The sequence below is a fragment of the Mustela lutreola genome, chromosome 15 (genome assembly GCF_030435805.1).
Source record: "Mustela lutreola isolate mMusLut2 chromosome 15, mMusLut2.pri, whole genome shotgun sequence".
Lineage (NCBI taxonomy): Eukaryota > Metazoa > Chordata > Mammalia > Carnivora > Mustelidae > Mustela > Mustela lutreola.
In genome coordinates, this window is record NC_081304.1 from 49,733,003 (window position 1) to 49,863,428 (window position 130,426).

The 130,426-nt window shown below is 48.2% G+C and overlaps 3 protein-coding genes across 5 annotated transcripts; 1 reads left to right on the top strand and 2 right to left on the bottom strand.

Annotated features, from left to right (window-relative positions):
- Positions 1-13,345: 13,345 nt before the first annotated feature.
- DHRS7B (dehydrogenase/reductase 7B) lies at positions 13,346-72,288 on the top strand. 2 transcript variants are annotated; one of them, XM_059147916.1, is made up of 7 exons: positions 13,346-13,423; positions 50,968-51,146; positions 56,598-56,707; positions 64,805-65,021; positions 65,616-65,708; positions 69,067-69,219; positions 71,088-72,288. In XM_059147916.1, exons 1-7 carry the CDS (start codon positions 13,404-13,406, stop codon positions 71,291-71,293), a joined length of 978 nt encoding a protein of 325 aa, XP_059003899.1. In that variant the 5' UTR covers positions 13,346-13,403; the 3' UTR covers positions 71,294-72,288. The 2 variants fall into 2 exon arrangements, with proteins under 2 accessions (XP_059003899.1, XP_059003901.1); XM_059147918.1 differs by lacking the exon at positions 13,346-13,423 and adding an exon at positions 34,521-34,649.
- Positions 72,289-75,728: 3,440 nt separating this feature from the next.
- TMEM11 (transmembrane protein 11) lies at positions 75,729-87,903 on the bottom strand. Of its 2 annotated transcripts, none has more exons than XM_059147920.1 (2): positions 87,776-87,903; positions 75,729-76,641 (listed from the first exon to the last, which is right to left on the bottom strand). In XM_059147920.1, the coding sequence occupies exons 1-2, from the start codon at positions 87,835-87,837 to the stop codon at positions 76,125-76,127; spliced, it is 579 nt and encodes a 192-aa protein (XP_059003903.1). In that variant the 5' UTR covers positions 87,838-87,903; the 3' UTR covers positions 75,729-76,124. The 2 variants fall into 2 exon arrangements, with proteins under 2 accessions (XP_059003903.1, XP_059003902.1); XM_059147919.1 differs by lacking the exon at positions 87,776-87,903 and adding an exon at positions 84,513-84,652.
- A 12,937-nt stretch (positions 87,904-100,840) lies between these two features.
- NATD1 (N-acetyltransferase domain containing 1) lies at positions 100,841-112,435 on the bottom strand. Its single transcript, XM_059148700.1, has 3 exons — positions 112,096-112,435; positions 105,717-105,835; positions 100,841-103,896 (listed from the first exon to the last, which is right to left on the bottom strand). The coding sequence occupies exons 1-3, from the start codon at positions 112,199-112,201 to the stop codon at positions 103,780-103,782; spliced, it is 342 nt and encodes a 113-aa protein (XP_059004683.1). The 5' UTR covers positions 112,202-112,435; the 3' UTR covers positions 100,841-103,779.
- Between the last annotated feature and the right edge of the window lie 17,991 nt (positions 112,436-130,426).

Genomic DNA, 130,426 nt, shown 5'->3' on the forward strand with positions numbered 1-130,426 from the left:
TTTCTTATCCCTCAGTTAAGAGGCTTGTTACCATCTATCTATCTGTCCATGTTCAATAATACACTAGGTGACATTTGGACCCCATAGCACTTTACAACCTCAAAATAACTAAGTATTATTCACATTCACTTTATAGATAAGTACACCTATGACTTCAAACATCAGTACCTAAATTACAAGGGGGGGATTAAGTATCATAAGCACAAATTAAAGTAAGATGATTTATACTTTCTTAAATTTAAATTCAATTAAAGATAAGATGCTTTAAAGTCTCATATCTTAAACTTCCCTCAACAAAAGATTAATAGGGGTGGCAGAAGAAGGGATAAATAAGCAGAACACAGAGAATTTTTAGGACAATGAAAGTACTTTGTATGATATTATAATGGTAGGTACATGCCATTAGGGTTTTGTCCAAACCCAGAGAATATACAACACCAAGAGTGAACCTTATTGTAAAATGTGGACTTGGGTGGTTATTTTGTGTTGATAGAGATTCATTCTTGGTTAAAAAAAAAAAAAAGTATTGTGCCCGTGACTCATATTGATAATAGGGGAGCATGTGTATGTGTAGGGACAGGTGGTGGTGGTAAATCTCTGTACCTTCCTCTCAATGTTTTTATAAACCTAAACTGATCTTTGAAAAGTGGTCTTTTAAGAAGGTTATTAATGCTTAATATATACCAAAAAGGGTGAGATAGAAAAATACAATTCCTTTCTTTGAGAATCCATCGGTGGAGGTGGAGACAAAGGGTAGTTTGGATAATTAATGCAACTATATGGGGAATTTGTTCCCCAAGCCTCCCTGTGAATGGAGCTATGAGAATATCAAAAGGTTCTGTGAATGGGAAAAATTTTTCAGCCTGGGGAAGGAGGCAGAGTTGGGGGAGGCTTCATGGGAGAAGTGGCAAATAAGAAAATATCATGACATCATCAACATTTATATAACACAGTCATTCAATGTCTGAGAAGAACATGGTTATGTGGAAAGAAAGAAGATACAGATCTTGCCCTCTGGGAATTCACAATCAAGGTCTATGGCACAATGTAGATTTTTTTTTCTGAGTTACTTACATTTTATTCACATGGTTCAGAAATGTGACCTTAATACACAAATAGGGCTCAACAAATAGAATGTATAAAAAGTCATTCATCATGGTTCTGCCTGCCCCAGTGTCTGTGTTCCCCTCCTTGGGTTCCCTCAGAGCTTGTACACGTGTGCATCTGTGCTTTGATTGGGCTTTTGCTCAGTTAATCGTCACTCTTCTTACCTCCCTCCACTGTGTTAGAACTTACTTCCCTCTTGCTGCCGTGGAACTTGACATTCCTCTAGTTAACAGAAGGCAGACAGAGGTAAAAGTGCACCAATCCCAAGCTGAGGCTTTAGGAGATGTGGCAAGTTATGTCCAGAACACTTGCATTCCCACCATCTGCCAGGACAAGAGCTTGCATGTTCAGACTGGGCCCCGGAGTGAGAGACATGTGCAGCACACCTGAACCTGCCTGGCAGCCCACAGCAGTCAGACCCCCAGATCCGTGAGCACAAAAATGTAGCTGTTGTAAACCAGTTAGAGTTTGGGAGGTGGGGGACATACTTATTAGATTGTATTACTGCAGGAAAATCTAGTTTCATTTTGCCTTTTTAGCTTTATATATGTCATTAAGATATATAGTGACTTCCCCTATTGGAGCACAGATTTTCTTCTTTGAGTTTCATGATATTCCAGCGGAGAATGTTTAAATATGTTTAACCAACTTTCACTAATGAGTGCTTGGCTTGGTCCACCCGAGATAGGGAAACTTAAAGCACTTTGTTTCAGAAAGGCTCTCCTTGTGTCTGAATAAACGGAGGAAGCTATGTTCCCACTCTAAGGGGGGAATCAAGAAAGTTAACCATCTCTGAGTTTCATCCTCAACCCCCATAGACCCAGTGACATCTAAGAAATACCAGATCCCCAAAATGTTCCAGTACAAACCCTTAGTTCTGAACAAACCCTGGCCAATACTGGCATCAATACCCCAGCCTTCAGTGATTTCTGAACTAACTCCTTTGTTCACCTGTCACTCACCTGTGATTGGACCCTACCCAGGAATCCCGAAAGAACACGTACCTTGGACCCCTTTCTCAAATAAACCCCTAACTCCGAGCAATGATGAGACTCACTTTCCTTTCTTTCCAAGTCTCCTAGACACTCAGTCTGCTATAATCTAATACTTAATTCTATCCAGTGAACTCTGCTTTCACTTTCTCCTGGCTTGTTATCCTGGGCAAAGCCAAGGACCCTCCTGGCTGGTCCTGTGTGGCCCCCTCTGGGTCCTCAGACCCAGTAAGCCTACATTGCAACCTTTTGTTATCACAAATAAAGATGCACTGAATAGTCTTGTGCATACATCATTTTACACATGTGCAACAGTGTCTTTAGAATCTTGGAATTTCTTGGACACCTGGATGGTTCAGTAGTTTGGCTCAGATCATAATCACAGGACCCTGGGATTGAGCCCCGCATTGGGCTCTTTGCTCAGCAGGGAGTCTGCTTCTCCCTTTGCCTGATGCTTCCCCTGCTTGTGCGGGCTCGAGTCTCTCTTTCTGACAAATAAATAAAAATCTTAAAAAGAAAAGAAAAAACACAGATTCATTTTTAAAAGATGTGGAAAATATGCAGCATCTGGAGCCACACAGCGAGGTCGAAGCAGGGGGGCCTGGGGAGGGTAGGGACAGAAGGGCAAGCATGCGCCATGAGTTCTACTCTTTGGGGGGGATCAAGGGGTGGGGGCCTAGGGTTTCACAGGCTCACTTGTTATTGGTGAGTTGAAAACACAAGAGGGGGGATTTAAAGTGCGGGGAAGAGAAAAGGGCAAGTAGCTCAAATATTCACTGAAATCAGCCACGATTTCTAAATCAAAGGATCCGGAATGGGAAGGAAGTAGCCAGGCTCTGTGTGTAGTCTGTGACTGGCAGTATGTTTCTTCAACTTTGAGGTGGATACCTTGCTGATCAAAACTTAAGTCAGGCATTTGTATTGAGAGAGAGAGAGAGAGAAGACCAGACATTGTCAAGGCTTATACTCTACAATCTGAGGTCCCACCTCTCACTTTGTTCATTCTAGGACCCAGACTATTGGAGAAGCCTCTGTATGGGACATTGCTGATCTTAAGGCAGAAACAGACATGATAAACTGCACACTGATTTCTAGTTTTTGCTCAGTATTGACACGTCACTGCCGCCCACATTTCACTGGTTATGGAAATCTAATGGCTGTGCCTGAGTTCTACGGAGCAGAAATGTTTAATCCTTCTGCAGGAGTGAGGGATAATTCAATCTACCTCAGCCCTATTCTCTTTTAACCTCACAGTGTGGGCCTGCAGCTCAGGCCCTTTCCCTTTTCCTAAGGGGATCCTCTGGACTCCCGTGGTCTCAGCTCTGTCTCCAGGCCCGATGAACTGACAAGCCCAATGCTTGCTGGGCTGCTCTGGAGGGCTCCCTTGTCAGAACCTCAACCCCAACACACCTGAAGTTGAACTCATTTCATCCCCCACCCCCAGCCAAACCTGTTTCTTTTATATCTACATCACCCAGGATCCTGCTTGAGCTATGTTTGCCTCTCCTGCTCCCTCCACATCCATCCAGTGCATTGCCAAGTCACACTGAATTTACACTTGCCTCGTCTCTGGATTCCAGCCTTTTCCCACTGCATTTCTGGCCTCAGGACCCTAGTTTTGAAATCCGTTCCCTTCATTATTCCTAAAGCCTCTGGCTCATGGTAGGTATGCAAGAAATATTTATTAAATGATGAATTAACTTTCCAAATTCCTTAATGTGTTTTCTGTGAACTTGCATTAAGTTATGTGCTTACCTGGGAACAGCGTTACTCCTGTTTCCTAACTGGGCTATTTGCCTCAACTCTCAACCCTCTTCTGTCATTTTTCAGAGAGAAGCTGTGGGGATCTTCCTGGTGAACTATACAAAACCGGTCCTCACTCCCAGCAGAACACAGGCCAGTCTGACCCTGTCCCTTCACCTGTCCTGTGCAGTAGCCAGATCAAACAGCTAACCATCCTCTGTGCCCTTGCTAATGTCACTAAGGGTGAAATGGACATCTCCAGATTCTCTGTATCCTGCAAAGACCACACAAACATCTACTCTTCCAGGAAGCCCTCCTGGATGCCCATCCCTACTCATCTCCTTCTAAATTTCCACAGCAGTGTAACTGTAACTCTCTACCCCATGCCATTTTCTCTTGTTATGGCTAAGTGTGTTCATGTCTTCTCTCTCCGTCAGATCGTGAATTTCTTGGGGGGGGGGGGGGCTGGAGCTGTGCCTGCTGTCTCCTTGTACCCAACAGTACCCTACATGTAGTAAGCACCGTATAAGGGTTTGTTGAACACATAGGAAATAGGAAGAAAATGAGGTGTGTTTCTCCACAAAAGATACCTTCATCCAGGAGGATGCCCTGTCGGTCCTCTTCTGAGCACTTACAGTATACTAAGCCCAGGCGTGAAGTCCTGGGCTCCAGTAGCCCAACCCACAGACTCGGAGGCTCTCATTGCATGATTTTTCCACCTGCCTCCGGGTAGGCCATGGCAGGAGCTCTCACTTCCCATTTCACCTTTCAGATCAGACGGTTTAAGCTAACCCAGAAATGTCACAGACCGCGTGTCGCCATGGCTGATGGGGTTGCATGTGGGAAGTAAGATACAAATAGCGTCTCATAGGTCCTCAGACAGAATTTTTGATGATCACATGTGCTTTTTTTTTTTTTTTTTAACCAAAAATACCTTCACGATGGCAGAAAGTCTGAAAGTTGCTAAACGGCAGGTGCCGCAGCTTTGAGTCCCAAGGATTCAGTCCCTTCCTGGGAGAAACCTTGAGATCAAAGCTTCCTTGTCTGCCTCAAAGAGGGATGTGACCACCTCAAACGTACAGACACGCTCAGAAATCCATGGCCTCTGTTTCGGCTAAATCCCAGTGCTCGAGGAATAGAAGAATATCGAACCTGGCAGCTAAGCTACCTCGTTCTCCGCTCCCGTGCTTGTCCCTGGTGAACGGTGAAGCGGGAGAGGAACTGCTTTGGCAAGTCCTGTCCTTACGGGAAAAGAAGAAATGGAAGATAGCCGCTCCCTACACCAGAGTCCTTTATCTACAAAGAGGAGCTCAAAAGGTAAGAGAGCTGACAAGAAGGCAAGCAAGGCACAGACAAGTCCCTCCTGTGGAGATTATCCACCCAGACGCCTCCTGGAAAGGGGAGAAAATGGAAGCTGCAAGAACCGCCCTCGCGAGATGGCTCCTCGGACGCCCTCGCGCCGGTCGCGGGCGCCTCCTGCTGGAAGAGCTCGGAACACACCCTTCCCCGCGGCGACTTTCCCCGCCCCCACGTGCGAGCCTGGGAACGCGTGGGCTGCGGACCCGCCAGGCAGTTGTCCCCGGCTTCGCAGTCATCCCGGTCCTCGGTTTTAGACTTCTGACTTTATTGTCCTGTGAGGCCGCGGAGTCACGGAGAGACGCTGACGGGAGAGAGGAAAATGTCGCTCGTCACACGATCTCTTGTCCCCGCGCCACCCCTGAGCCAGCTGTCTGCAGATCTCCCCAGGAATTCTGGAATTGTAAACACAAATACATCACACTGTATTTGCGTGTTGAAATCATTGATTTGTGAGATGGGAACCTCAGAGGTATTCCATAAGTGTTGTCATCGCATTTTGGGATCGTGTGTGTGTGTGTGTGTGTGTGTGTGTGTTAAACACACCAGGAGACCTTAGACGGTGGGAGCCCTGGATTTGAATATAGAAGAGAAAAGCAAGTAAGACGGACCAACCATTAAATTGACATGTTTTGATTCAAACCAAACCCCAAGCGGTCCGGGGTGTGTGTGTGTGTGTGTGTGTGTACGTGTGTGTGTGTGGCAGGGTAGGATGGGGGCAGAGTCCAGAGAACTTTCTCCCTGGACTACAAAAGAAGACGTCCACAACCAGCTGTCCAGCTGTGTTCTCTCCTGGGAAAAACTGGGCTGTTTAGCTATGTCCAGGGGTGTGCTCTGGAGTCAAACTCCTCAGGTTCAAATCCCGGTGTCTGCAGGTTAATTTTTTTCCATTTGACATTAGCGCATTGTTCTACACGCAGATATCTTTGACAGGAGTAGAAGAATCTAGTAGGAACAATGGTGCAGAAGGAATGTTTTTCATTCCTTCTGTACCTTTGCTGTGACTCCTCTAGCGCTATTCCATAGAACTTTCTGAGATGGCAGACATGTTTTCTATCCGTTAATGAACACTTGCAATAGAGCTGGTATGACTGAAGAACTGAATGTTTTATTTTATTTTAATTAATTCACATTGAAATAGCCACGTTGGCTAGTGGTCACTGTATTGAATAGCACAATTTTAGCCCCGAATGTCACCAGCTTCCTGTGGAAAAATCAATTTTGTGAAAATGTCTTTTCCCTCTGACACTCCTAGCCTTTTATGGGTGTTCCTCTTGAATATTACATCTGATTAAAACTATGAAGAAATACAGTGTACACATTATTAGTTGCATTAGGCAATAGGATCTATAGGACATTTTTACTTAAAAATTTTTAGAAATCTTGGTGCCTGTGTGGCTCAGTGGGTTAAAGCCTCTGCCTTCGGCTCAGGTCATGATCCCAGGGTCCTGGGATCAAGTCCCACATCCGGCTCTCTACTCAGAGGGGAGCCTGCTTCCTCCTCTCTCTGCCTGCCTCTCTGCCTACTTGTGGTCTCTGTCAGATAAATAAAATCTTTTTAAAATTAATAATTAAAAAAATCAAAAATTAAAAAAACTTTTTTTAGAAATCTTTCTTCTCAGGGAAGAATACAGTTTACCTGAGAGAGACAATCTCTATGCAGCAGTCACCAGCATTTGCTTTTCTCATAAGTTTCAGTGAATAGCCATAAAACTCCCCTTCCCGCCAGGAAGCTGAACATTTCCCAGGAACCACCAATAATAGAACATGTGAGACACACGAAGCTGTGTGTCTCAGCTTTGTGTTTTTTTTTAAAAAATGGTTTATTTTTAAGTAATCTCTACACACCTACCCCCACTGTGGGGCTCAAACTCATAACCCTGAGATCAAGAGTCACAAGCTCCACCAACTGGGCCAGCCAGGCGTCCCTCAGCTTTGCGCTTTCTGCTCTCAGATGGGCAATGTTCTAAAAATTGCATTGCCTTTCTTTTGTTATCACTTCCCAGGTGTCCTTCTGACCATCTACTATCTTTGGCATAACCTTTATACTCGCAAATACATCCCTGAGATGAAGAGGCGATAATGACAAGTGCCAAGACAAGTACTACAAACTACTGATGCAATTTCAAGGGCTTCGGGAAGGTGGTCGTCTTTCCTGGTAGCTCAGTGCAGTGGAGAAGGCAAGGAGGGGTCCTCTGAATCATCACACAGCCTCCAAGTAGCATCATATGAAGCACATGTCAAAGGGAAACCGATTTTATTAAAAAGATCCATGGGGTGGGAGGAAGGGGTCATGTTAGAGTTCATTTGCTGAGAGGAAATTTGTCCTTAGAACTCTACAAAATCTGGGGCGCCTGGGTGGCTCAGTGGGTTAAAGCCTCTGCTTTTGGCTCAGGTCATGATCTCAGGGTCCTGGGATCGAGCCCCACATCGGGCTCTCTGCTCGGCGGGGAGCCTACTTCCTTCTCTCTCTCTGCCTCCCTCTCTGCCTACTTGTGATCTCTGTCTGTCAAATAAATAAATAAAATCTTAAAAAAAAAAAAAAAAGACCTCTACAAAATCTGTGTTGTTACCAATGAAACTTTTTTTTCATTTTTCTGCTCTCATCGGAGGCAACTATGGTTATGGATCCTTGTCTTCTTGTGACAATAATTCCACCACCACCAGCAATCAGAACGACAGCTACGATTTATTGAGCACTGACTTATGTGGCCCTTTACAGGTGTTACTCCTTTGGTCTCACACTTTATTATCTTCATTTTAAGAATGAGAAGGCTGGGGCACCTGGTGGCTCAGTGGGTTGACCCTCTGCCTTCGGCTTGGGTCATGATCTCGGGGTCCTGGGATCGAGACTCGCATTGAGCTCTCTGCTCAGTGGGGAGCCTGCTTCCTCCTCTCTCTCTCTCTGCCTGCCTCTCTGCCTACTTGTGATCTCTCTCTCTGTCAAATAAATAAATAAAACCTTTAAAAAAAAAAAAAAGAACGAGAAGGCTGATGTGCTAAGTAATTCAACCCTTGTCGTGTGTGTGTTTTTAATTCTAAACTTTATTTTGAATGAATTATAGATAGAGCATGATTGTAGTTCAGCATCAAAGCCAGGGATCTGACAATGTACGTGTGTTTGTGTGCGAGTGTGCAATTCCATGTCGTATGTGTAGATCTGTGTAACTACCAGTACACCCAAGACACAGAATTCCTCTATCGCCACAAAGATCTTCCTCCTACTAACCACTTTATAGTCAAAATCATTCCCCTTTCTCCCATGGCAACCCATGGCAACCCCTAATCTGTTATTTTAAGATCTTACATAATTGGAATCCTAAGTAGATAACCTTTTCAGGTTGGCTTTTTTCACTCAGGATAATGCTCCTAAGATTCATTCAAATTATTGCAAGAATCAACAAGTCATTCCTTTTCCTTGTTCAGTAGTATCCTGTGGTATGGTTGTGCCATGATTTGTTTAACCACGAGAGATATTTTGGTTGGTTCCTGTTTTGTCCACCACAAGTAAAGTGTCTATGAACAACTGTGTTTGGGTTTTCATCTTTTTGTAAGTTTCTGTTTCTTTGGGATAAATGCAATTACTAGGTTTTATGTTTTGTTTTGAGAAACTCTCACCCTGTTTTCAGGAGTGGTTGTACCATTTTACATTCCCACCAGTAACGTATGAGAAATCCACTTGAATTTATTATTTTCCAATCTGTATGCCCTTTATTTCCTTGCCTTGCTTTTTGCACTGGCTAGAACTTTTAGTACTAGGTTGAATAGCATCACTGAAAGTGAATACCCTTGCCTTGTCCAGTTTTAGAGGGAAAGTGTTTGGTCTTTCACTATTAGCTATATCGACAGCTGTGGGTTTTTCATAGTTGCTGTTTTTCAGGTTGAGAAAGTTCCTTTTTATTCCTAGTCTGTTGAATGTTTTTTTTTTTCTTTTCATTAATGGGTGTTTGATTTTGTCAAAAGCTTTTTCTGTACCGAGTGATATGATCATATGCTTTATTTTCTTCGTTAATCTCTTAATATCATGGATTGCTTTGATTGATTTTTCAAATACTGAAACAGCCTTGCATTCCTGGAAAAAACTTCACTTTGTTAGGGTGCATAATTCTTTTCACATACTGCTGAGCTCTGATTGCTAGTATTTTACCAAGAAGTTTGCCTCTATATTAATGAGGAATGCTGACCTATAGGAGTCTTTATTTCTTTCCTCTCTTTCCTTTTTTCTTTTGGTATTGGCTCTGTCTGGTTTTGGTATCAGGGTAATACAGACTGACCTCATAGAATGAGTTAGGAAGTGTTCCCTCCTCTTCTAATTTCTGGAAGAGATTTGCAGAACTGGTATTACTTCTTCTTTAAATGTTTGGTATGATTCTCCAACTATCATGGCCTGGATATTTCATCTTTGGCAGGCTTTCAATGATTTCTTTAGTAGTTCAAATTCTATTGTACTTTTCCCTTTCCTACAGGCAAGTTGTGATAGTTTGTACTTTTAAGGGAATTGGCCCATTTTATCTAAGTTGTCAAATTTATGTGTTTAAGTTGTTTTAGTACTCCCTTATTATCTTTCTGATGTCTGTGGGTCTGTAGTGATAACACCATTTCATTACTCATATTAGTCATTTGTGTCTTCCCTCTTTTTTGTCAGTCTTCCTAGAGGTTTATCAATTTTATCTTTTGAAAGACCCAGCTTTTTGTTTCATTAATTTTGTTTTATTCCATTGATTTCTGCTGCCCTTATTATTTTCTTCAGTTTGTTTTGGTCTTTTTTCCCTAATTTATTTTTAGCTTGTTTGAGACTGTTCTCTTTTCTATGTAACCAAATTTCCCTCTCAGAACCACCTTAGCTGTGTCCCGCAGGTTTTGATATATTGTATTCTCATTTTCATTTGGTTAAACGTATTTTTTTTCAAAGATTTTATTTATTTGTCAGAGAGAGAGAGAGAGAGAGAGGGAGAGCGTACAAGCAGGGTGAACAGCAGGCAGAACAGGCAGAGGGAGAAGCAGGCTCCCCGCTGAGTAAGGAGCCCCATGCTGAACTTGACCCCAGGACCTCAGGATCATGACCTGAGCTGAAGGCAGACACTTAACTGAGTCACCCAGGCGTCCCAGGTTCAATGTATTTTTAAAAAATTCCTTGAGGGGTCCCTGAGTGGCTCAGCGGGTTGGCCCTCTGCCTTTGGCTCCGGTTGTGATGCCGGGGTCCTGGGATCGAGCCCCACATCGGGCTCTCTACTCAGCGGGGAGCCTGCTTCCCTCTTTCTCTGCCTGCCTCTCTCTGCCTACTTGTGATCTCTTTCTGTCAAATGGGTAAATAAAATCTTTAAAAATAAAAATAAAAAAATAAAAAATTTCTCGAGATTACCTTTTTGACCTATGGTTTATTTAAAAGTGTTAAGCTTCCAAGTTTTGGGAGGTTTTCCTGTCATTATTCTCTTGATATTTAGCTTCATCCCATTGTAATTCGTACACACTCTATATAAATTCCACTTCTTTTAAACTTGTTGAGGTTAGTTCTTTATGGCCCAGAATATGGTCTATTTTGACATATGTTCTGTGAGTGCTTAAAAATAATGTGTTTTCTGTTGTTGCTGGGGGTCCCACAAATGTTAATTTCTGTTGGTTGATGGAATTGTTGAGCTACTCCATGAATGTGGGGTGGAAGGTGGCCCTACTGCTGCTGAGTGGTGGTAAAGGTCCTGACTCTTCATTTAGTTCCTCTAACACCACCTTTTTACCATTAAGTATGGGTGGAAATCCAGGTTCCCCACACAGTTTCCACTAACACCATATTGGGTGAGAGCCTTCTGTCCAATGGGAATGAAAGTCCATGCTCTCTACTTGGCTTTCTCTGACATTATATCAGGAGAGGGAAGAAGATGGTAGCTGGGTCCCTCTATAGCTTGGCTTGAGGGGAAGTCTAAGCTTTCTGCTTAGCTTTTGCTGGCGGGGGTTGGGGGGTATAGGGCTAGAGTATGTTTTGGGAGTTTGGGCTGGAGTAAAGCCATTGTTTAAGTTTTCTGTCTTCCAAGGCTGCCCTTTTCCTTGTCTTTCTAGTTAGAGAGAGCAGCCAGCTTTTGGGGGGAGTTTTGTGCATGTGGGCATTTCTAGGTTGCCTGCCCCTCTAGTATCCAGTTTGGAATAATGAGGCAAAGAACCAAAACCAAAACCAAAACCACCACCATGTTGTTCCTTCAGTTCCAAGGTCCCTAGCCAGTGTGCCCTCCCTCTACCTTTCAGATATTTCTTATGCTTTTTAAATATATATTGTCCAGGATTTTTAGTTGTACTTAGCAAGAGGAATAGCATGTCTATTTTTTTTTAAAGATTTTATCTATTTATTTGACAGAGAAAGAGATCACAAGTAAGCAGAGAAAGAGGGGGAAGTAGGCTCCCTGGGAGAGCTCCCAAGGAGCCTACTTCCCCCTCTTTCTCTGCTTGATCCCAGGACCCTGGGATCAGGACCTGAGTCCAAGGCAGAGGCTTAACCCACTGAGCCACCCAGGCGCCCCTATTCTGTCTTCTTAGGAATTCCCCTGTCACTTTTTCATTGAAAGTCATGGTGTCTATTTGTATAATATCTTGGCTGGGAAGTTAGAGTTCTTGTACTTGCATTTGACAGAAGATCCAATTCAAATTGGTTATAAAAACATTGGAATTTATTCTTGCTTACAGAATGACTCCAAGTAGGACTGAAGCTTATGTTGGCTAAAGTGATGATAGGCTTAGAAAATTAACCCTAGGAAACTGGCTCAGTCTTGCAGTAAGGACTCAGGATCATATTGGGTTTGCTAGTGGGATAGTGCCACTTTGGGAACTAGCAAGCAGGAGTCTAGAGTTTCAGGATGCCTGGGTGGCTCAGGCTTCTGGCTCAGTGGGGAGTCAGCTTGTCCCGTTCTCTCTGCCCCGCTGTTGCTCTCTCTCTCTCTCAAAATAAATGAAATCTTAAAAAAAAAAAAAAAAAGAAAAAAACTCTGTAGTTTCCAGAACAGTGGAAGGAGGGTATACAAACTCCTGTGAAAATGTCTAAGGAAAACATGTTAAACATATTATTTGAAAAGATAACTAACATTTAGTTAGAAATACAATTTCCTGTTTCTAGATTTTGTGAGTACTTGTGAGGATTTCCATGAACTATTAAATGACTAAAGTGAGTAAGAGCTACGTACAGAGCAGTGTTACAGTTTCCTGTTGGTAAAACAAGGGACAATGGGGAGAAAGCTGAATGTACACAGAATTGCTGGATTATGCATAAGATGGCTCTGGAAAGACAAGCATAGCTAGTAGCATTGTTATCTACTGGGAAGAGAACTGGGTACCTGGAGAACAGAAAGGGAGATTTTTCAACTTACTCCCTTTTGGCATCTCTTGAATTTTGAACTAAGAGAATTCTCCTCAGTTACTCTTTCAATATCTTCTTCCCGTGGTTCCCCTTCAACCACTTCAGATCTTTTAAAAAAATTTACTTGCAAGAGATCTTATATATCCTGAATAAAAATCATTTCCAGATGTATGTATTGCATATATCTATTCGGCTCTATTCCTTGCATGGTACTCTCTTCTGTCTTTCCATGTCTTAAATTTAAGGACGCCCAATTTATCAACATTTGTCTTTAGGGCTGCTACTTTCCGTGTCCTGGTCACAATACTGTGGTGTTATTTTCTAGAGCTGTACGTTTCACATTTAGCTCTACTTTTGAATTGATTTTTTGTATGAGGTAGGAGTCGAGGCTCATTACCCACCCCCACCCCATATCGGCATTCAATTGATTTAGCTCTATTTACTGAAAATAACTTTCCTATTGCTTTATGGTGGCTCCTTTGTGGGGGAAAACATGACTACATGCCTGTGGGCTCTTCTTTTCCACTGATCTTATATATTACTGTTTTAATGATGTCTTTTCAATTTATAGTAAGTCCAAACATTCTCCAGTGTACCGACCACTCCCCCTCACCCCAACAAGCCACCAAGAGAGTGCACGAAACCCGAACGGGCCTCCTTCTGAATTTCCCTCCTAAAGATGGAAGAAAGGCACTTAGGTAGTTCGCCTTTCAGACCTCGGGGTGCAGCACCTCCTTCCGGCACCTCGAGGAACGCACGCCCGACACGCACGCGCAGCCTAAAGGCCGGGATTGGACGGAGCCTCGCGGGCGGGGCGAGCGAAGTCTCGCGTCACTTCCGAGGCGGGAGGATAAAGTTGATTGACCATGGTCGCGGAGGCCACCAGGTAGGGGTTGGGGAGGAAGCGACCTCGGTGGCGAGGGGCGGAGGGACCGTCCCGGAACTGAGGCGCGCGGGTGTATCCCGACTCGAGTGCATTCCCGGCCCCGGCAAAGGGAGGCAAGAGGGTGTCGAGGCCGAGCAGAGGCCGCGGACCCCGAGCCGGCCTCTGCCGACCGCCGCTCCCCGCAGCTCTGAGGAAAGACTCCGCTCTCGCGCGCTTACACTCGAGCCTTGCCTCTGGCGCTTTCTCTTGGGGCGGCCGACGCCTTCGCTGAGGTCCCGGTGATGGTGTGTGCGGCTGGGAGGGCCTGACATGAGACGGCGGACCCGCACAGGCTAGGGCCTGTCCGTTTCCCCGATTCCGCACCCATCGACGTGAAGCCCCGCGGTGGCGGGCGTGACCCACGCTCGAGCGCTAGAGGCTGGTGGCGCTGGAGCCTGGCGTTAGAGACCTAGGATTCGCAAAGGAGATCCCGTTTGTCACACGGCAGCGGGGAGGGCTTGTTTCAGATCTCTTACTCCCCTAGTCCTTGCTCCGCCGCTTTCTGCCTGTGCGGCTTTGGGCAAATGTCTTAAATTCTTGGCGCCTGGGTACTCGGCAGTAATTTGGGGAATAAGGCGCCCGTATTCGTGAGGTGGTTGTGAAACGTCAATGAGATTGCCAGTAGAATGCACCCCGCCTAGTGTTTTGCCACACAGTAGTTAGGAAATAAGTGGTACCCATAGAACTCTCTTTTAATTTCCCTTGGTATAGTGATCTGCGAGTTAGGAAGTTACTTCTGGGCGCCATAGACACCTATGTTTAGGGAGCTAATACTTGATTCTTGTAGTGGAATTGCCAGGAAGTGCTTTTCGCGTCTTCCAACCGGTATGGAGGTGGGGCTTTCTAAGGGAGTGGCAGGTGGACCAAGGGATCCTTAGCCTGGTGATCCAGAGATACAAGTAGTACAAATGATCTAATTCTTCAGAAGGGTAGGCAGGGGAACTAACTTAGGACTCTTGTCTCTTGTAGAAACTTTTCTTACTCTTCACCACCAAAGAGTAAAGTGAGTGGTATTACATACTTTCAGCGGAGTTACAAAAGCTGAGATTACACACAACAAATATGTGGGGGAGGCGGGCTTTTAGAGCACACAGAAGTCTCTCGACTTTTTCCTAAGGTAATGATGCTTTTTATTTCTCCTGAGGCTTAGGATGGGAAGGAGCCGAGATGGGAGGAAGAAGTAGGGTCATGACTGGGCCTTGGTCAGGAGTGGCCAATAAGGCTGAGTGCTTCTTCTCGCTGGGATTTTCTAGGCTGACCTTCTGTTGTCCCCAAAGACAGTGTGGTGAAGATTCCAGATTAACAGCTGATGGTAGTTTATGTAGTCCCAATAGGGCTCGCTTTAAAAGGAGGCATTATAAAGATGTGTATGCATAAATTATGTTTTGCTGAATTGATCTTTTTCAGGAGACAGAGAAGACCACCTAATTTGTTCTATTATTTTTCTTTACAACATTTGAAGCTTCTTTAGGATCATTGCTTTTATCCCTGCATGGAGGGTTTCTTTTATTGTAGAAAACACAGACTTTGGAGAAGACAAAACAAAACAAAAATTTATATCATTGGAAAGGATCTTTGTTGTAAATTTTTTCCTGGATTGTAGATTGATTAGGGATCTGGTACAAACACTAAAACAGTAGTTACCATGTTTTAATTTTATGGCATATACTGAGCCATTTGCCCAAGATGGAAGTACTATCTTATCCTAATTATTTTTTAAGGACTTACTTATTTGTTTCAGACACCCCTGGGGAGGGGTGGAACAGAGGGAAAGTGAGAAGGAGAATATTCAGCAGACTCCTGCCTGAGTGTGACACAGGGCTCTCTGTTCCTCAACCCTGAGATCATGATCTGAGCCAAAATCAAGAGTCAGATGCTTAACTGACTGAGCCACCCATGTGCCCGGAGAAGTACTATTTTAGTTCCATTTTTTACAGATGAAGAAATTGAGGCTCAGAGAGGTTGAATGATGTGTCTAAATTTGGAGAATCTAAGAGAGAACAGAAACAATTTTAAAGGGGATTATCTTGGAGAATGTAGAATATACCAGAAGGGAGAGAAAGGTTACCCTTAGATGCTGGAGAACTCTGGAATGAAGGGACATTTTCTCATTAAGTCTTGGAGTCTCCTGCTGGGAGGGAAGGGCACTTAAAGGCAAAAGCCTGTTGTTTTATCTGCATATCCTGGGCCAAGGTCAACACAGCTGGACTGAGGTTCTCTAGGTTTTGAAGTGCAGGTTTGGAATCCTGCTGCCCTGCTCTAATGGGTTGATGATGTACTTTGCTTTTTAAGAACCCGACACTGTATACAAGAGTGTGCAAGCCACATAAATGCATGATCAATTCACATCCAGAAAGAGTCTTGGCTTTATAAACATCTTTTTGAAGGTTGTTTTAATTTTTATTTAAAATTTTTTTTTATTTTTTAATATTTTAATTCCAGTGTAGTTAACACAGTGTTATATTAGCTTCATGTGTACAATATAGTGATTTAGAAATTCTGTATATTACTCAGTGCTCATCAAGATTAAGTGTTCTTGGGGTACCTGGGTGGCTCAGTGGGTTAAAGCCTTCGCCTTAGCTCAAGTCATGATCCCAGGGTCCTGGGATTGATCCCCGAATTGGGCTCTCTGCTTAGCAGGGAGCCTGCTTCCCTTCCTCTCTCAACCTGCCTCTCTGCCTACTTGTGATCTCTGTCAAATAAATAAATAAAATCTTTAAAATCAAAAAAAGATGAAGTGTTCTCTTCCTAGATGTCCATCAACAGATGAGTGGATAAAGAAGATGTGGTATGTGTATATATATATATATATATATATATATATATATCACATACACACAATGGAATACTATGGAATACCATATATATTTAGTACTATATATATACATATATGTATTTTTATATATGTATACGCACAATGGAATACTATGCAGCCATCAAAAGGAATGAAATCTTGCCATTTGCAATGATGTAGATGGAACTAGAGTGTATTATGCTGAGTGAAGTAAGTCAATCAGAGAAGGACAATTATCATATGATCTCCTTGATAATGAGGAATTTGAGAGGCAAAGTCGGGGGTTTGGGAGTAGGGAAGGGAAAAAATGAAACAAGATGGCATTGGGAGGGAGACAAACTATTAAAGACTCTTAATCTCACAAAACACACAGGGTTGCCGGGGGGAGTGGGGTAGGGAGAGGGTGGTTGGGTTATGGACATTGGGGAGGGCATGTGCTGTGGTGAGTACTGGGAAGTGTGTAAGCCTGATGATTCACAGACCCCTGGGGCTAATAATACATTATATGTTAATTTAAAAAAAAGATTAAGTGTTTTCTTAATCCCCTTCACCTATTTCACCCATCCCCCCACCCACCTCCCTCTGGTAACCATCAGTTCTCTATAGTTACGACTCTGTTTTTTGGTTTTTTTTTTTCCCTTTGTTCATTTGTTTTGTTTCTTAAATTAGGCATGAGTGAACACATGGTATTTGTCTTTCTCTGACTTAATTTGTTTGGCGTTATATTCTTTAGCTCCATCCATGTTGTTGCAAATGGCAAGATTTCATTCTTATTTATGGCTGAATTACAAGTATTATGTACATAGATGTATATATACACACACGTATACACAATATATATAATAAGCATGCTATACAATATACATTTACTTATCATACAATATATGTATGCAATATACACATATTATACAATATACATGTATCATATATATATATACACAGGGAATATATCATATGTGTAGGTATATACACACACACAGAGCATTGTATATATATACACCACATCTTTATCCATTCATCTTTTGATGGACACTTGGGCTGCTTCCATAATTTGGCTATTGTAAATAATGCTGCAGTAAACATTGGGGTACATATATCCTTTTGAATTCATGTTTTCTCTTTTTTTAAAAGATTTTATTTATTTATTTGATGTAGAAGGAGAGTGAGAGAGAGAGAATGTACAAGCACAGGGAGTAGCAGGCAGAGGGAGAGGCAGACTCCCTGCCCAGCAGGGAGCCCCATATGGGACTCGATCCTAGATCTCCGGGATTGTGACCTGAGCCTAAGGCAGACGCTTAACTGACTGAGCCACTCAGGCACCCCTCAAATTAATATTTTCATATTCTTTGGGTAAATACCCAGTATTGTGATTCCTGGGTCATAGGGTAGTTCTGTTTTTAATATTTGAGGAAACTCCATACTGTTTTCCACAGTGACTGCACCAGTTTCATTTCCACCAACAGTGCCAGAGGATTCTTTGCTCTTCACATCCTCACCAACAGTTGTTTCTTTTGTTTTTGGTTTTAGCTATTATGAAAGTTGTGAAGTGATTAGCTCATTGAAGTTTTGATATGCATTTCCCTGATGATGAGTGATGTTGAGCATCTTTTCATGTGTCTGTTGGCCATCTGGATGTCTTTGGAAAATGTCTGTTCATGTCTTCTGCCCATTTTTTAATTGGGTTATTTTTTGGGGGGGTGAGTTTTATAAGTTCTTCATATATTTTGGATACTAGCCTTTTATTGGCTACGTCATTTGCAAATATCTTCTCCCATTCAGTAGGTTGTCTTTTTAGTTTTTTAAAAAATATTTTATTTATTTATTTGACAGAGAGAGAGATCACAAGTAGGCAGAAAGGCAGGCAGAGAGAGAGAGAGAAGAGGAAGCAGGCTCCCTGCTGAGCAGAGAGCCCGATGCAGGACTTGATCTCAGAATCCTGAGATCATGACCTGAGCCGAAGGCAGAGCTTTAACCCACTGAGCCACCCAGGCACCCAGTTTTGATTGTTTCTTTCACTCTGCGGAAGCTTTTCATTTTGATGTAGTCCCAATAGTTTATTTTTGCTTTTGTTTCCCTTGCTTTAGGATACATATCTTTTTTTTTTCTTTTTAAGATTTTATTTATTTGTGAGAGAGAAAGAGAGCATGAGCAGGGGTGAGGGATAGAGGAAGAGGGAGAAATAGTTTCCCTGCTCATCAGGGAGCCTGATGCGTGGGACTCAGTCCCAGAACCCTCGGATCATGATCTGAGTCAAAGGCAAATGCTTAACTGACTGAGCCACCCAGGTGCCCCATAGCACACATATCTTGAAAGAGTGATGTAATAGCTGATGTGAAAGAAATTACTGCTTGTGACCTCTTCTTCAGGGTTCAAAATTTTAGATAATACTTTCCTATGGTGTACTTAAAATATTTTATTCAGATTTGCAACTGTATGTTTGTATAAAGGGAGCCGTGTTTGTGTTCTAGTCAAGAGCGTGGAATGTGTCTTCCCTAACATACTTTCCTCTTTTTCTCCATAATTATAACAGTGAACATTCATTGAATGTTGTATGCCCAACTTTATGCTAAATATGTTCTTACAATAACTCTGTAAAGTAGCAATAGTTATTTTTAGAGGAAGAAATGGGCTCAGAGATGGGAAGAAATTTATCCAAAGGCAAAGAGCTAGTAAGGGCAGAACCAGTTCTACGTGCTCCAAAAGCTGGTGCTTATCTGTGTACTTCAGTCATTCCTTCATTTAGCAGAACACACCTACTCTCTACCAGCAATGTGCTAGGTGTCGGGGATACAGTGATGGCCAAAACAGACAAAATCCCTGTTGTCAGGTTGCTTCTCAGTCTAACAATGGTGATAGGCAGGTAAAGAATTACAAACTAATTATTAATTATGGTTGTGGTGCATGCTATGGAGGACGGTAGAGGGTGCTATGAGAATGTATAATGCAGCCATTTGGCCCCGGGAGGGAGTGAGGAGAGACAGGGAGGCTCTGTTGAGGAAATATTTAGCTGAGACTTTTAAGTATTGAGTTGGAGTTAAATTGGGCAAGGAGAAGGGTGAACCAGGGGGAGGGAAGGGCATGTGTGAAGCCTTGAGAATAGGAGGAGCTTGTCTTATAGTTACTGTGTGGCAAATGTTGCCCAAGTCTAACACAAAATGTAGGTGGGGGTCAATATCACTCCCCAGTCTTGGTTTGTTTGCTTCTCAGAATTTATAATGAATTCCACAAACCATATCTATTTTCCAGCTCTGATTGGAGTCCAGCCTCCTTCAAATATGTGATTAGACCTCTGGTTGCCCACAGAATGGGGATTGGGGATGAGAGGAGGGATAAATACCTAAATGGGAGACTTAATTGGCATTGGTAATTTCTACTACAAAGCTAAATAGACACTGAGTGTCAATATTTTGTTTCATCATATTGTCTCTCTTTTGCTAAATGATTTAACAAATATTTTATAGTTGCACTGTGGTCCACACCCTATGTTAGCCACCTAGGATACAAACGTATAAGGACATTCTTTTCCTTTGCCATGCATAATTTAATGTTTTCTTTGCCTTCCATTTAAGATGCTGCAGGTTTTTAAAGAAAGATTTTATTTATTTGAGAGAGAGAGAACGAGAGCAGGGGGAGGAGCAGAGAGAGAGACAAGCAGACTCTGCTGAACGTGAAGCCCAGCATGGGGTTAGATCCCATGACCCTGAGACCGTGACCAGAGCCAGAATCAAGAGTCGGACGCCCAACTGACTATGCCACCCCGGTGCCCCTAAGGTGCTGCATTCTTATCAGCATTATTCTTCAACAAATATTTATTTAGCGTTTGTTATGTGCTAGGCACCCGGCTAGGGATACAGCATGAACAAATAGTCGTGGTCTCCGTCCTCATGGAGCGTAAGCTCTCATCTGGGACTGGAAGGCAGAGAGGGAGGGAGAGAGTCAGGGAAATGAGGTTGAAGAGATAGGCTGGGGTCAGACCACACAGGCCTCATAGGTCGTGCCAAGGATTTAAGGCTTATCCTAAGAATGGTGGGAAGCTGTTGAAGAATTTCAGTCACGAGAGTATCATCAGTGGGACTGTGTTAGTAAAAGGTCACTTTGGCTCCTCAGGACTGGTTAGGAGGTAGGATCAATAGGGCTTGTTCATATTTTCACTCTGGGATGAGAAGGGAAAGGGGGTTGCAGAGCTGATTCTTCATTTTCCAGCTTGTGCTTCTGTGATAGGAACCCCTGGAGGAAGAACATGAGTTCCGTTTTGAAAAAGATGTCTTTGAAATAATCCAAGTGGAGATGTCACAAAGGCAATGATACGGGAGGATCTGGCTCTCAGATGACAGTAATGGGCTAGTCCCTGGGGGGGGGGGGGGACCAAACTCTTGTTGGGGAGGGTTTTTTTTTTTTTTCTTTTCCTTGTATTGAGGGAGCCATCAGAGTTGGGAAAGCAGGGAATAAAATTTCTCCACATTTATGTTGGGGAAAAGTTAAGATCTGCCCACCTAAGAAATGGTCTCCACAAATGTGGAATGAAAGAAGCTAGTTCTGTAATTGAATAAGCATTAACCAGGACTGGGGTACATCTCAAGTACTCTGCTAATGAGATGACAAAAACAAAAAAGAAACTCTACCATTTATAATTCATTACAAACACAGTCTCAAGATTAATGGTAATTTTGTAAGAAGACTTGACAGCACCATTTGATATATATGCTTTGGTAGTTCCTCCTAAATTCACCTGGTAATTGGGGTGGCCATCTGTACCAATTAATTGCCTTTATCTAAAGGAAAAGTAAAACCTCTCTAATCTCCGTGTGCAGGGAATAGAGATGTGTAGGCTAAACTCCGGTGACTGAGAGAGGGGGCGCTTTCTTCCTGGGTATTAACATTTAAAAGAGATGGCTTTTAGGACCTTCGAAAAAAACATTCCTGAGTTCTGCAGCTAGCTTATTTAACCTTTAAAAAGATTTGCATACATATCAAAGGACAGAGGAAAGTTTTATATAAATACTAGGTTATTCAAAGAAATGCTCTAAGAAAAAGGAGGGAGGAAAAAAAGATCTCTTTCCCTTTGGAAACAGAGAAAGTCAATTTTTAAAATTTACTTAAACTTACAGTGCAATAAGATGTTGGACTAGAGCACACACAGAATGGGGATTATTCCGAAGAGGACTTTTAAGTGAGTTCCATGTAGTTTTGCATAGTTAGGATACCCTCAAATGGTCAAATGTAGCCCATAATTTCTTGTACCTTGATTCAAAGAAAAATGTATATTGGTACTCCTGGTAGTTTCCAGCCAAAACGCTTGTCTCTCGTAGTTAACTCTTCCAGGGCTTGTCTAGTCCTTAATGTCAATAATGTCATTCCTTAGTTCGACCCAGTGTTAAAAAACAAAAATTCAAATAAGTGAAATTCAAATATTTTATTAGCTTTATTCAGTGATTCATGAATCAGGCGGCATCCCATCTAGCAGACAGAAAGGCGCTCCAAGGAGCTATACAAAATGAAGGACTTTTATAAGCAGAAGAGAGTGGGAACAAGGAAGCCTTACTAGCAAAATGTGGATTGGTTTTGGCAACGTCACTTTCCTTTAGGAGATGGCGGGGGTCTATAAGACAGATTACCTCACTAATGCTGACCGGGTGATTCCTGATTGGCTGGTTTAAGATTCCACTTCTGGAAGAGTCTGAGACTGTAACTAAGTTAAGACTTGGTTTGGTGATGTGGGGCTTACCAAACATGACTGTTTTGGGTCTTTTGTCTTGTTTCTAACCCCACTTATAGACATAGGAGACCTTTCTTTGGTAGGTAAAGTTAAGGTTTTAAAGCAGAAATGAACTCTCCATTAATCTGTTCTGGAAAGCTATAAACCAGACGCTGGAAATTGAGGTTGAATGGCAAATAAATTTAGCTTAGAAGCTACTTGCCACCCACTAAGGTAGGAAATTGAATAAATGCTTTTAGATTCTGCCTGGGCTCTCCCTCCCATGCCCTACGGTAACCTGACACTTGTCTACTCATCTACTTTGTGGAGGGAGTGGTCTGCTGATAGCTGCTGATTTAATGGAACGTTGCTTACCAGTAGTTTGAACTTGTTTGCTGTAGCTAGAGCTTTATTTTATCACGTAAGGTCATGTTTGCACTAGGAGCACTATGTTTTGAAGGGAGATGTAAGATTTTCTAGGTTTATATGAGTAGTACTTAGCAGTTTTAAATTATTAGGAAACTACTGTTACTTCAAAATTCTCTTGTGAGTATGTATGGTATTACAGTCCAGATTGGCTTAAAACATTAGCTAAACTGGGGGCACCTGGGTGGCCCAGTGGGTTAAAGCCTCTGCCTTCGGCTCAGGTTATGATCCCGGGGTCCTGGGATTGAGCCCCCCATTGGGCTCTCTGCTCAGTGAGGAGTCTGCTTCCCTTCCCCTCTCTCTACCTGCCTCTTTGCCTACTTACGATCTCTGTCTGTTAAATAAAGAAATAAAATCTTAAAAAAAAAAAACAGTAGCTAAACTGAATCAAGGAAATTGTACTGAGTTTCTGTTAAGCAGTTAGCTTGTTTATATTCAATTCTTGCATAAAAGCCTTTGTATTTTGTTTGGGTGATTGCAGCTGAATATGGGAATCTGTTCATCTAGATAGTATTAAAATTCTTCCTTTTTAAGGCTCCAACTAAAGGATTACTAATATTATTATTTACCCCCTATTTATTGCACTTAATGTGGACTTTAGAGTCTGAAAACCTGGTTCAGATCTCTGTTCTGCCACTTGCTAGCTATGTGACTTCAGTCACATAGCTTTTCTCATTTAGCAGATGGAAATCACTATCATACCTACCTCATAGGATTGCTATGAGGAGGAAATGAGATCACGGGTATGGAATATGTAGCCCAGTAAGTTGCAAACGCTAAAAAAAGTAATTGTTATTGGTATTTGTCTTTTCACAGTAGCCATATATGGTAACAAGCTAAAAGTTACTCTTTTAAAGTACAGTTTGGACTTTTGTTTACTGTTATTGTTTCACTCCAGTAAAGTCCTTGTGTGTGTTAAAAACTATCACAGAATAGGTAAAAGATGAATTATATTAGAAATAGAAATGCAGTTCTGGTTTCAGGAGTTGGGATATCTAGTAGTTTCTGCTACATTTTCAAGAGATTGAAGGATTGTGATACTATATCTTGTAGGATTGTGTAATTTATAAAAAGCATCTGAAAGCATCATTGTCCTTCTTTTCCTATCAGTTGACAGGTCTTTACAAAGGGCAAGCTTTTTTCCTCTCTTCTTAACCTGGAGATTTACAAATTGTGACAAGTGGTGGTTCTTACATATTGTGCATGTACCTCCCAAGGGTCCAATCCAGTAGGTTGTACAAAATTGTTAGAGCTTTTGCTCTCCACTCTTTGGGATAGCTATTGGGGCCTGAAGTTCCAGCTCCTGAAAACTAGGAGATAGGAGTACCTCGAGGGAGCCCAAGGTGCTACAGTGTTCAGTTTGCTCATTTCACATATGCTGCCCATTTGTTTGTCATTGATTCAACAATATTTGTGAACATACACCTTGTGTCTGGCACAGGAAACAGGATAGGGGCTTAAACCTCCAGAGAGAGTCCACATGCGGACAGATCAAGTACAGCCAGGTGTTCCAGGAGCTCTGGCATTGAGGCATCAGACAGTCTGGGCTTTCTTCTTGATCTGATTTTCAGGTTGAGAAACACTCACATGAGACATGGCAAGGAAGATAAATTTATTCATTTTCTTTGTTCCCTTTTTTTTTTTTTTAAGATTTTATTTATTTATTTGTCAGAGAAAAAGAGGGCATAAGCAGGGGGAATGGCAGGCAGAAGGAGAAGCAGCAAGGAGCCTGATGTGGGACTCAATCCCAAGACCCGGGGATCATGACCTGAGCCAAAGGCAGACGCTTAACTGAGCCACCCAGGCATCCCTTCTTTGTTCTTTCTTTTCACCCTTTCTGATATTACCTACCGAATTTCTAAGTAGATAACCCAGTAATCGTAGAGATAATTGGTATCATTTTAATCCTTCCTGCAACTCTGTAAGGCAGGTATTAGACATATTTTGCAGATAAGGAAACTGGCTGAAATATCAAGTAGCTTGTCTAGAGATACTTACCTGGTTAGTCTGATTATTGGTATTTGAACCTAGGTCTGGCTGGATCCAAAGACAGTTTGCTGTATCATATCAGTAATTTGAAATGATCATACCTGTCACTTAAATCTCAATAGAAAAATGGTAGCTGGAAAGTTGATCTTAGGTAAAGATCAAGAGAAATTTAAAAGAAATTATTTATTGGGAAAAAAACTACTGAATTGTAAGAAACAAAGTTTGGTTCTGCATTTTATCAGAAGAAAGTTATGGTTAGACACCTGTAGCAACTGACACCAGGCCAGGGATACTGGATAAAGTGAGAAAGTGTAAATTCTTCCAACAAGAAGCAAATTTCACAGTGATCTAGTATCTTGTTGTTGTTTTTTTTTTTCTTCTCATAAACTTGAAAATAAAATTAACTGCTTCCCCCACCCCCAACATTTTAAAATTTAACTTGGCCACACATCATATCTGAGAAGCCATCTCTTTTGAAAGTTTCTAGTTGACATGCAGTATTTGATTATGAAGACATTCAGATTGGATGAATTGGGAGACAGAATTTCCATTTGATTAGGTTTGCGTTATGATCATCAGTTTCATTTCTAGTAGTAGGAAAAAGTCCATTAAGTCCTTGGGATGAGTTGAGAAGACTTCTGGTATGATAAAGAGGTTGCAAATTTCCCCCCAAAACCAACTATAAAACAGGACATATGTCAGAAACAACCATTTCAGAGGTCCAGAAATCAACCAAAGACACACAACAAATTTGAGAAGCATTTCTTCATGAAAACGCATCAAACACTAGGTGAGACCAGTGGGAATCTGTGGTGTTCCTGCCAGAGCTCCTCCCATCCCATCCCATCCCCCCAGCTCAGTTAGTGTAGTAGTTCAACAAGGTGAATAGCTATTTCACTGTTGGGGCTACCTTATTTAGAACAGAGAGAAAACAAAAAACCATGCCCAGAAGCTTTCTTATTCTTATGTTGTGGCTCTGGTTGGGCAAGCAGTGAATCAGTAGATGAGCTGGAAATTTGACAGGACCACGTACTCCGGAGGACTGGAAAGCTACATGTATGAGCATAGTTTGCTAAAAAAGGCCCCAGGCTATCCACACATCCCTGGATAGTGTGCAACTACAGAGGAGTTAGTCACGAGAAAGCTTGATGAAAAGTAAAAGCTGATGAAGACTTGAAAATTGCTTGAATTTTGAAATTACTTCCCATACCACACATAGATCCATCTGCAAAGGGTAGAAGCTGTACTTGTCTGAGGTGTTTGGCTAGATACTGACATACAGTGGTTGACCATTAAGATATTCAGATAACCACCAGTAGGAATCCAAGCATAAAAATAAAAATAAGAAGAAAAGAAAAACTGAGCAGAGACATCACTGGCCACATACTGTGGGTGAAACAAAATCCTTAAGTTTAGTACAGGCAAGTTATTAAACAAATTTTAAAAGTCAGCTACTCTGCAGTCTCCAGAGGACAAAATGAGAATCTGAAGTTGCTATAAGGTAATATCTAAAATAACCAGTTTTCAACAAAATATTTTGTAAGACATGTTGAAAAAACAGGAAACTGTGACTCATATCTAGGGGAAAATAGCAAAAAGAACAAAGGTTGAAGACAGAGCTTCAAATATCCTTGGGACAATATCAAGTATACTATCATTTGGAAGTCCTAGAAGAAGAGAGTATGGGGCAGAAAAGTATTTAAAGAAGTAATGTCCCAGGGCACCTGGGTGGCTCAGTTGTTAAATGACTGCCTTTGGCTTAGGTCATGATCCCAGGGTCCTGGAATGGAGCCCTGCATTGGGCTCTCTGCTCAGCAGGGAACCTGCTTCTTCCTTTCCCTTTGCCTCTCCACTCCCTACTCCCCCCCAACCTCTGCTCATGCCCTCTCTCTCTCTCTCTGAAATGAATAAATGAATAACAACAAAAAAAATAATGTCCCCAAATTTGGTGAAGAACATTGTATTTATTTCCTATTGTTGCTATAATAAGTTACCACAGATGTAATAGCTTAAAACTCCATAAATTTATTACCTTGTAGTTCTTGAGGTCAGAAGTCCTATAATCAAGGTGTCAGCAAGGTTGTGTTCCTGCTGGAGGCTCTAGAGGGAATCTATTTACTTGCCTTTTCCAGCTTCTGTAGGCCATCAGCATTTATTAGCTCAGGGCCCCTTCCTTATATTACTCTAATTTCTACTCCTGTTTTCACATCTACTCTGTGATTCATCCCTCTTGCCTCCCTCTTATGAGGACTCTTATGATTGTATTGGGCCTGCCCAGATAATGCAAGATAATCTCCCCATCTTGAAGTCCTTAATTAATCATATCTGTAAAGTTCCTTTAACCATATAAATAAAGTAATATACTCTTACGTTCCAGGGAATAGGATGTGAACATCTTTGGGGGATTTTATTCAGGCTACTGTAAACATCGGTATATATATCCAGGAAACTCAGTGAACCCCAGGTTGGGTAAACCCAAAGATTCTCACCTAGATACATCATAGTAAAACTGTTGAAAACCAATGATCAAAGTTAAAAGCAATAAGTGAAAAATTACTCCTCATATACAGAAAACAACCATATATGATTAATGGCTTAACTTCTCGTCTTAAAGAATGGTGTTGTACCTTCTGGTTTCTTATTCAACATGTAAGGTGCTTAGAAGTTGCCCTTCCACCCTAACAAGTAAAAAGCAAAACAAGTGGAAAAATCAGCCAACTCTTAGGTCCATGAGAGTCGTGAGATCACAAAGCAAACTGCTGCCACCAAAATTGGCAAGACGGGTGGATACAGACAATAATACTTATTCGTGCAGTACTGCTGTAGGAAAGCTTGAACTGTAATTGAAAATTGCTGGAGGCTTAATGTGGAAAAGTCTGAGAGTTAAAAACTCTGGAACTCTGGAGGGACCCAGTCTAAAGGGGGCCTCATAGTTTTGTGAGTTTTGACTCCAGGACTTCCACCAGGCCCTCACAGTGAATATTGGGAGAAAATTCCCCTGTGCTTCTGTTATGGGGAGGGAAAAGTAACTGTTTTGAAATGTGGCAGAGTGTTTTGTTCTTAACAAAACCTGCCCTTGGGAGAAACTCTTTTAATTAGGGAACTTACTAAGGGAAAGGGAAAATAAATTCCCTTATTTAGGGAACTTACTTAGGGAAATACTCAATTCCAGGTCTGTCTGGTCATTCTGTCCTATCTGAAGAGGGGGATAAAACCCCAAGAACCACTGATAAAGTTCTCAGTTCAGAGGAAAGGCTCACCACAAGACTAGATCTAATCATTGAACCATAGCATGCTTCCACTGCCTCTACATTTCTCAAGGCCTATTACTTCAGTTCCTTTAAACCAGCACATCATTTCTGCCTTTATTTTTTTTAGTTTTATTTATTTATTTATTTGTCAGAGAGAGAGAAAGAGAGAGAGGGAACACAAGAGAGAGAGAGAGAACACAAGCAGGGGGAGCAGGAGGCAGAGGGAGAAGTAGGCTCCCCACTGAGCAAGGAGCTGATACGGAACTTGATTCCAGTACCCTGGGGTCATGGCCTGAGATAAAAGCAAATGCTTAACCAACTGAGCCTTCTGATTTCTGCCTTTTAAGAAAACAGTACCAGGCATACTGAAAGATGAAAAACACAGTTTGGAGAGACTGAACACCATTAGAACCAGAGTCAGATATAGCAAGAAAGTTGGAGTTTTCAGACTGATAATTTGAAAACTATGATTAATATGCTAAGGAGTTTAAAAGGAAAAAAAAAAGGCAACATGCAAGAACAGATGGATAATATAAGCAGAGAGATAGAAAATCTAGGAAAGAATAAAAAAAGAAATGCTAGAGTTAGAAAACACCAGGAGAAATTAAGAATGTCTCTGATGGGCATGGCTGAGGAAAGAATCCCTGAGCTTGAGCATATGCCAATAGGAACTTTCTCTTCTATTCCTTTCTGTTCCTTGCTATTCCTTTATGTTCCTTTCTTCCCAAAACTGAAAAGCAAAAAGACAGATATATATAAGAACTATGAAACAACTTCAAAAGATGTAATATATGCATAATGGGAATATCAGAAGGAAAAGAAAAAGAATCAGAAACAATATTTGAAGAAATAATGATAGAGAATGTTCCCAAATTAATTGGAGACACCAAACCACAGATCCAGGAAGCTCAGGGAATACCAAGCAAGATAATTTCAAGAAAATCTCAGAACAACTAGGCATACTATTGTTAAACTTCAGAAAATCAAAGATTTAAAAAAAAAAATCTTGAAAGAAATAAAAACTACACCCCCTACAAAACAAACAAACAAACAAAAACCTTACCCATAGAGGAACAAAGATAAATACATCTGATTTCTCCTCAGAAACCCTAAGCAAAAACAGAATGGCATGAAACTTCCAAAATGTTAAGAGAAAAATGCCTAGAAATTGTAAACAAAATTTCTAAATATTTATGTTTTAGGTAATGTCTACAGCCAACATGGGTCTCAAACTCACAACCTGGAGATCAAGAGTTACATGCTCCACTGACTGAGCCAGCTAGGTGCCCCAAAAGGCCTAGAATTCTATACCCTGGAAAGTTAATCTGTCAAAAGTGAAGGAGAAATAGTCTTCTCAGACAAACAAAAATTGAGGGAGTTTTAACTTGCCTTTGCAATAACTGTTAAAAGTTCTTCAGAGAAGGAAAATGGTATAGATCAGAAAGTCAGATATATGTCTGAGAAGAAAGAGCATTGGTAAAATAAAAACTTTTATTTTTTGTCTTCTTGATTGGCCTAACAGTTTGTTTAGAATAATAATAGGAAAAATGTATCAGTTTGTATATGCTTATATATAAGTGAAATGAATGACAGCACTGATTTAAGAGTTGGAAGAAAGGAATTAGTATTTTGTCACTTGCATTATCTGTGAAGTGGTATAGTGTTAATTAAAAGTGGGCTCGGGTTAGTTATAAATATATGCTGCATTCTGTAAGGCAAGCACTAAAAAAAGTTTAAAAGATGTATAACTGATATTCTAAAAAAGAGAAAATGGAATCATAAATGCTACCAAAAAGTAGAAAAAGCGTGGAAGACAAAAATAGGACCAGAGAATGATGACAACAAAGAGAAAACAGTAAAGAGTATGGTACATATTAATCTAACTATATAAATAGTCACTCTAAAGTTCAGTGGTCTATATATACCAATCAAAAGAAAGAAATTTTGAGAGTGGATCAAAAAGAAGACCTAAAAATATGTTGTCTACAAGAAACCTGTTTTAAGTATTAAAGACATATAGATTAAAGTATAGGGATGGAGAAAGATATATTATGCTAAAACTAATGAAAAGAAAGCAGGACTAGCTATATTAATTTTAGAGCAGACTTCAGGGTAAGGAAAGTGATCCGGAATAAAGAGGGGCATTACATAATGATAAAGGGAGTAAAAAATATTCCCAAAAGACATAACATTCCTTAACTGTGTATGCACCCAGCTAGAGTGTGTCAAGGTACGTGTGGTTAAAAACTGATAGAATTACAAAGACAGATAGACAAATCCACTATTGTAATTGGAGACTTAGTACCTGTCTATAAGAAATGAACATAATTCACCAGGCAGAAAATCAATAAGAACATATTTGAAGTTTACAGCACCATCAGTCAACTGGATATAAAGAACATCTATAGAATATTTCATTCAACAACAACAGATTACAAATTATTCTCAAGTTCACATGGAACATTTGCCAAGATAGATCACATTCTGGGCCATAAAACACAACAAATTTAAAAGAATAGAAATCATATATTGTCTGCTTTCGGGTCACATTGGAATTAAAATAGAAGTCAATAACAGAAAGGTAGATGGAAAATGCCCCAAAGTATGTGGAAAACTGAGCGACACACTTCTAAATAACATGTGGGTCAAAGAAGGAATCTGAAATTTTAAAATATTTTGAACTAAATGGAAATGAAATTCCAATTTATCAAAATTATGGAATGTAGTGGAAACTATGCTTAGGAATTTATAGCATTGAATGCATATATTAGAAAAAAAAAGAAATCCAAAATTAGTAGTTAATCTTCTACCTTAGGAAAAAGAAAAAATTAAATCAAAAGTAAGCAGAATAATAATGATAATGGGAGTAGAAATCAGTGAAATTGAAAAATAGGAAATCGGTAAAGAAAATCAAAACCGAAAGCTGATTTTTAAAAAAGATTTTATTTATCTTTTATTATCTCTATCAAAACAGACAGAGATCACAAGTAGGCAGAGAGACAGGCAGAGAGAGAGAGAGGGGGAAGCAGGCTCCCCGCTGAGCAGAGAGCCCAACGCGGGGCTCGATGTCAGGACCCTGGGATCATGACCCTGGGATCATGACCTGAGCCAAAGGCAGAGGCTTTAACCCACTGAGCCACCCAGGCACCCCAACTGAAAGCGATTTTTTGAAGAGACCAGTAAAACTAATAAGCCTCTAGCCAGGCTGATAAGGAAGTGGGGGGGGAACATTGCCAATATCAGAAGAGAAAGAGGAAACATCACTACAGATCCCATGGACATGATACTAAGGGAATATGAACAATTCTGTGCCCACAAATTTGATAACTGAGATGAAATTGACCAATTCTTTGGAAGACACAATGTGTGACACCCATGCGAGAGGAAATAGACAATCTGAATAGGCCTATATCTGTGAAAGAAATGGGATTAATAATTAATATTCCAAAGTAGAAAGCCAGCACCAGACCTGAATGAGTTCACTGGTGAATTCTGCTAAACGTTTAAGTAAGAAATTATGACAATTCTCTATAGTCTCTTCCAGAAGACAGAAGTAGAGGGAATACTTCCTAACTCTGTGAGGCCAGTATTACCCTGGTACCAAAACTGGACAAAGAGATTACAAGAAAATAAAAGTACAGACCAATATCTCTTACAAACATAGTGGCAAAAATCCTCAACAAAATATTACCAAATCGAATCAAGCATTGTATAAAAGGAATTATACGCCATGACTAAGTGGAATGCATCTCAGCATGTAAGACTGATTGAACATTCAGAAATCAACTAATATAACCCATCACATTAACATACTGAAGAAGAAAAATTATATATCAATGGATGCTGAAAAAGCATTTGACAAAATCCAATACCCATTCATGATTTAAAAAAAAAAAAGTCTCAACTGTCAGCAAACTGGTAATAGAAGAGAACTTCCTCAAATGGCAAAAAACACTTAGAGCCAACATCAACCTACTTAATAGTGAGAGGCTCAAAGCTTCCCTACTGGGATTAGGAACGAGACAATGCTCTTCACACCACTGCTTTTCAACATAGTACTGGAAGTCCTAACGCAATAAGATGAGGAAGGGAAGTAAAAAGTATACTGTTTGGGAAGGAAGATAAAACTGTCCTTTTTTTTTTTTTGCAGATGACATGATTGTCTCTATAGAAAACCCAAAGAATCAATAAAAACAAAACAACAACAACAAAAAACAACTCCTGGAATTAATAAGCAATTATAGCTAGAGTATAGGATACAAAGTTAATCTATAAAAGTCGATCACTTTCCTATATGCCAGCAATGAACAAATGGAATTTGAAGTTAAAGATAATATCATTTCTGTTAACTTCCCCCTCCACAAAAATGAGGTACTTAAGTCTAACAAAATATGTGCAAGATGTATGAGGAAAGCTTCAAAACTCTGATATATGAAATAAAAGATCTAAATAGTGAGATTTTCCATGTTCACAGGTAGAATGACCCCATATTGTCAAGATGTCATTTCTCAGCTTGTCTATGATTTCAACATAATCTCAATAAAAATCCCAGCAAGTTATTTTGTGGATATTGACAAACCGATTCTAAAATCTATATGGAGAGGCAAAAGACCCAGAATGGCTGACTTGGAAGTTGGAGGATGACATCACGCAACTTCAAGACTGTAGAGCTATACTAATCAAAACAGTACAGAATTGTTGAAAGAACAAACAGATCAATGGAACCGAACAGAGAACCCAGAAATAGACCCGCAAAGCTATACTCAGTGGAGCATTGACAAAGGAGTGAAGGCAATACAATGGAGCAAAGAGAGTTTTTTCAACAATGATGCTGGAACAACTGCGTACCTACACCCACAAAAATGAAGCTAGACACAGATCTTCTACCCTTTACAGAAATTAACTCAGACTGGATCACAGACCTAAATGTAAAACACAACTCTATAAAACTAGAATATAATGTAGGAGAAAACCTTGATAATCTGGGGTATACTGAGGCCTTTTTAAATGTAACACCAAAGACATGAGCCATGAAAGAAATACTTGATAACCTAGACTTCATTAGAGTTAAAAACTTCTGCTCTGGAAAAAACAGTGTCAAGAAAATGAGAAGACAAGCCAGATTGGGAGAAAATATTTGTAAAAGACATATCTGATCAAGCACTGCTATCTAAAGTATACAAAGAACTCTTAATTTAAGACTCAATAGGGCACCTGGGTGGCTCACTGGGTTAAAGCCTCTGCCTTCCGCTCAGGTCATGATCCCAGCATAACCCCATATTGGGCTCTCTGCTCGTTAGCGAGCCTGCTTCTCCCTCTCTCTCTGCCTACTTGTGATCTCTGTCAAATAAATTAAAAAAAAATTTTTTTTAACTCAATAGTAAGAAAATGAAGAGCTGAAAATTGGAGCAAAAGACTGACAGACACCTTAGCAAAGAAGATATGCAGATGGCAAGTAAACATGAAAAAGATGTGCAACATTGTATGTCGCTGGAGAACTGCAAATTAAAACAGCAGTGAGATATCAATACACACGTATTAGAATGGCTAACATCCAAAACACTGACACCACCAAATGCTGGCAAGGATGTGTAGCAACAGGAACTCTCATTTATTGCTGGTAGGAATGCAAAATGTCACAGCCACTTTGGAAGACAGTTTGGCAGTTTCTTACAGAATTAAACATACTCTTACCGTATGACCCAGGAGTTGTATTTCTTGTATTTACCCAAATAAATTGAAAACTTACGTCTACACAAAAACCTGCAAACAGATGTTTTTAGCATATTTATTCATAATTACCGCAACCCACAAGCAACCAAGATGCCCTTCAGTAGTGGGATAAACTGGTACATCCAGAAATATTACATGTATTTTTTGTGATACAAGAAAATGTTAGTGTGAAAAGGAAATGAGCTATCAAACCATGAGGAGACATGGAGGAACCTTAAATGCATACTACTAAGTGAAAGAAGCCACTCTGAAAAGGTTGCATACTGTATGATTCCAATTATCTAACATTCTGGAAAAGGCAAAACTATGGAGACAGTAGAAATATCTGTGATTGCCAGGAGTTGGGGTGCGGGAAGAAGGGATGAATCAGTGGGCACAGAGAATATTTAAGGCAGCGATACTATTCTATATAATACTACAGTGGTGGGCACATGTCATTATATAGTTTTCAAAACCCATAGAATGTGCACCAACAGTAAACCTAATATAAACTATGGACTTTGGTTGGTAATGATGTGTCACTGTGGGTTCATTAGTTGTAACATTTACCATCGCGATGGGGGATGGTGGTAGTGTGGGAGGTTGTGCACCAGTGAGAAGAAGGGGTATAAGGGAACCGTACTTTATGCTCAATTTTGCTGTGAATCTAAAATAGCTCTAAAAAAATAAAGTGTAACAATAATTGGAAAAAGAATGCTTGTCACAGAACAGTGGAGTTCCAACATTCAACAAAAAAACTGTCAACACCAAATCCTATATTAAATTTTATATCTAAAACTATCCTTCAAAAGTGAAAGTAAAATATAGTCTCCTGTGAACAAAGATGAGGTAATCTATTGATTACAGACTTATCTTTCAAGAAATACTGAGGGATCCTCTAGGCCAAAAGGAAATGACTCCAGACTGTAAGTTGTTTCTGCAGGTAGAGGTAAAGAGCCCTGCAAATGATTAACTTGTGGGTAGCTATAATAGACTGTAAATATGTTTTCTCTTAATTTTTGTAAAAGTTATAAGATCGTATTAAAGCAGTAATCATTATTAACACTGTTGGGTCGATAAGATGTTTAGATGTAATCTGTGTGATAATAAATTCAGGAAGGCAATAGCCAGAATGGGGTGTAGGATGTGAAGATTGTATAGGGCTGCTGTTTGACTATGGGAGTGGCCGAAGTAGTGTGGAGGAGTGGTCACAGAACTAAGGCACAGGAAGGGGCACCCATTTGTAGGTAAAGTCTCCAAGAATTCTGGTGACAGGAAATGTGCTGGAGAGAGTTAACAGCGAGTAGCTAAAAATCTTTTGTAAGTAATGCTGGGGTGTGGGGGAAGGTGGTGGCCAAGAGGAAGGCAGGTGATTATAAGGAGGGGCAGTGTCTGACATAGTCTGACAAGGAAGAGGCACAGTTTCAGGGAGAAAGGGTGTTGTAGGGAGAAAGTTTTAGGGCAGTTTTACGGAGAAAGGGAGGAATAGTGAGGAGCAAAGATGGCCCCACCGTACCTTCGAGCGAGTTTGTGAGGGGTATGGGGGAGAAGACAGCCACCACTGCAGAGGTCTGCAGGGGAGTCTGTCCTCAGGAGGAGCCAGACATTGTTGGAACAGGATGGTGAAGGGGCTGTCCAGAGTAGATGTGAGTTAGGATGCAAGTGATTTCAATGATGACTGACCAAGAGGACCATGGGTTAATATGGGGAAGGGTGGGAGGTGGGGTCGGAAAAGGGAGTGCACAGAAGGGTTTGGAAGCCTGGGGATGTCTCAAGAGACCTGGACTTCCTCTGGTGACTGATGTAAACATCTATAAAAATTATGATGAGATTGGTCCCAGTGGTTCCAGGCATATGGGGGAGGCAGGGTTGGTTATTGCGGTGGGGGTGGGGGTGAAGGGCCTTGCTGGGAGCCTCTTCTGGGCTTCTGTTGATGGAATCCAGAAAAAAGGCAGTTACCCCAACCCTGTGAATGGAGGTTGGCAGATAGCCCTTGTTACCCTCACAGTGGCAAATCTCTCTGTTGGTAGACAATTAAGGAGATCTTCAGGGGCTTCTAACGTTAATATCTATTAAAATCATCGGAGGAGGGCATCAGGAGTCCAGATTCCCACCCAAGTCCACCTTTTCTGGTATTACTGATGTCAAAGGTCTTTACTGGGTGGGGCCCTGGAGCTGGATTTCAACAGGTGCTTCTAATGTAGATAGGGATTAGGAGAGGATGAGTAATGTAGCTTGGAGCAAGCTGCTTTGGAAAATACAGCAGGAGGGGGAAGCCTGGAAAAGTCTGGTGATTTACTCTGTAGTCACCTGGTCTCCAGTCCCAGGAAAGGTCCAAATCAAGACCCCACCTGCCATGCTGCCCCAGATAGATGGCACTGTAACTTAACATTGGTTAGTTTGTCCCCTATTGTGTTCTACTTGGGGTATTTCTTAGCTAATTTTATTTTGCAAAGTTGGTACTTCGAGTGTAGCTAATTGTTCACTTTAGCAAAGTTGAGTGTGAAGTAGAAGTTATGAAAATGCTCAGAGATACACAAAACTAGAAGAGTACAGTGAACTCTCATATACCCTGTACCCAACCTCAACAACCATCAACATTTTGCCGTGGAAGGAAAGAGACAAATCTTTCATTTCTTGGCTCCTAAAATTGGCTTTAATATTTATTTGCTTTTACTTCATTCTGTGGCTAAGCTTGTTAACTTTAATATCACCAGGGGGAAAAAAAAGAAAGCTTCATTATGTAACAGTGTATATTTTAATGCAGTTTAAAAGGTAGCCCTTATACTGTTACACGCTCAGAGCAAATACAGTGAATGTATAAAAGATGTTTTCAATTGCAGGTGTTTTTTTCTTTTAATATATATTCTGGAATTTGCCAAATATATATATTTAAAGCCTGAAGAGGCTCAGAGAGAAGAGGAAAAATATGTGTGGGGAAAAGTGGGAAATCAAGGAGTGGTTGAAATAAAGTTTATTGACTCCCTACCATGGGCCTGTCCTGAGGAGACATAGCTATGTCTGAGGGAGCAGTTTGCTAGGATGCTGAAAATAAAGTGATCAGGCACTCACTAGGCTATTTTTAAATGAAAGCTTAGAAGTTGGCTATGGAAAACCCCTCTCAGGTTATTATGCTGTTTTTCTCCTTTTGCCCTTTCAGTTTGTGAAATTCCTTTCTTTATGTTTTCTAGCATAAAAGTCAGTGTACTACAAGTTTTAAGTAGAAGCATTGTAAAAACTGCTTCAGAGTAATGGGCATTTCCTAGTCAAATTTCGCAATAATGTTTTTCAGTTCTAAAAATAACTTGGAATTCAGGATGAAGCATCATCCTAAATGAATTACAGTAAGGGAGATTGTCTAAGATAGAAGTGGACAGGGATAGATGATTTATCTAAATCCATGAGGAAACTAAGACAGTCATTTCTTAGAATTAAAGATAATCTGATTTCAACCACGAGCCTACTTGAAATTGGGCAGCATTTAGTGTTTAATCCTTTGTGGATGACATACTTATTTTTTCTTTTTTATTGTGATAAAATACAATAAAGTTTACCATCTTTATTTAAAGATTTTATTTATTTATTTGTTTGTTTGTTTGTTTTTAAGATTTTATTTATTTATCTGACAGAGTGCAAAAGAGAGGGAACACAAACTGGGGGAGTGAGAGAGGGAGAAGCAGGCTTCCCATGGAGCAGGGAGCCCAATGCGGGGCTTGATCCTAGGAACCCAGGATCCTGATCTGAGCTGAAGGCAGATGCTTAACAACTGAGCCACCCAGGCGCCCCAATTACTGTAGCTTTTTAGTAAGTTTCAAAATCGGGAAATAGGAGTCTTCCAGTTTTGTTCTTTTCAAGAATGTTTTGACTCTTTGGAGACATTTGACATTCTATATGAATTTTAGGATGAGTTTTTCTGTTTTTACAGAATGTCTCTGGGATTTTGATAGGGATTGCATTCCTCTGTAGAGCACTTTGGGTATTATTGACATTTTGTAATATTTAGTGTTCCACTCCATGAATTTGGGATGTGTTTCCATTTACTTCTATCTTATTTCATTTCCTTCAGGACTATTTCGTAGTTGTCATTTTACAAGTCTTTACCTCCTTGGTTAAGTTAATAAGTATTTAATTTTTTCAGCTATATTGTAAGGGGAGTTGTTTTTGTAATTTCCTTCTCAGATTAGTCATTGTACATAGAAATACCAACTGATTTTGTATGTGAACTTTGTATTTTGCTACTTTGCTGTATTTATTTATTCTCACACCTTTTTGTATAGTCTTTAGGGTTTCCTATGTATAAGATCATATCATCTACAAATGGAGATAATTTTACTTCCTCCTTTCCAATTTAGATGCCTTTTATTTCTTGCCTCATTCCAGTACTTTGTGGTGAAGTGGGTATCCATCCATGCTTTGTTCTTGATCCTAGAGGAAAAGCTTTCATAGTCTTTTACCATTGAATATGATGTTCACTGTGGGGTTTTCATATATAGTGTTTATTAATATGAGGTAGTTTTCTTCTGTTCCTGTTTTGTTGAGTGTATTTATCATGAAAGGGTGTTAGATTTTGTCAGGTGCTTTTTGTTGTGTCAGTTGAGATGGTCATGTGGCATATTACATTGATCGATTTTCATATGTTGAATCATTCTTATATTTCAGGGATATATCCCATTTGATCATGATGTATAAATTTTTTTAATATGCTGCTGAGTTCGGTTTGTTAATATTTTGTTGAGGATTTTTGCATCAGTTTTCAAAGGGGATGCTGGGCTGTAGTTTTCTTTTTTTCTTTGTAGTGTTTTTTTTCTAGGTATCAGGGTAGTATTGATCTCATTGAATGAGTTAGGAAGTATTCTCTTTAATTTTTTAGGAAAGTTTAAGAAGGAGTGATAATAGTTCTCCTTTAAATGTTTGGTTGGATTCACCAGTAAAGCTATTTGATTTGAGACTTTTTTCTTTTTCTTTTTCTTTTCTTGGAGAGTGAGGGCATATGCAAGCAGCAGGGAAGAGTGAAGGGAGAGAGAGAGAATCTTGAGCAGGCCCCACACTGAACGTGTAACCTGACATGGGGCTCAATTTCATGACCCTGAGATCATGAGCCAAAATCAAAAGTTGGATGCTTAACTGACTGAGCCACCCAAGCGCCCCCAGGATTTTTCTTTGTTGACTTTTTTTTTAAATTATTATTATAGATTCAGTCTCTTTAATAGTTATTGGCCTATTCAGATGTTCTGTTTCTTAGTGATTAAGTTTTGGTAGGTTTTGGATTTTAAGAATGTGTCCATGTCATCTAGGTTATCTAGTTTGTTGGTGTATAATGTTCATAAGTACTCTCGTTGTCCTTTTTATTTCTGTAAAATCAGTAGTAATGTCCTCACTCTCTTTTCTGATCTTAGTAATTTGAGTCTTTTCTTTTTCTTTCTTTTTTAGTCCATTTAGCTAAAGGTTTATCAATTTTGTTGACCTTTTGAAAGCATAACTTTTGGTTTCATTGATTTCTTTTCTTTTTTTTTTTTAAAGATTTTATTTATTTATTTGACAGAGATCACAAGTAGGCAGAGAGGCAGGCAGAGAGAGAGGAGGAAGCAGGCTCCCCGCTGAGCAGAGAGCCCAATGTGGGGCTTGATCCCAGGACCCTGGAATCATGACCTGAGCCGAAGGCAGAGGCTTTAACCCACTGAGCCACCCAGGCGCCCCAGTTTCATTGATTTCTATTTTCTATTCTGTTTCTTTTATCTCTGCTCTAATCCTTTATTTTTATTTATGTTTTTTTTTGTTTTTTTTTTTTTTTTTATTTGACAGGCAGAGATCACAAGTGGGCACAGAGCCAGGCAGAGAGAGAGGAGGAAGCAGGATTCCTCCTGAGCAGAGAGCCCGATGCGGGGCTCGATCCCAGGACCCTGGGATCGTGACCTGAGCTGAAGGCAGAGGCTTTAACCCACTGAGCCACCTAGGCGCCCCATATATTTTATTTATTTGCCAGAGAGAGAGAGAGCATGCACAAGTGGAGGGAGCAGCAGGTAGAGGGAGAAGCAGGCTCCCTATCAATCAAGGAGCCTGATGTGGGACTTGATCCCAGTACCCTGGGATCATGATCTGAGCTAAAGGCAGGTGTTTAACCATCTGAGCCACCCAGACATCCTTGTGTTCTAATCTTTGTTATCTCCTTTCTTCTACTAGCTTTGTCTTTAGTTCTTTTCCTAGTTTTGTTTTGTTTTAAATTGTGGAGTTAGGTCATTGAGATCTTTCTTGTTTTATAATGTACATATTTATAGCTATGAATTTCCTCCTTAGCACTCTTTTTGTTGTATACCATAAGTTTGGTATATTTTTGTTTTTGTTTATCTCTTAAGTATTTTCTGTTATCTCTTGTTACTGATTTTCAGCTTTACCCTGTTGTGGTCACAGAAGATACTTTAGGGGTGCCTGTGTGGCTCAGTGGGTTAGGCCTCTGCCTTCAGCTCAGGTCATGATCTCGGGGTCCTGGGATCGAGCCCTGCATCAGGCTTTTGCTCAGCAGGGAGCCTGCTTCCCCCAGTCCCTCTGTCTGCTTCTCCTCCTATTTATGGTCTCTCTCTGTCAAATAAATAAAATCTTTTTTTAAAAAGATACTTTTTATGATATCTTTTTTAAAAAGATTTTATTTATTTGCTAGAGAGAGAGAGATTTCACAAGTGGGGAGTGGGAGAGGGATAAGGACTTGATCCCAGGACGCTGGGATAATGACCTGAGCTGAAGGCAGACACTTAATCAACTAAGCCATCCAGTTGCCCTGATATCTGTCTTTTAAATATTGAGACTAATTTGAGAATTTGTGGCCTAACATATGTATGTCCTGGAAATTGTCCCATGTGTACTTGAGAACAATGTATATGCTGTAATTGTTGGATAGTGTTTTATATGCCTGTTAGACCTAGTTGGTTTATCGTGTTAAGGCCTTTATTTCCTTACTTTGATTGTTCTTTCCATCATTATGAGTAGGATATTGAAGTCCCCAACTACGCTTTTATTTATTTTTTAGATTTTATTTATTTATTTGACACAGAGAGAGAACACAATCAGGCAGAGTGGCAGACAGAGGGAGAGGGAGGAGGGCCTCAATCCCAGGACCCCTGGATCATGACCTGAGCTGAAGGCAAATGAGCAACTGACTGAGCCACCCAGGAGCCCTCCAAGTACTCTTATAGGACTGTTTTACCTTCATATACCTTCAAAGGTTTTACTTCATATATTTAAAGTCCATTTTAATATGACACTAGTGTAGCTACCCCTACTCTCTTAATGTTTGCGTGGAGTATCTTTTTCTGTCCTTTCACTTTCAACCTCTTTGTGTCTTTATTTTTTTAAAGATTTTATTTATTTATTTGACAGAGAGAGATCACAAGTAGGCAGAGAGGCAGGCAGGGAGAGAGAGAGGAGGAAGCAGACTCCCTGCTGAGCAGAGAGCCCGACGCGGGACTCGATCCCAGGACCCTGAGATCATGACCTGAGCCGAAGGCAGCGGCTTAACCCACTGAGCCACCCAGGCGCCCTCTTTGTGTCTTTAGATCTCAAGTTAGTCTCTTGTAGGTAGCATATAGTTGAATCATGTGATTTTATCTGTTCTGCCAAATTTGTCCTTTGCAGAGTCTAATCCATCTACATGTAAAGTAATTACAGGTAAGGAAGGACTTACTTCTACAGTTGCACTGTTTGTTCTCTGCTTTCCCCCCTCGTTTCCTTTATTATTGTCTTCTTTTATATTTAGTGGATTTTTTTTTTGCAGTGAAATGTTTTGATTCTTTTTTCATCTCATTTTGTGTTTGTTCTATAGTTATTTTCTTTGTGGCTGCCATCAGGATTATGTGTAACATCCTAATGTTGTAACATTGGAATTTGACTTTATACCAGCTTAACTTCAATAACAAACAGAAATTCTCCTTTTACAGCTCTCTCTCCATCCCTTTTGTTGTTGATGTCACAAAATTATAGCTTTATACATTGTGTGCCCCAAAGACTAAAGTAGTAATAATTTTAAATGCATTAGCCTCTTAAATTATATAGGAAATGGGGCACCTGGGTGGCTTAGTTGGTTAAGCATCTGCCTCCGGATCAGATTGAGCCCCATGTTGGGCTCCCTGCTCAGTGGGGAGCCTGCTTCTCCCCCTGCCCCTCCCACCTCACTTGTGTGCTCATGTCTCAAATAAATAAATAAAATTAAAAAAATTTTTCTTGGAAACAAGATTTGGAGTTACAGACCAAAGTTTTAATAATATTAGCTTTTAAACTAAAAATTGTTTTTAAAAAATGTATGAGTCGGGGCAACTGGGTGGCTCAGTGGGTTGGGCCTCTGCCTTTGGCTTGGGTCATGATCTCAGGGTCCTGGGATTGAGCCCCGTGTTGGGTTCCGTGCTCAGCAGAGAGCCTGTTCCCCCCTGCCGCTCTGCCTGCTTGTGATCTCTCTCTCTCTCTCTCTCTCTCTCTCTCTCTGTCAATAAATAAATAAATAAATAAATAAATAAAAGAATGTATTACTCTTTTAAATCATGTCGAAAACAGAAAGTGGAGTTATGAACTATCATAATTATTCTAATATTTATATTTTTGTATGTATTTACCTTTACTGAAATCTTTATTTCTCCACATGGTTTTGAAGTGCTGTCTAGTGTCTTTTCATTTCACCTTGTAGGACTCCTGTGACAATTCTTGTAGAGCAAATGTAGTGATAAACTATCTCAGCTTTTGTTTATCTGGGAATGGCTTAATTTTTCCCTCACTTTTGAAGGACGACTTTGCCAGATGCAGGATTTTTGGTTGACAGTTTTTTCTTTTAGCACTTTGAATATATTGTCCACTGCCTTCTGTTTGATGAGAAATGTGTTGATCATCTTATTGAGGATCTCTTGTTTGTGACAAATTACTGTTCTAGCTTTCAAGGTTCTCTGTCTTTGCCTTTAGAAAGTTTGATTATACTATGTCTTGGTATGGTCTCTTTGAGTTCATGTTACCTGGAGTTCTTTGAGTTTTTGGGGTGTTTATAGTCATGTCTTTCAGCAAAGGTGGGAAGAGTTCAGCCACTAATTCTTCAATATTCTCTCTGCCCCTCTCTCTCCTGTTTTTGAAGCTTCTACAATATATATGTTGGTCAGTTTGATGTGTCTTGTTGGTCCCTTAATATTCTGCTCACTTTCATACAGTCTTTCCCCCTCATTTCTTAGATTTAATACTTTCCATTGCCCTGTCTTCAAGTTTGCTGATTCTATCAGCTTTGTACTCACATCTGCCTTTGAATTGCCCTAATGAATTTGTTATTTCTGTCATTCTTTTCAAGTCCAGTGTTTTCTTTTGCTCTCTTTTTAGGTTTTCTGCCTCATTATTGATATTTCCATTCTTTTTACACATTATTTGCTCGATTTTCTCTAGGTCTTTCTTTAGTTCTTTGAGCAGCTTGAGATAGTTTTAATATCTTCACCAGGTTAATCTATAGTCTTTCACTGGGACAGTTTCTTTGAATGGGCCATAGTTCCCTATTTCTTTTTATGCCTTTTGAATTTTTTGTTGAAAACTGGACATTTTAATCTAATAATTTGGTAACTCTGGACTCAGATTTTCTCCAGTCCCTAGTGTTTGCTCTTTTTTTTATAATTAATTAATTGGCACATTTATTTTTGTGGGCTGTCTTTGTGCCTAGGATCAGTCTGATCTATGAACCTAAGGTCTTCCAGGTCTTTTCCTGGACATTCATGGTCACTTTCTAATTTTCCCCATGTATTCAATTGCTTTTGAATGTCCTACTCTTCAATTACTGACTCCTAAAAAGAGGAAAGGAGGAAAATGAAGGGAGGATACATTGCTGCTGGCCCTGTAAATTCCCTGGCAGCCCCCTCATCCCAAGGTGGAGAGGCTTGTTACTATGGAGGGAGGTGCAGCCACACTGGCTTTCCACCTCTGTCTGCACCTCTCTGATTGGAAGCAGCAACCCACATTCAGGCACAAATCCCTGATATTTAGAGGACAGGGTCTTTTTTGCTCATCCTCATTCAAGTTGCTCCAGAACCTAGTGCACAGCTGCCAGCCCTGCTCCTGGGGTGGAGGTTGTGTAGGTGCTACTGTGTTTGCAGCTGAAATTGACTGAAATTAACCACAACTTGCCAGCTAGGCCTTAGTAGGGAACTTGCAAGCCTTCAGTAGACTCCAGAGTTCTAAAATACATAGTTCCACTTGACAGATTCTGCTGGTACAGTCATTGAATAGGTGGGGAGATGGATTCCTAGTGCTTCCCATTCCACCATTGTCTTAGAATCCTTTCAGTGTACATTTTATTTGCTTATGTTTTTACTGTTTGCCTTTCCCATTGATATGTCATCTCCAAGAGGATAACAATTTACTTTCCGTTTGCTCATTGTACCACAGAGCCTGGAAAAATGGACATACAGTAGGTGCTCAGTAAATGTTTGTGGAATGAATTTATACTATAGCAGATATAGTGATAATTGTGCCCAAGTTTTAGTACAGTATTGTTGACTGTGTTTTCTTCTTCTTTCTGAAGCTGATACCCATGCACAGTTCCTAGTAGATACTTGGGCGAGGGCCTTACCAGGTCCTTTTAAACACACTGAATTCTTGGAGTACGTAGGTGGCGCAGTTGGTTAAGTGTCTGACTCTTGGTATCAACTCGGTTTGTGATCTCAGGGTAGTGAGATCGAGCCCCACTTTAGGCTCTGTGCTCAGTGTGGAGTCTGCTTGGGATTCTCTCCCTCTTTCTCTGTCCCTCCTGCTCATGCTTTCTGTCTCTCTCTCTCTCTAGAATAAATAAATCTTAAAAAAATTATAAACACACCAGATTCCTGACTTTATATTTACATGGGCACCTTGTCTGTCATATTCACTATTATTTGTAATTTCGTAAGGTGATAATCTAAAACTCGGGAGTCAGAAACAAGCAGCTTCTCTGGGCCAGGTTGTGTGTTGTGTGACCAGCATAGTGGTTTGAATTGTTTTGACTTTGAATTAAAGCTTCAGGCGAGGCTTGTCCTTTAGACAGGCCACCACTATGTGGTTTTACAATGATTGTTTCTTTTATTATCACAACTCTAATAATTTAATTTTTGTGTTTCTTTGTTTATTGTCAGTCTTCTCATCTAGGCTATGAAGTCCATGAGGTCAGAAACCATGTCTACTTCATTCATCGCCCTACATCCCAGTCTTAGCTGAATCTGGTACTAGATGGTACTTGCTATATGAGGTTTGGGTATAAAGTCATACATTTGCTCTTTTTACCAAATGTACTTAAACATGACTACCCTTAATGCCACCTGCCTGGCTGCCATGTTGAGTTCCTGCCCCAGCTCCTCTGTGAGGGACTGCCTTTCCTCCATGAGTTTAGGAGGCAGGAGCATGTTTGTGTAGGATGTTAACATGTACAAAGTGTTTCCTATGTGTCTTCTTATTGGAATAATCATCCGCATTTTGAAATTAGGATACGTACTTACAGATGACGAATACGTTTGCCCATGTTGTACAGCAAGTACATGACGTGGTGGACTTGAATCCAGCCCCCTGAGTGCCACCTTGGTGTTTTTCTGTTTGACTCCTACAGTGGGTGTACTGTCTGGTTTCTGTCAGGACCTTTTGTGTGTTTTCTAGGAAGGAGAGTGAGATCACCCCTGCATCCTCCAGTGATACTTAATTCATTTTATAAAGCATTAGACACCAAAATTGGTTTTCTGTGGCAGGGTGCTAGGTAGACATCATGAGCGCTGTCTTTAGAAGCAGATCTAAGGCTCTGGCTGTGGGGCCCCGCTCCTGTGTAGGGAGCCTGCAGGGCAGGGTCTGGAGCTGTGCTGGCACCTCTCTTTGCACCCTCCCTGGCTGGTGCTCTGGCAGTGTGTGCTCAGCGTCTCACTGGAGAGCGGGGCTTGCTTCCGCGTGGTTCCTCTTCCCAGGAATGGACACTCAGGAGCCAGGTCTGAAATCGTCTCGGGCCTTCCTTTTGGTGTAGCTTTACTGCTGCCAGCCTGCATTCCTTTAAACTGGGGGCCCTGAGGTTGGCATCCCAAAATACACCCTCCAGGCCACTTGTCGCTGGCTTGTTCCGGCGCTCCAGGGAGGGCTTGCTGACCTGAAGGTGTCTTCTGGCCTTTAGTCTTAGTCACTCTGCCCCAGGTCAAGGGACCAGAGAAGACGCTGGCACTGGGACCCGCCACTGGCAAAGTAGCTGGCATCTGAGGTAGGACATTGTTCTTTCTTTCCAGTCAGAGACGGCCTTAGCTGCTGCTTCTCATACGCTTGAGACCAAAGAAGAGCAGCTTCATTCTGCTTTTACTTTCTGAAAATAGATGAGTATATTTTCAGATATCGGTCATAGCATGACCCATAGCTTATGTCACCTTTAACAGACTAGCTGTTTAATGCTGGTCGTCAGTTAGGAAATTCAAGAGTGGTGTAGGTTTGTGAGAATGGAATCCTAACTGCTTTGGGTGATACTAAGCCACTCTGTGCTGCATGATTTCAGCGACCTGCCTCCCAGTTGGAACTCCTCTCTGCCCTTTAGCCTGATTTTCTTGTGCATAACATGACAGATTATTTCATGACTCATCCTTCTTTTGGACCTGAAATCATTTTTATTCTTTAAATGTGGAGGGCTTTCAGATACCCTCTGTTGATTTTTGGGTGTGGCTATTAATAGTTTAATTTCTGTGTGTGGTTCTGAGTAGCTTCCCAATAACCTGTTTTTTTTTTTTTTCTTTTTAAAGATTTATTTATTTGACCGAGAGAGCTCACAAGTAGGCAGAGAGGCAGGCAGAGACAGGAAGGGAAGCAGGCTCCCTGCTGAGCAGAGAGCCCAGTGTGGGACTCGATCCCAGGACCCTGGGATCGTGACTTGAGCTGAAGGCAGAGGCTTTAACCCACTGAGCCACCAAGGCACCCCCCAACAACCTGTTTTTGTGGATGGTTCCATTTACTTTATTTTTTATAACTGGTTGAGAGAAGAAAGGAATCTTAGGAACAGATTCCATCTGTGAAATGCAGTGTAAAATTTTGGCTAAAGGATGAGGAATGAAATAACATTAAAGTGACATTTCTGCTCAGAGTTGAGTTCTTGGAGAGAGTCTTGTTTCCAGTTTGAGGTTCCAGAAGCCCCTTTGAAGAGCTTCTCAGCGGAATAAGGGAACAGCTGAATTTCAAAGTCACAGTGACAACCGTGAACTTTCTGGCTGTCCAGGCCTAAGTAACACTCACCCATGAAAGGACTTTTCTACCATTTACTGTCTTTTAACTTAGGTCTAGAGCTCTGTAGTCTGTGGGATATGAAAATATAAGCAGATGAGCTTAGTGTGTGAACGCCCGAACTGTCTAACTTCTTCCCGCCAGCTGATGTGCCTTATTAGCGTAAGGTCTGCTTCAGGTCACTTCCCTGTCAATTAAGAGAGTAGACAGGATTGTGAGCGCCTCCTTTTCTGTTAGGCCGTGCACTCGCACTTCTGGACCTCGTGTGATCTGTGGTTTCTGTTTGAGGGGGGCTATCTCACCTTCTTCCTTTTCTGACCTCACTCTCTCTCTGAGACTTGTCCTACTTTCTGCTGTAGCTCACAGTGATGCTGGGCTGTCCCTTTTATGTATGAGCTGATCTCCAAGTGCTGGAAATCGTGGGATAGATTCTTTTTCCCACTCCCTTTTTATACCATCAATCTTGCTTTCCCAGTTCTATCTGAAACTAGCAGTTAAGCATTTTGGTATAAAATGCAAAATTTGTAAACATATTAAAGTTCTTCTATGCCAGCTTCAAAGAAAACTGACCCCCTCTAACCTTGTTTTACATAGGAGTTGTATTTCCTACTCTGGAAATGGGTCCAGTCAGGACACAGTTCCTTCCTTCCACTTAGAAGCTGTGCCTCTGCTTGGAGAATGCCCCCGGACACCACAGCAAGGCGGGAGGGCCGAGTTACCTCCGTGTCTTGCTCTCTTGGCCATCCTCACTGCCGATGGTGAAACATGGAGGAGCTGGCCCAGCCAGCATTCAGAGACCAGAGAGTCCTGGCGGTCCGGGGGCCTGGCAGTATGGCCCTGTGCACTGCAGAGTGGAGTGAGGGGGAAGGTCTTTAAGAATTTTGAGAAACTCCCAGAAAGTTGGGATTTGTCTGTATGACCAGCTTCACCTGGTCAGGAAAGTGACCTGAATACCTACCTACCCTGATACTGAGTGTAATGCTCTCAAATAAATGGCTTGCTCTGGAATGTCTTTTCCCACCATCATCCTCCTGAGTTAGCTGGGCACAATTGGTGCTGATTTCTAATTTACTTTGCATTCTGATTCTGTTAAATGACTTGTCAGACTGAATGCAGATGTGCACTCTCCCCACAGAAGCCGGCCCGTGGGCCGAGGATGGATCCCATTAACCTGTTGCCATATTTGCCTCAGGCAAAGTGGTCCCCAGGGCCAGGAGACCAAGGCTGGCATGCGATGTTGTGTCAGGTGCTCAAGGAATCCCAGAAGTGTACAAGACGGTGTGTAGTTCTCTCTCTTTTCTTCGTGTCCTGGATTGCTGGCTTGGGTTGTAAAAAGGTGCATGGAAATGCAGCTTGTTGGCAGCTATTGTTGTCTTCACAGGGTGGGGGCAACCTCTGGTTTGTTTTCATCCTGCTTCTCCCTGGGTGTGAAAAAAGGGGAGCAAGGGACACTTGGGCACTTGTCTGCTCTCACTTGGCTGTACTGGCCTCAGTGCCTGTTAGGGTGGCCACATTTTTGATATGCACCTCGGCATATGGGATCCGGGGTTTCTTTTTTCCTATATGTTAATGTCATTAAACCAAAGGGTTTATGAAGATATAAAATTTAAACTCCAGCAAGCTCTATGTTTAATGACTTTCCTTCATTTTGAAGAAACCAGTTTTCATAAACTGGGGACTCTTCCAGACAGCCTTGGAAATCTGACTGCCATGAAACTAAGTCCTGGCCTAGGAGCTTTCAGTTAGTTCTGGGTCATGATGATGCCAATGGCAACTGCATTTACTGAGCACTTACACTTTTCTAGGGACTTGCACACATTTCCACATATTAATTCAGCTGACCTCATAAAAGACCTGTGAGTTGGACACTCAGATACCCTCATTTTACAGATGGGGAGATTGACGCCTGGAGTGGGGAGGTCCTTTATCCAGGCTGGTAAGTAAGTGGCTCAGCCAGGATGTGAATCCAGCCAGGCTGGCTCGAGGGGTCATCCTTGTAACCCCTGCACTGCTGTCACTTTGCCTCAACTATTGTTTTCCACGTGGCCTCTGCAACCTCTGAATTTTGAGGAGCAACAGGCTGCATATTGGTACATGACACCCTTGTAGCCTTTGGCTGGAGTTTATCAGTGGAGACCTTTCAGATTGAAGGTCTGAACCAGGCAGGCTCCACAAGGCTCTGGTCTCCAGGAACCTATGGAGGAATGTGCAGAGCTATTTCCACCCAGCTGACTTAATGGAGCTCCGCGCCTCCACCAAGGGGCTGAGGCCTGTTGTCTCTTCATGAGTCCCTTCTTCAACTCCCTGGTCACCTTGGGCACTGGCCAGGCCCCATGTAATTCTCGGTGAAGTAGGGTGGTCCGCCTTGGGACCTGACTGGTAAGGATCCAGGATGGCGGTGGGATAGAGCTCTTCCCAGACAGCCATCCTGCTGGGTCGAAAGCTCCCTACCCCCAAGTTCATTACATGAAAGTTCTGAGCTATGATTACCTTGGAGCCTACCTGTGCTTTCTGTCAATTACTGTAATTTTCCGGTAAAGCTGCACTAACAAACTGGTAATCATTCCTGCCCCCCAGAATTCACACCTCCCCCCCCCCCGGGAAGTACTCCTGCACCCTGTGGTCTTCAGGGGCTGCCCTGTGAAGGCCCCCAGGCGGTCCCTGCAGACCCACAGAACTTGCAGAGGTGCCGGTCCATGCTCTACACGGTTCTCAGTCCCTCCAGGTGCCAGACAAAGGGTCCCTGGGCTCCAGCATTTCCCCTGGGACTTGGCCTCAGCTTCCTGCTGTGGGCAGGGGGTGGCGCCAGTGGTACCCAGTAAAGAGCTTGGCACTTGATAGGCCACTTTAATTGCTGGTTCATCCGATGGAGGCTTGGCACAATGGAGGGTGAGAAGGAAATGTAACCACTTAGCAGATAGTCGCTGGGGACTTTTCAGAAGTAGATTAAGTGGAGCTTGATGGGAAGCAGTCATTTTTACAGATGTTTGTGTAAGAACGTTAATTATTTATGGTGATCAAGAAATTGGATATATTTAGAAAGGCAGATGAAAAACCAAACTGAATACTGAACTTGTTGAGTTGGCAGTTCAAATGCGAGCAGAACCCTTTTGCAGTCAAGCAGTTTAAACTAGATCAGGACAGCTCACCCGATGCTGAGGTTCATGATCAAAGCAGCTCAGCATGTAAACGGATCTGTGTTGGGCTTCAGTGGGTTCTTGGCTCCATGGCACCCACAGAGTTGATGTTGTCTTGGGAATGGAAGCAGAAATTTTTTTTGAATATATGGAGTTGAGGACATGGGACATTCAGCAGGTGACTGAGGGTTTTACATCGTTACTCCCAATTTGATGAGGAATTGAAAACTTTAGGCTGGTTTGCAGCTCTACCCTTGGTTTCCAGCCTCTTCCTTCCTGAACGGGATTACTGTGCTTCTAATATCCTAGTCCTGGAGGAGGACTGTGGGTGGTGGGCCTTTTGTGTAATAGACTCAGCCCACTTGTCAAATAGCCTGACAGGGCATTTCTTCCAAAGTGGCAGACATGGTGTTGTTCATCACTGGCTCATCCTTGACCTTCCTTTCATCCTGGGTCTCCCTCCTCTCCTAGCTTGCTTCGGGCATGGGGGCATGGGTGAGTGACAAGGAATCAGGGAAGCTTGGAAGAATCAGGAGATTTGGGCAGCCGTGGAAGGGACGGATCCTAGGAATTGACTGCCGCTGTTGCACAGATGTTCCTGTGCCCTGACTTCACCTGGCTGACTGTGGCTCCCCAGTGAATGCTAAGTGAGAACACGCCTCAGTGCATGGCAGGGGACCCCACCTCCCAGCCTGAATCTGGGGCAGAGGGCAGCTCCCCGCTGCACAGAATTCCCTCTGGGTGTCTGTGAGGCCTGTGGCCAGGAGGATATTTATGGGCCATCGCAGACATAGTCCAGGGCACACCCCACCCAGAAACATCCATTTGCTTAGGGAGGAGTAGAAGGATTGGTATGGTGTTCTTTTTCCTTTTTTTAAAAAATGTTTTTTAATTCCACATATATGGGTTGAGAATGATAATGGGCATACTTCAGTCCCCCTCAGTAGGTTCCTGAAGGAGAATCAGGAGAGTGTGGATATGCCCGAGCCTCCTGTCACACTCATGGGTAACTGGGTCCTGCGCTGAATGACTCTTTCAGCTTGTTCTGGGGTCGCTGTGTGCCTCTGAGCGGCTTCACGAGGTCAGTGGCTTTGCTGTCTGCTCATGTCAGTCAGAGGGAGAGAATGCATATTCCACCAAGCCGAGGGCCTCAGCAAGATAGTTGCTGGGCTCAGAGCTAAAGTCACCATGAGAGAGATCTGGGCTCTTTATCAGTCTAGTGGGGCAGGAGCTGGCAAGTCCCTTGAGTTTACTTGTTATATCACAAATGCATTTGGTTTGGGTTCCTTTAGGAAGAGTCTGCTCAAGGTGAAGATCATGGACTTCATTACATCTACGGCCATCCTGCCCCTGCTGTTTGGCTGTGTGGGAGTCTTCGGCCTCTTCAAGCTGCTGCAGCGGGTGCGCATGAAGGCCTACCTCCGGAACGCTGTGGTGGTCATTACTGGCGCTACCTCGGGCCTGGGGCGAGGTGGGTCCTGGGGGGCAGTGCTGTCGGGGGGACAGGGGTGGGGGGAGGCAGGGAACTTGATGCACACAAGAGGAGCAGCTCCTCCACTGCACGCATGTAAATAAAGGAAGCGGGCTAGGTGACTTGGGAACAAGAGCATGCCACTGTCCCTGGTCCGCTTGGAAAAGGCGAGAGCCTAATTGTGATGAGAAATGGCCCCTGGCTTTCATCCGCATCGGTGTTGGGAGGCGAAAGCCACGAGGAAGACTGGCAAACTGGAGACACTGTTTCTCCTCTAAGGGGGCCCCCTCACTCCACTCCAGCTAGTTGTGGAAATTGGGGGTTTTATGTGAAGACGCCCAATTGTCAAATACAGCAACTAACTTAGAAAACATTTTTACCTCTGTGAGAGCCAAACAAAGCATGCGGTTTCCTGGATTCAGCAAGCATCCCCGATTCATGGCCTTGGTCCCCTTCCCCTGGGGCTGTGCCTGCAGCTGCACCCTGAGTGTGGCCTTGGTGGGGTTGGGAACAGAATAAGTGATAGTTCAGATACTCGGTTTTTCATGTGAGTTCCATCTGATTTGGTGAACACATTGAGGCTCTGGGTCCCAGGGGTTTTATGCTGGGACACAGGCCCAGCGTCACTCACCACCCGTGGCCTCATACAGATGAGTCTGTAGAGCTGCCGTCATTTCCCTTCCACACACGTGCACTGCCTCTGGCCGAGTGCAAGCAGCAAATGCAGGCATGTCGTGTGTTGCTTCCTCCTCCTCAGAATCTGCACACATACCACCCACACCAGCACATCGTCCACGCCGGCGCTCGGTGCCCCAGGAGAAGGCTGCGAGGCACCCAGAACTGTGGCAAACCTATCCCTGCTGCATCCTTTGGTTGGGGGCAGCACAACACAGATCGAGCATCTCCCATTTGGGAGGCTTGGACCAGGTGCTGGGACAAACCAAGGAAAGACAGGATCCCTTTCCTCAGGGAGTTCACAGTCTGGTGGAGAGTGGCCAGGGCTTACCTCAGGGCATTGACATTTCAGTAATGGGTGTTCCCACCCAGGCCCGGTAGGTGGATTAGAGGGATGTGCCAGCTTGCACTTTAGCTCACCAAATGCTCACAGAGGATGCAGAGACTTGCCCTAGGAATTCTAGATTCAAACCCCAGTCTGACGTCAGGACTCAGTCTTGTCTCTCCTGCAGGGGCGATGGCCAGGGAAAGGAAAGCATGGGCCGGCAAGTAGGGCATTGCGCACAAGCCCAGGGCAGCAAGCAGCATGGTCATGCCGGGCTGGGAAGCGCTTGGGTGTTGCAGAAACATAATGGAGCAGACGGGGCCTTGTCTGCAGAGGAAGTGGCTAGCGGTCACAGGGGAGCCTGGGAAAGCATGGATTCATTTGTACACCACTCTGATGTTTTTGGTGAGATCTTTGCGGGTGAACCCTGGGCCTGTCATTAGATACCCAGACCCGCATAGGGACAGCTGCCTCCAGGCCTTTTGCCACGGTCAGTCCTCTGACCTTACTCAGCTACTATATATAGGGTAGTCAGCAGCCACTTCTCTTGATCTCAGAGAAGCTTTTTTTTTTTTTTTTTTCAAGTCCTTGAAGAGTATTTGAGAGCTGGCTGGGATGGTGACTTACAGGTGCTCCTGTATGTGAATGCTGGAGAAAGACAGTGTCCTCTTGGTCATTCCACACTTCCTCTTCTGGAAACCAAGACTGAAAGGAATAGACAATACAATTGAAAGAAAAACAAAACCTGTGTGTGTGTGTGTATGTGTGTGTGTGTGTGTGTGTGTATGTATTTCTATCATATATTAGGTCAGCCATTTCCCAGATTCCAAATCAGTCTGTTTATATGCTGCCCCATTTCACATCTGAAGGACAAGAGCCCATGGACCGCTTTCCCCTCCAGCCAGATAAAATAGGAACAGATTCCTCACCAGCCGTGTCAAGGACAAATGCCGCTGTGGGGGACCACCAAGGAGGCGCTACTGCACCTCAGCTTTCGGAGGAGGAAGACAGAGTTGCCCTCAGTGGCTCGGCTCTGCCTGCCCTGTCAGCCGCTCTGAAAGCCTGGATTCTCTGATAAGTCTTCAGACAGCTTTCTGTGTTTCTCCTGTTTTGTCTTCTATTTTGTATATTTAAGCTACATGAGCTTATTCTTATAAAACAGTAAGACCATTGACTAGAGGAACAGAATGTTCTGGATACCCACTGTAGCCAGCTTAAGCCCTGAGGTCGTGAATAACTCTCTTGATTGAACAGGCCAGGAGTGCCGGCAGCACCGGACAACCCTCTGGCAGCCCTGGCTAGAGAAATGGTACTTTGGGACTGTTTAACTTTTTCCCTTGACCCTCCTGCCTCCCTGTGTCAGCTTTTTCAAGAAAGGAACATGGAATCCCTGCAATCTGTTGTTTTCATTTCTGTCACTCCCTACACGGACTTTAATTTCCTCCGTGTTTGGCCGTGCTAGGAAGCAGAGCTTAAGTAGCATGTACGTGACCGTTTTCCAGAAGCCATTTAGATGTGAGAGTGCCTCCCCCCACCTTTGGTTGTGCGTGTCTGCACTCTGGTGACACCTCACAAAACGTCCGTTGTGTCAGCCACGTCAGGATGAAAGGGGGTGAGGAAGCCAACCATGCCTGAGACTCCTCTTCTTTGGGAATGATTTAGTAAACCCCATGAGCAGCTCTGGCCTCAGGAATGCTGGTGTCTGGCTTTGAGCGCAGCCGCTGCCCCCATCCCTGCGAGGAATGCCCTGCTGAGGAAGCACAGCCAGATGGGCCGTGCAGAGGCTGAGACTTCAACAACCGGACCATCCAGGGACAGGTTGAGTGGGGGCTGTGGCTCTGTCTGGGTTTGTGCCCTTTGTCAGGATGAGCCGGAGAACAAATCAGCCACATCTTCAAGGAAGGTGATTCACCACACTTGAAAAGGTCTTGATTTAGTCTGCTTAGCACTTCCTTCCAGAAAACTCCATCTAGAGACCAGCCCAGAGGTGCTGGTCTGGGGATGGTACGTGAAAGCTTAAGAGGAGCTAAAGGAGGAGCCGTAGAGTGAAGAGAGAGGGCTTTGCACCATGAGACAATCCAGACGTCAGAGAACTTTCTCTCTGTTTTCCTGAAGGATGCTGGAGTTTGCTCTCCCCTCCTGTTTTGAACCCTTCAAGCTTTTGGCTCTTTTGTGGGGAAAGGGCTGTCAGAGCAGTACACCCTGCCTGGATCGTACAACAAGGTCCTCTGCTCCTAGCCAGGAGGTGACAGGCTTGATCCCTCAACCGCTTGCCGCACAGCTCCCAGAGCAGGCCTGTCCTTTCTGAGTCGGGGTACCAGACACCACAAGACTGCCTGAGCCTCTCAGATTCGACCCAGGACACGGTGGGTGGTGCACTGGCTCCTTGGTCAGCTGCCTGGGAGGGGTCCGAGCAGACCTGTCCGTGGGTGTTTGAGGGAGACCAGCCCGCAGGCATGGACAGGCAGTACTTCTTTATTTTTTTTTTAATTTTTTATTTTTTATTTTTAAAGATTTTATTTATTTATTTGACAGAGAGAGTTGACAAGCAGGCAGAGAGGCAGGCAGAGAGAGAGGAGGAAGCAGGCTCCCTGCTGAGCATAGAGCCCAATGTGGGGCTCGATCCCTGGACTCTGAGATCATGACCTGAGCTGAAGGCAGCGGCCTAACCCACTGAGCCACCCAGAAGCCGCCCCGGCAGTGCTTCTTTAAACCCTTGGGTTTCAGTTTTCACTGATAGTCAGTTTTTAGAATGTTTTAAAAAGGCAGCTTAGAAATGTGAAAACAATGAACACTTATGTGCTGCTTTTTTCTATAGTGCTTTTCCTCTACTGTATTATAGAGAAAAATATGTATGTCCACTTCCTCTCATGCAGTCCCAGTGCTGTTTTTACCTGTACTTTGTAGAAGAGGAAATTGAGAAACACAGAGGTTATAACTTACCAAGATCACAGAACCAGGAAGTGACCAAGATCGGCGTTGGACGTGGGCAGTCGAGGTCCAGTCCAGTCCCTTGACCATTGGGCTGCACTGCTTTTCACGAGCTGTATGTTTTCAGGGCCCCAAACATTCAGTCAGGCCATGTCTGGGCTCAGAGCAAGCAAGAAGCAAGAGGCCTTCACCCTCCCTCTCCCCTACAGGTTAACCCAGATTCTTGAGGTTTCCTCTCCCTGCCCTTCCCCCTGGGCCTCGGGATTTGCCTGTGAGCCTTGCTGGCCTTGTCCTCGAGATGCTGCCCCACGCTTCGTGGGATTTCAGCAGCAGAGCTTGCCTAAGTCAGAGACCCCTGTGCTGTCTGGCGGGGGTGCTGTGTTGGTGTGACTCAGAGTGGCCTGCAGCCCCGTTCTCATCTTGGAGGGAAGCCAGGCCAGGGAGGCAAAGTGGAGAAAAGGCCCTGCCAGCACTGAGAGAGTGTGGTTCCTGCCACCAGTGGCCCTGGGCGGCCGCTACTCCTGTCCCTCCCAAGCCTTGGCCACTCAGCTCTTTTCTCTTAATTCTGGAGCTATCCCAGCATCCTCCTAATCAATCTCTTTTTGCTTTGCCCCGGTGGGATTTGGGTCTCTTTTCTTGCCACCAAGAGAACACTGGCTAATAGAGGTACCCCGGTCTCAGCTGATGTCACCTGGAATGTTGCAGTGGGTTCAGCAGAGCCTGATCTCCACCAGTCCTCTTACCCGGTGGGAGGGAGCCTTTCAAACTGCAGCCTCCCTTACTGGGCCTTTGCTGTTGTAGGCGCTCCATGTGCTGCAGTTGTTCACCTTTGTCATTTCCCAGCCTGGCAAGACTGTCAGACGCTCCACTTTCTGTCCCAGTTGTATCTGCGTGTGGCCCCTTGGGTGCTTTGCAAACGCTTCTTCTTTAGCCTTGAGCACTTTCCAGAGAAACAGCCGCTCACACGCCCCATCCCTTCGCAACAGAGTCCCGTGCCCCTGTGCTTGTACAAACCATGGAAGCACGCTCTGTAGATCTGTACCTGGTGCACTGAAGTGACTTGGGAAACAGCCTAGGTTGTGCCAGAACGCAGGCCTCGGCACACCACGGCCTCACAATGGCTGGCATTGCCCGATCACTGAGCACATTGCATGACCTGAGCGTTCTCAGTTGTGAGAAAGGGGGTAATGCCTGCAGGGTTGTTCGGAGCTAAAGATCATTGTGGAAAGTTCTGAGCATGGTACCTAACAGATCTGTCCACCAGTTCCGGCATTCCTCCTGCCTTGGTGTCTGCCATATGCCTGATGTGAGCTCTTCTAGGGCAGCAGCGGGCCTCATTTGTCACTGGGGTCTTAACTCCCAGCTCTACGCCTGGTCCACAGCAGGGGCCAATAAACGTGTGTAGTGCGTGAAGAAACAAATTCATACTTTGAGACTTGGAGTGAGTTTGGATTGACCTGCACTGGGAAAGAAAGGCATTGAATTTCTTCAGCTGTCAAGGTTCTTTCTCCTTTCCTTAGAATGTGCCAGAGTCTTCTATGCTGCGGGTGCTAAGCTGGTGCTCTGCGGCCGAAACCAGGAGGCCCTGGAGGAGCTCACCAAAGAACTTTCTGCTTCTCTGGCCACCAAGGTGAGCCCAAGGGTGTGTTTTCCGTGGACCAGGGGTGCGGTGCATTGTCTGCAGGTTTCTAAGGAGATGGCGGCCATTCCTGGGCCACCGCACATTCCATGTGCTTGCTCTGGACCAGCGAAGGCAGCAGGTCTCCATTGCTGGAGGAGGCAGGACTGTTGCAGGCTTCAGATCTCAGCTCTGCCACTTACTGGCACTGATTTAGGCAGTTCTCTCCGTGAATGCTTCTGCTCCCCCCTTTCCTGGCTAATATCTAGTCATCTCTGTGTGGTGGGGAAGTGGGGGGGAGGTTGGCCATGACTTCTAAAATTTTAATTGTGAAAAAATATATGTGACATAGTACTTACATACATATAAAGATACACATATAAATAAAATGTACATGACAAAGTGCTAATCATTTTATCCATTTATAGGTATACAACTCCGTGGCATTAAACACATTCAGGGTGTGTATAACTCTCACCACTTTCTGTGTTTATCATCCCCAACAAAAACTCTATACCTGTTAACAATAACTCAGTCTTTCTCCTGTCTCTCTAGTGCTTAGAAACCTCTGTTCTACTTTCTTTCTATGTATTTGCCTATTCTAGATTCCTTGTATAAGTGGAAAATGCAATATTTGTCCTGTGTCTGGCTATTTCACTGAACGTTGTATCTTCAGGTTCATCCGTATTGTAGCATGAATCAAACTTTCATGCCATTTGATGGCGGAGTATTATTCCAGTGTACATATATACCACATTTTGTTTATCTGTGACTTTGTTGATGTACACTGGAGTTTTCACCTTTTGGCTATCGTGAATAATGCTGCAGTGAACATAGTTGTACATATTATGTTTGAGTCCCCGGTTTCAGTTTTTGTGAACATACACCTAGAACTGGAATGGGTGTGTCATAGGGTAGTTTTATGTTTAACCTGTTGAAGAACTGTCATCTGTTTTCCACAGCAGCTGCACCGTTTTACATTCCCACCAGCAATGCACAAGGGTCTTGCTTTCTCCACATTCTTGCCAACGCTTGGTTCTTTTCTGTGTGTTTTTTAATTGTACCTATCCTAGGAGATATGAAATGGTTTTGTGTTTCCCTAGTTACAGATGAGGTTGAGCATCTCTTCCTGTGCTCACTGACCATTTATATGTCTTCTTGGGAGAAATGTCTTTTCAAGTCCTTCTCCTGTCTTATGTTTGTTTTTGTTGTTGAGTTTAGTTCTCTATATATTCTGGATATAGAATATATATCCTTATCAGATCTGTGATTTGCAAATATTTTTTCTCATTCAGCAGATTTTTTTTTCACTTCCTTGACAGTGAATCTATATCCTTTGATGCAGAGAAGTTTTATTTTTTTTAAAGACTTTATTTGAGAGACAGAGAGAGCACGCACACACGAGCGGGTAGAGCGGCAGAGGGAGAGGGAGAGAAAGAATCTCTAGCAGACTCGGTGCTGAGTGCAGAGCCTGATGCGAGGACTCAACCTCACAACCCAGAGATCATGACTTGAGCCAAAATCAAGAGTCAGTTGCTCAACCAGCTGAGCCACCAAAAAGTTTTTAATTTTGATGAAGCCTAGTTTATTTTTTCTTTTGTTGACTGTACTTGTGGTGCCACATCCTTGAGGTCATTGCCACACCTAACATTATGAAGATTTTCCCCCGTGTTGTTTTTTTTTTTTTAAGATTTTTTTTTTTATAATTTTTTTTTTAACATCTTTTCTTTTTTTTTAAGATTTTATTTATTTATTTGACAGAGAGAGATTGCATGTAGGCAGAGAGGCTGGCAGAGAGAAAGAGGAGGAAGCAGGCTCCCTGCTGAGCAGAGAGCCCGATGTGGGACTCGATCCCAGGACTCTGGGATCACGACCCGAGCTGAAGGCAGTGGCTTAACCCACTGAGCCACCCAGGCACCTTTTATTAATTTATTTGACCGAGAGAGATCACAAGTAGGCAGAGAGACAGGCAGAGGACGGCAGGGAAGCAGGCTCCGGGCCGAGCAGGGCTCGATCTCAGGACCCTGAGATCATGACCTGAGCCGAAGGCAGAGGCTTAACCCACTGAGCCACCCAGGCACCCCTTCCCCCGTCTTTTATTCTGTAATTTTAACTCCCAACATTTAGGTCTCTGATCCATTTGATTTAATTTTTGTATATGGTGTTAGGTGAGGTTTCACTTGCATGCTTTTGCATGTATATATCCAGGTTTCCTAGTCCCAGTTGTTGAAAAGATTGTTCTTTCCTCTTTGAATGGTCTTGGCACCCCTGTCACAGTCATTTGGTCACATACATGAGGGTTTATTTTGGAGCTGCCCTTCCTGTTTCATTGGTCTGTGTCTGTCTTTATGCCAGTCCCGCACTGTTTGCTGTAGCTTTGCAGTAAGATTTGAAATCAGAAAGTGTGGCTCTTCCAGCTATGTTCCTTTTTTTTTCCAATGTTGTTTTGGTTGTAAACAGACCTTTGAGATTCCATGTGGATTTTAGGATTTTTTTCTTTCCAATTTCCTCCAAAACATGCACTTATTTTGATAGGGATAGCATTGACTCTTGGATCACTTTGGGTAGTATTGACTACTTAACAGTGTCAAGTTTTCCAGTCCATGAACATGAGATGTCTTCCCATGTATTTAGGTTTTCTTTCACTTGTATCAGCAGTGTTTTGTAGTGTTTAGCATACAAATCGTTGACCTCTTCAGTTTGATTTATTCCTATATATTTAATTCTTTTAGTTGCCATTATAAATGGATTGCTTTCATAATTTCCTTTTCAGATTACTCATTGCTGGTGTATGGACATATAGCTGGTGTGTGTATGTTGATCTGGTACCTTGCAACTCTGCTGAGCTTACGTTAGCTCTAATAGCATTCTCTGGATTCTTCGGGACCTCCTATGTATAGGATCGTGTCATCTGTGAGCAGTTGTACATTTTCCTATCCAATGTGGGTGCCTTTTATTTCTTGTTCTTGTATAAGTGCTCTGCTTAGAACCTAGTACTGTGTTGAATAGCTACAGTGAGAGCAGGCATCCTTGTCTGGTTCTTGGTCATAGGGGAACACTTCCTGTCTCATACCATTGAACATACATTAGGTGTAGGTTTTTCATAAATTTCCTTTACCATGTTGAGGACTTTCCCCTCCATTCCTGGTTTGCTGGGGTTTTATCATTAAAGGGTGTTGGAATTTCTCAAATCTCTTTTTTGCATCAGTTGCGATGATGATGATGTAGTTTTTTCCTTTGTTCTGTCAACGTGATATATTGGTTGATTTTGTTATATTGGACGAGCCGGCATTCTTAGGATAAATCTCACTTGTTCATGGTGAGCATCTTTGCAGTACACTGTTGGATTTGAGTTGCTGGTATTGTGTGGAGGATTTTAGCATCTGTATTCATGAAGGATACTGGTCTGTAATTTTCTTGTGCTGTCTTTATCTGGACTTGGTATCAGAGTAATGCTGGCTTCACAGAATTGAATTAAGAAGTGTTCTGTCATTCTTCAGTTTTTTGGAAGAGGATGACAAGTGTTGATGTCAATTCCTTTTCAAAGTTTGGTGAAATTCACCAGTGAAGCCATCTGGTTCCTGACATTTCTCTGTCGGGAGGTTTTAGGATATCGCTTCAGTCTTTCTACCTCCTCTGTGTCTGCTGAGATTTTTCAATTTCTTCTTGAGTCAGGGAATTTGTGTATTTCGAGGAATCTGTTCAGTTCTTCTAGGTTATCTCATTTATGGGCATACAGCTGTCAGTTGTATTATAACCTTTTTAAACTATTTTTAAAAATATTTTATTTTTATTTATTTATTTTTTTTGACAGAGAGAGACACAGCAAGAGAGGGAACACAAGCAGGGGGAGTGGGAGAGAGAGAAGCAGGCTTCCCACTGAGCACGGAGCCCATTGCGATGGGGGTGTGGTGGGGTGGTGGTGATCCCAGGCGCCTGAGATCATGACCTGAGCCTATGGCAGACCCTTAATTACTGAGCCACCCAGGCGCCCCTATAACCTTTTACCTAGGTAGGGACCTACTCCATCCTTTCTTTCTTTGTCTAGCTCATGGTTTCTCAATTTTGCTGATCTTTTCAGTGAACCAGCTTCTGATTTCATGATTTTCTTTATTTCTACTCTCTATTTTATCTCCTCTCTAATCTTTATTTCCTTCCTCTGCTAGCTTTTGGGTTAGTTTACTCTGTTCTAGTTCCCTAAGGTGTAAAGTTGTATTATTGATTTGAGAACTTTTTTTTTTTTTAATATAGGCACTTATAGGTACAAATTTCCCTCTTACCACTGCTTTCACTGCATCCTGTAAGTTTGGGTGTTTTGTGTATTTATTTTCATTTGTGTCTAAATAGTTTATAATTTCCCTTGTTATTTCTTTTATGAGTCAGTGCTTCTTTAAGAGTGTGTTGTTTAATTTCCACTGATTTTTCAGTTTACCTTCTGTTACTGATTTCTAGCTTTATCACACTGTGGTTGAAGAAGGCACTTTAAATGTTATCTTTTTCAATTTGTTAACATTTGTTTTGTGGCCTAACATGTGGTCTGTCCTGGAGAATGTTCCGTATGTGGTTGAGAAGAATGGGTGTGGTGCTGTTGTTGGGTGGGATGTTCTATATATCTGTTCAGTCCTATTGGTTTATAGTATTCGGGTCATCTATTTCGTAATTGATCTTCTGATTGCTTGTTCTGTCTCTTTAAAATGGAGTATTGAAATACCACAATATTATTATAGAACTGTTTGTTTCTCCCTTCAGTTCTGTTGATTTTTGCTTCATATATTTGAGGGTCTATTATTAGGTAATAAATATTTATAACTATTATCTTTTTTTTTCTCTAATGAATGCCTTTCTATTATCACGGGCTTACCTTATTTTATTGTGCTTCCCTTTATTGTGCTTTGCCGACGGGGTGTATTTTACATATTGAAGGTTTTGTGACAAGCGTGTATTGATCTAGTCTATCAGTGCCATTTTTCTAACAGCATTTGCCCACTTCACATCTCTATGTACTGTCTCTGTGTCACATTTTGGTCATTCTCACAATATTTCAAACTTTTCCATTATCAACTTGTTATGGTAATCTGTGATCAGTGACTACAACTCACTGAAAGTTCAGAGGATGGTTCACACTTTTTTAGCAATATTTTTATTTTTATTTTTTAATATTTTTAAATTAAGATATGTATGTTGTTTTGTTAACCATAATGCTATTACATGCTAATAGACTACAATGTAGTATAAACAGAACTTCTTTACTGGGAAACCAAAAATTAGTTTGGCTGGCTTAAATGAGATATTTGCTATACTGTGGTGGTGTGAAACCAAACCTGCAGTGTCTCTGAGGTATGCCTGCATGTAATGTCCTTTTTTGTCTCTCATAACCTTTTCTGATGTAAAGCCTATTTTGTATGATACTAATACAGCCACTCCAGCTCTCTGTTGGTTATTATTTACATGGAATAACCTTTTGTCATCCTTTCACTTTCAACCCAATTGTATCTTTGGATCTAAAGTGCGTCTCTTAAAGACAGCATATAGTTGGATTTTTTAAAAAAGATTCTAGCTATTGGGGTGCCTGGGTGGCTCAGTGGGTTAAAGCCTCTGCCTTCGGCTCAGGTCATGATCTCAGGGTCCTGGGATTGAGTCCCGCATCGGGCTCTCTGCTCAGCGGGGAGCCTGCTTCCTCCTCTCTCTCTGCCTGCCTCTCTGCCGACTTGTGATCTCTGTCTGTCAAATAAATAAATAAAATATAAAAAAAAAATTCTAGCTATCAAGTGGTGTTCTGATAAGAAAGTTTAAATTGTTTATATTTAAAATAATTACTAGTAAGGAGGAACTTCTTCCATTTTGCTATTTGTTTTCTGTATGCTTTATAGCTTTTTTGGACCCTCAATTCCTGCATTACTGTCTTGTGTGCTTAGTTGATTTTTTAAAAAATGATTTTATTTATTTATTTGACAGAGATCACAAGTAGGCAGAGAGAGAGAGAGAGAGGAAGGGAAGCAGGCTCCTGCTGAGCAGAGAGTCCGGTGGGAAGCTCGATCCCAGGACCCCGGAATCATGACCTGAGCCCAAGGCAGAGGCTTTAACCCACTGAGCCACCCAGGTGCCCCACTGTGTTAGAGTAGTTCTCTCTTGATGTTTTCAGGATTCTCTCTCTCTCTCTTATCTTTTGAGAGTTTTATTACAACATGTCTTCATGTGGGCATCTAAATTTATCCAACTTGGTGTTAAGCTTCTTAGATGTGTAGATTCATGTATTTCATAAAGTTGAGACGTTTTCAGCAATTATTTCTTCAGATATTCTTTCCACCCCTCTCTCTGTCTCTTCTCCTTCTCAGATTCCCACAGTGTGTTTATTGATCCGCTCGATGGGGGGTCCCCACACGTGCCTGTAGGCTCTGTTTGCTTTGCCTCATTCTTTTTTCTTGTTCTCAGACTCAGTAACTTCAGGCATCCACTCTTCGGTTCCACTGATTTGCTCTTCTGCTTGCTCAAATGTGGTTTTGGGAACCAAATGCTTGGGGCTGAGGACGGGCGTCAGTCGGCACTTTGGACTCCAGAAAAAAACAAAATACAAAGAGGTTTAAAAGATGGTGGATGGTCAGAAAAGTGAACACTTCTAAGAAGTAAAGCTAAATGAAGAATGGAACTTTGCTGGGCGCAGAGCAGCATTTTCCATTTCAGAAGTTGTACTTTGAGCTTCAGAATTTTTTTTTTTTTAAAAGATTTATTTATTTATTTATTTATTTGACAGAGAAGGGGAGGGAGAGAAAGAGATCATAAGTAGGCAGAGAGGCAGGCAGACAGAGAGGGAGATGTGGGGCTTGATCCGAGGACCCTGGGATCATGACCTGAGCTAAAGGCAGAGGCTTAACCCACTGAGCCACCCAGGTGCCCCTCCAGAATTTTTTTTATAATTTCAATTTATTTGATGGCATTTCTTTAATGATACTCATTTTGTTTATACATGAATTTTCTGCCTTTCTCCGTGTCTTCCTTTAGCACTTTGAGGATCTTTTAAGACAATTTGTTTTAAAAATCTTTGTCTTATAAGTCCATTGTCTGGGCTTCCTCAGGTATGTTTTCTGGGGATTTATTTATATTTTTGAATATCAAAACAACATGTGTTAACTCTTATAAATCTACTGGAAACCATTTTAGCCAGTGGTGATTAAAATAATGCACCTTGCCTCCATGCCGCACCTCAGTGATCCACCACCAGAACACAAACCTGGTTTTTAGAAGACAAGGTCTTTATTGCCTACTTTTGCTCCCTCCTGCTGCCCCAAGAAGTGTGGCTTGTCTTTCCTACAGCTGCCTACCACAGGGATGTAGGGATGGAGGATGGAAACCTACCGCCAAGGCGATGGCTAGAATTGACCAAAATTATTTATAATTTGCCAACCAGGCACTGCTTTAGAAGCTGCAGGGATTCAGATAGACTCCAGAGTTCCAGAATTTTCAGAGAGTTTCTGCCAGTACAACGTCCAGGTGGAAAGAGATTCTTGGCACTTCCTACTCTGCCGTCTTCTCTGATTTCACATCCCCACCCCTCCTTTTAATCTCTTATTAAACTCACATCCACTGGGAAGCCCTCTAAGTTAGATGGCTCAGTTATTCATTTCTCTGGCATCTTATACTTCTTCATGATATGCTTCACAGCTACAGAATTTGTCTTCCTCACTAGACAGGATGCTTCTGGAAGACAGGAACGGTGTTTGTCTTGCTTTCTTCCCTGTCCCCAGTCCCTGGCACATAGGAGATATATAACAAAATGTTTCATGAACAAATGAACAAAAAGGACAGTCTGAGAAGGACGGCTCCCATCAGGAAGGGCACTGTTTAATGTCGTGATGATATACAGCACGGTGCTGGCACAAGGCATTGAGGGGAGCCTGGCTCTAGTAGCATTTTCAGTTCAGGGGAGAAGTTGCCCAGGTGAGATGTGAGTACCAGAGGCAAGAACCTCCAGGCCACATTTCTTTGGAGGAAGAGGTACTAGAGCCCGTGCCGTGCCATGCCCAGGCCACTTCCAGCGCTCTGAGAAGCAGGGACATGTGGCTCACATGCCTGTCACTCTGAAGGTGCATTAGGTTTCTGTCATTTGACCAGGTGCAGACACACAAGCCTTACACAGTGACCTTTGACCTCACGGACCCTGGGGCCATTGTCACCGCGACAGCCGAGATCCTGCAGTGCTTCGGCCACGTGGACGTGCTCATCAACAATGCGGGCATCAGCTACCGAGGCACCATCGTGGACACCACCACGGACGTGGATAAGAAAGTCATGGAGACAAACTACTTTGGCCCAATTGCTCTAACGAAGGGTAACAGTCCTGAAGTCAAAGGGAAAAGAGCACTGCATGTTGGCACTCTTTTTACTTTACTTGATTTCTTTTTAGCTAAATGTTGCCTAACTCCATCTATTTTACCCCGGAATGGGTGTTGTCATTACAGCTTGGGTGTTTGTTTTCTCCAGGCTTTCGTTTGCATTTGCTTGATCTGCTTTTCAGCCTTAAATCAAGATGTTCTCCTCAGGGACAGCTTATTTGTACAGCATCACATCCATTTCCTTTTCATGGTGTTTGGAAGCCCAGGCAGACTGGGGACATTTTTGTGCCTTGTCACAGATACCACTCACGGGGAGAGGCTCTCCCTAGAGAGGGGGACCGAGCCGACCCTTCCTAGTGACTAGGTGTCTGCTTGCCTGCCTCCTTGCCCCCTTCCTGCTCCTTCCCGATGGCTGTCTGCTGGGTGCCAGAGGCCTGAGAGTTCCCACCGGTGTGCCGCTCCCCGTGAGAAGCTTTTCCTGTTCACCTCCCTGGCTCTGACTGCATATGATAAGTGAGGTCGCCTCTTGTCCCCGTTAGCTGCAGTGACCAGAAGGGTACTCTGCTAAAACCTCTGCTGTCTTTCTTTAGCACTCTTGCCCTCCATGATCAAAAGGCGACAAGGCCATGTTGTGGCGATCAGCAGCATCCAGGGCAAAATCAGCATTCCTTTCCGATCAGCATGTGAGTACTCTCTTCTCCTTCCCCCAACTGTTTTTCCTTATTGTCTTCTCATGATTATAAAGATAGCACATTTAGTATGCAGAATTCAGACATGTAAGAAATACTCAATGCAGAGTGTGAGGGGGGCTTGATCACAATGTGTTCTGCTGAGTGGAATGTCTGGGTTCCAGCTCTGCTCCTTACCTGCTCTATGTGACCTTGTGCAAAGGTGCCCACTTCTCTGTACCCCAGTCTTTATCTGTAAAAGGAGGCCGGAGCAGTCCCAGCCTCGGAGGGCCACTGGGAGACTGTGGCAGTCTGCGAGGGTCGTGCGTGCAGGGCTGGAGTGCACCCACATGTACGTACCATGCATGTGTCGGCCACTAGCCCATTACTGGGTTTTGCCATGGACACATAGCATGTCCACGTGATCACTCTGCAGCAGATGTCTCCCAGCTGCTCTCCTGTGATCAAATACTCAGACGCGGGATTACAGTATACATACTTTTCGTGCCTTGCTTATTCCACTCGCTGATACAACTTTCCACATCAACATATGCAATTCACTTGATCCTTTCAAGTGGGTCTGTAGTAGTGCATTGAATAGATGTGACGTGAGTCATTTAGACATTTTCCTGGACACAGGAAGATTGCTTTTCCTTCAGTTCTTGACCAGTAGCAATGATGTGCTACCTAGGATATCCTTAAATATTTCCACCTCTGGCTACTCGTGGAAGGGTCTCCAAAAAGTGGAAATAGTAAGTAGGACCAAAAAAAATGAAACTGCCGCATTGACTTCCAGTTCCCACTCTCACCTCCGTGTGCGAGTGACTGCGCCAGAAGTTTGAGATCTCATTTCTCCCATCTGCCTGCCATCATATTGTGCCAGCAAGCAGACGGAGCCTGGGCTTGTGTTGACAGATTTTAAAGGCGATTTCCCAGACTGCCCCAGTAGCTCTGTTCTTTGCTCCGCCCTCTGCTAGACGGACCTGTGGCAGCCTCCTCTGCTTTCACTGCCTCTAAGCGCCGGCCTCACCCAAAGGCAGCTGCAGAATTGGCAGCGAGGGAAGAGAGAGCAGAGCTGGGTCAGCACTTTGGAAGGACGGTAGCAGACATCCAGCTGGATGACACGGCGTGGCTGATCTGGAACTGTCACAAAGACCTCCTCTTCCTCTGCTCTGCCTCATGGTTCTAGTTGCATGTCCTTGGGCGAGTAGCTTAACTCCTCTGACCCCCGTTTCCTTGCTTGCGAAGAGACTGATGGCCCCCACACACGTTCCACAGAGCAGCGTTAAAGGTGAAATGAGACATCTGGAGACGGAAAGTCCTTTATGAATCGGGAAGCACTCTGGCCATATTTGTTCCTGTGGTGGTGATTTCCCTGTTTGCCGGCATTCTGTTTCAGCTCTGACCGCACAGGACAGCTATTGAAGGCAGCTCAACGGTTCAGGAATAAACAGAATCACCAGTGATAAAGCAAGTGAGGTGAAATGTTAGTCATAGATAAATCAGGGTGAAGGCTATACAAGTGCTCTTTGTACGAAATTACTTCCACCTTAACTTTGATTTATCTCTGATCTGGGCACTTGGTAACAAGCAGACTTGAGTATGGCAGTGCACCTGGGCATGTTGGTTAATCCTGGTGAGCAACAGTCTTCTCATCTGTGAAATGGGAGAGCAGCTCACCCCGCCTCCCACTGCTGTCGTGAGGACCAAAGAAGATGACCCAGGTGGCACTTTGAGCCCCGTTGCCCTGCAGTTCGGCAGGGCTCCCTGTTGCCGGCCATGGTGACAGTGTAGGTTGCTCAGCCTGCCTGAGGACCTACGCCTGAGACTCCATGAGACCTGGCATCAGGGTGCAGCCTTCTATTTTGGGGGGCCCCCAGGATGACTCTTGTCTGTCCTCAGGCCCTGGCCTGCACCCCTGGGATCACAGCTGGTAGGAGACGCTCTCTCTACCTGCCTACCCACAAACTACACTTCCAGCCCCCAGCAGCCTGGCCCAGAGCGAAGCTGCTGGCCCCCAGAAGGTGCTGCAGTGAGTTCCAACTCTGGAATTTCTCATGGGACTCGCTGGGACACTTCCTTGCTTCTTCCCTGTTTTCTTGGCTGATGGATTGCCCCTTTCCTAACACTAGAATGTTTAGAAGTCTGAATTGGAGGAAACTTATTTTCAGTGGAGATGCTGTGTGTTTTCCAAGAATGTCATTGTCGGGTCACTGTGTCCCCACGCAGAGTGCTGTCAGCATGTTTGGAGCCGTGGCTCCTAGGGAGCAAGCTCAGTAGCTCTTCCTGACAGAGAGCCACTCCACAGAAGTTCATCAAACAAAATACATAAGAAAGTGGGGCATGGATTTCAGACACACACTCCTTTGCCTGCAGGGACGCTCCCTGGTAGCGCTGCTTCAGTGACAAAACCTGGAAGCCACCCACGCAAGCCGGGGTGGCTTCTGTGGTCCTGGACCAGTGGAAGGGTGGCGGGCCTGCGTGGGGGGCGCCGAGACCGATCGCTCTGCACCACTGCATGAAGAGAGCTACTTGCAGGAATAATGTAGACAATGTGAGCTCAAAAAAATTCTTTAAGTGTCAAATCATATATATGTATATAGGATATGTAGAAGATAAGTCCTGCGACACCAATAGCACAGGTGACCTCTGGAGAATGGAACTGGAGGACGGAAGGAAGACCTTCACTTTTTACTTCATGTCCTCTGTCCCGTGTGAATGTTTTACCTATTAGGCATTAAAGTTTTTTTTTGTTTTTTGATTCTTTTAACTCTTAACATTAGAATAATTGCAGATTTCAGGGCACCTAGGTGACTCAGTTGGTTGAATGTCTGACTTGTGTTTTCTGCTCAGGTTGTGACCTCAGTCCGTGCTCAGCGGGGAGTCTGCTTGAAATTCTCTCCCTCGCCTTCTGCCCTCTCGCACTCTCTTTAAAATAAATAAATACATCTTAAAAAAAAAAAAAAAGGATTTCAGATTTAAGAAAAGTGTCAGGAACAGTACAAAGAACTCCTGTGTTCCCTTCACACAGATTCCCTAGTTGTTAACATTTGACCATATTCGCTTTGTCCTAGTTTGCGTGTGTTGTGTGTGTATGCACATACATGTGTATATAAAATTTCCAATTTTTTTCCCTAGACCTCTTGAAAGAAGGCTGGAGACATGACATTCCTTTACTCTACACAGTTCAGGGTATTTCCTGAGAACAAGAATACAATGTGCTTCCCTAACTCAGGAAATGTACACTGCTATAATACTATAATCTAAAATTGTAATATCAGTTTTTAAGGAAAAGAGAATGAATGGGAATGAGTCTGTGGGCCTGTTCCACGCCCTCTCCCTCACCTGTGTGTCTGGCCATGAACCTTTGCAGATGCGGCTTCCAAACACGCAACCCAGGCCTTCTTTGACTGTCTTCGTGCCGAGATGGAGCAGTATGAGATCGAGGTGACAGTCATCAGCCCTGGCTACATCCACACCAACCTGTCTCTCAATGCTGTCACTGCTGATGGGTCCACATATGGAGGTGAGGCCCTACTTTCATTTTCTTCCATGAAAAGCTGTTGGTTGGCCACAGTGAGATGTGCTGCTTTTTTTCCATTTGGGATGTAATTTTTAAAACCCCAGACCTTGCTGTGTGGGTATTGGTTATGCATACCGCTGCTCAGTGGTCACTAGCATGGGCCGTCTGCAGCCTGAGCTCACCGTTGCAGCTGTCGGAACAGGGTGCCTGGTGGCCAGGACTTTGAGTCCTTTGAAGGTCTTAGAAGCCCAAGCTTCCAAATTAAAGTCAACGAAAGTAAAACTAAAGTGGATTAACTTGATGGAAAGTATGGCTTGCTCAACCCAAAAGATTCCCTGCCCAGTGTGCTTGAGAAATGACTGATCTCAGGGTGCTCAAAGGAAAGAGTGCAGCTTTCTGGGGTGAGGCTGGGTGCGCCGGTTTCAGTCCCCGTCTTGCTTCAGCCGGAGACACGGTAAGCTGACACGCAGTCAGCACCGGTGGGCTGGACAGCCTGGCCTCAGCACGCGGGCTCCGGAGGCTTCCCCAGCCCACTGACCCACCCGTGCTGTTGATGCGGGGGTCAGCTCTGCTCCCTCTTGAGAAGTGACCTGCTGTGTCCTGCCTCTGTGGAGGTGCCCTCTTGGGCTTGTGCTCTGGTGTTCAGCAGCGGCCTGCAGGTTGTGTACCACCCCCGGCCAGACTGGAACCAGACTGGATAGTGGCTCTCTCAGCAAGTCAGCAGGAGCCAAACAGAAGCACCAAGCCAGGGGCACCTGGGTGGCTCAGTGAGTTAAGCCTCTGCCTTCGGCTCAGGTCATGATCTCAGGCTCCTGGGATCAAGCCCCACATCGGGATCTCTGCTCAGCAGGGAGCCTGCTTTCCCCCCTCTCTCTGTCTGCCTACTGTGATCTCTCTCTCTCTGTCAAATAAATAAATAAAATCTTAAAAAAAAAAAAAAAGAAAAAGAAAAGAAAAAAGAAAAAAAGAAGCACCAAGCCAGAGAGGTTCATACTTACTTATACTTGGGAGAATCTTTTTTTAACAATTCCCTCTGTGGCATTTAAAAGTAAATAACAATCAGAAACCTGTTCTGTGTTAATGGAAACACAGGGAGAGCAGATACTGGGGAGGAAGCTCATGCAGTTTACACGGCTCATTGATGGTTGCAAATGGCCTGTGCTGGTGGCCTTTCCTCTCCACCTGCCAGCTGGTTCTATTTTGTGGGCAAAATTGTCAGATTATAAGGAAAGGAGGAACATTAGTTGGTGTTAACCAGCCTCACACCTCACAAACCCTGCACCTCTCTGTTACCACCTCAAACAAACCAAGGCTTTCTTCCTGGTCCTTGTCCAGGTAACATAGGACGTGGGGAACTGTGACATCTGTTCCTGAGTCACTTCATTCTCACTGTGGGGGGGGTAGTATAGTCTCCTCCCATCCCCCACCTGGCAGACCTCAAGCCAAGCCACTCAAGACCTACTCAGGGCCACACTAGCCCTCGTTGTCGGTTCCAATAGACAATTCCCAAGGTGGAATCAGTGTGTGTGAAGGCTCACGCTTTGGGACCCCATCCCGGCTGGCCTTTGGTCTTTGACACAGACCACCGGTTCCCAAGCACTGAGGAGGCCCGTTTACCTCATTCCACGTCTCTCCCACACTCCGCCTCTCCCCGCTCGTACACATGGAACCGCAGACGGCTTCGTCACTTCTGTGAGTACAGGACAGTTGTGGATGGAGGCGCCCCACCCGCCTCCTGGCAGATGGCAGGGGGAGCTTCGTGGTGGGAAATTCAGCAAACCTAGCTGACACTGGTCATTGTCCACTCAAGTCCTTGGGAGAGGAACTTCTGCTTTATAGTTCATGTCTTTGTTTTGTTTTGTTTATTTTAGTCATGGACAAGAGCACGGCCCAGGGCCGAAGCCCTGCAGAGGTGGCCCGAGATGTCCTGGCTGCTGTGGGGAAGAAGAAGAAAGATGTGATCCTGGGCGACCTATTGCCGTCCTTGGCCATTTATCTGCGAACTCTGGCTCCTGGGCTCTTCTTCAGCCTCATGGCCTCCAGGGCCAGAAAGGAGCGCAAGTCCAAGACCTCCTAGTCATGCATCTGAGCTGGGGAGGGAGAGGTGGGGAGCAGCACCTACCCGGGGCGGCGGCCTGCCTGGGCACAGCTGCATTCGTAGACACCTTCCTGGGTACTCGTCGTACGGGTGGGAAAGAGGGAGCACACACTTCTCCCGAAGCTCCCTGGCTAGCCCCTGCCAATAGAATGAGAACCCAGAAGGACAGCCACCTGCTCAGGGCTGAGGGGTGCATCTGAAGGAATAAGTGTGGAGCTGGCTTTGGGCTAAGACTCTGAAATAAATGAACGGTTAAGGGCTGTAGTCCTCAAGGGCCAAAAGCACTGTACCTCCTTTGAATTCCAGCCTGAGCCAGCTCCTCAAGAGTGTTTCAGCCTTGAAGACGGAAAACATCTTGACATCACCTGACCCGCTTCTCTCATTTGACTGATCTGGATCACAAACTGATGGTTTTGGCAGAGTCCCCCGCAGTACTCAAGGGAGCAGGCTGTGGTTTGAAGACGCCGTTGTCTGTTTCCATTTCCAGGGTCCTACAGGACATCGTCCAGCGCAACAAACGGGCTTCTGTTTGTTCTGTCTTTCCATGTAGCCCAAGTGATGCTGACTTTAGTACCTAAAAGCCATTCCCCAGTTTCCCTGTGAACTCTCCCCGGAAGCCGTGTAGACCAGGCCCCACTCCCATCAGATGAGTTTACTAAGGACACAGCAGCCAAAAGGGAGAGGAAACCCCCGCATGGTCCCACAGATGCTCTAGGGAGTCAGACTCCGAAGCCCGGCTGGCTGGGGGTTTCTAAGGCTGCAGCCGGCCCCAGCAAGAGCGGCGCTTTGTTAGCTGTGCCTGAGGGGTGCCTACTTCCACCTGATTTATTTAAAAATACGTGGTTGAGGTTGAGTAAATCCACTTCATAGCTGATGTTTAGGATGAAGCTTTACCTATTATTGAGGCTGAAAATGGAAATGGTGGCTGTTCTGTATGGTTTTCCCAACTTGGAATAAAAATGTCCTAGCATGTCCTAGTGGCATCTTGCGCCATCTCCTAACTCTGACCCTGTTGCGCTTGTATTTTAAACAGCTGTCCCTGAAATTAAAACGGCCAAAGCCAGCCTATGGTTAGTGTCTGAGGCTCTTCAGATTCCTGGGAACAGGAGGACAAGGAGTGCAGCGTTAGATCTGGTGGTCGTCCCCAGTTCCCAGCACAGCCTGCACATTCCAGGGACCCGTGGTTGGAATGTGGATAAGGACATACGGGTTGGCTCTTCATTTACTACATACACCATCTACCTCCCTCGTAACATAGAGGAGAAGGACCTCACTGTTCAGCCTGTTTGCACATCATGGGAGTGAGCGCCAGGGAAGAGCCGGCCCGTGACAGCCGTAGTGGCTACTCTGAAGCCTACTCTGAAACTGACTAAAACTGTCAAGTGCATAGCGGGTCCTCAGGAAGGGGCAGCGACAAGAGGCAACTGGGCCTCTAAATGGGGACGAGAGAACATCTGTCCTTGGACACAGTTGATGAGCACTTTCACTGGGGCCCGGATCCAGGTGCTGTCCTTTCTTGTTAAACAAAATGGGCAGCAACTGGAGACCGATGTGACCTGCTGTCCTCTAAAGGACACGTGCTGAGCAGCCACATGGTGCGTCATCAGAACATGGCACCAAGTCCGCTGCTGGGTGGCTGCCTTGGGGGCCACTGGGACAGCGGTGGAGTCCACCAAGCCCCAGGCCAGGCGCGGGTCAGTACGCAGAGCCTGGAGCAGACACGAGGGGTCTCTCAACCTACACACGACACCTGAGCCAGATCCCAAACCACTGAAGTTTATTTACCTTGCATTTTTTACAGACTCACACTTTCTTAAACTTACTTTAGAAACTTTATTTTCTACCGTATAAGTAGTAAATGCAGCATAACCAACCGTTAAAATCTGGCAACTTCCAGCTGGCTGGCAGAGGCTGGGTGTGAGGTCCAGCTGGTCCTGAGGAGGTTGGCACTATCAGAGAGGTATGAAAGATGCGCTTGCACCACACAGATGCTTTTTGGCCTCAGAAATCAGGGAGACGGCTAATTAGGGCTGGTGACCTCAGTGCTCCTTAAAGTCCACGTGGCCATCTTGGGCCTCCTGTCATGCCGGGCAGGCAAAGGTGGGGCTTACTGGGCCTGCTGGAGTGGGAGCTCTCTGGACTGGGAGGGCAGCCACAGCCCTTCCCTAAGGGCGAGCGTCCCCCCTCTCCAACACTGTGCGCTGGCCAGGACCCACTCTTGCTTTCAAAGCAGTGTTTGGATACATCTGCCACCAGGGGCAGTGGTGGTTCTGCTGTTCCAGATTCTCTGTTCTGTCCTCAAGGGTTTCTTTTCCCCATTTCTCTCCTCCATGGAGTGGGGGTAGGTCAGAAAGCTGCACTTGGATGGGTTCTGCCTGCAGATATAGTTCAAAGGCACCTCGTGCTTTGCTCCGTAGGCCTCCTTGGAGCTTTCCCCAGTCCCAGCACAGAAGCAGGCGCACTTGTGCTGTGAGCCCACACCCGAGTTGGGAAAGCATAGCCGAGTGAGTTTCCAGACAGCAGCGCTGCACATCTGGCCACTGTGGAGTGGCTCGCGAGTAAATAGATGGACCAGTGAGCGCACAGCTGCCTGGGCACACTGCCCGGCACCCAGCAGGCTCCAAGGACACAGTTTCCCTTCCCTTCTTCACGGGGGACGACAGCTGCAGAACCAGATGTGAACACTTTGGAGGGAGCTCATAGGCCAAGGGGAGAGACAGTCCGTGTTTGCAGGGGTCCGCTCCTCTCCATTTCTCAATGAGCTGACCCTTCCGAAGGCTCTTTGCTCTTCTCTGAAATTGGGGCGAGAGTGGGCAGTTCAAACAAGACTGCTGTAATTGGGCTGGCATGATGCACTGACGGACGTGGGCACACACAGGACTCATGTGTGGACTTTGCAGGCAAGGGCCCAGCTGACTTGGCCTTTGTTTCCCACCTGATGGTTCTTTGAGGCTCTTGCTTCGGGAGCACTGTGGCCCATCACCGAGGAGCATAACCCACTTGTCAGTGACGTCTAAGTAGGAAGGCGGCAGAAACAGAGCAGCCAGGGTCAAGGGAGGGGAAGGCCTTCCAGGCGCAGGAGGTGCGGTCCTCCCGTTCCCCTTCCTGGCCAATTTGGGTGCGGGTCACGCAGAGAGGCCTACAACACCCAAGTCCTGCCCCGCACTCCACGGCAGGCCTGAGTCCTCACCTTGGCCAGGGCCATGTAACTGAGGCGGCACCGCAGAATCTGGGCTAGTCCACCTGACAAGAATCACTTTGTTTAGCACAGCCGGAGCCAGCCTGTTTGCACTTGGCTTCTATTTCTGGTGAGGACTTCAGCTCAGCTGACCCAACGGAGACGGCTACTGCTTGTCAGCTTCCAGCCACCTCCCCTGTGAAATCTGATTTGCAGGCAGAGAGCATGGGGCTCCCTTTCCAAATCTGCACCGTTTATTACGGAGACACCTACCATTCATGGCAGCCAGCCTGGGAGCTGGCAGTCAAGACACCCACGGGCTTGTGGGCCCTGCACGTCAAGACCCGCTCTGTGCCTGGGATCACTACCAATCGACCACGGTTGCAGATGGCCAGGCTGCCGCGTCAACTGTAGTGTGCCCCCACCATCTTGCCACCCAGCCTTTAACTGAGTCACGAGTATTTCTAGGCCCCTGGAATTAAAGTTATTCCAACTCTTTGTGGACCAGAGTCCATTTTGAAGTCTTTTAAAAACTCTGGGTCTCCCCTTATAATAAATGGACCAGTCGCCACTTGAGCGCCTCGACACTTTCCCACATACCCTTTCATTATTCTCTGTTATCAGATCTTTGTGATGTGGCCTTTAAAACCAGTTTGCTTCTTAAAGAAGGACCCTTCAGGAGGAAGTGCCATGTAGCTCTTCAGGGAGGACTGAGGGCAGGTCTCAGGAAGGTTGCAGATAAGGCAGAGGACCTGACAGCTGTGTAGAAGAGAAGATCTTTCATTTATCCAACACCTCAGAGGGATGTGGACGATGGTGTGCGATAGGCCTTCTGCTGGGAGGAAGGGGCGTGGGACAGGCTCGTGTGGAAGGGGAGTGGTGGGAGGGGCACTGGGCTTGAACTCAGGGTCCACATCAGGAACAGCTTTGATGCTTTGAAAAAAATGCAGCTGTTCCCCTGTGGGGCCTTCTAAATCCAAATCTGCACAGGAGGTTCCAGGCCCAAGTCTTCCACGTGGCCCCACACAGAAACCCAGTGACCTCTAGGCCTCGTCACTGGATCCTGCCATGGCCCCAAAAGGCATTTAGCAGCGCTGGCCTTGAAAACGAGGCCAGCGTGAGGTGAGACGTGAGAGTGAGACCGCTCAGGGTGGGGGTGGGGGGGGTGTCCGTGCTGACCTCGCTCAAAGTCCTGCTCCTGCTGTGGGCAGTCACGGAAAGAGAAGACACCTGAAGTTGAAATTCTCATAATTTTAATGGTCAATAGCTTGTGGTTGGCTCTGGATGGTACAGTTAAACAACAGACTTAAAGACCTCCCCCCCCAACCCCGCAAGCGCATTCATTCCCCCTCCGTAGCGTTGCTGCAGTCAACATTCCACCACCCGCTCAGACTCCCACAGCTCAGACCCCCCGCGGGTTACGGGAATCCACATCTTAGTGTAATGAGCTGAAAACCCTTGGTACGCCTGTGATCTGTGTTATTTATTTTTTTTTTAAATAACAACTATTAAACCAAACCCCTTCCCAGGCTCCGCCGCCTCACAGAGCAAAAACTGTTGCTGTGGCCATCTGACTCCTCGGGTCGTCTCTCGTGGGCTGGGTCGTTTGCTTCTCTCCCCGTCCTACTGCAATCATACGGCATAGAGTTCGTAAATCTTCTTTACACAGTACACCAGGGCGGCCAGTGCTATCGTGTTGTGCAGTCTCTTTCTGTGCAAGTCGTCCTTCCGGACCAGCACCACCGGGGTGGAGGAAGTGAGTGTGTGCAAGGGCAGACGGGACAGTTTGTAGGCGTCGTACTCCACCTGGTACTTGCAGCAGGGGTCAAACTGCCAGGAGATGCCGTAGAGGGTGCAGCAGGCCAGGCTGAGCACGCCGGCGGGCAGCGAGATGTAGTGGGAGTAATCCAAGGGCAGGGCCAGCGGGGTGAAGAGACAGGCGGTGCCCGCCAGCACGGTGGTCTTGTGCAGGCAGTTGCCCACGGTGATCCAACGGGCCGTCTCGTCGCCGATGCGCGTGGGCTCGATCACGATGTACTTATACTGCGCTTCCAGTGCCTGCTCCAGCTCGTACTCGAACTGGTCTTGGGCGTTCTCCCCGTTGTAGATCTCGTGCACGATGTAACAGTCCGTGGCCGACAAGCTCACCCTTGGGGAAGCGGGGGAAAGAGGAGACAGTGAGACCGCTGAGAAGCACGCGCCCCACTTCCGTGCCGAGACACTGGGGACAAGTCCGTGGCCGCAGCCTGGGCACCTGGCTCAGCAGTCAGCCCGAGCTCTAGAGGCCACCATGTCTCGCTTATGGTCTTATTGTCCCTGGAACCCAATATACAAGGTAGTCACTGAAGAATTTTTTTTCTTCTGAGAGAAAATGGCAAAATGCAGAGACACAGGAGGAGGAGTACCCAGATCTCTAAGGGGATGACCGCCGGCGATGTGCACCAGGCCTGGCAGGCAGACCAACGCAGTGGACTGAGTGGACAGAGCTAAGTCTGCAAAGGAGCCACAAGGAAGAAAGAGTGTTTCGGCCCAGAATAACATCCACGCAGAGGCCCAAGGTCGGCAGGATGAAATGTGCTCTTGGTTAACCAGAGCAATGGAGGGAGGAGGCTTCTTCGACGGAAACCAACAGACCTGAGGCCAATAGTGCCAAACACCCTGCCCTCTGCAAGGGCCAAAAGCAGTCATCCCTGCCCCACAGAACAAAAGACTGATAGGGTCGTCCTCGCCTCAGATGACTGAGAACAAAACTCCTCTGGCTGTCACAGGAGGACAAGCTGCACAAAGCACCCCCGGCCAGCAGCCCCGAGAACACCCCCGAGAACACAGGCACACAGCTTAGAAAAAGCAGCCCTCTGATCTCATTAGGAAAAGACAAGGCCTCAAGAAGAGTGACAATGAAATTCAGTGTAAGGGGGACACACGAAGGACCCCCAAAGGTTCCTGGCCATTCTAACCCTGTGCGTTCAGGACTCTGTATTTATCGCCAGGAAACGCTCCTCCCACTCACATAAGAAATACTGTTCACGGGTCGCCTGGGTGGCTCAGTGGGTTAAGCCTCTGCCTTCAGCTCAGGTCATGGCCTCAGGGTCCTGGGATCGAGCCCCACATCGGGCTCTCTGCTCAGTAGGGAGCCTGCTTCCCCTCATCCTCTGCCTATTGGTGATCTGTCAAATAAATAAAATCTTAAAGAAAGAGAGAAAGAAAGAAAGACAGACAGACAGACTGTTCACAAAGACCCACTTCAAGTGGCTGAGCTGATCCAACATCCCCCCCGGGACTAGGGATGGGTGACCTGACCCTCACTGGCAGAAGACAAATCTGGAGGCTCAGGGATGGACGACTCAGCTGTGAATCAAGGCCACAGAGCTGGCTCATGGGCCACGGGGGGCATTTGAGGCGGTTTCGGGATTCTGTTTGACGTCTCTCCAGTACAAACTTTGCATCCAAAGCAGAATCTTTCCACACCCCTGATGGGCTAACCTAAATATAGACCCGTACACGCCTTGTCATTTCCATTTGGCTTGTTTCAGCCTGTCCAGATCTTTCTGAATTTCCATACCGCCTTCCAGTGTATACCGTTTCTCTTAGTTTTGTGTTCTCAGTTCATCCAGTAAAAAGCCTTTATACCAGCCTCCAGGGGGACACTGGTAGATGCAGCTCTAGAAGCTGGATCAAGTCACTTAACCCTGTTACTAGGCAGCACAGAACACCTTTCACGTGCCTCAGTGAAAAGCAGCCCCCTGTCCCTGGGCTGGTCAGACCATCATGAACAAGAGAATGTCCAGGGACCCCCATCTGGCTCCTGGTGCCCCCACCTGACTGAGCCCATGCCCTTCTAACTGGGGCTCTGGACCAGTGTACTGAGCCCATCCTCCTGAGCTCTGCTTGTCCAATGAGTTGCACAGCCCTACGTGATCAAGGACACAAGGTCCACCGGTCCCCCCCACATCCCGGAGCACACAAGCAGCGGCCACTCTGAGGAAAGCAACAGGGGAGCCGGGCTCAGAGCGTCCTCGTCACGGACCGGGCACATTAAGAACAACTGAAAGCTTTTAAAACAAGGTCACCCCCAAATCTCTAGGTCCCAGCCCTCCTTCAAAGGTGACCTGCTAAGTGTGGTGAAAACTGGATTGTCGGGGGTACGCTTTGAGAAAAAAGGACAGGCGATGAGAGAGTGGGACCACTGAGCACTCCCTCCAGTTACTCCCAGGCAGGATTCAGCATAATAAAAACTATTTTTAGCCAACAAATAAGCAAACCTAAGAGGCAAAGAGTTTCACCCTGTTAGAAAAACAAGTGCTCAGTACTCTCCTATGGTCACATCAGAAATGAAAAGTCACTGGTAATGGCATGACCGCCCCCGAGTGCAGGGGGAGGGGCATCCTCCAGGAGGGGCCTCCATTCCTAGGTGGGAACCACTCTAGCAAAAGGCACTGGCTGGGACTTGGGCAGAGGGAACTCTTTATTCTGAAAAAGTAACTGTAATTAAGTTGGGCTCAGGGGAGCCTCCTAATTAAATCACAGGCCCTAATTAAACGGTGTGCACTGGGGAGAAGTTGTGCACTGGGGGGGTCAGACGAGCAGCCGCCTAAACGCGGGCCATCGCCGGAGCAGCTCACTGCGGTGAGCCAGTACTTGGGGCTGCCTCTCCGGGAGGAGTTAATGAGCTGTTTCCGGAAGAATCCACCGGAAGTAGATGAGACAGGAAAAGGAGGGTTTCCCCGTTCAAGGCCTCCATTTGGTTTGAATTCAGGGAGGGGAGTCGGAGTTCATTTCAGTTCTTACTCCTGGGCAGGACTCCGCACTTTAGAAGTCACCTGGAGCAAACAAGCACACCTAAGAGGCAGAGTCTCACGCTGGCTGGAGACGTCCCAGCGGAAATGGAAGTCAATGGTCACAGGGTGACTGGCCCCGTGTGCACAGGACCCGGGAGAGGACTGGCTCCCAGGCAGCCCCGGCTTCCCTTGTGTTCTCAAGCGGTTTAGAGGAGGCAGTTCAACTCACTGTGCATCCCACTATCAAAGCGAGGCCAGGGATGCCTTTCTGGCCACAAAGTCCCTCCAGAACATTTAAGGCAAAACCTGGGTGTCAAGGTTGGGACTACAGAATGTTCCTGCCCAAACCGCAAATCTACCTTAGCATATAGTGCCCTCTCTGCCCAGCAGACTGTAGTCATCCTGAACAAGCCAAGCACAGAACAGTGATATAGTATGTGATCTTTAGTGTACTTTAAAAAAGGTATACGTTTGTTTTTAGGGTCTTTTAGGTGGCTCAGCTGGTTAAGCATCTACCTTTGGCTCAGGTCATGATCCCAGGATCCTGCATTGGACCCCTGCTCAGCGGGGAGCCTGCTTCTCCCTTTGCCTCTCACCCCACTTGTGTTCTCTCTCTAAAATAAATAAAAGCTTAAAAAAAAAAAAAAAAAAAGGTGTATATTTGCTTTTAAACATGCAGAACCTTTCCGGATACACAAAGACCTGGGATGTACGACCATCATTGGGGAGAGGAATGGAGTGGCTCCAGAGAGAAAAGAGAAGCCCTTTTACCAAATACAATCCATGGTACTTAGGGTACAAGGTCGTGCTCCTAAACCCCCTATGCCAGTGCTGACATCAATTTGCTTGGTGATCTCTAAACTGGCCAGCAGAGCAGAGCATGAACCCGTCCAAGCTGGAGGGGCTGCTGTGGGTGCTGCCCCAGGGTCATGGGCCCTTGTGCCTGGGGCTCTCCTATCGGCCCCCCTCACGCTCCCTTCACCCAGAGTGGGCCTGAGACCCTTCCCTTTCCTCCTCTGAATCTGCCCTGGCAGTGGTGAAGACAGGGTCTTCAGCGGAGTTCCCAGAGAACACTGGCTTTCCAGTGAGAAGGGGGCCATAACGAAGAACCAGGCCACCGAACTCGACTCCCTGGATGTGGGCACCCTCTTTGCACCTGGCAGCCTGCCCAGCATGTGGCCCTGTGGTGCCCTCCACCGTCGGGAAGCCGGTCTCGGGGGACTCCGTAATTACCAGAGTAGTCTCAAACCCAGATCCCCAAAGTCTGGAGATACCGCCCCCAAAATCAGAGCTGTGCAAAAATGTTCCAAGCAGCACCGTGTGGGGAGAGCAGCACTGCTACGAAGAGACGCTAATTGGGCTGCTCCTCCACCGGGCAGGGAACGGATAGCCGAATCCCTCACTGGGGAGAAAGCAGGGACACGTGTGGACGTTCGGAATGCACACAGCGCTGCCGGAGAAGCTGCCACTGAGGAGGGTCCTCATGTGTGCTAACTGCGAAGAAAAGCAAGGAAATGACGTCATGAGCGAGGAGGGGGCCTCTGCCTGCGGCAAGGGACACATGGGCCAGGGTGATGCTAGTTTTCTACTTAAGCTGAGCAGTGAGCACATGAGTTTACTGCCTCCAAATCATGGTGACACACACATAAAACGTACCGTCCTGACCATTTGTAAGCGCACAGTTCAGTAGCGTTCAGTACCTTCCCGCTGTGGTGCAAACAAGCTCCAGGACGGTTTCCGCCTGCACAACTCTGCCCCCGCGAAACAACAGCTCCCACCCCTACCCCCACCCTTCGACTTTGTGTCCCTCAGAGCTGGACAACATTGGGTACCACATGTAAGTCAAATCATACAGTATCTGTCCTCCTACAACTGGCTTACTCAACTTGACACCACGTTTTCAAGGGTTACCCATGTTATACGCTGTGAGTCAGGAGTTCCTTTCCCTTTAAGGATGAATAAAAGAATATTCCATCTAGTGTCTATACACCTGTTCATCCCCCAATCACGCCTGGGCTACCTCCTCCACCTCCCCGCTATTGGGAATAATGCTTCTGTGAACACGGTATAAAACTATGTGCTCAAGTCTCTGTTTTTCATTCTTTTGGATCTATGCCTGGAGGCTGCACTGTTGGCTCATATGGGAATTCTACTTTTCACTTCTTGAGGAACCGCTGCACTGTCCCCCACCATGGCTGCATCCCTTTGCGTTGCACCCAAAAGGGCATGAGGGGTCCAACTGCTCCACATCCTCACCAACGCTTACACCGGTCTGTTTTGTTTTTAACAGCAGGCATCCTGATCTGTGGTTTTGATTTATACTTTTTAAATAACAGCTTTATTGAGACAGAAGTCACCCATTTGGAGTGTACAATCCGGTGGCTTACTGCCTTCCCTGCGTTGTGCAACAGACGCCATGATCAATTCTGGAGTATTTCCATCACCCCAAAAAGAAACTCCATCGCTCCCCGTTTCCTCCAACCCTCCCCAGCCCCTGGCAAGCATCAATCCACACACTGACTGGATGGACTCCCTTGTTCTGGACGTTCTGTATAAACGCCATCGTGCCTGTGGCTGCCTGGGCCTGCCTGCTTTTGTTTAGAACAGTATTTTCAAGGGTCAGACATACGATAGCAAGTTTATGACTTTCACATGTTAGAAACATACTTTTGATGTGTTTAATGTACAGTTTTTAAAAATCCAAGACAAAAGATCTGGAGGGAAGTATGGAAGTTCAAAGATGCTGGACACGAAGAAAAGTCAACAGGGGTTTTCTTTGGATGGTGGCCTACCAGGTGACTGACGTTTTATTTTCCTGCATAGGTTTCTGTACTTTTCAAAAGCAGAAAACAAACACACATATGCTTCTTTTATAATGCGGAAATGAATCGCCAGCTTTCTGTCAAAAAGAAAACTCCTGTTTGATAGCCCTGTATCTCTCGGGGTGACGAGACTGCACAGCCGAGACGAGCAAGAGGGAGCCCAGTCCCAGTCCCAGCAGCGACTCTCTGCCTCTGTGTGGACGAAGGAGCGTGTGCTGCCGGAGAACGAGCCCACCACCGCGGGTCGGGGCACAGGCAGCATCTCATGGCTGGGGTATCCTGCTGGTCTCAGCCCTCTACAGTCCTGCCAGTGAGCAGGAGGAAAATTTCATTTCCGTCACCTCAAGCAAGCACCAGCCAAGGCACCGTGCAGGCCACCATCACTTTTTGGTCCTGGCAGAACAGGAAGAGGCTAATCTAACAGCAGCGGAAGCGCTTGCTTTGGGCTTACTTCCTGGGGCGGGCCCTGGGCTCCCAGGCGGGCCTGGGCTGGGAGCTCCGGTCTGAACGACAAAGGATGTCAACTTGGAGCTCTGGGAGGCAGACTCTGTTTTCACCCGGCCTGAATGTGACAGATCACCAACACATAGTAGTGGAAGTGCATTTGAAATGAGTGACAGGAGAAGAACAATTACAGTAATTAAGACAACGCCTGGGTGAAAAATTAAACTAGGTCCATATGTCAGGTTGCTTTCCACCCAGTAAGCATGTGGCCACTTCATTACCTGTGCTCTGGGAGGTGCTGGACTATACCTCGACCTCCAGAACTAGAACGTACTTCTGGCTAACCAAAAAGTGCCTCCTGGGGAGCCAAAGAAAGCGGGAGGATTCTGTGTTGTGGCTTTAAAGGCCAATCCGGACAGCAAGGCACAGGCATGTAGCCCCGAATGTTGAGGATGATTCCAAACAGGCCGAGGTACAGGTACCCGACATGTTCATGTGTTTCAGAGAGAGCCCCGCACACCGAGGGGGGGGTGTCCGGAGACCTGGATTCTAGTTCCCACTCGGTAACTCGCTGGCTTTGTCGCCAAGGGCAGAAGCCCTTGCTGCTCTAAGCCACGTTGCCTGGGGTCAAACAGGGCAAAGGCTCTAGCTCTTCCCAAGTGAGTGCCACAGCGAGGGCGGAATGGGGTGGGCTCTACCAACCCAGGTGACAGCTGCAAAACACACCCCAGTTAAGTGTGTTTTGGCCCACGCAGCTGTTTGTAAATTTAAATTAACTAAAACTGTCAAGTACAAAATCCACTTCCTTAGACGCAGCGGCCATACCTCGAACCGTCCGTGGCCACCTGCGGCTAATGGCTACCCTAATGGACAGCACAGAGACAGGACATTTCTGTTATGGCAGAAAATCCTACGGATCAGCCCTGAGCTGAAGCACTCCTGTGACTCTATTAAGCTTACTGGCTCTCCCTAGAACTCCGTGGCCCATAACGCCGCTGCTGGCAGCAGGGACAGAACACAGAGGCAGCTGGGAGGTGCCCGAGGGTTCGCTCTGTGGAGGACCTCCCACCTCCTCCCACTGCCTCCACTCACTGAGGCCCTGTACACAGAAGCCCAGCTCCAGCTTGGCCTCGGACTCCCCGCCCATACAAGAGCATCCTGCCCTTCGCAAAGCTGGGCCCGAGCTGGAATGGGGTCTAAAGCACGGAATCCCCGAGGCGCAAAGTATCGCCGCTGGAACCAGACCGCTCCCGTCAATCCAGGAAGACGGAACGTCGTGCCTGAGGAGGATGAACCCCAGCAGATGACTTTAACTTGCAATATCCAATTTCCGGGATCAGAACCTGTGGCCGAGTGCGCCGACTCCACCTTCCGGTAGGCAGTTGGGGAGAACCCCCACACCCAGACTCGGGCATGGATGGCTACCTGTGCACCTTGGCCACGGCCAGGAGGAACAAACATTTTCACCACACACCGGAGCCACAGAGGCAGTTTCCCAAGACAAAAAAAAGTACCCCAGGCCACTAAGGGTCCTCAGCTCTAGAAGGAAAAGCTCAGATCAGAATGAGGAGAATGTCACTCCCAGAAAGTGAGCCACCTGCCTTCATGGCTTGTGGCGCATCTGTTCAACTGGACCGGGACTAAACCCTCCACCAGCCACCCAGGACCACACTCTCCGACTCACATATTAAAGCCACGCTGTCAGAACAGCACGACCAAGTCCTGGGAAAGAAGGTATCTGGTACAGAAAGAGGAAGACACAATCCCACAGACCTGACTGCTTAAAAACACGGGCAGGCGGCCGCACAGGCCAGGGGTTCCCCCGAACACCTGAGCATCTAGTCCAGTATGCCCGGCCCTCTGGACACCCCAGGTCTTTGAGCAGCGCTGCTGCCTTGCATCACGAGGAGTATCAGATCAAGCACATGTTCACATGATGGGAAGAGCGGGAGCTGAGAGTACGTGGCTATACTCACATTCCAACCATCACGGAGAGCTCAGGGACGCCCAGAGGCCCTGAGGGAGTGAAGACAAGCGGCCCAAGTAGGACGGGCGGGCCCATCTAGGAGCTGGTCCGGGGCGGCACCCAAGTGGCAGAACACACAGATACCTGCACTGTGCCTTCCTAGATGGGCAAGTGTGTCTCAAAGACGCCGACAGGCCAAGTGGCAATCTGTTTCGTGTGCTCGCTGCCAGTGTGCTGAATTCTGGACAAGAATTCAGGTTACAGCTCAGAGTCTGATGTTCTTCATTACAAACACTGTTGAGTCCCTGGATTTAACGGAGTGGAGAGAAAAATCAACATGCGAGCAGCTAGCATTTTGCTATTTCCACCCCTCTCCTCCTTTAGTCTAGACCAGCGCTGTTGCATCACTAGAACTTTCTGCAGTGACGGAAGTGTTCTAAATCTGCCCTACCCAATGTGGTAGCCCCCCAAGCCCCATGTGTCTACTGAGCACTTGAAATGGGACTGACTCGTATGACTGAGAAGCTGAATTTTTTCATCTCATTTTTATTTAATTTTTTAAGATTTTTTTTTTAAAGTAATCTCTACACCCAAGGTGGGGCTCAAACTCCCAACCCCAAGATCAAGAGTCACACGCTCTACTGACTGAGCCAGCCAGGCGCCCCTATTTTTAATTTAAATTTAAATGCCACATGTGACTAGTGGCTACTGAATGAACACAGCTCTTGACTCAAGAACCCGGTAAAGAATTCACACATCGTGTATTCTGAAGCGGACTAATACACAGCTGATGTCTGAAATTGTGGTGGACGGTACAGTCCTGGGCAGGGCCTTTAAGTACAAGTCATGCTTGGGAGTTTGCAGCCACTTGGCAAATCTGGAAAGTTTGCCCAAAGTGTTGCTCTGCTCCAGCTCCTGCCCCAGACCAGGCAAAGTGTCCTTTGCTTTCAGTATAAAACAGACTCCAACTGGGTGTGTCAAGTAATTCTGGAAAGTGGTCTTCCAATGTTAAGCTGATATTTGGGTTAGCACAGATGTGACATGGAACAAACTCATTTAAGAGAGCCATAAATACCCTATTTCAGTCCTAAGAGCCAATAATATGCTTGGGCCTCTTAATCTACAGTGCTGGGCAATCAATCAATTAATCCAGCCTGCCCCTCCCAGTCTTTCCACCCACTGAGCAGGAATGGAGGTGTGCCCAGAAGTTAGCTAGCTGGCCCGGCAGCGGGTTATGTTTCCATCCCCTGCTCAGCGTGGGAGGATCTTAGGGCAACTGGGCTCCGACGAATGACTCCTCCAACAGAGCCAGGTTAGGGCCTCCCCAAAAAGGCAACTAGAAAGGTTCCCCAGCCACACACCATGATATTTGAAGGAGGAGAGATGGGGCCACCTGAACCATAAAATCTGCTGCCCCATTCCTGGGGCATCTGCATGTGCGAGCAGAGCCTTCGGCTCCAGGCCAAAGGTTGCAACCTGCACACCTAGGGAGACTAGGTAGGTAACTGCAGTGAGTCAAGTTGTCAGGTGAGTAATGAACTAGAGAGCACTTGCCCTGACCAAAAGCAGTCCGCCACCACTCAGCTTTTCAAGTAGAGTTTTGCGTGAAATCTTTCAACTTTTAAGTACTGGCAACTGATTTAAATTCTCTTTAAAACCTGAGGATCGAAAAAAAAAAAAAAACCCAAAACCTGAGGATCGACAGTCAAGGGCTGGATTCAGCCTATGGGCTGCTAGTCTGCAAACTCAGTTTTGAATTAATGCCTGTCTCCAACCAAGGAGATAATATCCCCAGTATCTGATTTCTTAGATCAATAAAAGCTTAACTTGTGCTAGCACAGCCCTTGTATGATGTCTGGGGCATTTCCATTTGGCCCTTCTAGCTGTTTTTATCCAGTAAGGAGAAATGCCTTTCTCTCAGCTAATCTGGCTTTTCTAAGCAGGATTAATAGTCACATTTAAGATCCTGAAAACGTTTGCCAGGTTTAAAGGCCATCGAGGTCACTTCTTGAACTTCTTCCTATGGTCTGATCTAAGAAATACCACATTGGAGTTGGAAAAACAAAAATATCTGCTTGCCATTCACTGCTTTTCCACGGAAGAGGAAATGCAGAGCAGACAACGCTGGATAACTCTGAGCTTAAGATAGCTGGCCTACCACAACTACCAAACAGGAAGACTCTTCCCAACGAGAAAACCATCTGCAGGCAACAGCAACGAAGAAAAGGAATAATGAGGATAGTTGGGTGGGAGGGGAGGGGAAGGCGGGGGGGTGGGGGAGACACTGTTCTGTTTAATAAGCCTCTCCAAAGAGACAAAACACACAAACACAAAACTTTCTTGCTGACCTCGGCTATACCAAGCAAGCCAAAACAAAATGGACAGAGCAGCTGAATTCAGGCGACTCCACCAATACACATCCTTCCCCAAATTTCTAGTAGCTGAACAGCTTCTAGTGGCTTCTAGCTGAAACTGCTTTCTCGAAGAACTGTAACTTCAACCCGAAACACAAAAACTCTAACAATCTCATCGTCTAGAAATCAGTTCTCCAAATCGAGATCCACCTCGGAAGAAACAAGCCCCTAGCTCCCTACCCACTCATCATTCATTAAGAAAGGTCACTTTAAAGGACTTCCACAGCAGGGGGCTTGCAGAGAACCCTCGAAAAGTCGCAAGAATCGGAGGGTTCGAGGAAGCGGCCGGCTCTCGGTCCGGGAGACACACTGGGGAAGGTTAAAGCTACCCTGATAACCGTGCAGACCGCACTACCGTCCCACAGCTGGCCCATTCCGTGCAGGCTTCCTTTCCTTTTTCTTCCCCGGAGCCATCCCTCATCACGTCAGGAGTCGTGGCCGAAATGGCCACGCTGGTGGCCAGGAAGGACGGGAGCTTCGGACGCTGCCCGACCGCGGGATGCTAGGCGGGTCCCTTGGGCCTGCACGGGGCTCCCGGTACTTCCCGCGTGGCCTGGCCCCGACCCCGGCCCCTGTATGGCCGCGGCCCACCTCTCCCGGCCCCGCATCGTCACCTCCCCGGACCCCTCCGCGGAGGCCGCTTCAGCCGGGCTAGAGCGGGCGCCGGATCCCACCCAGATCCTGGATCGGCCAGAGCAGGAACCCCGCGTGCCTCGCAGGAGTACGAGGAGGGCGGGTGGGCGAGAAAGGGGAGCCCGGGGACGAAGGCAGGGACAGCGGTGCAGCCCCAGGAGGCCTCACTGGCTTCCAGGTTCCCGACCCACTCGCCCTGGAAAAGCAACAGGCCCCCGGATCTCACCTCTCTCGGGCGCTGCCGCCACTGCTGCCCGGGCCAAGACGCCTCCTTCCCCAAGCGGCCATCTTGGAGACACTCAGCTCGCAAATGTCTCGCGCCAAGGCGGCCTCGGGATAGTAGGCGGACTGAAGGGAAATGTAGTCCGGGCCACAGCCCCGGTCTGCGCAGAAGGCGGAAATCGAGCCCTTCGGGACTACAATGTCCAGAATACGCCGCGCGCGCCGGAAGCCCCGCCTCTTTGAGGTTGCCTGGAAAGTGTAGTTCTCAAACCAGGCGGAGTGGAAGGAAGCACCCTGGGAAGAGTCCTACTCAGGGCACCTTTTTAGAATTTAAATTCCCAGAGTTCACAGATTAGGAGTCACAGGCGCCCGCCCGCTTGTATGGCCTTGGGCTTCAGGAGCAAATAGCTGAAGGAGAATGGAAAGAAAGTGCCTACAACTCCCAGACCACCGCGCGGGAGGCGTCCGGCCGCTGCCCGCTGCAGTCGCCGAGGGGCGCCGCGCTTTCTGCGGGGCCTGCCCTCAGCTTCCCTGTCCTACCCGTGCTCGCCGCCCTCGTGCTCGCCCGGCTGCCGGCGTGTCCAGCCGGCACCTTCGTCTCGCCCTCCGCGAAGGCGGCCCGCTGTGCCCTTCACAGCGGCCTCTGCCCCCTAAGGTCACCGAGGGGCCGGAGGCGCCACGGGCCTTTCTCAGAGGCCCTCTCTACTCCCGCTCCATTCCCCCCAGTTCCCTGGACTCGGCGGATGCTTTGGGGACCAGACAGAGGCGGTCCCTTCTGTCATGAAAGTTCCCGCTTACACCCTGTTGGAATCGAGATCTCAACAGAAAGAAGAGAAGAACTCCAACATGTGATCATTGCTATGAAACAAACGGTCTTGTGCAGAGAAAAGCCTATTTTAGATGGGGCCCGTGAGACCCTTTAGTCTCCACCGCACAGCCCACTCCTATCTTGGTGCAGGGACGTGAACATAATCTCCTAATTCGATGTCTTTGAGAGTATATGGTGGGCAAATCGCCCAGCCTGAGCCGGGCTCAGGACCTGGCATTTCCCTGCCTGGACCCTGCCCGAAAGAGTCAGGAAACGGGACCCAGTGATTCCTAGTTGCTGCTCCCATGGACCTTTGGGCTATTTGGAGGAGGAGCGTTTCGCAGTGTTGGAACTTGTAGTCCCTCTCCTGCTTTCGGCAGACAAGGATTACAACACGTTAGTTGGTTCCATAAATATTTGAGCAACTCTTGTATGGCAAAATCGGCTCCAGATTCCCAGATAGGAAAAAGCACAGTGCCTGCTGTCAGCATCCAAGCCTGTAGGAACTCAGCACTCCCGGGCACAGGGCTGTCAGGTGTTGATGGCACTCTTAGCATCAAGGAGAGGATTCATCTGTATCTCCTTCCAGCTCACGGTCCACAATAGATTTACATGCTTGACCTCCTCTCACAGTCCCTCATTACCTATATGATGAAATTCAAGCTCCTTAGCACAATCTAGAGGCCCTTCCGTGGTTTGGAGGTTGCCCAGCTTGCCAGCTTCAACTGCCTCTCCTTCCTGCCTGGAAACTGCCAGGCTAGCGAATCCGGAGCAAATCTAGGCTTCCCCTAAAATATCTTTCTCTGCCAGCCAACTAGCCTTTAGACTTTGGGCCTGATTGGTACCTCGGAAGTGCCCGCTTAGGTCACACAACCCTGCCTCGTGATGCCAGTGTGTATGCAACCTGTCCGTAGAGACTGCTGGACAAGTACCATGCTGCTTCTTCATCACCTACAGACCTGTTTTCTCTGGACCAGTGTGGGGATGCAGAGGGTCTCTCGGGATTTTAGAACAGCTGAGTGTGAAGCCTGGCGCCACACTCTGCTTCCAGGGCTACTTCTACAACTACTTGCTCAGTTTCCTTGTTTGTCAAGTGGGGGTGATATTAGTGCCCTGCCTCACGGGACTGCTCTGAGCATTACATATGATACATGCATGGAACTTGTACATACATGTTACACCGGTACCAGTAACAACGGGTGGTGATGTTCCGCCAAGCCCTGCTGTAAACATGTTAAGTGATTTAACTATTAATCTTTACAACAGCCCCGTGAAAGTGATGCTCTTATTATCAATGTTCTCATTGTGTCAATGAGGAAACTGAGTCGCAGAGAACCTGAGTGACTTTCCGAGATCACCCTGTCGGTCAGGAATGGTGCCAGGAATTGAACCCGAGCTGTCTGGTTGCGGAGATTACACTGTGCTGTGGTGCCCCTCAGGAGGAGCTCTGGAAATGTCATTGTCTTTGTCAACAAGGACAGGTCGCACACCCATGTCAACCGCACAGAGGAGATGTAAGGCCTCCAACGGCTGTTGCAGGCTGTTTGCTTCCAGTCTGCTGGCTTGAGCTAAGACACAGCCCCCTCACCCGCCAGGGTTGCCTCTTGATCACTCTTAGTGCTCACACACATTCTGGAAGCTTCACAGTTCATAGGCAGGTTAGTTCCCTCGGCATGTAACTGAGCATGCGCTGAGGGCACAGACCGAATGGTGGAAATCAGAATTCCTGTGGCCGTAGGCACCCCTGGGCAGTGGGACCCCCGAAAGACTCCTGAGCGGCTAGCAGCCAGCCAGCCAGCAGGATGGCCCGGTCCTAGCTGGGCTCACAAGTAATCCAGCACCCTTTCTGTTCATTCATTCTTCGAGCAAATAAGTATGACATGCACTCTGTGTCCCACTCTTGGCCCCAGAGACACAGCATTTAGTAAGACGAACACTGTGCCTGGCCTCATGGGCTTTTCAGTCCTAGTGAGATAACAACCAAGTAAATCCTTGCAGAGATTTTCTAAGAAGAAATGAAGCAGGATGATGTAGTAGAGTGACTTGGAGACTATGGGGGGCTAGAGGAGATGTCTTTCCAGAGGGAGCGTTTGCATGGGCCCCGAGTGGAGAGTGTGCACAGGCAGAGCTGGAGACAGAATGTTCTGCACAGAGAGAATCCCCGTGAAGGCTCTGGAGTGTGCGTGAGCTCGAGTGTTCCAGAAATGGGACTGGGGTGACTAGCACATAGTGAGAGAGGAGAGGTGCTGGGTTTGCCTTTGGTTAAGTCACTTCCTTGCTCTGAGTTTCAATTCTCTCTGTAAAAGGTGGTAAGTTTCTCTGTGTGCTAGTCAGTGTCAGTTGGGAGAGGAAGCCCCCGTAGGTATTTCAAGCAGAAGGAATTTACTACAGAGCACTGTTGACAGAGGTGTTGGGAGGACAGGAGAGGCAAGGGGACAATAAGGACACCCACCCGATTCCCACTTGCTGGAGCAAGAGCTGAGCACCACACCCCTGGGGGTGTCTGCTGTCACCACTGCGGCCTGAGGTGCCACAGTACCCGGGCCTGGGATGGCTCCTCCCTCCTTCCCGTCTCCAGGACACCTGCCACGCCTCCTGTAGGCCCTGTCACCCGCCGGGGCGTCTGGGAAGTGTGCCTTGCAGGCTTCCAGTCCTGGCTGCAGGGAAGAGTCTAAAAAGGCACGTGTGGGATGGACCGAGCAGACGGCACTGACATGGCTACGGCGCGCAGCTCCTGCGAGGAGGAGCGACGAGTGTGCGTCCAGTGTATTCGGCCAGGTCAGACCCCTCCCCACACATCGTAGGCATCCGGGATGCAAACAAAGACATCTTTGCATGTTTTCAAAGGAAGGTTTGGACTTACGACTAAAAGCATCAAAAGTGAGCATCTTAAGGATAGAACTTTGATTCTGAATGGATAATATATTCACATGGCATCATGTTCAAGTTACAAAACAATGTGCAGAGACGGTGAGTTTCTCACATCCTGGTCTTCCCATTACTTCGTCCTTAACACCTTCTAGAACAATCGCTTGTGCCTTTCTGCTGTGTCTTTTGTGGCAGACCCATACATAGGCAAATGTCTCTATCTGCTAACCACTGTGTCCTTTACCCCCACGGTGCATACTGGACACGGGCTGTGTGGCTTGTTAGTATCACTTCAGCGTATCCTGGGGGTCACTCTGGGCATGCTCGAGATTCCACAGGACGCCACACGCCATGGTTACCTCTGCCCTGCTTTTCTTAGGAAGCCTCCCAGAAGTCTTTTTACGGTTTCAAAGACGGCTGCAATCCGTGTGCTTGCATGACTTCCTGGTGTTGCACACCTTCCTGTGGGATAATTTCCCGAAGACAACTTGCGGGCTCAGAGGGCGTGGGCGCTTGCTGCATTGACAACTGTCACCCAAGCGTCCTCCACTCCCACCACCACCAGGGGCTGTTTCCCCACAGCTTCACCAGCACAGTCTCTTGACATCCCCACTGAGGCCCCACACATCGAGAGTGAGAGATAAGCCCTCCCTGCTGTGCCCCGTCTAGACTCCTGACCCACGGTCTCCGTGAACAGCCAGAAATGGGCCTTGTTTTCCACAACCGTTTTTGGCGGTGGCTTGTTCGACAGGCGTAGACGCCTGAAACAAGCCCCTCCTGAAATCCTGTATTGGCAAATGCTTTCCAGTTGGTGGGACAAGGCTGACCTCCCAGTGCTTCATGGCGCCCAAGCCCAGTCATGAGACCAGCCGCAAGCAGCCAGGTGTCCTTCCAGGCTGTTCCTAGGGAACCTCAATCCTCCCTCCTGGCAGCACCTCACCTTGGACACGGAAAAGGCCCCAGTGTGTGCACAAACCACGTTCCTGGGGAACCCCAAGCTCATGCCTGTGTGAAGATAAAGCAATTGGCCCAGTTTCACAGCGTGAGTGTGGGAAGGGCACAGATTGCCCTGACTGATCTCGGACTCCTTGCTAGAGACTGGCGGCCGTGGGCATGACAGCGAGGCCGCTCAGCGGTCGTGGAGCTTCGGAGGAGGGGTGTGATTCGGTCATGTGCCACCAAACCCTGCTCTGTGCCAGGGTGTGGGAAAGCCCGGTGACAGAGGAGGACATGGACGAGGCCGCTGCCTTCCGTTAGCCCTCCTGGCCGGCTCCTAAGTCAGGGCTGGGCCACACAGAGCCAGGGGCCTGGAGGGTGACACTGGAGTTCCGGTTTTAATAGGAAGAGCTCCTGCCCAAACTGGGTCAGGACGGTTTGATGATAAAAGTGCCTTTTTATAGTTCGTGTTCGAGCAGGTGCCTCCCTCGGGAGCATCAAGTAGGTGAGACACCTACTCAGAGGCCGATTTCACAAACAGGGGCTGGGGGACCTTGGGGCCAGTGGGGCACGCTTCTGCCATCACACACAAAGTGCTACAGACTGGGGGGCTGACACCACACACAGTTTTTTTTAAGGTGCTGAGGTTTCTTTGTTTTTTTTTTTTTTTTTTTAAGATTTTATTTATTTATTTGACAGAGATCACAAGTAGGCAGAGAGGCAGGCGGAGAGAGAGGAAGGGAAGCAGGCTTCCTGCCGAACAGAGAGCCCGATGCGGGGCTCAATCCCAGGACCCTGGGATCATGACCTGAGCCAAAGGCAGAGGCTTTAACCCACTGAGCCACTCGGGCACCCCACCATACACATTTTTATTTTCATGCCTCTGGGACCTAGAAGTTGGAGATGAAGAAACCAGGGCTGGTTTCTTCTGAGGCCTCTCTCCTCGGCTTGGAGCAGCCACATTCTCGGGGTGTCCTCACATATCTCCCCGTGCACACGCACACACACGCGCGCGCGCACACACACACACACACACACACACACAGGGTCTCCTTGTGTGTCCAGATCTCCTCTTCTTGTGAACTCACCAGTCAGACTCGATCGGCGCCCTCCCATCTGACCTCATTTCACCCTACTCACATTATTTTTTTTAAGGTTTTATTTATTTATCTGTCAGAGTGAGCAGAAGCAGAGGAGTGGCAGGCAGAGGGAGAAGCAGGCTCCCCGCCGAGCAGGGAGCCCGATGTGGGGCTCGAGCGCAGGACCTCTCTCTGCATCCAGGCCGGCAAACACAGGCTCCTTGTTCATAGGCCCACAACCTGCACACAGACGGGGCAGCTCCCCCGACTTCCTGGATTCCTCACACACAGGGTCCCAGGGACTCTCTGTGAAATGTCCAGGCCCTTGAGGTGAGCAGTCGGATTTGGAGTCCCGACTCTGGCACCAAGCTAGCTAGGGGACTCCAGTGTTCATTCATTCAACAAATATCCCTGTGTTTCTGGCACTGGGCCACAGCCGCGGACGAGCAAGGAACATGACGGGTGTAGTCCTGCTTTTTGGGCTTCTGTTTCAGGGGCAAGAGTGGATCAACCAGCAAGGAAACAAGTAAGAAAAGTCCAGGGAGTGATACAGGATCAGAATAAGATGGGGGAGTGAGGTAAAGAGCGTCTGGGGAGGCAATATTAGACGGGAAGGTCAGGAAAAGCAGCATCCACTTTTCCTCTTGCCTAGACTATGGCTGTGATACCTGGGGGTACAGGAGCCATTTTGTGACCATGAAGCAACAGCAGGAGGGGGAAGCCAACAGGAGATGGAGAGGTGGATGAAAAGAGCCTGGGCCTTCAGTGACATCATAGCACCACAGCACCAGCCCTGGGCCTTCATCCTCCAGACGTCGTAATACGTAGAATATAGGAAATGCCGCTGTGAGTTGGATTTCGTAGCAACTGAACACGTGTCTAATTAAAACAGATCTAAATGACAAGGAAGGTGAAATTATGGTAATGTTTGGAGGAAGACAACTTCAGGTAGAGTGAGCAGAAATGCAAAGGCCTTGAGGCAGGAACAAGCTTGAAGGATTGGGAGAACAGAAACAAGGTCAGTGCTAGTGAAGTGTGATGAAGTCGAGGGACAAGGTGCTGCTTCAGGTCCCTTGGATCATACCCTCAGTTCAGTGGGAGGGCACTGGACATAGTCTGACCAAGGTTTCAGGCAGATTTTTATGGCTACTGTGTGGAGAGCAGCCCACAGGGTATAAGAGATTGGTTGGGAGACCAGAGGTCAGATGAGGGAGGGAAGTAGGGCCCTGGCCTGGGCTGGCTATAGTGGAGATGGTATCTGGGGGCCATGTGTACACACACACACACACACACACACACACACACACGCATGCACATGCACATGCACACCCCTCAACTCACAGGGACATCTTCCACCAGACAGACTCCAGGTTGTGTCCTGACCCCTGCCACTTGTCAGCTGTGGACTTGGGGACCCCTCAAACCTAACCCATTTCTCTATCTTACTCCCCTATTGTGGTCCAGGACACTGGGGATCTGCCCTGACTTCCTAAGCTGCCTTCCTACCCCCAACCTTCACCTTGCAATCCTCTCTCCACACTCTAGCAGCCATAATTCCTTTAAAACAAATATGAACTTGGCACTTTCCTGCTTATAAGCCTTCAATGAGTCCCCAGAAGCCTCAGCAGCCATCAAGATGCCTGACCAATCCTGTGTGTTTGTTAAGTTATTGTTGGTCTAACAAATAGACTGAACAATGCTTCAGAGATCAGACGCAACGCTGGGCTCTCCCTCTCCGGGAGGCCACCACTTCCTGAAGAGGACAGAGAGATGGGAGGAGGGGAGGCACCGCTTTCGGAAAACCTCTGTTCACTTCTGCTGCCAATTAACGACCAGGGAGGCCGGGAGATGCCATCTGTCTGTCCAGGAAGGGCAGGACATGGGGTTTTGGTGACTTACGGAGTCCCTGCAACAATCTGTCCTCTGGCCCCCCAATCATAGTGCTCCTTTTTCTTCACTGGCCCCCTCTGCTGGAGGGACCACCCACACCACACCCCATTTCGGTTTGAGGCCTCCTCTTTCTTAGAGAGGGAGAATGTTCTCCACCAGCCTGTGATCTAGTAGTAAAATCCAAGTTACTGCCCATTCGGAGCCAGGATGAGATGGTGGGATGGGGACAGGATCACCGCAGGTACAGCTCTCATCTGACACAGGGAGGGCAGGAGACAGCCCACCTCGTGGCAGCACCAGGCCAGCGACAACGGGATCCTGAGGGGCAGGTGTCACAGAGTCCCTCTCCCCGGCTCGGGCCCAACTCTGTTCTCTGGAAGGACCATCCCCATCCTGTTTACTCCGTGACTGCCTCCGAGAAGGGGTCTGCAGGCTCTCTGCCACCTGCCCGCATGGGTGTGGCCTCAGGGGCCAAGCTGCGGGCCCCTTCGTTGGCAGTACAGTTCCCTCCAAAACCGAGGGAGGCCCCCTTTCGGGAATTTCTGGAGGACTGCGCCCGTCACTATGTTCTAATGGAGCTTTCAAGAAGATCCATTTCATTGCTTTTAATCACAACGTCTGCCTCTGCCTCAGTTTACCAAAGCTGAACCTCTGGAGCAGCTCAGACCCTGAGCTGGTGGGCCCAAGGGACACTGCCCCCGATCTCGCAAGTGGCCGAAGCTTTGTCTACAGAAGCAGGGAAGCTGTGATGGGCCACTGCTGTCTCGGGCACGGTCAGGTCGAGTCCCTGCCGTTCGCAGCCAGTAGCAGTGGCCTTGTCCAATCCCACAGGCCTCTGGTCTTTCACCCACCTGCCTTCCGTGGGCAGATGGTCATCTCGCACACACCTGTTCCTCAGCCTTGTTGCAGACTGAAGGAGCCGCTGGCACACACTATGGGCTTCATTTGCCTCAGTGCCCCCAAAAGCCCCAGGCCGGGTAGTGGCGGGTTCTGGCCTCCGGGGCCTGGCAGGAGTGAGGGTACCGAACATTCAGCACCTGTGCAATGTGAGTCTCCACCTTTCCGCTCTGCAGAGTCTGTGTCCGTGGCTCCACACCTGACCACTAAGCCCTCACTCGCCGTGTCCTGTGTTCAGTAACGGAAGCACCCAGCTCCAGGTAGAGTTAGCATCCTGTCTGGTGTAACTGACGCCCAGAGGCTGGATGCTGACAACCCTGCAGAGATGTATTTCTCAGTCATGGAGTAAGCCTAAAGGGGAGCTCACTCTTGGCAGGGGGCTTGTGCCCAGGCAGCAGCCCAGGGACCTGCGTTCTTTTCCACGAGACTGACCAGCAGCATGGCCTTGCTGTCCCCAGCAGCAGTGGTGGAATGGGAAAGACAGAGCCTGGAAGGAGGCTCCCGCACTTCCACACACAGTCTGTTGGCTGGAACTCAGACCCGAGGCACGTCAGCTACAGGGAGGTTGGCAGGAGCAGCTGCGTGTCCCCACATTGTGAGCAAACTCTACCACACCTCCTGGCTGTCCTTCACCTGGCTCCAGGCTCCTCTCCAGGCTCATTTCCTGCCGCCCTCACTTCCAGACATGGGCAACCTCAAAAGATGCCTTCAGCTCCCTCACTGCTGGGCCTTTGCTCTTGCCGTTTAGTCTACCCAGAGCTTTTGTTTCCTTTATTGCTCCATCTGTTCATCTATCTGTCCGTTGGTCCATCGATCCATCCAAGAAACACTGCTGAGCATGAAATCTGTGTTAGGCACTGCTCTGGTCTGGGGTTATCAAAATGAGCACAGTGGAACATAAACTACTGTCCTCATGGGGCTTGTATCCTAGGAGTGTGACGCAGACAACAAGTAATAAGCTAAAATAAACCAGTTTTATATAATGTAAGAAGAAAGAAATGACTGTAAAAACTAGAGCAGAGTAAGGGAATCAGGAGGGGTAGGTCACAACTTAAAGGCAGGGCAGGCTCTGGGAAAGGAGGCCTCCCTAAGAAGGTGACAGCTGGGCACAGACCTGAAGGAGGCCAGGTAGGGAAACACAAGGATGGCTGGGAAAAGAGCATTCTGTGCAGATGGAGCTGCATGTACAAAGGCCCTGAGGTGGGACTGACTTTGAGGTCTGAAGAACAGCAGGGAGGCCTATGTGGCCGCAGCGTGGTAGGAGATGAGGGGGGGCCTGTGGGGGCCACTTCCTATGGGGCCTGTAAGCTGACCCCTTCACAATGCCCACCTGTCTTTAGCTTTCCACCTAGATATTCCTTCCAGGGCCCTCTGCACTGGGGTAGGTGCCTTGTCTGTGAATGCCCACAGCCCTGTCACAGTCTTCTTCCTGGGTGTGTGCTTCCCACTCCTGCCCTGCCCTGCCAGGTCCCCTGATGATGGACTCCCTCTGCCTTGCTCACCCTCACATCCTCACTAGACACATACTGGGTACTCCACATGGGAATGGGATTGGCCTCCTGAACGCAGGGTCTCCACATATAAAAGGAGGAAGGCTCTCCTTTCACGGGCAAATTCAGCTTGGGAGCTAGGAATGAAGGGACGTGCTTCTCTGACCTAGTTCATCCCTTTAGTTGGCCTTTTTGTCTTAACAGATTAAAACACCCATAACTTCTTTTTTCCCCGACTCTCCTTATTCTAGATTCCAGAATGACCATGCAGAGGCGTATTCCTGTCCGGTCTCAGCGTCTTTCCTCATCTGACCTGTGACTTCATCATGAAGAGCCTTTAGAAAGAAGCCTCTTTAAAAAAAAAAAAAAAAAAAAAAAATTTATTTATTTATTTGACAAAGAGAGAGAGAGACCACAAGTAGGCAGAGAGGCAGGCAGAGAGAGAGGAGGAAGCAGGCTCCCTGCTAAGCAGAGAGCCCAAGATGGGGCTCAATCCCAGGACCCTGAGACCATGACCTGAGCTGAAGGCAGAGGCTTAACCCACTGAGCTACCCAGATGCCCCAGAAAGAAGCCTCTTGAAGGATCCTCCCTTGACCTCATGCGTTCCACCCTCTCCCAAATTCAGAGGATTGCTGGATCTCACCCATAGATCTCCCACCGAAACCCCTGATCCACGGCCTACAAGGGCCCTGTCACCTATGAGAAGTTCGTGACACAGCAGCCCATGACGCGCCCGCACCGTGATGACTGAGCGCCTCCAAACGTCAGGGGCCATTCTGACAGCCATTTGGAGGCGGCCGGGCACTGGGAGCTGTCATTCTCCATCACACCGTCTTCCACCATTGGCATAGAGGGATCAGCATGGTATCAGATGCCCTGCCCCTCGCTGGCAAGAATATTCCATCCTGGCTACTTGTCCGAGGGCGTCCACATCCCTTCATCCCCTGGATCGCACCTGCACCCACACGTCCCAGAGCCCTCGGCAGCGGGCAGCCTGTTCACTTCTGCCCAAAGGAGCACCGGCATGAGCCCAGAGGATGGTGAAAGCGAGTTTCTGGACCTGGAGCGTTTTGGCAGTGGTGGTGGCAGCAGGCACGGGTAGGCACCCACTGCGAGATTTGGTTCAGGTAGCGGAGTCCTGGCAGTGGGCCAGCAATCATGGCTTTCAGGGACAGCTTGTGCCCCAGCTTGTGGCCCCGCAGCCTCCCACAGGTACTCACATCTGGGTCATCTTCTCACACTTGCTCCTCTCATCCTTCCGGCAGTGTGGTGGCCAGTCCCCCGCACTAAATCCCCTTGGTTTGCTGTACGTGAGGCGGTCTCTGTTCTCCTGACTACACGGACTGCTGTCGTTCTTGGTCAGAACCTCGGCCTCTGAGGAACGGTCCCTTGAACACGGGAACCCAGGCCGGCTTGAATGACCAGATTGGGCTGGGGCACAGCCATGATCTCACTGCCCCTGGGGGGAAGGGGACCCAGAAGGTGAAAACTGCTATTTGACATCTCTGCTAGTTTCAGGGGTGGGGTGGAGGTGCCTCCTGAAGGCAGGGCCTGGAGACCTGCAGGCTGCTGTCCCCAGTCACGGTGACGGGTATGACTGTGACAAATGCTCCGGTGTGGGCTGGATGCTGGGGCTACAGCAGGGTCAGCAGAGACAAAGCTGTAGACTCAGCTCCAGGTACGGGCACAAGGCTGCAGAGTGTCCTCAGCAGCTGGGAACATCCCGGCAGCTGTGGGATGAAACAAGGGACCATGAGACAAGGGACCGGATGAGACAAGCCTGGAGCTCGATCTGCACGGGGCGGGGGTGGGTGGACAATGAGCCTCCACACCCTCGCCAAACTCCAATGGGGAACTTAGGCCACTGGTTTGGAAGGAGCAGCACCCTGAGAATAGCTAAGGGGACATTTGTGTGGACTTGAGCATTCCGAGAAGCCAGCCCCGAGGAAGGAACGATGTGAGTGAATGAGTGGTTGCACGCTCCCTCCTAAGCCCTACCACACCCCAGGTGCACATGCGCAGTCATCCTCTCCTGCCCAGTGGGCCCCCCTGCTCAGCTGTGTATCTTGTAGCTCAGGGCAGAACCCACTTAACCTTCCAAATGAGCAGAGAAGTTACCAGAAGAGTTATGTGTGTATTTTTCTCTGAGACCATCTATCACGTAGGGTAGATAGTATGACCTAGGACCCTCCAGCCCGGCATCATCTTATAGAAAGGGCAGGGACTGGGTGTGGATCCTGGTGCTCTTGCTGTCCAGCTCTGTGGGCTGTAGCCTAGTGACTCCCCCATTGTGGGCCTCAGTCTCCTCATCTGTAAAACAGGCCAAAGAACTGGGATCTCATGGCACGGCCATGACAATCAAGCTAGACAAGATTCTGAAGGGCCTTCCTCTTCTTCAGGGTAGCCCTGTAATCCCGAGTGGGAACTAGGAAAACTCCCAATCAGGAATCCCTCCCTCCCTGGACCATAGGGTGGGGGGCAGGGAGTGGGACAGACAGAAACGTGGCCACGTGGCCCTCGAGCGCAGCGCCTGGTTTCCCCCATGGGAGCCTGCCGCCCTCCCTGGAACTAGAAACCCCAGGGAAAGGCTCTTCAGTGGGGAGAGGGGCATGTCTAAGAGCAGTAGCTGAGGAGACGTGACAGGACATCACAGCCTCTTCCCGGTAAACCCTGTCCAGCTGCTCCGCTGGCGCCGTGCTGAGCGCATGGCCGTGGCCTCAGGAGGCGGGAGCTGTGACGTGGGAAAGGATGGCAAAGTCCCCAGATCCTGACGCCACTGAGTTCTTGCTGAGAGACCTCAGCTAGGCCCCGAGTGCCTGTCAGAGCCTCGCCTTCCCCACCAGAAAGTGGGGGCTTTGCTGCCCATTTAAGTAAAAGGCTGAACACCAGGGAGCGGGACAGAAGAACGGAGCACGCCTGCGAAGCCTGCCTTCTCCCCTCCTTCTCACACCCATGGCTCCTTAACCTGAACTTCTTTCCTCGTCACTAAAAGGGGGGGCAATGATCCGACTGGAGCAGGATGGTGGGGGGAGGAGTCGCCCCCTGCCCCACCCCAAGAGCCCGCTGCACAGCTTCTAGAAGCAGTCCTGGAGCCCGCACACTAGGTCACATCTTTTATTGAAATGTATGCCATGCAATCTGTTCAAGAGTTTGAAAAATAACAGAGGGAGCAGGTGTGGAGACCGGCCTCGGCCCAGACACCACCTGGAACAGGTCCTGAGTAGGAAAGGCACATGACTTACCACCTGGCTTGACTGGGCAAGAAAAAGAAAGCCCCCAAGCAAGACATGGCAGGAGAGCGCAGGGCCCGTGGGGCAATCTGCTTGCAGGGGGGCCGGGTGGCATCCCCACGTGTCCCCCTGCCCCTGCGGGTGGAAGCGGCCTACGTGACCTGCCTGCCGAGGAAGGGCTCCTGGAGCACCCAGGTTGGGTGCGGACGAGGTGGGAGCGCCACGGAGTAGCACCGGGGGTGGGGGTGGGAGTGGGAGGTGGTATAGGCCGGTGGAGAAGGGCTGGGAGCCCTAGGATCTGTGTCTGCTGCAGACCAGGGTCCCAGCCTTGGAGAGCAGGCTCTGCTGAACACTGGGGCCAGGCAGGCCGGGGCGGTGGGGGCGGTGGGACTTAAGGCAGCCAGAGGTGAGGAGGCTCCAGGTGGCTCTTGCAGGAACTGGGGACAAGCTGTTCCTGGACCCAGGGCTGAGCCATGTCCCCCAAGACCCTGCATGTCTCCTGGTTCAAGTACTGTTTTGTGTGCATGCTGGCCAGGTGTAGTATGTCACATGTGGTTAAGAACACAGGTGCCGGCTGGGACCCACGGAGGACTGAGACAGGGCTGCTCTCTTGAAGCCAGCTGGCTGTCTGCTCTGGTTGGCCCTGCTTGCCCTAGGGGCCTCCCTGGGGTCCTGTGTGCTACTGCTGTGGGATACCCTCCTGTGGCCTGACCGGGAGTGCCCTGGGGCCAAGTGCCCTCCCGGAGCTGGTTTGTGTCACCCTATAGGCCATGGAAGGAAAAAGCACCGGTTTTCTCAGCTACTGGGCAGTTTTCATGACTGAGTCTATGTTTGGCCTTGGGAAGGCTTGTGTGGCTGGGGAGTGGGAGGGGAAGGGGCCCCATAAGCTCCCTGACCCAGGAGTCAGGGGAAGAAGGCCCAGGGCCACTCTTGGACCTACAACCCACTCTTTCCTTGAGCTGTGCCAGAGATGGGACACCCTCAGCCTTTTGGAGGGGACTCAGCAACTGAGTCCCAGAGTTCTTCCTGGCTGCCAGCTACCGGCACAGCAGAGGCCCAGGGGCATTTGTGGCTCCTCACTGTAGCCCTGTGCAAACAGAACTGAGGAGCATGGTGGGCAAGGCGGGGCATGACTTCAGCCCTTGGAGATGGGAATTCTTAGAGGCCAGAGTGGGTCTGGGAGTGAGCACACAGAAGGCTGTGAGGGTGCTGAGGATACTGCCTCTCCAGGGCTCAGGGACCCCTCGCAGACAGGCTGCAGGTACAGCCTGATCCAGCTGTTCCTGCTACTGGGCGGGAAGGGCTCTGTGCAAATGTCTGCCGGGGGCCGCCGAGCTGCAGCGGTCACGGGGAGCTCGGTGCTGAGATTGGGAGCGAAGAGGTGAACGCAATCAGAAAGGGAGGGGTCACTGTGGCAACCAGTTCCCCCCAGCACACACACTTTCCCAAGCCTGCCCCCAGCCAGAGGCCTGGAGGGGACACGGTACCCCTGGGGATGTGCTGTGAACCAATGTCTCAGCCCCTAAGGGACTCTGACTCCAGGGTCGCCCTCCAGCCCCACAGAGAGGCAGGCATGGATTGGAAGGAGGGCATGGGAGGTCAGGACCCTGAGCCCTCCCCAGGTCACAAAGGAGGGGTGCTGGTGTGCACCTCCCAGGCCACGGCCAGGAGAGCTGTCTGGGAGGGACCCTGGGATCCCAGCCAGGCAACAGGACATGTCGGGCCAGAAGCTAGCCATGAGAGAGAAAGGTGCTCCGATGTCCGATGTCCAAAAAGGAAATCCCACCACATCACTGTTTCTTTCCCTTGGAGGTGAGGACGGTTTTGTTAGGACAGTGTGCCTCCCTCCCACCTGAGCTCCAAAGGGACCTCTGTGAGACAGCCCACCCGCGGGGGACCAAGAGGCCGGTACAAGAGGGGGGTCCCGGGGCTTGGTGCTCCAGTCATGCCTGGGGCTGGCTCCAGGCAGACGGGGCAAACAGGGATGGCGGCCACAGGGCATGGGGACCTCGGACTACCTGCACAGCTGACAGACAAGGGGGCAAGGAATTAAGGGAACAGGTACCAAGGAGAGAACACCCAGTGCTCCCTCCACCAGCCCCTCCACTGATGCAGAGACCTACACAGTGTCCCGTGCATGTGCATGTGTGCATGTGTGCATGCACATGTGCTCGTGTGTGCACGGTTGGGCCGCGGGGGTACGCAATCCACGCATTCCAGGCTTTGCCCCTGAAGGAGGGCTGCCCCGCACCTGGGCCCACCCCCCAGTGCCAGGGTGCAGAAGCTGGGGGAAGGGAAGGGGCTGGTGGCATCCTCTGGGAAGTTGGCACGCGAGGTTTCTTATTGCTCCTGTCCACTCAGGCAATCCCCTCCTTGCTGCACAAAGGACACAGCCCTAGGTGGTGGCAGAGGGGGCCCCAAATCAGCCCCCCTGCCGATCACAGAGCAGGGAACAGCAGGTGAGACCCAGACCAGCCACAGGGACAGCCCTGGCCACCCTCTGGTCCTGGCTGCTGGCCCCCGCTGGCCTGCCCATGAAAGGTGGGGATGGCCTCGTGAGAAGACAGCCAGTGTGTGCAGAGCGTATTCCTCCGGGATCTCAGCTGCCCGGCTTCCCCTTCACCGCGGTAGCTGGACCACTGCCCGTTGTCGGCTGGCAGCTTCTGGGGGCCACCAAGAAGCGTCCTTACAAAAATAACTCTGAGTCCATCCCCGGTGGGGAGCAGGTTTCCTGAGAGCACACAGAGGGCCGGGGTGAAGGCCGCGAGGAGAGGTCCGGCTTGGAGGGTCCTGCCCCGCGGGGCCGGGGCTATGGCTGGAGGCGCTCCAGGTACTGCGGCAGGGGGTTCTCCTTGACGTACTTCTGGATGTACCAGCACGTGAGATGCGCCTTCAGGTCCTCCTCCACTACAAAGTCCAGAGCAGCCTGGGAGCCGGGGCAGAGAGAGCAGCGGTCAGTGCCTGCAGCCTGCAGCCGGGCCCCGCACAATTTCCCTGGTGCTCCCCTCCAAGGGCGGGAGCTGGCGCCTGCGGGCCGAGGGACATGCTGCTGCTACCCTCCTTTTGCAGTGGGGGAAACCAAGGCACAAAGCTGGGATACATTGCCCGTGGCCACACGGCACCGAAGTGGACCAGGGGCCCGGGGAGGGTAGTCTGCTCACAGGCAGCCCAGTGAACCCAGCAGCAGTGTGGGCTCTGTGCGTCTTGAAAGGCATCAAGCAGGCACTAAACCAAAGAAGCCCCAGCCCTGCGCCACATCTGGTCTGCCCTGCACCCCACCCACGAGGCCTGGCAGCCAGCACTCCTGTCCCGTCCGATCTCAGGGCCTCTGTGCTCACAAGGCCTACAATTCTGTTGCCCTCACTCTCCTGTAGCCACTCCTTCGATGCCTTGTCCTAGAACCTTACCCTCTGGCTGGGTCAGGGGTGCCCCAGGGCTCCCTGCACCTAGCAGAGGTCACACTTGGGTATGACAAGGTTCGCACAGGCGCTCAGGGGCGGAGGGCCGTGATGAGGATACCACCATGTGGCCTTCATCATACCTGTGGCTGTTCTCATCATAGACAGCGAGGGCAAGCTCAGGGTACCCCCTGCCCTGGTGTCTTGCAGGATGTCCTACACACAGTTGGCGTTTAGTAAGTGCTTGCTGAAACAAAGTGGAGGACGGCCTGGGTGGGGTTGGCTGGTCTAATGAGAGGGGAGCGGCATTTACTGAGCACCTACTGGGGACCCTGTGCTTACATGCTGGCCAGTTTGAACCTCCAGCTCCACACGCCCGAGCAGGCCTTGTTGCGTCTCACCATGCACACCCCGTCTCAGGGCTCACAACCTGAGACCCTCAAAAGACAAGATTCCAGGCTATTCTCCCATTTCACAGAAGAAGAAACAGAAGGCCCCAGGAGGCAGCAGAGGCCACACGGTAAATACCTTTGTGCCCTGGCAAGCAGGACTCAGGGGAGACATGGATAGGGGTGTCTGGTAGATCCCACAGCTGGCCAAGGCTCCCCAGAGTCAGAGAGAGGTGCACGCAGCTTCACGGCCCGCCCCCCCTCTCCCCAGGTCAGTAACTCTGAGTTTCCTGAGTTACGATCCCCAGAGAGCAGCAGAGAGGCTGGGCCCTGCTTCAAGGAAGAGCACAGCTATGTCTGCCGCACCCTGGCGGCCGGGGGCGCAGCTACAGGAGGGCAGGGGGGAGAGGGGAGAGGACGGATGAGGCCCGAGGTGGGGGTGGACGTGGGTAGAGCAGGCAGAGGGAAGAACAGGGGCCTGGAGCAGCCCTCAGTGCCATGCACGGAAGGCCATTCTCTGTCACCTTCCCCGCATTAAGCCCACACCCGCTCTCCAGCCAGCCTGGGTTTTGGGGATGGAGGGCTCAGGGGCGAGAACCGGGACGCAAGCCACTGTACTTGGACATTCCTTTATGAGGTCGTTCTATTGGGGTTTAATGAGCACCTATTACTCATGTGCCAAGCCCTGGCCAGTGAGCTCCTGACATCCAGGAGGTGTCTGCAGCCCTGGAGGCTTAGCCCTACGGAACCCAAGGCCTGGGCCCACAATGGCTGCCCCCTGCTGCGGAGGAGCAGGGGCGGGGAGGGCAGAGTGTGCCACCAGCAGCTGCCCATTCGCAGCTGTAACATGTGGACAAGCTGGCACCGTCGTCAGCATTCCAGCCATGACACAGACCCGGGTCAGCCCCCAGGGCCATGGTTTCGCCGCATGTGGGGGCAGCCCCCTCCCCCCAGCCTACCTTAGCCAGGTGCTTGGCGATGCCACGCCCGCGGTAGGCGTCAGGGACCTCAGTGTGCTGCAGGTCCACAATCCGCTTGCCCACATACTCGTAGAGCAGGACGGCCCGGTCATGACATCCTGCGGAGGGACCATGGTAAACAGGTGAGGCCCAGCACATGCTCGGGGCTTAAGGCAGGCAAATAGAGGGACCGGTGTTTGGGGCCAGGCTGCCAGTGTTGGACCTAGAATGACCTCTCTGTGCCTCAGTTTCCTCATCCATAAAGTGGGGGATATAATAACGCAACCCCCATTGTGTTTAGAACACTGAGGTCATCTCTGCACAATGTTAAGATTAGTGCCTAGAGCACGTTGGCCTTTGCTGTTGTAATTACCATCGGGCCCTTCACCCCTGTATCCAACCATTCCTTTCAACAGCTGTTTACGGAGCCTCAGGCACTGTTTCAGATACTGGGACTCAGAGGCAAACAAGCCAGACCAAGAGCCTTGCCCTCATGGAACTGACTAGAAGGGGAGATAGAGAACAAACAAGAAAAGCAAGTTAATGCGCAGTGTGGCCCCGGGTGGGGCAGGGGTGGAGGGAGTGCTGGCTAGAAACAGGAAGGAGCAGAGGGAGTTAGCCACGGGATGTCTGGGGGAACCCTGTTTTGTCAGGGGGAATAGCCAGTGCAAAGGCCCTGAGGCAGGAGTGGGTCAGATGTGTTTGAGGGACAGGGAAGAGGCTGGGGTGGCTGGAGCAGTATGGGCAAAGGGGAAGGCAGGGGAGAGGAGGGCAAGGAGGTGACAGGAGCTGGTGCTGTAGAGATGGGAAGTCATTGTGAGCAGGGAGCCAGAAGAGGGCCCTGGGCAGGGGAGGGACAGAAGGTGACTCAGGATTTCAAGGGATCCCTCTGGCCCCCCTGAGGGCAGACCCAGGGCAGGCACAGGAAGACCAATGAGACAGCTGATACACTAGCCCAGGTGAGTGATGACGGGAACCCAGTCACAGGCAGAGGCACTGGGGTTCAGGCAGGCATCAGACTCAGATGGTGCTGTGACGGTGTAGCCGGCAGGATCTGCCGGGGACACCTGGACATGGCAAGTGAGAAAGAGCTCAGGACAACTCCCTGGTTTATGACTGCAGGCCACTATAAGTGTATGAAGGAAAAAGTAAAGTGGGTTGGGGTGACACAGGGCCATTTAGCCAGAGGCAGTCCAGGGAGATCCCTCCATGAAAACCTCGGGAGTTGGGGGGTGCCTGAGAAAGGGGCAGGCTGAGGACAGGGTTTGTAGAAAGGCCCTGAGGTTAGAAAACACAATTCATTGGCTCTAAAAGAAAACAAGGCAATGCCAAGTGTCTTTTTAAATGCAAATAGTCTTTCACATGTTTCGACTTTAAAGCTTCCTAGAGTTTGCTCCTGAGTGCTGCCTGAGCTCCCAGCCTATGTCGAGCGTGGAAGGCTGACAGGCCAAGAGAGATCAATGACCAGACCAGGGCCTTACAGCAAATCGGACAGGTCAACAGGCTCCCATCCCATGCGGGAGGCTTTCTGTCTCTCCCCAAAGCTCCAGGAGCAGGCTACAATTCATCTTCCCATTTCCAGATGGGAAACTGAGCTCCAGAGATCCAAGGGTGACCATGAGTCCCAGGTGAAGCCGGTACCCAGGCCTCCTGACCCTCAGCCTGGTTCTCTTTCTGCCCCACCTCAACAAGCCTCCTCTCCCCTGCCTCCAGGCCTTTGCCTCCACGCTTCTTCTGCCTGGAATGCCCTTTCCCCTTCTTGGCCCCAGTCCCGCCTCCTCCCCAGTGTCTCCTCCTGAGGTCCCCACTATGGCTCTGCATTGGCCTCCGCTGCTACTACCTGCCCAGCTGTGTCGCATGGGACTTGGATCCCGCATCTGTACCAGGGCACGAATTCAGCTCACCCAGCACAGGAGAGCAGAGATCAGGAGGCTATTTTCAGCCTGAGCTGGTCACCAGTCCCGGAAGGAGCTGCTGCCTGACTGGCGTGGCCATTTAAGGACCCCCAAATCCAGCGAGGGCCTAATGGATGGCAGGCAAGGTTCAGAGTGCTGTGCCTGCAGTCCGTGAAGAAAACGGCCTCCCCTTTCTTAATGGAGAAAGCCGGACAAACAATACCCTCCTAATAACAGAACTTTGAAGGTGTTAAGCTGGAATAGAGCAGAGAAGGCAAATCCTATCTTAAATGGAGTCTACAGGGAGGCCTCTTTTGAGCAAAGACCTGGAGGAGGTGAATGAGCCGATCTAAAAGGAGATGTGGGGGATGACCTGTCCAGGTGCCAAGGACAGCATGTACGAAGGCCCTGAGGTAGAATGTTTGAGGATCAGTGAATGGGTGGGGCTGAACCCAAATGAGGGCGGGACAGCAGGAGGAATCCACGCTGGGATCCTGGCTTTCCGGGCTGGCCTTCGGGGAGATGACAGGCAGCTCACACCTGTGGGGCCCTGCCACGCTGTCCTGTGCTCAGCTCTCCGAACACGCTATTTCCACACCACAATCTTACAAAGTGGGTAAGATTCTTACAGCCCTGTTTACAGATGGGGAAACTGAGGCCCTAAGAGGCAGTTGTACAGCCTGGCAGCATGTGTGGCTAAGCTCACTTAGAGTTTTCTGGCTGAAAGAAATACAAAAAGGCATCCGGGGTCACTGGGATAGACGTGGGCTATGTGTGAGGGGAAAAGCTCTCTAGTGAACCCTGCCGGTGGCCAGGTCACAGCACTCTACATGGGGAGGAACCAGACCCTTAGTGGACTATCTTGATGCACCGGACCTATGGCCCCACACCAGTTTCAGCCTTAGAAGGGTAGTAAAGGTCACCTTGCCCCAGTCACCGACACCTGACATGACCCAGTCCACCCCCAACCCAAGTGCAAGGGGCCCGAGCCAGCACGGCTGGGAGGCACCGAGGGCAACGCCTGGGGGTTTACCCAGGCAAGTCCATCCCCACTTGGAGAGAGGTCCCTCACCACACCATGCATCCTCTCCCACCCTCCCTGCTCAGGAACACTGCTCTAGGCGGGCATCATGTGGCACTGTGTGGTGGCGACATGGAGTCATGTAGGGGCCTCGTATCCTGGACTGGGATCTGAAAGCCACGAGATTGGTGCTTTCCTTTCAGTCCTGCTGCCTTTGGGGATGCCGGAGAAGGTCAGAAGTATCTACTAACTCTCTGGGGCCTCAGTTTTCCCATCTGCAACATGGAAGCAGGGAAGATGCGGAAAGCACCAGGACCCTAAGACTCCCAGATGACCTTCCTCCCTGCAGCATGTGGGAGAGTCAGCCCTGGCTGGGAAGGGAGAGGAAAGGCCAAGGAAGGGCTCTCCCAGGGATGGGGGCTTAATTCTGGCTTAGATGCCTCCTGGCTGTGTGCCCTGCTTTCCCCACCTATGACATTGTAAGGCACAAGCTAGTGTTTTAGAATGTGGGTGTAGGCAACAGGCCTGGGCTCCAGCATCTCACACTCCACGTCAGTAAAAGCCATCCACACTTCCTTCTCCATCTATCCAGAACCGGGACATTTCTCCCCAGCCCTGCTCACGACGTCTGGACTAGTGCAATAGTTACCTCCCTGCTCTGTCTTGCCCCCACACAGTCTGCTCCCCTGGGAGCAGTCAGAAGGACCCTGGGACATCCCCGTCCAGCCTCTGCTCAGGACGTTCCCAGGCACCCACCTCACTGGGAGTCAAAGCCAAGTCCTCACTACGGCTTTTGTGGCCCCTGTACCAGCGGCCCCCCGTGACCTCTTAACCTTATCTGCTGCGATCTTCCTATCCCTGCTTCTCCATTACTCCACTCTCTGTTGCTCTGGATACACACCAGGCAATGGAAGGCCTTTGGTCCCACTGCTTCTTCCTCGTGGCATGTGCTTCCCGCTGGAGCTCTCCCCTCCTTGCCTCTTTTAGGTCTTTACTTAACTGACACCTTCCCAGAGTGACCCTCCCCGACACCTAATTCTAAATAGCAGCACTTTCCCGGCATGCCTTTCTGCTGCCCTGCTTTATTCTCACCAGGCCCTGGCTTTCTAGGACACTTTACACTTTATTTAGTGTCTGTCAGCCCTCTGGACTGTCAATCCGAGTATTCAGCACCAAGGGCAATGCTTGGCATGTAGTAGGTGCTTAGTAAGGACAGGTGGCATAAACCCCAGTTCTTCCACCTCCAAGGTACAAGACCCTGAGCAACTGGGTCACTTTCCTGTGTCTCGGTACCCTCATCTGTAGAACAGGAAGAGCAGTTTCCCCTCACCCCACCCCACCCACATGCCCACAGCTCGCCTGGAACAGAAGGACTTCAACGTAGTTGCTCCAACCCTGCCCTCGCCCACAACCAGAACTTGCTGGAAGCTTATCAGCACAGTCCTTGCCAGGGGGATGCCCCGGGGCCCACCCTGGGAGTCTTGGGGCTGCTCTGGCTCTTAGCCGAAGCTTACCTCTCTCCATAGGTACAATGAGCCTGTCTTTAGGGCCTGCCCTGCGGTTTGGGAGACACTATGACACACTGTTCCCCTCTCCAGCTGAGGCAGGATGGGGCCCAGACACCGATGAGCTCCCCCAACTCCCCAAATACACATCCAGACCCCACCTTCAGGCTGCAGAGAAGTTGGTGGCCTCCCACTCCTCCCTGGCTTTGGGCGGGGAATCCCCAGTCCATTTTGTAGGTAGCCATTTGGGGAAGGGAAGGAGACAAGTTTAGAAACATGGCGAGACAAGTCCAGCCTTGGCCACAGCCAATTCTAGAGGGGGGCTGTCCTTTGGCTATACTGATTCGCAAAAAAAAAAAGAAAAAAAAAAGGAAACCCCAAACGTTCCCATTATCTTCTGTCTCTGTGAATGTATGGAGGAGTCTCTTGAGCCGCGAAAGGAAACAGAGGCCTCTCTGGAGCCTCAGAAAGTAAGATGGGAAAAACCACAAGGACCCTCCACACAAGAATGGCCAGTCCTGAGTGTCAAGGTCAGTAGGGCCACGGTGAGCACCACGGCGGTGGAAGGACTTGCGCTCACATGGAAGAACGCTGTGTAGGATCTGTTGGGCCCAGGTTTGAGCTCTGGCACTTTGTGATACAGGGCAAGTCACTCCTTCCCTCTGGTTCAAAACTCAGTTTGCTCATCTGTAATGGGGGGTGAAAATGCCCTCATCACAGGGATGTTTTAACAGGGACGTCGTGGGGCCTGAGAAACATCCGTGCCCCAACCTCAGCCCCTCCTGACTACGTCCAAGGGCAGGCTGGACAAGCCCAGTTCCAGGGGTCAGACCAGGTGGGATCCTGCCCCACCTCTGCCCTAACTCACTGCCTGACCTCCCCCTTTCCCTTTTCCGAGGCTCTGCCTTCCCTTCTCAGAAATAGGCACGATGGCCTCTAAGGGGCCCGTCTGGCTTGGACAATGCCACTGGGGGCCCAGCTGGGAGGGAAGAAAAAGTTATTAATGTGGAGGGGGATGCACAGGGAGTTCTTGATCCTGGACTTTATAATTCTGTTTTTTATATCCCCCGGACTTCTTGGGGGAGGGGGCATGCGTTAGTAAGTGCTGGAAACTTTCTTTACAGGAAATGAAGACTTGACTCTGCTTTCTGGTTTTAAAAACAACCACCGGTCAATGGTGAGTAGCACTTGTTGTGCGCTGCTGGCACTCTTCTAAGCCTTCTCTACTCTCACGACAGCATTTCATCGCTATAACTGGGACAGGTGTGCACTACTCTCCCATTGCCAAAATGGAGAAACTGGGGCACACACAGAGGAGGCAACTTGTCCAACGGGGCTGATGGGGACACCTTCCCCTCCACAGTGCCCACCCACTGAGGCAGACACCCCTCTCTCCTTCTGCCCCAGGTCTGCCCGGAAGATTCCCCCAACCAGCTCGGTGCAAAAAAGCCAATGTTCCCAGAGACGGCAAAAAGCCATTTCGCACCCGGGGAAAGGGAGGAGGTCACCGTTGACCTACTCTCCAGGAGCTCCAAGAACAGCCCTCAGGGGGATGTCTAACACCGGAAAACTGCCCCGCTTGCGCAGGTGCGGGTCCCCTGTGGCTTGAAGCCGGGAGCTGGAGGCAGAGGACCCGAGCTGGCCCCACTTCTTACTCCACCTGCCCGCCGGCCCGGGGTGCTCCGCGTGGGCGCGCCTCTCCCGGGCAGCCCGCTCCTCCCAGCCCCACCAGTCGGCCGCGCCCCCTCCTAGTCCGCGAGCGCAGCCCGGGGCCTGCTCCCGGAGCACCCGGCAGAACAGCAGCGGAACCGCGGCCGCCGGAGGCCACCCCGCGGCGCGCTCTCGCGACGCCCCTCCCGGGCTGCGGACCGGGGGCGCGCGCCCCAGCTAGGGGGCGGCCTCGGCGGGCCCCGCTCGCTCGCAGACAAAAGGCGGGGGCGGGCCGGACGCCGCGTTACCGTTGAGCCGGACGGTGAACTGGCGGCGCCGGCGGTCGTGCTCCACGCGGATGGGGCAGCCCTGCTCCAGCGCGCCCAGAGGCACGGCGGCCGCCGAGTGCGCCATCTGCGCGCCGGGCAGCGCCGGGCAGCGGCCGCTGAGACCCGCGGCCCGCGCCGGCTCGGCGGGGGCAGGGCGCGCGGAGAGGTGCGCGGGCCCGCGGCGGCGGCGGCGGCGGTGGCGGCGGCGGCGGCGGGAACGGGGGCGCTGGGCGGCCGGCAGCTGACGGCCCGGAGACCGCAGGCGGCGGCGCAGAAACTGACACTCGGCGGCGGCCTCGGCGGCGGCAGCAACAAAAAAAAGGAGGGGGGCCAGGAAATCAGCTGTGAGGTCACGTGCGGCGCGCAGCCAGTGGGCGCGCGACCTTTTTGTTTTGATACATTCCATTCGACTCTTAAAGGGGCCGTGCGCCTCCCTGGCCGCGTTCCACTCGTCGCTCCAAACAAAACAACGCGAGCCGCTTCCGCGCCTGGGACAGTTTTCCCTCTTGTGTTTGACTCACAGGCAACTTTGGGCCCCCCCACCCCCCGACACGGAGCCCTTCTCAAAAAGATGTAACGACCTATAGGGAATTCTAATCTTTCCCTCAAAGCCCCTATTTATTAAGCACTTGCTGTGTGCACAGCATGTGCAAAGCAAAGCCCTGGTAAACTACCGGGAGTGCTCAGTAACTCAGTGAAAATTCGTATCACGAGCTTGAGAAATAGGTATGCTTGACTCCATTATACAGATGAGGAATAGAGGCCCAAGGCACACTGCGGTCATTCGTAAGCAGCAATGGGAAGATTGGTGTCGAGGATCCCACCCGTATGCAGGTGTGAGTGGTGAAGAGGAAAAATCCTGAGAAGTCTTGTTTGGGAGAGGAGTGAAATGCCAGCTCATCCCAAAAGAGGCGGAAGTGTAGGAAGAAGCCTTGGAGTCCCTGGATCCATCCCACAGATGGCGAAACTGAGTCCCAGAAAATGGGCAGGGACTTAGTCTAGGACTCCCAGGACTGTTGGCGGGGGTGTGGAGGTGGTGGTGCTGCCTGACTTCTTTTTCTTTGGAAAGGGGACTTCCCTTCCCCTCAACCTCATCTGGTTAACATCTGAAGCAGCGCTCCCTCCCACCCATCTCTGCTTATGAAACACATGACTACAGGTCACCATTTACTAGTTTGTTTCTTAAGATGTTAAGTTTGGGGGCACCTGGGTGGCTCAGTGGGTTAAAGCCTCTGCCTTCAGCTCAGGTCATGATCCCAGGGTCCTGGGATCCAGCCCCGCATCAGGCTCTCTGCTCAGCAGGGAGCCTGTTTCCTCTTCTCTCTCTGCCTGCCTCTCTGCCTACTTGTGATCTGTGTCTGTCAAATAAATAAATAAAATCTTAAATTAAAAAAAAAAAAGATGTTAAGTTTGAAGTTCATTCCCATGTTGACCACCACTCAAGTCACAGTAGAGAACACTGTGGTGGTTTCCTCACTCCCTTCCAGTCAATGCCCCACCCTTTGAGAGAACCACTGTCTTTGACTAATTTGATTTTCCTAGAAGTTCTCATAAACAGAATAAAATAGTATGCACTTTGTAGTGTTCAGTTTCTTTTGTTCAACATTTTTATCTGTGAGATTCATCCATCTTGTATCTTTTTCATTGCTGAATGGCATTGCATCGTGTGCACATACCATAATTATTTTATTATTTTTATTTATTTAATTTGTTTAAGTAGGCTCCACACCTAACGTGGGGCTTGAACTCAAACCCTGAGATCAAGAGTTACATGCTCTAGGGACTGGGTCAGCCACCTCAACTAACTTGGGGTCTTTTAATGAATGATTTGAAGGAGGTAAGAAAGTGAGTCAGGGCATGTTGTAGGGAAAAGCAGTCCAGGCAGAGACAACTGCAGCCAGTGCAAAGGCCCTGTGGCCTCTGTGTTCTTTAAACACAGAGGCCAGTGGGACTGGCACATAGTAAGCCAGGGAGAATGGTGAGCTGAAGGGCCTGGGGGTTAGATTGAGGGTAACCACTGGCCACAGTAGGGCTTTTGGCTTTTACTCTGATCCAGGAGGGGGTTACCGAGAAGGTTTTGAGCAGATCAGGGATGCAATCTCAGGGTTTTTTTTTTTTTTCTTTTTAATACTGGAAAATTTCAAACATATAGTATGTGTAAATACATTAAATAGTAAAATGAAGTCAACATCATGGCTGAGGTTTTCATTTTTTTAAAATTTAAAACATTTCAGTTCATGTTTACATACAGTAGAAATGACCTCTTTCAGCGTATAGCTTTGACAAATGAATACCTTCCTGTAGCTAGCACCACAACCAAGGTATGAAAGTTTTATCATTCCTCCAAGTCCCCTGAGCTCCTTTTAAGCTCTCCCCCACCCCACCTCTGATTTGTTTTCTGCTCCTATTGTTGACATGCTGCCTTTTCCAGCATGTCATAGAAATGGAGTCATGCAGCATGTGGCTATCTGTGTCCGCCTCCTTCATCCAGCACTGTGTTGTTGTAACGCGCCCGTCAGCAGTCTGCTCCTTCCCATGGTTCCATAGCATTCCATGGAACTATGTAATGACCTTGGCTATAGGCTCCTTCTGCCTCCTTCGCTGGGTGGGTGGGGGGGGGCATGGAAAGGAAAGCCCAGAAGCAGGAGACCCGTGCACTGCTCCAGACAAGCAGGGAAATTAGTGGCCAGTGCCCATTCTTCTGGGCTCTGTGGCTGCCACAGAAATGCGATGTGGAAGTTAGCTCATGGGCATGGCCTCCACACTGCCACCACCTGAGACAGGAGAGGGGAACTGAAGCTTCATGACGAGGATGCTCCCAGGGGAGGAAAGTGACAGATTTAGAATCTGAGCCAGTCTGTCTCCAGACCTGTGCTCCTTGCGCCTCAAGATCTGTACCCCTGGGCCTCAGTTTCCTTATCTGTGAAATGGAGTTAAGGAGTATGCATGACCTCACCAAGCACCCGAAGTTCCTGCTGCTGGAGGCTGGGACCAAACAGGCCTGGCTCATTCGTCCTGCCTCTGCTGTGAGACCCCAAGTCACAGGCGTTCTCTGGGCCTCGCCTTCCCTCCTGCAGCCCTGGCTTACTGCCCAGGGTCTCAGCTCTGCCAGGCTGATGTGGGATGAATGTGGGCAGGATGGCTGCCCTGCTCACCAGCCCAACATTCTTCCAAGGGAGCTCCCACACCCTCACCTCATCTGGACCCCGGCCACCCCCACACCCATGGACAGAGGCTTCACTTTTCCTTTTAATGCCTTTACTGTTCTTCTTTCCCAATCAGATGCACAAGGGATGCTCATTAAAAAGTTTCAGAAGAAACAAGAAAATATCAACAGGACAAAAACCCTGCAGAGACCCACCTCCAAGGTCCAGCATTGCTCTCAGGTTGGCTGTGCATCCTTCTAGATGTCCGGCCCTCACTCATTCCTTCACTCGTTCATTCAGTGTTTGTTAAGCTGCCTCTGTGTGTTCTGGTCCTGAGAACACAGCTGAGAAGGAGGCAGATGGAACTCCTGCTTGCCTGGAGCTCTGTACGCAGACTGTTTTTTCTAGCACGAATGTAATCAAATCATATTCACTGTTTCATAGTGGGTTTTTTTTTTTTTGAACAATATACTGTGAGCATTTTCCCTTGTTAATATATGGAAATCACAGCTCATTCTTGAAGAGCTTTTTTTCCTCCAAAGATTTTATTTATTTATTTGAGAGAGAGAGAGTGTGGGAGAGAAAGCATGAGTGGTGGGGGAGGGGAAGAGGGAGAGGGAGAAGCAGGCTCCCCGCTGAGCAGGGAGCCTCAGGCTGGACTCCAGGCAGACCCTGAACCGACTGAGCCACCCATGCACCTTGAGAACATTTTTACATCTACTTTTTGACAAGGCAATATGTTCACATGTGTGAAAAACTTAAGCAAAATACATCCAGGCACCCAGGAACCATCAACCTGCTACCCGTGTCTTCCCGGCTCCCTGCCACACACACACAAGCAGTTTTACTTGTTTATTATGAATCCGTCCAGACTTCCCATACATACACGTGGGTACATACAAGTAGATAATCCTTCCTCCCATTTTTAATCCAAATTAGCATAGAACCCCCAAGTGTGGCATAGCGCCCGCCGGGACGCCGCTGTGTTGAGCTGTGTCGGCCCCGCGTGGTGTCCCCACTCCACAGCTGTGCAGTCTTTCATTGATGGAATTGCATGACGTCACTAACAGATGACAAGACCCTAACCATTCTCTTAGACACAGCCCTTTGCTGATGGCTATTTGGGTCATTTCTAAATATAGCATCTTTGTCTCCACTGCAGATTCTTCCATCTTATGGATACAGTAATCAACCAGTTCTCTGTTGTTGGGCATTTAGGTCAACTACCAACGTTTCACTGCATCGAGGTGAATGTTCGCACAGATGTCTTTGCCTACCTTTCCAGCTGTCTTCACAAGAGCACACCAGCTATAAACCACAGCTCCCTAGTGCTCCTACGCCAGGCGCCAGCACCGCTGTGCTGGGTGCCTCATGTGTGTGAACCCATTAAATCCCATTAAATCCTCACACTCACCGGGGGTAGCAGAGGTCATACAGGTGAGGGGACCAGACTTTGGAGAGGCTGAGAACTGTCTGTAGTCTCCTCAGTGGTAGGTATAGAGCTGGGATCCGAACCCGGGTGAAACTGAGTCCAGAGTCTGACACCCCAAACAGAGGACAAGCCACCAGCTGGCCCAACAGATGGGACCTTCCCAAGGGCAAAGATGGCTCCCTCCCAACAAGATCCAGTCTCTCAGAAATCTTCTGGAGTACATCGGGGGTCCAACATTCAGGGGCTGCGGGGCCCAGGCATTCTGTGATTCAGGGAGCCCAGGTGGGTGTCAGACAAAAGGGAGCAGTGTGGAGTGCAGCCCAGTGCCTATCTCCTGCCCTGTGCAAAGGGGCAGGGACTGCTCACTCCAGCCCCACTGACTGTCCCATGTGGGAAACCTGTCCTGGTTTTTCAACAGGAGCTGGAAATCAAATAATATAGTGAGGTCTTCTTATGTACAAGTGATGGCAGCTGATTAGAAAACACAATTGCATGTGTCTGCTGCTAAGTCTTAAATGGTTGGTGGGGAGAGAGAGAATGTGGAGAGCTTAGCTAGCGATGTATCTGGGTGAAGGTCATGTGCACATTCATCGTGCAGTTCCGGCCACCTTTTTTCTGGAGATATCAACTTTTAAAAAACAAACAAACAAACAAAAAACAAACCAGAAAACGGGGAAAAGAAGAGACAAAACCAAATAGAATAAGTGATTCTGGGCTAGATCCTGGTCAAACAAAAAATCTGGCCATAAAAGATACTTTGGAGACAACAGGGTGACTGGAATATGGATCATGGATTAGATGGAGTTACAGCTTTTTTCTCTGATGGGATAGCCATATTGCCGTTATGAGTGAGAATGTTCTTGTTCTTCATGCTGAAGAGCTAGGAGCCAAAGGTTTTGGTGGCAGTAACTTACCCTCAAATGATTCAGAAAATAATGTATACCTACATGTGGGACAGCGAGAGAGATGGAGAGAGAGGAAAACATGTGGGCTCAGCATTAGCAATGGCCATCCTAGCCTTCAAAATCTCGTGTCCTTGAAATTTTTCATAATAAAAATTGTGTATGTGGGGGGCGCCTGGGTGGCTTAGTTGGTTAAACAACTGCCTTCAGCCCAGGTCATGATCCTGGAGTCCTTAGATCGAGTCCTGCGTTGGGCTCCCTCTCTGTGGGAAGTCTGCTTCTCCCTCTGACCCCTCCCCTGTCATTCTCTCTCTCGCTCGCTCAAAGAAATAAAATCTTTAAAAAAAAAAAGTGTACGTGGGTCCTCGAAATGGCCCCTGTTTGCCACCTATATGTAGCTCAATTAACCCTGATACCAAATGGGGAAACTGAGTCCCAGGGAGAAGAAAGAAGCCTCTTTTTAAAATTTTTTTAAACGGCTGTCTTACCTTCCTAATTCATTTTCCTCAGCCAGTGTGAGAGTGAGTATTTGGACTGGTGGCGAGAAGGCACTTCCTGTCCCTTGGTCTTTTCTTTCTCCCCCACCAGAGCTCTATGAGAACGGTTCTGGTAGAGCCCCTCAAGTTGGGGAGGGAAGCAGGTCCTCAGGGATTCCTGTCTTCCTTTCTATACCTAGAGAAAGAACCTGGCTTTGGGGTCAATAAGCCAGGTCTGCCACCAGCTTTGTTGCATGACCTGGGAGGCTGACCTCACCTCTCTTAGCTATAATTTGTGGTGAGGAATTAATGAGGTAACATGTGAGAAAGCTCCTGAACCACTGCCTTGTGAACAGTTGGAGCCGTCCCATGTCCCTCTGTCCCAGCAGTCCCCCAAATCTCAGAAATCTCCAGCTGTTACACACACCCAGCCTGCCCCAAAGAGCCATGGCTCCCGCTTCCAGCCCTTCTCTTCTCTAACCCCAGACCCACCTGGCTGCTATTGGCCCCCAGCCTCGCCCTAGCCTCTGTGGGTCTCCTCCTACCAGGGTTGCCACAAGCCTTGGACCCATGACATCACCCTTCTGAGCATTGGGTCCCCTGTACCCTCCCTCCATACCCTCCCCCCTTGTGCTGCCCAGGGCTTTTTTTTCTCTTTACTGAACTGGCTTCCCTCCTCCTCCCCAAGCTTTTAAGATGTAGTTTATATACCATAAAATTCACACGGTAAGTATGATTTTGATGACTTTGGACACAAGTCTACAGCCCCGTAACCACCATCACAAGCATCCTATAGAATATTTTCTTCACTCCCAAATTTTCCTTGTGCCCTTTTGCAATTAATCCTCCTACCCCAAGTCCCAGGCAACCACTGATCTCTTTGTGCCGCTGTAGTTTTGGCTTTTCCAGATGGCATACAAAGGGAATCATATCTGATGTCACCTTTTTTAGTGTGGCTTCTATGACTCAGCAGAAGGCACCTGAGAGTCATCCATGGTGTTGCCTGGATCTGCAGCTCAGCCCTTCTTCATTGCTGAGTAGTAGTCCATGGACAGATATACCAAATTTTTTTTTCTATTCACAAGTTCATGGACATTTGGGTTCTTTCCTGGTTTTAGGTCTATGAAAAAAGCTACTATTAATATTTGCATACAGGTTTGTTTTTTCTTTTTTTAAAGTAGGCTCCATTCCCAGCATGCAGCCCAACATTGGGCTGAAACTCATGATCCCACAATCAAGACCTGAACTGAGATCAACAGCTGGACACTTAACCAACTGAGCCATCCAGGTGCCCCTACATAGAGGTTGTGTATGTGTGTGTGTGTGTGTGTGTGTGTGTAAACACAGGTTTTCACTTCTCTTGGGAGTGGAATGGATCGTAGTCAGGTGTATAATTTTATAAGAGATGGCCAAGCTCTTTCCCAGACTGGTCATACCATTTTGCATTCCCACCAGCAAGATTTTCCACCTCCTGGCCAACACTTGGAATTGTCAGTCTTTGAAATTTTAGTCATCCTAATAGGTGTGTAGTAAGCCTCATTGTGGTTTTAATTTGCATTCCTCTAATGACTAATGATGCTGATTGTCTTTTCACGTGCTTATTTGCCATATATCTTCTTGGTGAGGTGTCTGTTCAGATCTTTTGCACATTTTTTATTGGGTTGTTTGTTTTCTTATTTTTGCGTTGTAAGATTTCTGTGTATAGTCTGGGTACAAGCTCTTTATCATAGATGTGTTTTGCAAATATTTTCCTTTGGGCTTGTTTTGAGGATTCAATAACATCATAAATGTTCGATAAGTGGGTGTTTTTATCATTATTATTCTTATTACTGCTCTTGCATTATTACTCTGTTTTGTCTTTGTGAGTAGAACAATACTGCATGCCTCTGAGTCCAGAACTCCTTGTGGCACCTGCCAACGGAGGCTCCCCTGCGCCTCCAAGCCACATACCCAGGTTCCCCCAGGCTGGTCCTCTCTGAGGGAGGCACAACCTTCTCTGGAGTCCAGGATATCTCTGTGTTGTTTGTCATTTCTAATATTCACTTATCAAAACCAACCAGCTGGCCCAGGCTGCTAGGCTGGGCTGCTGCTGGGAGGGGAGGCTGGCCCAGAGGAGACCTCAGATACAGCTCGCCCTCCCTGCCCTGCCCCCCCACCCCAGCAAAGCCACATCCCTCCCATTGCCCGGCTCACAGCCCTGACTCTGGCGTGTTGGGCATGCATGGACGTGCTCTCTCCTTTGAGCCTCACCGCAGCACTCAGGATTTGATTTCCGTTTGCCCGAAGAGACGCCCGAGGCTTGGAGAGCCCATCTGGCCGCCCCAAGTTCCACGAACGGTGGCTCTGAAGGGGAATGGCTGGTTTCTCCTGCAAGCCCTGGGCGCATGCGCACACGCTCAAGGAGCACCGCCCAGCTCGTACGTACCCTAGCCGGGCCGAACGCAGGACAACAGGAGGCAAACAGCGACTGTGTACAGAGCACTGGGCCCGCAAGAGTTATGCCGCTCGGGGGAGTAGCTGTAAATTTGTCCCATTTTACAGATGAGAAGACTGAGGCTTGCAGAGACCCAGTGACTCACTCGATGCAGTAGTGGCAGATCAGGCTTTGCACGCCAGGCACGCCGTCTTCTCAGACCAGGTGCTTGACCGTCCTGCCACGCTGGGCCCACAGCCTTTGTCCCTTCCGCGAGGCCTGCCCAACCTGTGGGGCCAGCTGTTGCGTGCTCCCAGGCACAGTGTGTGCGTAGCCTCACCGACCGCCGCAGTGCCGCTGGGGAGTCCGTCATGCCCTCCCCACTTCACCTGTCTCGGGCCCCTTCCCCTCTCCCTTCAATCAAGCTCGCTGCCTCTCCATCTCTGCACCATTTTCCATTTGCAGCTGCTTCTCTGACTGCCCTCTCGTACCCAAGCATCTTCCTCGGTCATTGAAGCCTTCCTGGTGGGAACAGGCTGGCTCAGACAGCGTGAGGAGAACCCTGTGGCGGGACCTAGCTACGTTAGGATGCGGGGGACCCTTCCCCCCAGCCCGCTCCCTTCTGAGACTCCCTTCTTCAAATCCCCTGGCACGGTGGGGAAGGAGTTTGCCCCGGAATATTCACTGTAGACGCGAAATACACGCAACTGCATCGCAACAGGGGACCTGCTAAATCCTGATGGCAGAGTCGCTGGGATTGTTCGGAGGAGCAGAAAGGATGCAGATGCCCTCCGCGGGCTGAGATGAGAGGGCTTGCAGGGTCTTAATGCGATGTTAAGTGATGAAGATATGTATAGGGCGGTGAGAAAAGAGCAGGTGTGGCCTTGTCCTTCCTAGGACACACGAAGGGCTAAGTCCTGGGTGGGCACCAAGGTGGCTGGTGGGGGGGGGGGGGCGGCTGGCGGCATAGAGACATTTTTTCGTCTCATACCTTGTCACTTTTCACTGTGGAACTGAAATTTCCTCCTCTGTGAAGCTATCTCTGATTCTGCCATCCCAGAGGCTCTTGGCAGGCCTTTGAGGGATACAGGCCATCTGTGGTTCCCCCTGCACCCCCCCTGCTGGGAGGCCACTCCGCCTGGAGGGGCCTTTCTCTTGCCCTTGGATGAGGCTGGGGACCCAGAGACATGTTAGGTCTGGGCTTGTGGGTTCCCATCTAGCTTGACGACAGCCGCACAGGGTTTTTGGGAACCCAGAGTGGGGAGCAGTAACTCCACCTGGAGCAGCAGGGAGAGCTTCTTGGGGGACATGGTGTGACACTCCGCCTAGAAGGATGAGGGGGTTGTCCAATCCTTCCACTCCATGCGTTTCCCCCAGCAAGCTCGTTATCTTCTCTCCCCACACCTACTGCCTGGCCTGGTTTTATCTTCATGATTGGCACCCTTCTCCTGAACCCATGGGAGGCTTGAAGCCTCATCCCTCCGGCCTCCTCCCTTAGCCTCCACCCCCTTCCCTATTCTAAGAGATGCCGACACCCTGGGAAGTAGGGGAGGTGGCTCTTCGAAGAGCCCCTGTCCACGAGGAATTGCTGAAGGACTGTGGAGTTTTTAAAGAAATGGTTGCAAGTTATCCAGCGTTCTTCCCATTGTGAGGCAGAGTCTGTCTCCTGTCCTGAAAACTGGGTGGGTTTCTTTGACCAATCAAGTAAGGCAGAAGTGATACTGCGTGACTTCTGACATCGCATCAGAAAGGGCCAGGGAGCTTCCACCCGGTTCTCTGCTTGCCAGACCGAGGAAGCCCAGGCTGCAGGCGGAGGCTGTGTGCAGGTGCCTCAGTCCACAGACCCAGCCGCACCCAGCCCTGCGGTCCTCTGGTCTCCGGGACCCAACACTGAATGAAGGGGTCTCCAGGTGACTCCAGCTGAGGCCGCAGATGTCCTGGGTCAGAGCCAGGCCGCCCCTGCTGTGAGCATGATGAAATAGTTCTTTTACCCTCCTGAGTTTAGTGGGGTTCAAAACTCGGCAAGAAACAAGGTGGGGAGTGGATTTTGTGACTTTCCCTGTCTCTATCATTCTTTTCTCAACACGTATCTGTTGGGACCTAGGAGGGGTGGCGGGGGGGGGGAGGACTGTGGAGGACCTCGGCCAAGGGTCAGACCCTAGAGGTGCTGTTTACCCGTCCTCTGTGAAACAGTTGGACCAGGTTAGAACCAGGGAACTTGGGCTCCCTGCCTCCCCCAAACCACTGTACACACCCCAGCCCCTGATACCCCTGGAGCCTGGAGTTTTGAGTCACTGAATGGTGTCAAGTCCCGTGAGTCTCTCAGCTTGGATATTTGAGGAGGACTGCCCAGAGGAGGCAAGAGTGAGATGTAAAGAAGAGGCAGAGTTAAAAATAATGATGACAATTTGTTTATTTACATTACAATGTCAAATAGGGGCGCCTGGGTGGCTCACTTAGTTAAGTGTTGGACGCTTGAGTTCGGCTCAGGTCACGGTCTCGTGTTGTGAGATCAAGCCCTGCGTCAGCCTCTGCTTAAGACTCTCCCTTCCTTTCTGTCTGCACTACCAGCCTCCCTTCTGCTCTCATGTTCTCTCTCTAAAAATTTTTTTAAAAATAAAATAAACAGTAATTATATTACTGGGCTTTATTAACATACCAAACTACTACATATTTAATATATATTAAAAATAACACATGGTTCTTACAGAAAGAAACATTTGACAGAAAAGCATAAAGAAGACAAACACATTCCTTGTGGTCTCTGCCCAGAAATCACCCTGGCTGACCTGTTGGGAGTATTTCCTACATTCTCACCAAGCATCTTGGTCTAGGCAGCCACTTTTAGCAAAATTTCCCCATGGTTCAAGCAAGGCACAGACCAGCTGTAGTAGCAACTACAACAGAAGAGGCCATATTTGGAGCATGTGGCTCGGTGCCCTCCCTCCCTGCCCCTGCACAGCCCCTAAGGACAAGGTTATCACAGCAGCACCCCCTGCAGTGGCCCCAGATCTGAGTCATTCACGGAACAACACCGTGGGGAGGGGGGCTCTGAGTGTGCAAGACGGAAGCTCCTTCCCACTACTTCTTGGCTTTCTGATCCCCAAGCACAAGCAATAACCTCCAGGGCCAGGGCAGTGGAAATCTATCCCTAGGAGTGGGGCAGAGCCAGCCACTTGTCTAAGCAAGCCGGGGGCATCATGGCTGCCTGCCCATCAGATGCCTGAATCAATCTCAGTCCTTCACTGGGGCCTCCCCCCAGGACGGATTCTCTCCACCCAAGAACGTTTGCAACCCTCCAAATGACAGTTTCACCAAGACGGATAACCTGAACACCCTTTCTCCCGTTATAGCGGGAAAATCTGTGGTTGCTGGATAGGGTCTGCTCCCAGAGCATTTCCAAGGATGGGATGGCTGAGCCTTTGACTCTGAGCAGGAGCAGGCTGGGGGTGGCAGCCAAGGGCATTTCACGCAGGAAAGCTTCCCCAGCTCAGGGCTGTGGGCAGTGCCCTGGCTCTAGGCCTGGACAGGGCACACCTGGGCCGGAGGAGGCTTCCCCTGGGGCCTCTATGTGGCGTGCTGGGCAATGCTCAGTGCCATGGGGGTGCTGGCCGGGACAGATCTCAGGCCTGCCTTTGGGCAGGACGGCTGTACTGCTCCAGTTTCCTCCTGACAGGACGCCCGCACATTGGCCTCTCCCACCCAGGGGCCCCTGGGTAGGCACCTGTGTCCCTTTCTGGCCTGAAATCTCTCCAATGCATCCCCTGCCTCAGGGGTAGAGCCACCTCCCCTGGAGACTTCAGAAACCACCAGCCCCTGGTGCCCCAGCCTGCCCTGGACGGAGCCCAGCCCAACAGACGGAGGGTGCGAACTCACTGAGCACAGGCAGCGGGAGAACAGCAGCGCTGGGCTCTTCAGCGGTGGGCGTGGCTTTGGCACAGACCCAACCCCCAAGGTCCCCCCCCCCCCCCGGAGGCCCCTGAGGCCCCTGAGGCCCCCTGTGGGGTCTGCAAGGACAGGGATCTGCAGAGGGACCTGTGGCTTTTCTGGGGAGCATGTGGTGGGCCGGCCAGAGTGTCCTGGAATGACTAAGGGTTCTCGACACCGTTTCCATCATGGCCTTCCACAACCTGGGCCTGCTGACACTAACCTCATGTCCTTCCTCTCCTGTCCGCTCCTCCTGCTGGAACTACGCTCTAGATGACCGGCTTGTTTATTTTCCCCTCAAGTCGACTTTTAATTCTTCTTAGGGCCACGCACGTCCCCAGTGTGGAAAGGCACACAGCACGACGAGGCCTGCAAGCAGTACAAGGACACCCCAGCAGCCCCCTGTTCCCACCCCCGGGGAACAAACAGGAATCGAGCGTCCGGTGTGTGCCGGGCTCTGTTCTGGGCACTGGGGACGCCACAATGTCCTCAAAAGAGGAAGTCCCCCCTCACCGCCACAGTTGAGATTCTAGTGGGACTGCCTGCAACCCTTTTAGCTCTTTCTTCCTTATTTCTCCATCACATGCTTTGATGGCCATTTCTGCCTTTCTTTTCGGTTTTAGACAGTATCTGATAGCTTCCCAGGCTGGAAGGTGAGGGTTCAGTTCTCTTAGACGCGGACCTCTGTGGCTCTCCTCCCCCAGGAGCCCAATCTCATGGCCCCAAACTGTGGGGCTACATCAGACTTTGGTGTTTACAATATTGTGATCATGGAAATGCTGTTTCCAGCCGAGCTGCGCAGAACTACGTTCTCTATTGTGTGTGTTTTGTTTTGCGGGGGGTTAACTACTGACTTTTGTCCTTTTTGTGTCAAGGTGGGCACTCAGGGGATCCTTTCAAACTGGAGGCTCATGGCCTTTGTCTCTGGGAAGTTGGGAGGCATAGTTCACTGCTCCTTTTACAAACTCTTAACTCATTTTGTTTCCATGCCCACCTGTCCCACCCTCCGGGGGACCTGGTGCCTCCCAGCTGAGTGTTTCTAAGGGTCTGTCAGGTCGGTGGTCTGGCCTGGGGTTGACTCTTCCTCCTCCAGACCTGACTTCACCTTTCTCTACTCTCTAAGTTGGTCACTGTTTGTCTGCTGATTTGCTAGCTTATTGTGTTGTGGATTCCTCTTATCCTATCCTTGTCTTTTTGTCCTTGTGTGTGTCCTAAAGATTTAATTTATTTATGTCATTTTATTTTTTATTTATTTTTTTAAAAGATTTTCTTTATTTCTTTCTTTTTTAAGATTTTATTTATTTATTTGACAGAGAGAGATCACAAGTAGGCAGAGAGGCAGGCAGAGAGAGAGAGAGAGAGGAGGAAGCAGGCTCCCTGCTGAGCAGACTCGATCCCAGTTGACCTGAGCCGAAGGCAGCGGCCTAACCCACTGAGCCACCCAGGTGCCCTATTTATGTCACTTTAGAGGGGTTTTGGGAGGGAAGTCCCGTTCGGCTCCCTAAAGATCTATTTCATTTTATTATGTGTCCTAAAGATTTATTTTATTTTATTTATGTCATTTTAGAGGGGTTTTGGGAGGGAAGTCCCATGGTACAATGTCCCCATTCAGTTCATGGTTACTCCAAGTCCCCTTTACGTTTTCCTCTGAGCACCTATTGTGTACCATGGACTATTTTAGGTCAGCTCCTACCCCCTTTCACATGACTCTTTTTTTTTCATCCAAATCTGAGCTCAGACAATACTTCCTCCAGGAAGGCCTCCTTGACTACCCTGTTTAATGGTGCCTGTCTGCCACATCACCGTACTTTACTTTTGTTCATAGTCCTGACATTTTCAAAAGTATTCTATGGATTTACTTCATGGATGTATTGCCTTCCTTCTCAACCTATCCCAGAGGTTTGCTCCATAAGGCAGAGACCTTGTTCCTCAGTACTTAACACGGAGTCAGGCCAAAGTAGATGCTTAGGAAATAAACGTTGAATGGACGGATGGATTTGAGCTTGGGATCTCCAAGAGGCAAGCTTCAGCATGACCTCAGGAAGAAGCTGGTAATGGTCAGAGTTCCCTGGGAATGGAAGACTCTTCTAGGGAGGGAATGAGACCCTTATCATGGGAAGGATGGAAGTTAAGGCTTGGGGATGACTGAAAGGGTATAGAAGCACCGAAGAGAATGGATGCGGGAATCTCTGAGGCCTTGGCTCCAGGTTACTCTGCTACTTTCTAGGGAAGCCAGGTCACCTTTCAATCCGAAAACAGCTCTTTGCAGGCCGGTATCGGGGTGAGCTCCGGTCACGGAGTCAGCGCGATCTTGACGCACTTCCGCCTCTCTTCTCGGTGGTCTGGCTGGGCGACTTGTTTGTCTCCGTCATTGCACTTGGTGCAAACACCATATGGTGGTGATAAGGACAAATCCGAGAGGTCCTGGATTCGTGATGACAAGCATGAGCCCTTTCGTGAGCTACTTGATATACAGTAGGCTGTTCTGATGATGTGGGTTAACACTCTGGTTTCATTCTTCCTGGCAGTGAGAACTTGGCTTGGGCCTCAGTTTCCTTGTCCGTGAGATGAGGCTCTGACCATGCTGACCTGACTGGGTCATGTGAAGTCTCAGCCTTGGAGTGTGACAGGTGTCAATCAACACCCAACCCTGCCTCTTTGGCAGGCAAGACCATGTGTGAGGACCTGGGGACAGAGAGCCTCTGGACTGGGCCCCTGGGCATGTTCCTGGGGGCAGCCTCAGGGTTTCTGAGCATATCCTTGCAGAATATCGGGCTGGACAGACCCAGGGGCTCCGTCCGAAACAAGGGCTTGGCATTGTTCCAGAAAGCAGTGGCAGGAGTGCAAGGACAGCTTGTTCTGCTCAAGGGAAGGATGTTGCAGATCATTCAATGGAAGCTCCGCAGAAAAAGGCAGGGAAAACTCTGTCTCCGTCTGACAGTTTCAACAATAGTTCTGCCATGATTCACTGCTTTAGACATCTTTTTGGGCCTCAGTTTTCTTTTCTGTTAAATGGACACAGTAATATTGTTATGCCTCTTGCTGGGCTGTCGTGAGCCTTTCGCCACTCCACAACTGTGGAGTGCTGGGGACACTACAGGGACAAAGTGGTTACCCTCCTCATGCACCTGTATCATAGGGAATCCCCAAGATGATGTGTTTAGAGTAGGTGCCCTGCTTTGCTGGCAGAGTCATCAAGCTTGTATAAATTCACCCTTTATACTTGAGAATGGTGGCAATTTAAGTAAGGCAGGTGAGCCCCTGCCTTTCCTCTTGGTTTTCACCTCTGCACACCACGCCCTCGGAGCCCGAGCCCGAGGAGGAGGCACCCACTGACTGCCGTACTCTTCCCCGCATGCCTTCTGTAGCCTCGGTCCACGGCTTCCTGCCGGTCCAGTGCTGGGCCCGAAGAAACCAGCTCCAGCTCTGGTTTTGCAGGAGTACAGGTTAGACAGAGACAGAGAGGCAGATAGGGGTGCAGCTGCCGGCAGAGCCGGGGTCCTCCATGAGAGGGCTGGGATGGAAGAATTGGGATTGTTTGTCAGGGAAAGCCTCTGCATTTTATTTCAGAACTGGGCCTTGAAGGAGGATAGGACTGAATCAGGTGGAGAAGGCAGGGAGGGCATTCCCGGCTAAGGGAACGGCCTTTGCAAACAAAGGTTCAGGGAGGAAAGCTTGGGCTGGGAGTGGCTGCAGTGGGATGGCACCTGGGTTAGCTCCCCGCTTAGGGAGCCCTGGCAGGGTTTGGAGCGTGGCCAGTGCTGTATTTTGGAAGGCTCTCTCTGGTTGCAGTGTGGAGGAACTGGGGGCAGGAAGCAGAGAGAGGAGGGGGAAGGAGTAGAGGCGATGGCTGATTCTGCCCAGGCCTAAAGTGTCCCGCTCACGTCCAGCCACCATGCCAGAGATGGTCACCAGAGGGCGTTGTGTGTCAGCAAGCCACGGAGGTCCCTGCCCCTGTCAGGGTGGTGCAAGGACACAGCTGTGCACGTGGACTGAGTCTGTGAATGTCTCTACACCGTCTGCCCATTCCACGTGTGTGTTCACACTTGTGCACCCTGCTGTGTTCACGTGCACATATGTATTTGGGCTCCGTGGACTTACAACGGTGTGAAACGGGGCTTGTGGGGTTTTGATCATGAAGGTAGGTGTGTTGGAGATGTGCCAGAGGTACATATAGAACAGCACCCCCACCATCTCCCACTACTCCAGCCACAGTTATTCCACTAGAAACCACCTACCTCAGGGCCTTTGCACATGCTGTTCCCTCTGCCTTCATGCTCTTCCACCACATATCTTCTTGACTCCTTCCTCACCTCCCCAGCTCTGTGCTTAAGTCACCTTCCAGTGAGCCTTTTCTTGACCTCCATCTTTAAAAGTATAGTCCCCACACCCAGACACACTCCCAGTTCCTGTCCATCCTTTGTCCCATAGCACTTACCCTCTGACAGAGTATAATGATGTAATCTACACATTTTGTTTGCCTGGTTTGCCCACCAGACCATCATCTCTCTGAGGGAGTTGTGTCTGTCTTGTTCAGTCTTGTACTCTCAGTGCTAGGCACACAGTAAGCGCTCAACAAATAGCTGCTGAATGAATGAATGAATGAATGAGCTTCCCCAATCCTGGATTCTGACCATCCTCTCTTTCCAGTTCTCTGTCCTCCCAGCTCCCTCCCACCTCAGCTCACACCCACATCCAAACTTTGACCACACCCTCTTCCTCCTTGCATCTCAGTTTCCCCTGAGTCTACAGAGAGGGGTGTTAACGGACGTTCCTTCTCAGAGTCCGGGCAAGCTGTGGGGACCCCATCAAACTCCCCTTCTGGTTTCTGAGTGATGATGGAGTTGCTCAGCTGTCCCGTGCTCCAGAGAGGCAGAAGGTGGCCGGCAGAAGCTGCCGCACCTCGCTCAGAGGAGAAAGAGAGGCTCCGGGGTGGGGCTTCCTCCCCAGGCAGCAAGGCAGCCCTGCATCCCAGACTGGCCCTCACAGGGGGCTCCTTTTGCACCTCCTGCCCTTTGCAGGGAGACCCTCTCTGCTTTTCTACTGACCAGCTCCTACTGATTCTTCAAGGGCCAGTCTCAAAGTCACTTCCTCTGAGGAGCCTTCCCTGAGCTCATGTAGGTGGTGTCTGGTTCCTTCCTGAGGCTCTTGCTCATGAATCTATTTATAGCACCCCACATGGAGTTTTGTGATTCTTGGGCTGTCTGTCAGGCTCCCTGCCTAACCGTCAACTCCTCCAACCGAAGGGCCTTGTCTGAGTCACGGGGGTGCCTGGGAGGCTGGCACGAGACTAGAGTCACTCCATTGATGTCTGTGGCATGCTTTTCATGCTTCCTTTGTTCATTCCTCACGTACTTACGAGGCACCTACTACGCACCAGCCCCCGGCTGTGCATCAGGACTGCAGCAGGGACTGAGCTGGCAAGATTCCTGCCCGGGAAGGGCTGACGGTGTAGAGGGAGAGCTGGATAAAAAAAAACAGAACAGATAGGAAAGGCTTCGGTGGCATGAGTTCTGTGCAGAGAATTAAAACTGATTTGGGGACATGGCCAGGAAGGCCTTTTGGAGGAGTTCATTTAAGTGGAGGCCTGCAGGCTGGAAGGGAACCGCCACAGGAATCCTGGGAGGAAAGGGGTTCCAGGCAGAGGAAACAGTGAGGGCGGAGGGCCCGAGGCAGGATGGGTATTGACACTGTTCAAGGGGCAGCACTGAGACCCTCAAACATAGCAAGGAATGGAGAGGGCAAGGGGGCGTGTGGAAGTGTGGAAGGCCGAGCGGATGGCAAGAGTCTGAGCCTAGAAAACCTGCAGGACCAGGATTACATTCCTGGTTGGGAGGTAGCTGCTACTGGGTGCCCATTTTACAGATGGATAAGCAGCAGGTCCTGAGGTGAAATGACTGGCCCATGGTCACATGCCCCATTGGGAACAGAGCACTCCACCCACCCAGGAGTGGTAAGGCTGAGATGGCTTCCTGGAGGAGGTAGCCTGCAGTGTATTTGCAAATATTTCCTGG

Bases quoted from the DNA above. Each gene is read 5' to 3' on its own strand.
- DHRS7B (XM_059147916.1), top strand. From the start codon at position 13,404: ATGGTCGCGGAGGCCACCAG. The intron at 56,708-64,804 runs GTGAGCCCAAGG...TCATTTGACCAG, and splicing joins CTGCTTCTCTGGCCACCAAG to GTGCAGACACACAAGCCTTA. The intron at 65,709-69,066 runs GTGAGTACTCTC...GAACCTTTGCAG, and splicing joins CATTCCTTTCCGATCAGCAT to ATGCGGCTTCCAAACACGCA.
- TMEM11 (XM_059147919.1), bottom strand. From the start codon at position 84,598: ATGGGCCCGCCCGTCCTACTTGGGCCGCTTGTCTTCACTCCCTCAGGG. The intron at 76,642-84,512 runs GTGAGTATAGCC...CGCTTCCCCAAG, and splicing joins CTCTCCGTGATGGTTGGAAT to GGTGAGCTTGTCGGCCACGG.
- NATD1 (XM_059148700.1), bottom strand. From the start codon at position 112,201: ATGGCGCACTCGGCGGCCGCCGTGCCTCTGGGCGCGCTGGAGCAGGGC. The intron at 105,836-112,095 runs GTAACGCGGCGT...GTCCCTCCGCAG, and splicing joins GTTCACCGTCCGGCTCAACG to GATGTCATGACCGGGCCGTC. The intron at 103,897-105,716 runs GTAGGCTGGGGG...CCCGGCTCCCAG, and splicing joins TCGCCAAGCACCTGGCTAAG to GCTGCTCTGGACTTTGTAGT.